This window comes from Pteronotus mesoamericanus, unplaced genomic scaffold (genome assembly GCF_021234165.1).
Source record: "Pteronotus mesoamericanus isolate MK-2021 breed Mesoamerican mustached bat unplaced genomic scaffold, CSHL_Meso_final contig_50, whole genome shotgun sequence".
NCBI lineage: Eukaryota > Metazoa > Chordata > Mammalia > Chiroptera > Mormoopidae > Pteronotus > Pteronotus mesoamericanus.
The window spans coordinates 44,390,801-44,534,979 of record NW_026555186.1 but is presented as its reverse complement, the minus strand read 5'-3'; the positions used below and the strand labels follow the sequence as shown (position 1 = coordinate 44,534,979).

General features: G+C 39.4%; 1 protein-coding gene across 1 annotated transcript; it reads left to right on the top strand.

The window, feature by feature from the left end:
* The first annotated feature begins 80,483 nt into the window (after window positions 1-80,483).
* On the top strand, window positions 80,484-121,995 carry PCSK1 (proprotein convertase subtilisin/kexin type 1). The gene is made up of 14 exons (XM_054578619.1): window positions 80,484-81,058; window positions 84,443-84,547; window positions 88,007-88,117; window positions 90,536-90,682; window positions 91,956-92,032; window positions 98,281-98,369; window positions 100,961-101,133; window positions 102,155-102,367; window positions 104,864-104,964; window positions 113,489-113,722; window positions 114,344-114,501; window positions 116,077-116,210; window positions 118,306-118,467; window positions 119,000-121,995. Exons 1-14 carry the CDS (start codon window positions 80,879-80,881, stop codon window positions 119,375-119,377), a joined length of 2,262 nt encoding a protein of 753 aa, XP_054434594.1. The 5' UTR covers window positions 80,484-80,878; the 3' UTR covers window positions 119,378-121,995.
* The last annotated feature ends 22,184 nt before the right edge of the window (window positions 121,996-144,179 follow it).

The window sequence follows — 144,179 nt, the reverse complement described above, 5'->3', positions numbered from 1 at the left end:
CTCTTTTCTCCCTTAGCTAGCTAATGGGGTTCTCTGAAACGAGAACCCCAGTGATATCTGTAGAGAGAGAGTAAAGGAATAAGATTCATGTGGATATTAACCTATAATTAAATAGTAGATAAAAGGTGTATGTGTACTAGAAATACATATTGATGCCCTAGTGTTACCCTTCAATTCTATGTTTATTTCCTTATTTAGGAAACAAACACCAAAAACAAAAGCTCATCTTCTCATCAGAGTATAGTATTTAAGAACGTGGGCTCTGCCACCAGACTGTCTGATGTGAATCCTGGCCTCCCTATTTTCTAGCTGGGTGATCTTGAGTAGGATACTTAGCTTCTCTGTGCCTCAGTTTCTTCATTGATAAAATAAGAACAATATTTTTATCTCCCTATAAGGGTTCAGATTCAATGTGATGATAACAATAAAGGGCTTATCACAGTCCCTGCCATGTGATAAGACTTAGTAAAGACTAGCTGTCATTCTTATCACATCGTAACCCTATAGAACATGTTATAATGGCAGTGAGGGACAGCCAGTGTGAACAAAGAAATAAAAGAGTGTATAGAAATCACCTTCAATCCTGTAATATTTTAGTGGCTGATAAAATACACCCTTCTTACCCTCTAAACTTTGGGGTTTTCACTGAAGGTTTTTTCTTGTTTCTTGATGGAGCAATGGTGAGCACAGAAACATTTTAGACTATCAACTTTAATATCTCCCAGCCATTTTACACAACTCCCTCCAGCCATCCTAATTACCAGCTCCATTTATATATCCTCCTTCCCAAATCTCCTCTATATCTGATTTCACATGAAAAGCATACAGGCAGTGTTATGCAAGTCTCCATGGTGACAACCATTCTCTGGTCTCCACGGTGACACTTGCAAACACTTATAGCCTCTCAAATCATTTTGTTTGTTTATTTGAAATGTCTCGTGATTTGTTTATCAGTCTAAGCCATGCATAACAACACAAATATATATCTTTCCAGGAATAAAAAGAAAGGACAGACAGGAGAGAGAATGATGTGAAATAATATTTAAGCAGGTCTCATATGAGAATAAGCCTCTAAAAAAAATGTATGGGGGATATCAAAACCAACATTTTTATTCTATCCCTTAAATATGTAAGAAGGCATAATTAGCACTTAAAACTTATTTTACATTGAACTTTAATGGTAGATCAACTAATATTTCAGTAAAAACAAAAGCATGTGGGACAAACCTCACTGAATCAGTTATCAGATGACCTGAAATCCATATCTGATCTTAGTATGGCCAACTGTCCTGGGACCGAGGGGTGTCCTGGCACAGGAGACGTCTAATGCTCAAATCAGGACAGCTGTGGCCTCCCAATTTTCTTCACCTGGTTGTGGGGCGGAATAAAATGATTGCTGTGGTTCCTCCCAGACTGAATGTTTGTGATTCTATACGTATAGTAAAGATGGGTGTTTTCCCTAGGAGCACCCAAGTTCTCTCTGAAGACGGCAATCATGATTCATTTCCCAATTATAAATGCAAATTGCAAGTAAAAGTGCATTTCATTTAAAGCTGATCATGCTTGGATGTGACAGAGAGCCAAGCAACTGGTCAAGTTTTGAACTCCAGCCACCTGGCTTAAATCATATACATTCTTCTCACTTGGGTTGTTGCCCAACATTTTAACCAAAGAAGGAAAACCTGTTTGGGGGAATGGGTGAAAGTAAGTTATATTTATTTTTCAAAGCAGCTGTATGGTTCGGGGCACATCATCCTGCCATTGCAAAACCCCTTTTACTCCTGGAAGAAGCTCTCTGGTGTGTAGACTTCTGCACTCTCCCAATTTTGCCTGAGAAATGAGAATGGATATTAAAAGGCACCAGGTCAACTTATCTCCTTGCCTCATAGCAAGAGAAAAAAACAACAAGCTAAAAATATAAGGAATTATTCAGAACAAATCTCATTTGTTATTTTCACATAACTCAAAGATTCGTGATGTAATTCGGGAGTGTGGGAGATCACTGAGCTGGTCAGAGATGTGTTCAGCAGAAGCAACATACTGATGTTTCCATTTCAGTTCACAGCATTTGTATGCCCCTTGCAACAATTTCTGTATGAGGAAAAAAAATTGTTTTTATAAAAAGAATATTCACAAGACTCTCTTTCTCCCTCACCCCTGAAATTGCATGTTTACCATGCTAGGCGAGGCTTCTTTCTTCACAGATGATTCTTTTACAACTTGGTGGCTCTGATGTGAAGCATTGCTTACTAGTGTAGTTTCATTATCAAGAGGCCTGGGTGCCTACTGCAGGTTTGTTTGACTATCTACCTGTCTGTATACCTTGAAAAATATTTATTTATGAAACAACAATTATATAGAGAAAGGTTAAAGAAAGGAAGCCCCTGTAATTATAAGGATGTTTGTTAGAAAACCTTTAGATTTATCCATCTCTGTTTATGCCAATCTTATTTTTCCTAAAATTTTTTAAAAATTAATTTTCTGATTTTTCTTCATTATTATAAAATCAATCTATTGGTTTTATTCTCTTCTGTAGTAGGATGGAGTCTGCTGTCATCTTCAATTTCATTATTCCTCCTTATTTCTGCCCTTGAAGGGGAGTGGATATCTTCCAAAACATGCAGCTGCTGAAGTTATGTTATGAGAATTGATCAATATTAGCAAAGAGAGTTTTGTTTGTCTTATATAGGTGCTAGGCATTGAAGGATGTAAAAATTTACCTTTGCTTTTTTTGGAGCTAGAAACAGGGACAGGCCTTGCTGGCCTTGACCACAGATACCCTGAGGACAGAGCAGAGAGTGCAAAGGGAAAAAGAACTTCCCAATGTAAAGCCTTGCTTAATTCTGTATGTCTAAAAAGAAACCTCAACAGTAATAACAAATGATAATAAATGAATATTTGAACCATCTTCTGAATGCTTTGCACATTTGAATAAACCCGGATCCATCCTTGTAGTAGACTATACCTAACGGATCTTGGAGGGAGTGGCATTGCCGGTCGACAGGAGCTGGCCACTCCAAATGCAATCAGCCAGGACCGCTGCCGACAAACTGCGTGTGGGCCCACTTGGCGCACTTGGTGTGCCCTCCCCTGGAGAGGAACAGTAAGGGGCCAGATGTGATCAAACCCTGAAATTTGCCCTGTGGGGCTGTAAAATGAGAGACTGGAGGATGTCTCAGTAGAAATCTGGAACAATGCTTTAATGGGAAGTCTCTTTAGTATGATTCCACAAAAGATTTCCTACAGATGATGGAGAGAGGGGGACTATGACCCTTTGTGTCATCCATTACGGGAGTTAAAGAAGGCTGATTTAGTCCTCGGGCAGGATGAAGAGTGCACCAGTAGAACGCCGGAATGAGTGGGAGGGTTGGTCACCACCCAACCTGGCCTGCCACCTCCGGCCAGAGCCCTGGTACCAGTGAGAGGAAAGCCTTGAAGCTTGCTCCGGAGGAGCAGGTCTCAGAGAGCACAAGCTGATGGTATTTGTGGAGGCTGTAGATTAAGCGCCAGAAAATTGTGACCTATTGATTGAACATACTTAGGAAATGCTCCAGGAGTGGACTCTCAAGGAGCCGAAAGCATAGGAAGACTGCGGTGAGATCAAAGGGGTTGAACAGGACATACAGAGCTATCCAGAAACCTTACCCCAAGACTGCCACTTACATCTAATTCTATTCTTGTCAAAGAACTAGGCTTAAAAATGCTGTTTCTCAGCTTGGCAAATCGCCTTTAAGGAAAGGAGATTGGGTATTGGGCAATCTCTGTCACAGAAAAAGAAGAACTGGCATTTAAGAACAAGCAAAAATCAGAACAGGGTGGCAGGGCTGCATCGCAGACAGAAGCCCCAGTCTCATGGTACAGAGAACCCCGAGGCACGGGGAGGAAGGGGGAAGTGCTAAGGCGAGGGACTATTTTATACAGCTCTGCACAAATTTGAGTAGAAACCTGAAGAACAGACTGACTGTTGAGTATAGTTTTGATTAACTGCAAATGAGCTTAGGTTCTCTCTTGGGTAACAGATGCCTTTCCAGATATTTGGGTACATAAGAGAAAGTCATCACTCATTCCTTCATATTTATTCATTCACTTATTATTTCAGCAAATACTTAGGCAGGCATTGCATGAGACGCCAGGGCCACAGAGGTGAACAGAGAGAGCCATACCTGCTTTTTCAAATAGCCCTTTCGGTAGGTTCCTTAATCTCTGGCCCAGAGCTCACAAAGGAATAACCTGTGAAACAATACATGATTTGTTTGACCTACAAAGTATCAAATAATGCAGTATTTTAACAAAGGCATACCAATTGATAGCTGTGACAAGTTAAATTGTGTCCCCCCTGCAAAATATATGTTGAAGTCCAGACCCCCAATCCCTTGCCATGAGGCCTTATTTGGAAAGAGGGTTGTTGCAGATGTAATTAGTTAAGATAAGGTCAACTACAGGATGGGCCCTCATTCAACAAGACTGGTGTCCTACTAAGAAGACAAAAAGGGACACACCCCACAAAGGAGAAGACTATGTGAGGCTCAGACTGGGGTAATGCAGCTGCAAGCGAAGGAATGGCAAGAGTTGTTGGCCACCACCAGAAACTAAGAGGCTTTATTTTCTGCTTCTGGACACAGCCTCACCCGATGGTCTTGTCCACAGAATTCTGTGCTGTCAAAGGTCAATAGGTCTTTACTCAGAAATCTCAGTGGAGATTTATCTGCCCGATCTCTTTGTTATTGTTACCCCCACTGTATTGCCTACTTGATTTTTCTCCGTATCTATCTATCTATCATCTATCTGCCTATTAGCCTCTTTGCTCTTTATCATGTCTCCTCCCGCTAGAATATGTGTTCCCCAAGGTCAGGCGTTCATCTCTTTGGTTCACAGTGGTAGCCCCAATGCCTAGAGCATGCTTTGCCTAAGAATAAAGAAACTGGCAGGCAAAATCTGAAATAAATCCCCCAAATCAGCTAATTTAACTGACACAATTTTTTAACACTGGAGGAAAATAACCAGGCCCAAAGAGGTCACGTGATTTAACAAAGGTCATACAACCAACTAGTAGCTGAGTGAGTCAGGGTGAGGACCAGATTTTCTGCCCCAAGTCCAATGCTTAGACTGTGGATCCAGGATGCCTCCCTGCTCGCAGAGTCATGGTGTTTAGATCTTAAGTACATAAATATCAAATGATAATTGAAAAATGATAGCTTTTATGTATTCCATCTGATTATTCATCTGCTAAATGATTTTAGAACAAAACTGAAAACAAAGTTAGCTTATGTTCCTGACATTGTAACCATGTAGAAACTTCATTTCTTTAACATGACCTTTTCTCCTCTCTCTCCTTTGAATTCAAACTGGCCTCACACAGCACCCTGACTCACTTGCCTCCTTCTCCCTTGCATGCCGACTTTCTTAATCATTAAGCCTTCAGGACAACAAGGTTCTCATCAGCATTAACTAATGTTAGAAACAAAGTCGTAGGTCTGTTGACCCCAGAGAAAGAGTTTCAGTCCAACTAGAGATAACATCTAGGCCGCAGTTGTGTTTTAGCTCCAGGGCCAGAAAAGCTGTGGAACCAGATGAACGTGATGCCGTGGCTGGCAACAGGACCAGACGCACTGATCAACTACCCCTACCCTAGCGCCAACCAATCAGTAGAGACCCCCACCCTGACCATGACCTTAACTCCCTTTGTCACTATGGTTAATGATTCTCAGCGCACGCCACCCCCCGCCCCCCCGCCCCCCCACCAAACCTGGCCTCATATAACTCTTCCCCTGGAAGCCACCACAGTGCCAGGTCTTTGAGCATTAGCTACCCTGTGACTCTGGGCATGGGCCACTTCCTCAAGTAATAAAACCTTTCTTTCTGCAGATATCTATATACCATGTCCCTTGTTAATGAGGTAATAAAAAATAAAACTGCAGTCTACCTATAAGGTTTGAAATATAGTGTAATGCTAGAAAGTCAAATGATGGTTTTTGTTAATTAACCCCTACAGCCTTTATAGGAAAGTTCAGTCTGGTGCCTGAAAAAAGAATACCACATTGAAAAGAGAACAGCATGTATTCATACTATGTCAGTCATTCGTTCATTCAGCACAAATGTAATAAGGCCAGATCTTTCTGATGACTAAAACCAGATACAGTACCTATCCTGTAGAGAATGTGTTCTAGAGCTGTGTTTTCCAAAGTTGCCTAATGAGAGCAGTTTCCTTGGGGGTGGGAGGCACTTATAAAATATGCACATTACTAATCTCCACGCTAGACCTACATAATCAGAATTGCAGGGAATGAATCAGTAATCAGTGTTTACTAAGTATTCAAGTTCATTTTTATCAGGCAAGTGGAAGTTACTGACACCGATCATGTATACATACTGATTCATGTGTTATTTGCAAAATAAGTGCCATGGGAAACTATACACAGTGATTGTTCATGGACTGGTTACTTAATACATACTTACTAAGCACCAAGTGTGCACCAAACACTGCTTTAGGTGCTAGCAATACAGCAGTGAACAAAACAGGTGAGATCCCTGCCCTCACCAAGCTTTCATTCTCATGAGGGAAACTGACAATGAGCACACACTCAAATGAGATAGTTTCACATGGTTGTAAGTGCCATTCCATGTTGGAAAGCCTTTCTGTACCAGGTAACCAGACCAGGAGGAAAAGAAAGAGAAGGAGCTGAAGGGGGAGGGGCCGAAGGGGGAGTGGTTCCCTGCCACTCTGGGGGCCAAGCCTCAGGGAGCAGGAGCAGAAGTATTCCGATAAGTCTGGGATGATTTCAGAACAAAGTCTCCATACGTCCTTTTTTAAGCCTATTTTGGAAAGACTGAATGTTTCTCAGAGAAGCCCAGAGGTGAGCACTACCCACTATATCCAACAAGGCACTGGGAGGAGAATAAAATTGGCTGAGAAAGATTGTGTGGAATATTTCCTCTACTCCATGGATTCTCTGTGGCTTTCCCCTGGAGTGTAAGAGAATCTAGAAGTTTCTACACATCTAGGAGTAAGGGAGTGGTATGTGGAAATAGCTGAAAGTGTCCGCTAGTGAACTCACCACACAGCAGGGGTCTCTGTGGAAGGGGCAGTATGTCTCTGCAGCTGAGAGCCGCAGCATAGATTGCACAAGCCAGGGGTCTACTGGGCATCATAGCCAGGCCTCAAGACATCAGTTGCACCAACAAAAGCACAGATAAGAGACAAATTGGCAAGAGGAAACCATGGGGCCTCAACAATGGTGCACTCACCTGACCCAATCGCGTACATTACAGACTTCCTCAGAAACGAACCCACTGAGGACCCAGAGATGAGAACACTGCCGGGGTCTGACACCACATCACCCTCGACTATAAGAGGATATGCTAGCATCTTTACAAGGCTGTATTTTAGAAAAGAGGAGATACTGTTTTAGGTTAGAACAGTTTTTTAAAAAATTATGAACATTTTCAAAGAAATACAAGAATAGAATAGCATAATGCACCCCCACATATCTATCACTATTAATATAGATTTTTGTCACTCACGTTTCCTCTGGAACCTCAGCCTCTTTTTTGAGAAAAATATTTTACAGTAAATCCTAGACAGTATGTCATTTTGCTTGTACGGATTTCAGTAGGCATGCCATACAGCCAAGTTCTAACATTACCACAATGCTATTATCACAGCTTAAGCAATTAACAATTATTTCATGGATTATCTAATATACAGCCTATTTTAAATGTCTTTGATTGTTTTAAATTGCCATTTTCAGTTGGCTTTGTTGAAATGAGATTTAATCAAGGGTGCCGCATTTGGTGGTTATGTCTTTTAAGTGTCTCAGTCTAGAGTAGTCTCTCTACAATCATCCAGAGCAGGAATTTAAGGGGAAAAAAAACCAAGATTCAGCTGGAAAAAAATAAATCAAGTCATCCTGTTTTGCTAATGTAAGTCTGAAGGTGTATGTTTTGACTCCACTGCAACAATAAACAGCATTAATAGTCAAGGAGAATCTTGTCCGAATGCAAGGTAACTTTGGAACATCTTTTTATATTAAGTATATTTACTGAAAAGCAGCTAGAATCTACTATAGCAAAGGCTCTATTTTAATGCACTATTTCCAAAGGCCATTAGGTGGACGTGCCCCTCAATTTTTTACTTGCCATGCTATAAGCCCTGTAAGACTCATTACCAGCAGCACCTACTCTGACTCACAGACTATTACAGCCTATTGAGAAATAACTTGGACTTCCCAGAAGACTAATTTACGTCAGCAAGCAAAAATATAATCAGCTATAAATCTTAAACTCATCAATGAGTACAGCTGTTGGTTGTTTTTTTTTAATTCAGTCATCTTTTGTTACTTTCCACCAAAAGAGGACTTACTTTCTTTTCTGTTTTAATAATCTATGATGTCTTAAAAAGTCATTCAACCTTATTGGCATCCCTTTCTTTCTACCATGCAGGTAACAGGCAAATTATGGCTGAAGGACCAAAGGTCTTTCTTAGCTTCTCTTTGTTCTGCTTCATAGGTTGTTGGGGAACCAAAGAATAAATATTCCAAAAACAAACAACAGAATTTACACAATAGGACAAACAGAGAGATAGTTCCAACATGAAAAAAAATTATCAGTCTTTATTTCTGTAAATTCCCATTTTTAGAAATTGAATTCATCCTCTCTTATGAGTGTATTGGTTAATTGCTACAAAAGTGTCTTTGGGGATGACTCCTAAAAACAGTGATTAAAACAATCTCCTGAAAGGCAGGCTGTCCTCACAGCCAACCCAGCTCACTCCTCTCCATGTTCACGGTAATATTTTCCTGCTGGTGTCTGGCCAAAGATGGATTATTTATAGCAGAAACACCAGAGCTCAAAGCATCCTGCCTACCTTTTGTTGTCAAGGTAACAACTTAGATTTTTCCCTTTCCATGGAAAGGTCAGATTTCTGATGATATGAGTCACAAAGCTCAGGGGAATTTTTAAAATTGAGATAGCACTTTTTCAAAGACGATTTAAAAACTAAGGTTTTACAAACATCCAGACTATTTAGAATTGGATTTAAACTACCAGGTAGTTTACAATAATTAACCCAGCTGCCTCCATGGCGGTGTGTTGAGGAAATGGGGACCAGTCATCTCCCCGCCATGTGCAGGGCTCTCTCCCGAGGACGGCAGCCCTGTCAGCTGCTTACGGAATCTGTTATTTGCCAACCATATTTGCTATTTCTTGTTTGCATGAGGTGTGATGGAGATTCTTTGAAATATCTGTGGACCAAAAAGGGGTCACATACTAAATCTGACAAGCTCAGAGGAAGCCCGAGACCTAAAGTAACCACATAGGATGTTCTGAAATTAAAATTTCCTAACTAAAAGCGAGCCATGGCAGGGAGTCATGTCCTCACTGAAACTTCATATTTAAAAACTTCTAAAACTGCAATGGGGAAGAATATTTTAGGATTGACTTTGAAGGGGAATTTTTTATGATAATAATAGCACTTACCTGTGGCCTGATACTATTTTAAGCATATCTATTAACTAACTTAATTCTCAAAACAACACTCTTAAGGCAGAAAATACTATCATCTCAAATCCTTTTTTACAAATAAGGGGGTGAGACACAGATTAGGTGAGCAGCTTATCCCAAGTCAGAACACAAATGAACGCAGAATTTGATTCTAACACCAGTTTAAGTAATATCTATACTCTTAAGGGCTCTGCCATGATTCCTTTTCATTAGTAGTTTATGTCTCAAGCTATGATAGAGGAAGGCTCTAAGGTGGCCTTCTTCCCAGGAGGGACAGAAAGGGAACTGTATCATTTGTGCTTTCATTGGACTCTCCAAAGCCTTCAGTACCCCCTCCCTTATAGAGCCACCCCCAACTCCCGCCCCTAAACTGAATACCCAGTAACGGCATCTATGAGCCTTTGAATGCATTTTTCTTTTTCTGAGCTGTATTCTCCCAATCACATACCTAGGAAAAGAGAGTTGAATAAAGATCTAGAAACTCACCTCCTAGACTCACCAAAACTCAATTTGATGTTTCCAGTTTTAAAGGGTGGTGCATTTAGTATTCTTTGAGTCCTCGCTATGGCAATCAGCAATCTACTTTATTTGTAATAATAGCTACCTTTATTTTATTAAGCATATACTACATGCCAGGAACTCTAAATAAATTAGTTTTTCATCTTCAAAACATCCCTGTGAGATGTTATGAATCCAGTGAAGGAACTGAGGATCAGGGCTGTGAGGAAGTTGCCCCAAGTCACAGAACTGGGAAGGGGCAGAGTCAGGATTAGAACTCACATCTGCCTCCCTCCCAAATCTGTTCTTCTTTTGCATCATAATTTTCTCCTTATTTTAACAAATTATAAATCAGTACCTCAATCCAACCTTGTTCAAAAGATCACTAAAACAAAGTTTGTGAAAGTGTAGGTACATAGTATTAGAGCTCTGTGAAATGGATTGGCCTGTTTAAACCAATCATAAACAATGATTATAAGAAGGAGTGGATTAAAAAAAATTTTTTTTTTATTGTTGCTCAGTTACGGTTGTCCTTATTTTCCCCCCATTGCTCTTCCCTGCCCTGTCCCCCCTCCTCAGCCCCTGTTGTCCTTGTCCGTGGGTCCTTTGTACCTGTTCCTTGACTTGACCCTTCCCTTTGGCCTGTCATCTCCCTCTTCCCTCCCCTCTGGTCACTGTCAGTCTGTCCTTTATTAAGATAAATCATCTTTCACTAAGACAAGATTTCCAATAACTGCTAGTTGCTTTTTATGATGTGAAAATGGTATTTCACAACTACTGAGAGACATAGCTCATTCTTGACAATAACTTTTGTGTCAATGGCTTATAGGGGACAGGCTGGGGGATGCAAGGCATCTTCCAGAGCCCTCTCCACAAGAGAAAAACAATCACTGACACATCTTTTCTCCTTAAAACAAAAAGTAACCACAGCTTTCTGCACCATCTCCAGTCTTTAATACTTGGAGAGAGATCACAAACGCTAAGGAGGGTCAGCAAAACTTGTTCTTTTGGTTCTCTCCATATAGGTAGCTACACAATGGAGTTCATCCTAATTTACGAAAGATTGTTTAGATCCTAGGAACATCTGACCTCTTTGTGTTTGAGATCTACATAACCACAGATAAAATTCAACTGGATGCAACAATTTTTATATCAAAGAAAACATTACAAAGCTGTGGATCACTACACAGGTTCAGCTGAACCTCAGCAGAAGTCACATTCCTTCCTCCAGCAGAGTGTCTATAATTAGTCAAAGCCTGACGCCAAGAAGCTGGGAACAAATAAACATTTATGTAGCTTGTTTGTTCTAGTATCATAGCCCCTCCTCCCTGCCCTTCACTTGGCTGGCTCCTTCTTATCCTCCATTCTCAGCTCAGCAGTCCCAAGAGTCCCTCTGGCGGTGCTAGCACTCAGGCTGACGCAGGGGCAGCTGGCTACTCTCTCTCCCCAGAGACTGGTTCACCCTCTTCCCCACCTTCAGGTTCATCATCATAATTTGAAAGTTTGCGTTTATTTGTTTACCTATATACAACCTGCCCACTCAATGGTTTGCATGCTTCTGTGCAGGGGGAGGCTGTATCCACTCTAAGAGCAACAGTGAGGAGTTTGGCTCCTGGCCAATAACCTGTGTGTGATTTTTTTTTTCAGGCCAGACCATACGCGTTTACAAAGGCTCTACCTGGTGGGTCTGATGGAGGAAAGCTGCCCTCCCCATGCCTGACCCGGTGCGCAGTGACGCACTGCAGTTGCGAAGGGTACTGCTGTCAAAGACTCAGGCCTCGCTGGCTAGTTATGCTCTTGCACATATAAGGGGGCATCCCAAAAACCCCCGGAGTTTATTTATAAAAAATTGTGTATTGATTCTTATATGTTTAAAATTCAGTCACCTTCAAAGTACTCGTCATGTGATGCAATACACCTATTGAGACTTTTTTCCACTGCTTAAAACAGTTTTTGAACTAGTCGATTCTGATGCCTTTGAGTGCTTCTGCCATTTTTTGTTTCTCCTCTTCCACATTGGCAGAACACTTCCCTTTGAGGACTGTTTTCATATGGGGAAGAAAAAAAACAAACAAAAAAATGTCGCTCGGGGTGAGATCAGGTGAATAGGGAGGTTTTGACCATGCTGTTTTTGGTCAAAAACTGCTGAACACTCAGTGTGGTGTGGGCAGGTGCATTTGTAAATCACCCATCATGAAATGGGCAATTACGTTGAAAGAGCCTTCAAAAAAAATCACTAAAGCCCAACACAGCCTCTCACAACAAAGCCAGCTGGTACCGTGATATAGTTGCATTCCAGAACACTCACCTAGAGGGGGAAACCTGTACTACAAGTGGCCCACCCTCCAGAAGATAATTCCAGTTTTGGGGGGTGTCCCCGTTTGTAAGTGTGTTCTTAGCCAGGCGATCTCTAGTTGGAGACCCCTTTATTGGGACTGTAAGTAGAGAATTTATTAGGCTGAGTGAGACTTCCTAACAAGGAAAGAGGGAGAGGAAACATGAAGACACTCTTCTCTGTTCTACTTAGTACCAAATATTTTTTCATTTTTAGCTATTTCCCATTCACCCTTACCTCCTTCCCAACCCCTGGCCCCTGGGTCCATAAAATGACAGGCATCTTTGACCAGGACTCTCTTGATAGTGAGACAATTCTCCATGTCTGTGCTGATCCATTTAACCCTAACAGGTGTCATTCCATGGGGGAAAATGGAACTATAGGAGATTCTGCGCTTTCTCTAGTGCAACCTCTTGTTTATACTCACAGCAAGTGACGAAAGTCTTATTTTGCCTTGTCTTAATCAGCTATTCTGATATGTTGTGGCTCAGCTTAGTTCTTGGCAAACAGAGCAGGTGCTCAATACATATTAAACAGAAGATTAAATGAGTGAATGAATGAATAATCTCTCGAGGTATTATGTTAAGTACTTTAGTCATTCTATAAACATTTACACAATACCTACAATGTGCCTGGCACTGTTCTAGGCTCCTGAGGTCCCTTCAAATGCCCCCTAACAGCTCACATTGTGTGCATCCTATCATTATCTCAATTAAGCCTCGCAGCAACCCTGTCGGGTAAAAATTGAACATTACAAAGGCTAATAATTTGTTTAAGGTTATAAAACTTACAAGCAGCAGAACTGCAATAGAAAAATCTCGTCTTTCTCTGGTGCCATGGCCTTGTGCCCTTGCAAACCACTAGCTTCCCTCTAACACCAGAGATCCAGAATCCACAGTTACACAAGATCAGGAATGTCCTGGCCTCTCACTTTGCAGGCAGCCAGAGGCTGGTGGAAGCAGCTCCAGAAGCCCTGGAGGTGCCCAGTCAATGAAGCACCTCTGGCAGCTTCCACTCCACTAGTGGCTGAAGGACTGGCCAAACCTGTGTATCCATGATCCTCTGCTTCTGTCCCTTCCGAAGGCTCAGCTGAGTCCTCATAGCCAAAGAAATCTGAAAGTGGCACCTTCAGCTTGATGTGGGGAAGGAAAGGGCGACAAAAAAACTGAAAGGCAGTGACAATTCTGCACTTTTCCTTTGTCAGCAGAGTTCTAAAGAAGGCCCCTTGGCTGAAGACTGGGCAGGAATGGAGTAGAATTTAAGAATACTCCCTTCCCTTAGTTCTGTTAGTTTTATTGCCCATGACTCTATTTCTAGAAACTTTGCCAAATGATGCTCCAAACTTTTACTTATTATTTTTGATTGGATAATTTCATGACGAATACAACCTGGAAAGTGAGATGTAACCATCTTTCTTAAGAATTTGTTTAAAGTTTGGCAGTTTTATAGAAAGTTAAACATACATACACCATACAATTCAGCAATTCTACTATGTGGAATTCACCCAAGAGAAATGAAAACATATTTCTACATAAAGGCTTATATGCAAATGTTCATCATAGAGGTATTCTAGTCAAAAACTTGACACAACCTAAGTGTCCATCCGCTGGCTACAATGGAATACTATCCAGCCATAAAAATAAGAACAAAAGATATATGCAACAATGTGTATGAAACTCAAAAACATTATGTTAAGTGAAAGAAGCTAGATACAAAGGACTCCCTATGGTGTGATTCTGTTTATATGTATTCTAGAAATGGCAAAACTAATGAGACAGAAAGCAGACCCATCATTGCCTGGGCTGGCGGTGGGAGCAGAGACTGACTGCAAGTGGCAAAGGAAAGTTTTGAGGTGATGGGACTGTTCCAGAGGGATTGTGTTAATGGTTGCACAACTGCATACATTTACCAAAACTTTTCAAACTGCAGTTAAAATGGGTGAGTTTTATGGGTAAATCATACCTCAAAGAAAGCTCTTTAAAGAGGAAAGAGGAAGAAACTGGGCAGTGGTCTTCCTTTAAGATTAAACAAAAATACACATTAAAGAAAAATGTATCCTGCCCTGGCTGGTGTGGCTCAGTGGACTGAGCACTGGCCTGCGAACTGAAAGGTTGCCGGTTCAATTCCCGGTCAGGGCACCTGCTTGGGTTGCAGGCCAGGTCCCCAGTTGGGGGCACATGAGAAGCAGCCACACGTTGATGTTTCTCTCCTTCTCTTTCACCTTCCCTTCCCCTCTCTAAAAATAAATAACATTTAAAAAAAGGAAAAAGCATCCTAAATACAAACTACATTTTTGGAATATGATTTAATTTTAAAATCTGCTCGTGGAGGAATTAATATTTGCGTAAACACAGCTATCATCTGACACTTCAATCTGGTCTCTGTGTGGGCTGAAATATGCAAGCACATCCGTATTATCCTCCTTTTGGAATTCTCTGGAGGACTTTTTGACAGGATCGGAGAATAAACTGCCACCGTGCATGGGAAATGAGAAAAAGAGACAAACAAGAACTGCTGAACTAGATGTGCTGGTGAAGCCCTTTTGGAGAAGCTGATGGGGCCAGACGGAGTGGGGGATGGAGTGGGGGCGGGGAGAGATGGGCGGGGCGGGGGTGGTGGTGGTTGGGGGGTGCCAGCAGCCCAGTTTTAATCTCCTCCCTGCAACTGGCCTGCTGGGAGGGCTTATGGACCAAAGCAGCAGGGCATGTGTCAGGGTCCTGCATTTGAATGGCCGTCAACTAGTCCTCAAAGAGGGCAGACTCTGGTCAAGGTGCCATTTTTGTAAAAGCAGACCTCGGCCTCCTGCCCTGCCTGTCAGCTTGCCTGCAGCCTTGAGACTCACTCTTCTCTAGGGGAAAGCCCGCAAGAAGCACAGAGGTTGGCGAGATGAGGTTTCTTTTTCCATTTTTTCTACTTTTTGAAAACAAGCTTGAAGCTCATTAATGTTAGGAATGTGAGTGGGGCACTCCTGTGAAAATATGAAAAGTGGGGTGCAGCGCAGAGGAGGAAAAGAGAAACATGGTGGACGGGTCTGAAAGGGCGGGGAAGAGCCTGGAGGTAGGGCAGGCCCTGAGCCCTGCCGTTTCTGCTGCTGTGCTCGGGGCTTCTATTCCCCCAAGGGAGGCTATCAGAAGGCGTCCGCCCCCTTCAATAGAGCAGCACGCCATTAAGCGCATGGTTCCTGAACACTGGCTCTCCAGACTGCACAGTCCCTGCAGGTGGGTTTTGTGCTGTGCTCTTAGGTTGCCGGCGTATAAATCCCACATGAATTGTGCAGCAGCAGCCGGCTTCACAGATAGCAAAGAGGATTATGTGATGTAGGGAAGTGCTTTTCTCCCCCTGCCGTCTTTTCTTTTTTTTTAATGGTAGCGTTGAACTTCCCAGAGAGATGGAACCATGTCTTCACAGCTAAACTGAAAGGGAGGTTTGAGGCAAGGCTCTAGTACATTAGGCCAAAGAGGATGTGGGGTACGTCTGAACGTCTGTCTCACGTGAAAGCCTATATTGTGAACAAGCATTTCTGAAACAAACAATAGAAAAGGGGGCAAAGAATATAAACAGGCAACTCGCAGACAAGGACATAATATTCCAGTTACTATATGAAAAGTCTTGGCACCCATGGTAACTAGGGAAATGTAAAACAAAGCATCCATGAGATGCCTATTTTTGCATTTCAAACTGACAAACATTGAAAGGTATGATAGTACCCAGAAAACAGGAAGCCAGGTGTGCAACATATTGCTTGTGGGAATGTAAATTACAACAGCCTTTAGGTAAGCCTACAAAGAACTCACTTTTAAAGTTAAAAGAAACAGGATCCCCCTCTCTGTAGTTTTTCCTGTGGGAATGAAAAGCACCAGCATTCTTTGTGGCCGGGAAACAGGAGACAAACAATCCCAAGCCATCCATCAAGGAGGAAAGCAGAACTATGTCATATCCATATTATAAAGTGTCATGTAGACATTAAAAGAAATGAGTGAGAGCCATGTTTTTTAATTTGGAAAAATATCCATGGTCTATTAAGTGTGTACACCTAGTAGTTTTAATATTTACTAAAAAATATAAACTCCCAAAACCTTCCCCACAAAAACTACATAAGTAAATGAGTTTGGATAGATAGAGAGACATAACTAGGTAACCTTGACTACCTTAGGGAGGGTAAGAGTGCGAAAAGCATTAACTTTTTCTGTATACACCTTTGGATTGTTCACTTGTAACAATGAACATTGCATTGCTTTTTAAAAATTTTTATTTATTGATTTTTACAGACAGAGAGAGAGGGAGAAGGAGAGAGATTCATTTGTTGTCCCGCTTGTTTACGCACTCATGGGCGGCGCCTTGTGCGTGCCCTGGCCAGAGATCAGGCTTGCCGCCCAGGGGTATGGGGGTGACGCTCTCACCAACTGAGCTCTCTGGCCAGGGCCGAGCATGCACTGATCTTAATTAAAACAAAGACATTTGTTTAATTAATCTTTAATGTAAATAAATTAAATAATTTAATTAAAGTTACTGAAATTCTTAAAATTAAATTTCTTTAATTAAAAAAAAAAAATGCTACTGTGAACTCAACCCTGTGCTGAGATCCTGCTAAATTTAGAACCATGTTTCTGCCGATCGATCAGCTTGCCACCTAGTCCAAATAATCCAAAAGAGAAAACCACCAGAAACATGAAACAGCAATACATGTCAAGGCACTGTGTCCCTTTGGAGGCTGCACAGTAATGTGGGCCCAGACAAGAAGGGAGAATTGAGTGTTGTTTTTCTTGGCTAGGACAGGGACAGAGTCAGGAATATGAAATACAGTATTTGTGTTATAGGTACTGTGGGAAAGAAAAGGTTAAATACACGTTAGGATTATTAAATCAATCATGCTAATTGTGTTTTTTCCAAACCTTCCAAATCCTTAACGGTGGTTTTTCCTTTAAAAATAACTGAAAGAGGTGTCTTAACATTTCCTATTCTGATGATGGATTTGTCCATTTTTTTGAATGTTATTTAAACTGGGTGATGGCTATAGGGGCCAATTCATTACTTTGTTGACCTTTATTCCATACACATTACAAAAAATGTGGGTTATTCATTTGACATGCATAAAAACAAAACAAAATTTTTTTCTGGTAATTTTTTACATTTTTAAAGATATTGTAAATACAGTATTTTATATCTTTCTGGTAAACTGAACTTATTATATGATTACTATTTTTATTTTTAGTAATGTTTTTTGCCTTAAAGTAATTTTTTTCAGATATTGATATTATTACACAAATGCTCTTCTGATTGGTATTTTAGGGACGCAGCAAGCCTTGTTATGCCTTATTATGCCTATCTTTAGGTATGTCTCTGGTTAATTGTATATAAGATTGTATACACCTTCTAATCTTTGTCTTCTAAGTGAATAGTTTAGTCCATGTACATTTTTTGTGATTAATGGCATTTAAGTTTGTTTTTTTCATATGATTTTGTACTGTATGTTCCTCCAGGTCTTTACATTCAATAGCCCTTCTCCCTGTTTGATCCCTCCGATATGTGACTTGTGCTTTTTACGTGGATCTAGCCTCTTCTCCTACATTTTCAGGCTGACACTTCAGTCAGGCACTCTACTTGACTTCCAGTTATGACTTTAACTATCTTTTTATTTACATTTGGTGCTACACTCTGCGACCCACCCTGCCCCACTCCACACTGTCCTGGAGCCAGGGCAGACCAGCCCCGGGAGCCACTGCCTCTCTGGAAAAAGATGTTAGGCACTTCTTGTCATCTAGGATATAGTTACTGGATTCATCTTCATTTCTACCTTTGTGGTCAATAATCTCTCTTCTATCCTCTAGGCCCATAACTGCTATCACAACCTGAGTTTAGGTTTTTAGTGCTTCATAGTTATACATTTAACAGTTAGTACAGTGACTCTGCTAGATATGGTATTTTTCTCCCATTGTCATCTTCTATCAGAGGGATCTGGTCATGCCACTACTGCATGCAGAAACTCCCAATGGCTTCCAAACAAGTTAAATCTGACCTCAGTACAGCATTCCCAAGCGTCCTAACCTACTCTCTCAGCTTCATCGAATTATTCTCTAGTTGATTTGCTAGTGTTGGTCTTATTTCCCACATAGACTGCAAGCTTCCTTGGGAATCATAGGGAATTTTGTGCATTTAAAAAATATGCCTCATTTTACCACTTTGATTTCTTGCTGATAAAAATCTTGACTACATCTCAAGACTCTATTAGGTTATAAGTTCCTCAAGGGTTGACACTGACTTCTTCATTATTGTAGCTTATTACTACACAGGTGAGAGGAACATAGCAGGCACTCAGAAAAGGTTTACTTATATATTACCACGTATTGGCTGTCCCACTGTGAGAAATCAGACTGTCGTTGCCACAGGTAATACTTAATCCCAGTATCTACCTGCTAATACCACCTAGTGGGTTCCTTAATTTGGAACTTTTTGGAGGTATTTGTGGCAGATAGAGTTTGTTGCCATTTCAACAGCTGATCTGCCTTTCTCTCATGTTAACAGACCCCAGTTTTGTTTAAATATTAAGAGGGATGGCGCATAAGGAAGATAGCCCAGCTCCAAGGGACAAATCATGATTAGTTGAGACCAGGAATTGTAATCCCAGTCTCCTTGCTGGTGATTAGCTTTGTACTTAGGCAGACGACTTTGTTCAGACCAATGAGATATGGCAGGGTTGCTGAGACAGATTCTTTGCAAATTTTCTAAGAGAAAGAGATACGTGAGAAGAAACTGGCCTTCTTGTTTTAGGAGGCAATTGCATTCAGAAGTGATGCCTGAAATTGAGATCACCCTCTAAATGAAGACAAGCATGGAGACGAAAATCAATATGCTGAGGATGGGAGCAGAAAGGTAGAAAGATCTGGTGTTATTTATCACATTAGTCGTGAAAGTAGCTACATCCAGATCCTGTTGTTTCTGCCAGTTATAGACTACTGTTCTTTCACCTACAGCACTAAAACAAAGTGGTTTAGAATGTGTGAGCACTCACCTTAGGTTGAAACTATTTGGAAACACGTTGCTTTATGGTTCAAGTAATGCTATAAAGACATGCATATCTCTAAAGGAGCTTATGTCCATTTTGATACCAATTTCACCCAGTTCTTCCACACTAAGGAATTGGTTAAAAAGGTTTAGCAGCTGTGGTTAAGAGGATTGTTTCTGATTTGATTCTGTTCTTCTGGATGTTCCACGACTCCTTGTCACTATGCCCTTAGACTAGGAGTCTCACTACCATTGGCAGAAAAAGAAAAACCTCAGCAACATCTCACGTGATTACTCTTGTTTCATTTTAATTTCTGGATATTTTCTGAGTATGGGAAGGATGAGTCCTTCATAGATGCTGAAAAGTACCAGCACAAGCCACCATTATCCTTGTGTGGTATGGTACTGTAATGTGGGAGCTCAGTGTCCTGAGGATCCTTTCTTGGCAATGGTTCAGCCTCTATTTGCTTGGCCTTGCTATTCTGATTGCCCCTGCCCTGCTCTGTCCTCTGCCTCTATGCCATTAGTGATCAGCAAAAGTCCAGACTCCAATGAAGAGGAAGAAAAGGCATGTTTATGTTTTGACTCTTCTTGGTTTATGCCAGTGGATTTCCTCTTTGCAAAGAAGTATGGACCCTCTGCTACTCCCTGTGCAACAACGTTGAATCTCCTCCCTGCCATGTTTCAAGCCCAGCATCTCACAGTGTGAGTGACATAGGAGCCAGTGTGGTATACACACTGCCTTGGAATTTCCAAAGGACTCAGCTACACTTGAGGGTTTACTTTTGCAGCTTGCTCAACTTTCAACCGGGGAGTTGTAATTTAGTTCGTGAGGAAACTGAGCCCACTGCCCCTTATTCTTTCTCTGATGAAGAGGCAAGATGGGGGTAGAGTGAGATTGCCAGACAAAGGAAAACTTGACTCCATAGCTGGGAGGGCAGTGCTCTTCCTTCAGGCTGGAGAGGAGCAAAAAGAACAATACTTCAACCCTGAAGAGAAGTGAAAATGGTGTAAATGGTGTCCTAAAATGTATGTAAAAATGCTAATTTCAAATAAAAACAAATCAGTTAGGTATTTTTACATATAGGGATATGAGACTTTTTGAATGGCAACTATTTTTTTCATGATTTAAAAAAATCAGTTCTGTAATGTACTGTTTCTATCATCTAATTTAAAAAGATTATTTGGTATATGGAAAATAAAATCATCTATAGCTTTTATCTGTAGCTTTATTTTATTGACCTTTTAAAGCATTTCTTAATTTTTTTTTGTAAAAATAGGGCCATCTGTATGTGACCTACAAATTTTTAAAAAAGTATTTCCCCCACTCCCAAATATATTGGCCTATTATTTTGGACTCTAACCTGCATCATTCCACTTCACTGAAAAGCTTGGGGGTATCTCTAGTGCTCCAGTTCCATAATTAATCGTTTCCTTTTTGGTTGATTTGACATGGGGCCTCTCGTTAACCTGACATCTATTCTCCTCAGCTCCTATTCTTCAGTTTTATATACTTCCTTGTGTGTTCACCATGGAAGTTTATATTCGTCATTCAATCAGTCATTCATTAGGCACTGACACTAGGGTGAAAGAGAATGTAATTGACTGGTGCGGGTGTTGAGCCAGAGGAAATAATGAACATCTTTATTTCCAAGGAGAGAAAAATAGCACACAAGAAAGAACTCTCCAAAGATTCAAGTGACTGGGAGGAGAGCTTTCCTACATAAGCAAAAAGCTTTGGGTGGACAACGTCCTTTAAGGGGCTGACGTACTAGGTGGAGTAGAAAGAGACAGCAGTGGCTGATGGTTTAATTTGGGTGAAATCAGATTTGATATTTTATAGATTTTAGAAAAGAGTTGCTTATATTATAGAAAATTAAAAATATATACAAAATTAGAGAAAATAATATAATGAAATTGCATGTAGCCATGACAGAGAGAGAGAGAGAGAGAGAGAGAGAAATACCAATGTGAGAGAGAAACATCCAATGCTTGCTTCTCGTAAGTGCCCAAACCAGGGATCGAACCTGCAACCTAAGAATGTGCCCTGACTGGGGAATCAAACCTGCAACCTTTTAGCATAAGGACGTTGCTCCAAACAACTGAGCCAACAGCCAGGGCTATGTTTTTCTTTTAAACAGGACTTCCCTGCAGCTCCCCTTGGCTGAGCCTTAAGAGAGTTGGGGCCTCTCTCAAGCAAGTATTAGTGGCAGCTTTGAATCCCTTTCCAAAATGCTTTTTTAAGTGAATTATGTTATTCAAATATTATATACATAAAGAAAAGTGCACAAATCAAATATAAAGCTCAATGATTTTTTTTTTATAAACTGGATATACCTGTACAACCAACACCCAGGTCAAGATATAGAATATTACCAGCATCAACACCCATGCCCAGTCCCCTGCCTCTCCCATGCCTCCTTTGAGTTACTAGCCCCTCTGGAGGAGGAGAAATGAACTCTGTCCCAATACATTAGTTTTGCCTCCTGTTTTAGGACTTTATACAAAAGACTGAAGTATATAGTATGTACTATTTTGGGTCTAGTTTCTTTTTCTCAACATCTGAGGATAATCAACTTTGTTTCATGTAGCTTTAGTTTATTCATCTTCACTGTGTATAGTGTTCCATTGTATGAATATTATCCATTTTACTGTTGATAGTCATTTAGGTTGTTTTCAATTTGCAGTTATTACAATGCTGCTACCATGAATATTTCTAGGTACGTTTCCTATAAATGTATTCCTTTTGAGTACATACTAGGAATAAAATCACTATGTCATGAGTTTTTCATATAATCAATTTAAATAAACTGCCAATTTCCAACTTGGTTGTTTCTATTTACATTCTTTTCACTATCTTAGTCGTGTTCATTGATGAACAGAAGTGTTTTGTTTTTCTTTTTAAATCCTGGTACTTTTTGTATTCCATTTAAGAAGTTTCTGTTTATCCCCCCAAATCTCTCATGTTTCCTCTATAAGTTGTACTGTTTTTCACTTCATATTTAGAGATGCAATTCATCTGGAGCTGATTTCTGTGTATAGTATGAGGTAGGCACTCGGGTTCATTTTTTCCCTCTGCAGATATGCAATTAATTCAGTAACATTTGTGTGATGACTACCTTTTCCCCACTGCATTGCAGCATGATTTTTGTTGTCAGTTGTATCCAAATACGTGTGGATCTGTTTCTGGACTCTCTGTTTCTGTTCCAGTAGCTTATTTATATATGATTATACCAATACCACAGTGTCATTATTGCTTTATAACATGCCTTGAGAGTGGATAGGACACCCTTTCCAGCTTTGCTATGCTCTAACACTTAACTCTGACTTGCTATTCCTTGGTCCTTTGCATTTTCACATTTATTTTGGTCAGCATGTCGATTTGTCAGCTTACACACACACACACACACACACACACACACACACACACACACACACACACACACACACCCTCTGCTGAAATTCTGGTTGAGATTTATTGACTATTTGGATCACTATGTCCTGCTATGTGGCCTGCTCTGTTCTCCATGGATAGCAGGTGGGAGTGAAAAGAGAGGGGGCTGGAAAGGAATGTGGACCTAGATAGGGTAGGGCATTATAGGTCATGTTGGGTGTTTTGAGCTTTGTTCCAAGAGCAATGAAAGATAAATACTGTATGATTTCATGTATATGTGGAACCTAAGAAACAAAATGAACAACCAAAACAAAAATAAACTAACAGATACAGAGAACATTTTGATGGTTGCCAGAGGGGAGGCAGGTTAAGGGAACAGGTGAAAAAGGTGAAGAAATTAAAAAGTACAAATTGCCAGTTATAAAAATAATCACAGGGATGTAAGACACAGAGAAGGGAGTATAGTCAATACTATTACAACGGCTACATATGGTGTCAGATGGGTACTAGACTTACTGGGATGATCACTTAGTTACATAAACGTCTAATCATTATTTTGTACACCTGAAACTACTATAATATTGTATGTCCACTGTAATTAAAAATTTAACAATATTTAAAATTAAATAAATAAAGTAAAATAAAATAACAAGAAAAGCCATTGCCGGGGGAAGCAATAACCACTGGAGGCACTTACCAGGCCCTCCACGCGGTCGCTCTGTGCGGGCAGCTCTGCTCTGAGGACAGCGAGAGCGCCCGAGAGCACCTGTGTCCAGATGTCATCTCGTGTAAAGTCTGGTGTGGGGCTGCATTTTCCTCTTCTTTACTGTCTAAAGTTACATAGAAGTAACCTCTAGAACTCATTGAGTCTATCTCAGAAGTAGGTTATTTCTTATTCAGAGCCTGAACTTCATTGTTCCTGAACTAAGTTTCACTAATAAGCCACAGTCATTTTAATGGCCTTTTTTTCTGTGTGACAAGAATTCCACTCCAAACCCAGCTCTGTGAAGAGAGGTGAGCATCTCCTGGAGGCTGTTGGGGCCTGTTATCTAAGTGGTGGCCCAACCTGTCAGCAAAGAGGAGGGTCCACATCCCCGAGGCACTGCTCTAATTGAGTCTTGAGATGGGGGTGGGTCAGGCTGGGAAGGGGAAGGGTGAAAGGAAGCCTACAAATTTGACCTTATGTCTGACATCCACTACCAGCCCCAACTCATCCGTGATCATGCTGCCCTAATACAAGGTACATCCAGGAAACCCAGGAGGAACAGCCTCTCCTTGTTAGGGATTTGGGGGTGGGTGTGTGTGTGTGTGTGTGTGTGTGTGTGTGTGTGTGTGTGTGATATTAGATACTTTTGGAAATGTAACACACAATCTGCACTACCAGGAGAGCAATTCCCTTTGAGGACTTCACTTTCTGCAGCTGTCCACTACCCAATCTGCACATTTGTAAATGGCAATCCCTGTGCTATTATGAGTTTTTGTATCCATGAGAGAAGAGGATCTTGACCTCAGAAAAACCTAACCCTAGTTACTCCCCACTCACCCTCAGTCTGGCTTAGAAAACAGAACATAAATTGTTGTGTCTAAGAGTTTCTGTTCAAACCTGGATCTATAGTTGCAAAGGCAGGAAAAGTATTTGTAAGTAAGTCTCAAAACCTCTCATTCCATCACCCAATTCATCCAAAGAGCTTGGGAGAGCTGAGCATGTGCCATACAAACTAAAGGGATTTTCCAGGATCATTGGGCATAGTCAGGTTCTCCTGAGTTCGAGTCTGTACAAAGGTGGCTGAGGCTGGTGTTGAATCCAGGTCACCATTCTATGCCTCCTTTCTTCAAGCCAAGTTGCCCTTTGGGGTCATTGGTGTCTTTCTGCCTGAACATCTATCTCAGTTTGTGCCATTTCATTTATTGTAGAAGTTTGGGTAGAGTTGAATCTCAAAAGGAGAGTTTGGGGGTCTGTTCTTCTTCCTCCCCAAAGGAACATGATTCCCTAAGTAAATTTACTGAAATTTTCCTAGTGTCAGGGATGTCAGGAGGAGAACACTGTCAGATCACAGAAGGTTCTGCTACATCATTCCTCCAAGATAATGGTTACTACTTTCGGTGCATTTGCATAACTTTAAATATCAAGGAACAGAGCTCTTTCGAACAAGGATGTATAATACTCCAAAGGACCTGCTACCTCCACCAAGGAACAACTCCCCAGAAGCTTCTCTAGATTAAATATATATAGATAGATAGATATAGATATAGATATAGATATAGATATAGATATAGATATAGAATCTATCTATCTATCTATCTATCTTGCCCTGGATGGGTGACTTAGTTTGTTGGAGCATCATCCCATACACCAAAAGGTTGCAGGTTTGATCCTCAGTCAGGGCACATAGCTAGGTTGCACATTCCATCCCTGGTTGGGGGATGTATGAGAGGCAACCAATTGATGTTTTTCTTGATGTTTTTCTCTCTCTCAAGTCAGTAAACATACCTTAGGATGAGAAATTAAAAAAAATTTACATTACATCTCACTAGGCACTCTGCAATATGTAAAACATTTGGCAGAGTGCCTTGTCCAAATTCATATCTAGCATCTAAAAAATGGCGGTTATGATTAGGCTTCTATTAGTTTGGAGTCATGCATTTTTTTTCGCATTTCATATTGAGAACATCCAGTGTACATCCAGAGGATAAATTTAATCTCTTCCAATAATTACAGTGACAGGTGATGTTTTTAGCCACGTGTCCAATTCTATTAAAATATTAGAGTTGATCATATCATATAAAATTAACATAGTAAAGCTACATAAAAACAAAAAGAAAGAGGTTATTAATGGTCAGAGGAATGCTAGAGAAAGATCTTGTATAAAAAACATTTGCATTTTTGGTCCCTAATGTATAATACAGCATTGGATGTAACAAAAATAAGAAAATGAGAGAATTGATGCTTCATCAAGTACGTTTTTGCAAATACTCAGTTTTTTTACTGTTTTTTTTTAATTCTTGGTGTCATTAAGACTTCTTACCATTTTTGAAGAAATATTTAAGTTCTAGTTTTCACAGAACAGTAATTTCCCAGGAAAGACACTAAAATTCTCTAAGTCTTTTATACTCACTTTAATCCTGGGTTAGACTACTGAATTAAGGACAACCTTCCCCATAACACATTGAATTAGCAAACAACTAACTTTTCTCACAGGGATTGTTTTTCCTAACCTCACTACATTCTGCTGTCAAGCACAAAGTTGCTTAATAATTACAGTGAAATGGGATGATTTTAGCCATGTGTCCAATTCTATTAAAATGTTAGAGTTGATCATATCGTATAAAATTAACATAGTAAAGTTACATAAAAACAAAAAGGAAGAGGTTATTAATGGTCAGAGGAATGCTAGAGAAAGATCTTGCATAAAAACATTTGCATTTTTGGTCCCAAATATATAATATCATATGCCTCAATCCTCTACCTAACATTGTGTTAGGTGCTATTTCCTTAGGCCATCCTGACTCCCAGTGATGGCAGAATATAAATTAAGTTTCATTCACATGCTTTCAAAGTCACATTCCACAAGTAAATTTTGAATCTGCTCTTGTCTAAGCACTTTCTTCAAGAGGAATGTTTTGTTAGAGCTTTGGAGGGTTCAAGTTAAGGCAAGGATGTTAAAAGGACAGGTCGGCAGGCCACCCAGGGCCCCATAAAATGGCTTAAACTTTGTAAGTTATCCTTAACCTAGGAGTCCTTTGTTTGGAAGACTGATTCAGTTAGTATCTGAAAATAGATTTGTCTCCTGGACCAACTGACATTAACTCAAGCTCATGAGACACCAATGTTTAAGAACCAGATGGCTAATGTATTAATTCATGGTGAGACTGTAAATGATGTGGGGATGGAACAGTCATCAGCAAATCCATATGGACTTCCAATGATACTCAGAAAGTATGGAATTAGGAAATAGTGATTTAACTGTATGTTTAATGTTAATGCTATGGCAATATAATGTACCTATTTATCTAAAATACAAATATCTGCATTTTCTAAACATCTAATGAGAATTCTAGGAGCCTCCCCCATGATTTTAGTATGTTGGAGCATAGACCATGGTTCTGCAGTATTTGTCAGCAAGTATGGCACTGATGTTCTGGTAAAGAGGTCCAATCTCATTATGCAGAACTGTCCCACATATTATAGATGTTTAACATTCCTGGTCCCAATTATAGATTACAATGACACTCCCCAGTTATTTTAACAGCCAAAAACAGCCTCACAAAATTTTCAATGCCCTATTGAAGGGAGGGGCTCATTTCTAGTTGAGAGCCGCATGTTGGCCTTTGATGGAAAGGGTCAAAAATTTAAAAGCTTCTACTTTCTGCATGGTATGCACACTTTTTTGATTGGCTTAATTTCTGAGATGGCCTTGTGCTTTCTTTCATTATAAAATGTCTTAGAGCTTTATGTCATAGATATAAATAGCCAAGGGACTTCCATTAGAGGCCACCTGGGGACCAAGGGTAGAGCCAATGGGGAGAAAATCCAAAGAGCTGACTCTAAGGATGAACTTTGTCAATGCCAGTGAGTTTTTATACATTTTTAGTGGGAGAATCTGTCCCCAGGAGATTTCATGTAGAACTCCAGTGTAATGTACAGCTGGGAGTAAGCTACTCTAGGGGAAATGGTAACGGGAAACTGCCCACTCAGCTTCCTTGGCACTCCCTCCCGGAGGCAGCCCCGAGATAATTATGTGAGACCCTACGGTTCTGAGGAGCATGGTTGGAAACATCCCAGTCATCTAGGCCCAGGCATGGTTTGGCCCTGCTCACGAAGGCAGGCAATCACATGTGGATGAGGTCAAAACCCTACTTCATTTGATAGTGCGTCTCTGCCCAGAGTGTGCTGTCAGGAGCCTGCAAAGTAAGACGGCAACTGTGCTTGGAATTGGGAATTCACTGACTTGGCTACCTTTTGCTCAGGGGCATGGGCTACTCCTATATTGAAAAGCAGTGCTCCTGCCTTCCTGGGACTGTGCTTCTGGGAAGGCCCACTGCCATTGTAAGACCCTCAACTCCCATGGGTGCTCAGCCCCCACTCCTATTTCTGACTTTGGGAGACGAGATGGCAATATCTTTAGTCGTCTCTCCTCTATCTTTGAGATATAGTCTATCTTTAGGGTGGCTCTTTATCTATCTGCTTTGATGTATCATACATTCATATTACTGTTTAATTTCATAAATATTTATTTTTGACTTCTCTAGAAATCTAGAGGTGCTCTGCCACTGTCCCAGGAACCAGCCATCTAACTTCTGTCATTGTCTCTAGGCAAAATTAGAGAGAAAAAAAATGCAACAAAATCCAAGAGACAATAGGAAAGCTTAACTTCTAGTTGTTGTGTGCTCTTTGCATACCCCCAATGATTGGTAAGATTAATTCATAAACAAGGATGCTTCCCTGAGTCATGAGTGGTGTATTTTAAATACAGAGAAAACCTTTAACTGAGGTGGCGCCAGAGATGATGCACCCTCTCTGTGCTCTCTCCCCGCTTCCACGGAACAAGCTCACTGAAACATCACTCCCGTCGGGGTAGTGAACAAAGAAATTACACAGAAGATTCTGCTCTACCTTATCTAACTTCTAAGGCCAGTACAAGGCAAAACATGTTTTTCTTCAGTGGTTCTAGTTCTGAACTCTTTACGTTTGGGCGTCTCTTCTCCTTTACTCTTCCTATACCCCTACTTTTGGTACCCATTGCCTCCTTACTCTCTTTTTTAGGGCACAAAATTAAAAATAATAAAATAATAAATAGATTATGTTAGTAGAATTCCAGGCATTAGGGAGTCAAGTAAGAGTTTTGGATTTGGTAGTTAACATTCTAGAACCCTGGGTATAACTCTGTGTGAGTATTTACTATCTTTTCTTTCTACACTAATTCTACCCTTTCCTAGATACTTCTGCAAGAGAAGGGGAGCTGATGATCTGGTTGGTCAATGTGGGCAGCACTGACTTGTGAGTTTTTGTAGTGTCCTGGCATGTCACCAGTCCCGCTCTCATTCTTCCATCCATGAGACTAAGTGGACCAATGGCCTATCCTCAGTGGCCATGTAACTATTTCTCTCAAGATGAGGCAGAAGCTCCATAGAACCAGAACACCCACTGTCTTCTCCCCTTGATTTTCTTATTTTACGCATCTAGTTCAAGATTTCAATTTAAGAAATAGTAGAAGTCCTGTTCAGGATTTAACTCCAATTTGCTTATTTCAATCCCTGCCTTACAAAGAAAGTTATATTTGAATATTGCATATATATGCAAGTATTAATAAAAATATACTTTACTCCCATTTGGTTGTTTTCCTTTACACAGAATCCCCCCAGGGAATTTCTTTGACAGTACAGAGTAGGGGGGGAAAGATTGTGGGAAGAGTGCAGCATTAATTGACAGAGCAGAAATTGGAAAAACCCTAGCTCTGTGGTCATGAAAATAATAATGAGCCTCCTAGCTCTGCTGTAACATCATCAGCTCATTGAAGTTCATTTTTTAACCCAAGAGTATCTTGAGGGCTTTAGATATTCTCTGATCAAAGAGAAAATTTCTCCCCTTTCCCTCTTAAAAATATGGGTCAGAAAGAGGAATTTAGAAAAGTCAGTTAAACCAAAATAGTAAACTTATCAATAAACAATGGGAATCATGAGTGGGGAAAAGTCCAGGCTTATCATTATTTAATATCAATTTACCATCTGTTCCAGATTGAATAACCCATCTGGTGTCTGCTGCCAACAAGTATCAACACATCTTCCAGATGCCTCTGCTGAGCATAATTATTAAAGTTTGTACTTAATTTAAAAACAGATGTAGTAGGGCAAAGTATATATGTTTCACCACAAGGGAAATTGTGATGGCTTTCACTTTTCTGACAACTCCAATCTATTCATACAAAATCATTAGCTGGGTTGAAGGTGTGCTTAAGAGTGGCCACTGGTGTGTGTTGGGAAAACTTAGTTGTGATGGTGAGCACAGCCATTGGCTACTGTAACTAAAGGGATAATGGTGTTGAAGTCATATGGTTTGGGTGTGAGTCCTGACTCTGAACTTCACTAGTTGTGTGATTTTGACAAGTCACTTAACCTTTCTGGACTTGTCTTTCCATTTTTCAAGAGTTGTCACAAGAATGCTGATAAAGCTCCTTGTAAACGATAAATCAAGATAGAGTTGTTTCATATCCTTTTGGAATGAGTCAAGATACAAATGGGTTTTAATAATCAATTAATAAAAATAAGTTTATTATTAAAGTATCAGAAATGCTATTTTATCAAAAGAAAAATAATAAAAGGTCAAATTTGGAGGTGGGCAAAGGGGGAGCAAATAAGGGACATCTGTAATAGTGTCAACAATAAAAAAATCTAAGTCACAAAACATACACTCAAGCTGATCTACCATAGCCATGAGGGTAAATGACATTTAATGTATGACTAGGCAAGAACATCTCAATCATCAGAACAGAGTGGGTAGTGAACTCCTCTGTTACCATCGATAAAGAGGAACTCTTTCTTCATTGCATAATTCTTTGGTACAGAATGCACCAAATTCTGGAGATTATGAGACAACAAGGCTTCCCATGAATACCTATCTATAGTTCAAGGTTCTGAAGCCTCTAAGTGGCATCCAAACTAGAATAGACACAAGGATAATTCCTGGAGGAGGGGCGGTGAAATAGGAGGCAATTCTCGCAGAGTCCCCTTTTTATATGCAAACACTAGAGGGAGGACTTCTATTCACTGCTTCAAGTAATTAGGTGGCTTAAATCTATTTCTTCTGTTCTTTAGAGACAACCTGGTGACTCTGCTTTCATTAGAACTAACCATGTGCTAACCTGTGCTAACCTTTATGGGTTCTGGTTTTTCTCATTTCCTTTCTTTTGTCCAGTATTAACAGGATGTGCTTGAAAGATCATATTGACAGATAGCTTCCAGGGATACATTTAGTACTATGGATAAGAAAATCTCCAGCAAAGGTCAGATCTTTCACTGTTTTAATTAAATTGCAGTTGAAGGAGATTATATCATAAGGGAAACCAGCCAGCTAACTCTGCAACAGTATACACACAACCATCCTAAGTCTTTCATTACCACGTGTGTGTAAGGGTGACATGGAGCACCAGGCCAGGTTTTAATTTAAAATGAGACTTGATAATTGCTTAGAGTTTTTTTTTTCAAAATTGTTGTCAAAGGAAATTTAATAAGGTTTTGCAGATTCACAGTGATTGCGATTATTATTTTATATTGGTATACTTTATACTTCCCCTTCAGACATAAGTAGGCAATTTTTAACCAATAGAAGAAATTTATCATTTATTATTTGATACTACCAGCTTAAATCTTTCCATGACTTCCAGAAGATGTGTTTCCACCAGAAGTTTTCTTCCACTTATTTATATTCTCATGTATTTTCCAGGTGAGAAAACTGTTTGAGTCCATTTTGAAACCAACTATTTGTATATATTTCCTTAAGAGAAAAGAGGAAATATTTTTTTTTCCAAGGAAGAGAGAATGTTCAGAAGTATTCCTGAAGTTTTATGGCTATGATGAAGTTAAAATATTGCTGCTTTGAAAATGAATACAAACATTGTCACTTGTATACCTGTTTCTTATTGTGCCCTATGCAAGCAATAACCCAGCTCCACAGATCATCTAGCTCAGCCTACCTTTTAGACTGAGTGGGCAATAAAGAATTTTTAAATTGGCTTTCTGGGTTACAAATTAGATATCAGCATATTTATTTAATATGCTAGAAAATAATTTCAAAACTGCTTTTTAAAGATCTGAAAAACACTTATCTCAATCAGAACTACTTGTCATTTGGCTCCTTGGTTTTTATAGATTCACAATAGGTTTGATTTATTATGCAAAGAGAGAAGCAGTTATACAGAATGTGACAAATGAGAACTGGATATCAAGACCGAACACAGGACAGTGCTATGGTTAGTGGCTGTGAGTGTTTGTTTCTTCTGATGCGTTCCTTTTTTGCTAGAATAGAGTCTTCTTAAATGAAATATATAGCAAAGGAATAAAAAGGGAGGGAAGAGAGAGAAACAGAGAGACACGGGGTAGTGAGGAGAGAAGAGAAAGACAAGAGAGAACATGATCTAATCAAAATGTAAGTCTGTTGGCCTTTTTCTGCTTGTGATCCCAGCTTCCCTTCACTGCTCTTCCATGTATTTTCCTTTTTCTGGTTGAGAGCTCTCTCTCCGCATGCCAAGTTAGCTGTAGGCCTCCCTCCAGAAAAGACTATGAAAGGTATCCATTAGCCCTGAGAATTCAGCTTCAGCAACAATCTTGTTCTTTGAGCAGCTATTTGTGGTCTAAAATCTGGCCCTAATTCTAACTATTGCCCTAATTCTTTTTTTCCCTTTCATGGCCAAAATTCTTGAAAGAGTTACTCCTACTATCTCCATTTGCTTACCACCCTCTCTAATCTGCTCTTTCCTGTTTTGGTTTAAGCCTGTTCCATTTCATGGAAATTGCTCTCAAAAAGTCACTGATTACTCCTCTGTGAAACTTGACGCTATAGACCACCCTGTTCTTCCTAAAATATCCTCTGGGTTGCTGTGGCACCACAATATCTGGTTTTCTTCCTACTCCCTTCATGGGTCCTTTCTTCCTTGTAATTGTTCATTGCCAGGCTGGCCTCTCACTTCCTCTGGGTAATCTCATCCATCCAGATAACTTCAATTCCTATTAAATGTCAATGATTTTCATATCTCTATCTCCAGTTCAGCCCATTTGCTGAAGAACCAGATTCACTGATACAGTGACCTACAGAACACATCAACTTAGACGTATTGCAGGCACTAAAAAGTCACCCTGTTCAGAATGGAATTCATCCTCTCCCAACCCCCACAGCTCCAAACAGACTCTCCCTGTGTTCTTGATTCATAATGACTGAAAACAATTTAGTAGAATGCAACCCGAAGTCCTCTAAACCTTATTTCTATATTTAATTCCCTTCTTCCTATTTCCATTGTACCACCTCAGTCTGAGTCACCAGACTTCTCTGCCCCCCATGCGTTTCCTAATTGTTCTAACTCCTGCCTTAATTTTCTGCAGCCTATGCTCCGCCCTGAAGCCAGAGTCAACTTTGTTTCCCACAAATCTGATCATGTTCTTTTCCCCTCTTAAAACCATAAAGTCTTTAAAGCTCAGGATAAAATGCAAACTCTGTAACAAGACTTAAAATTGCCTGCTTGATCGGGTGGCCTCTCAATTTTCTAGACTCTTGTGATAAAGCCATCACCCCACCCCACCCCCTACTCCCCCCTCCACAGTTCGCCCACAGAGCTCTGCTTTCCCTGCCTTAGAGGAGCTGCGTGCGCTCTTCCTGCTGCCTGGAGGGCACTGGCCTCCGTCTTTGCCTATCAAGCTGTTGTTCTTCCTTTAACCCTCAGCTTTATTTTCCCTCTTACAATTTATTGTAATCCCTCCCACCCCCACCATAATATGTAAGGGTGTTTGGCAAATGATAGTTACTTAGTAAATCTTCTTTTAATGATCAAATAAATCTCAAAGGCTAACTTCACAGCAACTTTCTCCCAAAATATCCTCACTATGCATACTTACTTTTAAAGAACTGTTCAGCTACTGTGACTAAGTTCATTGGTAATTTAATGAAATAAACAAGCAGATTTAGAAGCAGCCAGCAAGGATATGAGTTACTCTGTCAACACCGACCTCTGAGCTTTCAACCCACTATAGAAGTGAGGTCTCCCAGTCACTCTGGGAAGAGACTGCGACAGGCAGATAGTAAACGTGCAGTCTTCTAAATACTGTCTTCCCAAGTAACTTGGGAACTTGGCTTGGGTTCTGTAGATAAAGGTCCTGCTCTGCGTTTTTCCTCTCCAGTGCTCACTTGTTACTTCTTGGATTTCTATTACTGTTGTTTTCTCAGGTCCACCTAATTAGCACCTCATTTCAATTGTCACCTCCTTCATTATCACTAACCATGCCTTATGTACCACTTCCTGTGTTCAATTCGGTCTATCAACAATCTTATGAAGCAGTCATTAATCCCCTATTTAATAAGGAAGACACTGAAGCTTGGCTATGATCATATAGCTATTCAGTGACCAAGTTGGACTCTAACTCCAATGTCAGTGCTCATTTTATGATTTGTGGGAAGTATAGACCCTTCCTAATACATCAGTCACCTGTCATGCTCATGACGTACAGTATGTACTTAGTGAGTAGCTTCTTATTGGCTAAATGTTGGTAAATAAATTAAGATGTTAGATACAAGAGAGACTGTTCTTTCTACTTTATGTTAATTTATTTTAATGTAGTTTTTACATGACTTTGTGTAGGTATATTAAACACAATCTGCAACCACACTCAAGTAATTAACCAGCTGAAAGAGTAATGAGTAAAAGGATATGAAGCTTTAACTGGACCAGTAGTAAGGACTAATGACCTTCCAGAAAAATGATCACACAAAAAAATCAAGAACTGAGTGAAACAAGAAGACTGGAAACAAATAACTAGATGATTTTTACTTTGCATCTAAGTCCTGTAATTTGGTCAATGTGCATTTTGTAACAAATGTGCTTCATTTCAATTGATATGGAATATTTAAAGTACATAAATTTGATATGAAATAAAGTGAGGCATAAAATGTACTTATTTTTTATTCTATTAGTTTTTCACCTGAAATAATTAAACATATTTTTGTTATTGGAGCTACTATTGGTTCTTATTGGAACCTTTTTAACATAGGTAATACACTATTTCTTTGGAGATAAGGGCATGATATTGGGATTAATGCTTTATTTTGATAAAGCAAATTGCAAATAAACAATAAAATGTTAAACTTTTAGAAAATATTAATACTTTAACTTCATTAAGAAAAAAAGTGAGATACGTGACTGCTTAAAGTAATTAATTATCTGGAAAATATATTTACATCACTGCTTAAAAAGAAATGCTTAAATTAGCAGTGTTGTTCAGGGGCATAAAAATTAGTAATTGGCCCTGGCTGGTGTGACTCAGTGGATTGAGCACCAGCCTGTGAACCAAAGGGCTGCCAGTTCGATTCCCAGCCAGGGCACATGCCTGGATTGCAGGGAAAGGTCCCCAGTATGGGGTACATGAGAGGTAACCACACATTGATTTTTCCTTCCCTCTCTCCTTCCTTTCCTCTCTCTCTAAAAATAAATAAGATCTTTTAAAAAAATGAGTAATTGAACATTTGGTTTGTGTCTCTGGGTAGCACAAGTTCTTTGGATCCCCTTGCCTTCTAGCCTAGCTGTCATAGCCAGCCTCTCTGCCTAAAGGTGCCTTCTTACAAGGTTTGCGACATGAGAAAAATTAGCAAGCTTTCCGCACTCCCACCCTCTCATCCTCTCTGATGCCATCTATTCTCATTTTAGAACCCTTGATTATGTTCCAATCTGGTGCTTACAACCTGGATAATTGATTAAAATTGGTGAGAGAAAATGAATAGTCTTAGCTGCAAAAGGAATGATTGAATAATGATAACTAGGGAAAAAGAACATGCAGATTTTTGTGCTGACATCTTTTACAATAGCCTAGGAGTTACACTGAGAGCATAGATAGCCACTACCGCAAACTTAGGAATGCTGGACACCGTCATTGGATGTTGATGCACTACGGGTCAAAAACATAATGGTGACTATTAAAAGAGTGATTGCTGATAATAATGTCCATGAAAGCCAATTGCGAAGGTGGTTGCTGAATTATCCTCAGAAGTAACTTCACAAAGGCACTTCTTAATCTAGGGTGATGAATCAATTAGGGAAGTAAAAAGAAGAAATAAATAGGCCACACACAGAGAGCAGAGTCAATAAAGCCTCATATTGTGTGTAGGTGTGCATATATCTCCATCTTTATCCTCTCTTCTGAGATAGATAGATAGATAGATAGATAGATAGATAGACAGATAGATAGATAGATATGATGATGGTGTGTGTGTGTGTGCACGCGTGCTACAAAAGTCTCATTAAACTGATCTAACCTACGCCAGTTTACACCAGTAAACTTGCCAGGTGGAGGAGTACCTGCGTTAGTGGTCAGGGATTGCCCTTTGGCCACACAGATTAGTTTGCAAAAATCACTTAGTTCATGTGTGACAAGCAGGGAGCCTAGAAGTTTCTGTGGCCTCTGGTGAAGGGATGTGGAGTGGCAAAATTTGGGGGTGAAATGAGAGGCTGATGTGAAGGAGATTGTGAAAAAGGGTGCATGTGCCTACAACTACTACTCAGAGTGGGTGCCTTGGCACCTTGAACAGGCAGACTGAGCCAGCTATAGTTCAAGGGCCACCAGTGCTGGGCGGGAGCAGGGCAGGCACGCGGCAGCAGGGAAGCCAGGAGCCCCCGGACAGCGAGGGGATCCAAGCCTCACTGCTGCAGGGACACAGAGAGTTTCCTGTCAGGCGCCAGAGCTCCATTTCTTCATCTTGGGCAGAAAAAGGGAGTCAAAATAAAAAGTAAGTTTTCTTTATTCACTACTGGACATTAAGAAAAGAGACCATTTAAACTAGAAGAAACTGAAATATCTTTACTGGAAAGTCTTTTCCCTGCTGGTGGGGAACTTATAAGGAAAGTCAATTTAACCATAGAAAATTAAAAAGCTGCTTTTGGGGGATGTACATTTGAGGTTACAGTGAGTAAATTTAAGATGCAAGTATATTTTTCATTAAAATTTTTTGTTGATTTTTTTATGCCTAGGACTCTTTGTTTTTATCTTTAGATAGCACCAAATTTGTTTTTCTTCATGTTTAGGTTTTATTTGTGTGACTTGATTGTTTCATGACAACATTAACTTGAAAAAGTATGGTTACATGATGCCAAGTTAACCCTTTCTCATCACTCCAGTAACACTTTTAAAGGGGTGCTAGGAATTATCCAGGAAGATACTTTAGCCAGAGCCAGGGTCAGGAATTCCTAAAACCAGGACAGAACAGTATTAGGCTTTGTCTCCTCGTGTCTTGTTCTTTCCTGTTGCACTCAAACACTTGAAACATTTTTCAGCTTAAAGGAAAATTATAAACACACTTCAAAACCATCAGATCCTTGACTAGCCACTTCTCTATACTTAACCTGAAAAACTACCCATACAGGTATCCCTCAAGATACCATATTCATGGCAAGTTAGTCCAACTTCCAGTAGAGAGGAAGATAATTATGCAGTATGATTTTTTCCTTTTCTGTCTCATTCTCTCAAACACACATGCATGTACACATATGTGCACACACACATACACGCTGTACTAATACATCCTCCATATACACTTCACAGTGGTCTCAAAAATAAGTGGACAGGTCTTAAGAAACATTTCCAATGTCAGTCATGGTGTGGGCAACTTTTTTAAAAAGTCTGTTCTCAGAGCCCCTTTAGTTAAATCTGAGGATCCCAGCTAGACATCAGTTCTCTATTTCCTTCCCCGTTGTTGATCTAGTAACAAGTAGATCAAAGAGTCAAACAAACAAACAAGAAAAACCAAACCAGAAGTTTTTGAAGTCTTACCAAACTCAAAAGACTACCTTTTATGTTTCATAAGGCAAACATGCACAAAGTGTACTGATAATTTGCAGGACCTGTTTAACTTAGGTAGGATACCTATTTTATCAGTTTAATGAGATTTTTGTAGTTTACATCCAGGCACTCAGCCCCTTTGACCTGCTTTGTAGCATTCTCTTATTATTTAATAGGAAAAGCCACTGGGCCTGAAAGATGCTAAAAAGTCAATATCCAGGTTAGTTTCTCATGATTTGGTGTGAGAGGGAAAGGAGAATATCCCGAGATTTTCATTATTTATGTCTTCCTGCAACTAGAACCTTCAATTCCTCAGGGAAGAAGGGCAGAAAGTGCCATAATAATAAATCCTTATTAATTCACTTGAGATAAAGATGCTACAATGAGAGTAAAGCTGGGAGGCATGATCCCAGGTTATGCTCCTAGCGGACTCAGTCCTGGTGCTTCATTTCCCCACAGGCTGGGATGAAGGTCTCTTCTGACAGACTCTTCACTGGCCAGTCATATTTCTGGCTTACTCTGGGGGCAGGGAGAGAGGCAGGGTGCTGCCCATCCGTCCCGCCAAGGGGAGCAGGGGGAATACATGTCTGCTGCTTCGGGCCCAGCAGCAGCAGCTGATGGACAGAGAACAGGTGGTGCCTTGCCTCCTAGTCTCTTCTTCTCATCCAACAGCACAGGTTTTCTTAATGTTTTCTGAATCAGACACAGGAGGGCTAAATACCGTAGTTGTTTGTCTCATCCCACAAGGCAGTCTGGCTTCATTTAGAAAGCCTAGTTTCTGGTCTCAGTGTTGACATCCTCTCCTTATTCACAGGCATTCCCTGAGAACAAGACCTTAGCTGTACCCCAGGATGGTTCCCCTTCCTGACCACAGTCCTCTCCCTTTCCCTCAGGTGCTCCCTGTAGTCTCACAGAGTCCCTTGGCCATTCTAGTTGCCCAGCATCTAAAGCTTCTTTCTATATTTTGGGGAAATTTTGATGAAGGGAAGAGCTGCTTCTCATGTGAGAAGTAAATAAACACCAAATTTTCAGACTTCTTTGCAAACTAGAATTTAAACACACAGTAGGGGTCCCACACATCAAGACTGCTTGTGTAGGCTTTGAGTTCAGAGCTGGTACATGTTGTGGATACCAAGAAAGTTCCAGGAGGGGAGAGTTCCCAGGCCACCAGCAGCAGGGGCTTGGTGGCGATGTCTGGTGTCCAGCGAGGTCAGTGCTCAGCAGTGGGGCAGTGGCAGGCTCACTGACCGGTTCTGCGTCATAATTTAGAATTTCTTCTTGACAGTGTAGCCCTTGGTGTTTCTTAAGGTCTAAACATTTTTGTGAACTACCCAGGAACAGTTTAATCCTTTCATTTTCTGCTTAAAACAGACAATGTTTGTTTTCAATTGCATCCCAAACCCTGAAATGTTACAGCTTACAGGACCTTTTAGGATTTGACCACTCATTTCCTCCCCAGCTTCATCTCTTGATTTGACTTCCTACCTCAAGTGGTGCAATTCAGACATATTTAAGGTCTTCCTTTTCTTGCCTGGGTCTTTCTTACCTCTGGGTCTGTATAAGTACTCTCCTTTCTGTCTGAAAAACCCCTCCCAGCCTTCTGCACTGGGAGGGCTCTTACTCATCTTTTGAGTCTCAGTTTGGACATAATTATCATTGAGCTAGTTTCTATGGCAGAATCTGCTAGTTGCCTACCTAATTGCCCTCCTTCCTTTTACATTGCTGATAGAACTCCACTTGTGTGCAGACTGGTATGGTCTAGTTACTAATATTCACCTCCGTAGTCTCTCTGAAACTGTGAATGGCCAAGTGATCAGTCCTGGCCAAGTGACCAGCTATACGTAGAAGTCTACCAGGTGGGGTCTGCATGATATAAAGAGTCAGACTTGGGCTACCTGTGCCTCTTTTTCTTCTCCTTCCCTTTTTACCTGCCATGCAGATCTGATGTCCAGCATTGAAGGAGACACTTTGTGGCCACGAGAATAAGAGCCACATTGGAGGAGAAAAAAAAATCAGAGGGAAACAAGATGCTCTGCGACTTCCTGGAACAGTTGGACCAGGTGTGAACTACCTACCTCCGGTTTCTATATGAATAAATCTCTAATTAGGTCATTGTTGTCAGATTTCTGTTATATGCTATTGAGTGCAATTCTGAGCCCTTTAGGCTATCTGGCCAGGTGCTCCTTTTAATCATTCTCACAGGATCCTTTATTTCCCCCTGTGAAAACACACAGAGCTATAGCTTCCTGTTTACTTATTTGTAGCTTTACTCTCAATTGTAAGCTCCAAGAAGACAGTGAATGAAGTGGGTTAAATTGTGTTTCCTAAAAAGTTAAATTCTAATCCTAACCCCAGTAACCTGTGACCTTATTTGGAAATAGAGTCTTTGTATAAGTAATTAATTTAGAACGAAGTTTTATCAGTTTAGAATGGACCCTACATCCAGTGACTGGTGTCTGTAAAAGAGAAAGGAGAGGGAGGCTTAGAATCAAAGACACATACAGGAAGGAAGGCCACATGATGATAGACAGAGAGATTGGAGTTATGCTGCCACTGCCACAAGCCAAGGAATACCTGGGGCCTCCAGAGGCTGGAAGAGGCAAGGAAGCTTTCTCTGCTAGAGTCTTCAGAGGGAGAGTGGTACTGCAGACTGCTTGATCTCAGGAATGAGACAGTATAAATTTCTATTGTTTTAAGCCATAGCAAATTGGTGGTAATTTCTTATGGTAATCTTAGGAATCTAATATAGTGACTACACCTGCATGGTTTAGATTTGCACCACACCATCTTATGTTAGCATCACCAGTCTTAGAATTTTCCTCGGAGCAAGTCAGCCCCAGAGCCATAATGTGGGAGGATCAGAGCCAGGAGCAATACTGGTCTTGCTTTGTGAGCTAATAATTTGCTGATTCTATGTTCCGTGTCCTGGCAGCCTCACAATGAAGTCAGCATGCAAGAACCCAGAATCCAAGGATAACAAACAGATTTCATTTTTATTGTCTAGAGTGTTGTGTTGCATAGGATTCTAGAGCTGTGTCTCTGCCATTTATTCCATTTATTCAACAATTATTTATAGGATGTCTACTATGTGTATATATCAGGAACTATTCTGAGTCCTGGGGATCCACAACACACACAAGAGCAAAATCAGTTAACCAGGCAACCAACCAACCAATCAATCCCTGTCTCCATAGAATTGACATTGGAGAGAGAGTGCTGTGATGGATTCGATGTCTTCCATAAACAGCGGAAAGATGAATTGAGACAATTTACTATCCTTCCAGATTGGATCTGGTCATAGTATTAGATTATCAGGCAACTCCACAATTGGAACTCATATAAACAACTCACTCCACTCATGTCTGCTGACAGCTCTTTCTTATTTCCACTTTGAAAGAGCACAGGACTGGTAGACCCCAGTTTGAGGGGGGGAGCTGAGTGTGTTCCACTGCTATACCAAACAGATTGTTAAAGCCCAGGGGAAGAGTTAAGGGCATTTTTCTGCCTGAATCAGAATCTTAAGAAATTCAGAATACATATAAGTGGAGCAAAGATTTTCATTTTCCATTACAGAGTGAAAGCTAGAGGTTGGAAGGTGTTGTAGATAACTTTTAAATAATAGCTGTGGACAGCTGTCCAGAATAAGGCCGGTATGGGATTGAATGTGTCTTTAGCTGAACTTCTGAGAAATAGTAAAAAATATATATAAGCTAAATTGAAAGACTTAACTAATCCAATATACTAATGCAAATTACACACACTCACACACTTACACACTTTCAATTTGACAGGATAACTTAATGTATTCCCTTGATCTCAATAAAGCAAGCTCTAAAATTTGGTGAGAGTCAAGAATCAACTAGAAACAGTTGTTGTGTAGCAAATCCCTTTTCCAGATTAATAAAATTTCAGTCTTTATGACAGTGATAAACTCTCTAGTCTGTATAGAGCAGGCATTTTTATATCAACATGCCAGATACCTCAAACCATGTTACACCACCTTCTCTGACCATACCTGAGGTTTTTGTTCAGCTACTTAAAGCAAAATTATTTATTTCATTATAATTTTACTATAGAAAAAGAAGATTAAAACATAATTTTGGCTGGAAACTGAGGAAATCTGGGGGTATTACGGTAGTCTCAGGAGGACACAGGTTCATGGTGAGCTGTGGCTTCAGTGTGAATTTTCTGGTAAATATTTTGGCAAATATTTTATTCTCTGTCAGTTGGTATCTGAGAAAAATGACTCTAGGAGTAACTGACTCAATGTTTGGAAATTACAGAACTATGCAAATTTGATCTGCTTTCAATCTGGCCTGTGACATCAGTCAAGCCATGTAGAGCTACTCTAACCCTCAGGCCCTCCCGCAATTACACAGACCTGAGAGTCTATCCAATCCAGCTGTAGGGTATTTGGAAAGAACATCCTCTCTCCATGACCTCAAAGCCCCTCTCAACTTTATAATGTGTTTGTGCGCAAAGAGGCCCTGAGGTCAGCCTAAACCATGACACTGAATACTGAATCTGATTAAGCTCTTGACAGTGTGAAACTATCTGGCCAATCAATTTGTGATATCTGCATAGACTAATTTATGGCGTGGGTTTTTTTTTTGTAAATTATGCACTTTGGCAATGTAACCAATTACTCTTAAAGTAAGCTCGAAGGCCCTAAGCAGGCCACAAAATATGCTTCATAACTTTCTCAAAACCCAAGTCCCTTATCAGCTCTTACATCTAAGAGATATGCAAATCCATACACTTGTATTTTCACATAGGACTTGAGGATATTTATGACTAAATTAACGGGTGAGCTATTAGAGTTGCTTAAATTTGATATTTGTAAAATAAATTAGCATATAAACGGAGCATACAGAGGACTTAGATTCAGTATTTTATTATGAAGAACAGCTGACACACTATGATATAAAATGTGGCTGAGTTTGAATATTTCATGCATACACATAATTTGAATGCCAGAACTCTGATATTGATGTAGCACCCATGGTGAGTGTCTTAAAATAGATATTTTCAGATGCTGTTCTTTTTTGCCTTTCTATTCTAGTTTATTAATATTTTAACTACATTATTATCTATGTATGGTGGTAGTTTGGTTAATACTATAGTGCATGCTAATTCGTATGCATAGCGACAATACTTTTGGCCCATTGCTTCTGCAATGACTAGATTTTGTGTTTGTTACGTGGTTTCAGTAGGAATCATCCATTTTACCATTTCTCAAATCTAAGTGTCTTTTCTCTCTTCTCCTCCCTCTCCTACCTCCTCCCCGTCCTCTTCCCCACCCTCCCTGCTCTGTGTAAGTATTTGATTACATAGTGACATCTCGTCTTCACCTATACTTTTGTTTTCCCTTTGGGAAGTGGGAAATGTGGTGGTGGGCAAGGCATGGGATGTCGGGTCCTGCCAAAGAAGGCCAGACTGAAGACGTCTGAGATACGACGATCTAGACTCGGATATGATGAAGCAGAATAAGGTAGATATAATATATTCATAAAAATGATGCTCATGTTTTACATTTTAATTCATGCCATCTTTATAATAATTTTAAAGTCCCTTAAGCATGTATCTTCCTTGGAAAATTTCTATAAACATAATATACACGTATCTGTTTGCCCTCTTCTCCTATTATATGAGGGATGTTTCTTTAAAGATATATTTTTCAAAAGACTGCATATCATTGTCAAACTGGCAATGATTAGAAAGCAGTATCTAATATATGAGAGTAAATCATATGTATATACATATAGACATAAGTGTATATTGCTTTTACAGTATCTTGGCAGTTATTTTCAACTATTTCTATTTTCCCTATTAGACAAGGGGAGTTCTCCTTTCAAATATAAATTTGTAATTGATTCCTCAAAATCACCTACCTGAGAAATCATCCAGCTGGAATAAAATGACCAAGCTTTTTAAATATGTAAAGTCGGTTTCTAGCCTTTAAAATATTCCTAGGTAATAGAAGAAAACATCACTGTGGCAGTTGAATCCTTATTGGAGAAAAGAGGCCATTTCATATTTTACTTTTCAGTTAAGAGCCTGAGCTTGCCACACACAGCCCTACCACACAAATACAATCATATTCAATGTATTGTGACAGGTGTTTTTGAACATCTAGACATCAAATTAGAGTAGTACAGGCTACATGTTGATATTGAGAACAAACACTTGTTTTTGTAGGAGTACATTTAATCAGGCTGATGCACTTTACCATCTATTTAGAAATTTTAAATCACTCTGTGGTTGAGCTGCCACAAAAATTACTTTTAGACACAATACTCGTGAATGAATCATAACTATGTTCTCCCTGTCACCTGCTGCTTATCTCAGTATTGGAGTAGAGACAGCATTCTTCTGTAATGGGTTCTAGACAGTAAATGTGCTTGTCATATCAATCTATTTATTGGTGTCAGTAGCTAAGGAGAAAGTTCATGGCATAAAATTTAAGTTCATATGTGAATCAAGCACATATTTTTAGTTTAACTGGAATGCATAAAGATACATCGTCTAGAAGAAGTCCCTTTTCTCTCTTTTTTTCTAATTAGCTTTGGAATGCCAGTAAGAAGATGCATCTTTCTTTCTCCTCTATGCTCCCAGATTCTAGGAGAGGATGTTTCAGTGTGGGCCACATAGCAACACACCCGAGACTCACTACACCTACAAACACAGCTGCACTCTTTACATCCTCATTCCTAAGTTTCTTCATGATGTCTCAAAAATTTCCTGTTTCAAATAGATTAAAATCAACCCCAAATTACACTTTTCCTTTTGAAATGTTCCTTATTTTTATATCAAACATATTGCTCTGTAACTGATATAAAATAGTTTTATAAAAATAGTGATTTATGATTCCAGTTGGATTGTAAGTCTTTGCATATTTGTAGTCATTCCATGGGGTTGAATGAGATAGGCACACCCTTTAGGCTAATGCTTTTGTAGTTTGGTCTCAAAATTACACATGGACCTGGGTGTAATGCAGATTCCTGAGTCATGCCTGACCCACTGCATTAGAATATCTAAAGGATAGGGACAAGTCATCTGCATTTTAGCCAGCACCCCAAGCGATTCTTACGGACATAACTATTTGAGAACCACTGCTCTTGACAGACGCACGCACATTTCATCTAGATACACTAAGCCAACAGATAGTGATTGTTTAATAGGAAGGAAACTAGCATTTATTAAGTGCCCACCATAGTATATAGGTTATATTATGTAAGTTGCACACCAGTATTTTGAAAGAGATGCTATCTACATTTTACCAAAGAGGATGTGGAGCCTTTTCTGTTCCAGGATTCAATCTAGGGTACCACATTGCATTTAGAAATATGGGGTTTTAAATGGTGCTGAGAAAACTAAATAGCTATTTGGAAAAATATAAAATTAGATCCACATACAAAAATGAACTCCAAGAAGATTATGTAAAATATAAATGTAAAATAAAAAAAAATTTTAGATGTAAAATATAAAACCATAAAAATATTAGAAGAAAAACATGGATAAATTTCATTTTAATTTTATTGTGGAAGTCTTTCTAACTATATCTTAAAATCTGGAGGATATAAAAGAAATGACTCATAAATTTGATAACAACAACAAATATTCATCCATGGTGAAAACAAACCATAATCAAAGTTAAAAGAACTGATATACTGGAAGAAAATATTTTTAACATATGTCACAGACCAATGACTAACATGCCTAAAGTATAAAAAACTCTTAATTTTATTTTTCAATTAAAGTTTGTATTCAATATTATTTTATATTAGTTTCAGGTGTACAGCATAGTGCTTAGGCAATCATATACTTTATAAAGTGGCCCACCCAATATTTCCAGTACTCACCTGACACATACATAGTTATTGTAATACTACTGACTATATTCCCTATGCTGTACTTGACATTCCCGGGACTATTTTGTAATCTACAGAGAACTCTTACACTTGAAGGACAAGAGTAAAACACCAATAGGAAAATGGAAAGTGACATAAAAGACAGCTTAAAGAAAAGTAGAAAATAGCCCTCAATTATATGAAAAGATGTTCTACCCTTTGCAACAGCATGGATGGAGCTGGATAGTATTATGCTAAATGAAATAAGCCAGACAGTGAAAGACAAATACCATATGATCTCACCTATAAGTGGAACCTAATCAACAAAACAAACACACAAGCAAAATAGAAAGGAAGACATAGAAATAAAGAACAAACCTACAGTGACCAGTGGGGAAGGGGGAGGGGGACAATGGGGGAAAGAAGAGGAGAGTCAAGAAACATGTATGAAAGACCCAGTCAAAGACTGGGGCAGGGGGAGGAGAGGATTGAATGTAGAAGATGGCAGGAGGGGAGGGCAGGAGAGAGTAATGGGGGAAAAATGAGGACAACGGTAACTGAACAACAATTAATAAAAAATTAAAATAAAAATATTATAAGAAAACAGAAAAAGATGTTCAAAATTACTCATAATTAGATAACTAAAAAATAAAACACGGAGATAACATTTCTTGCCTACCAGATCAGCATCTATTAAAATGTATGGCGACACACTCTTTTGGCAAAGTTGTAGGGAAACAGTCTCACACATTGTCCATGCAAATGCAAACTGGTACAACCATTCTAGAATTTGGTAATTCTAAACGAAGCTTGTAGGCATTTACCTTTGGACCAAGCAATTCCACTTCTTTTCACAGGGTTACAGATTAGAAATTCTAAAACTATTATATGTATCCTAGGATTGAGAGAAGAAGTAAATATGGTCTGGAAAGCAAGATCTGGCTTTCTCTTGCTGGAGAAAGGAATTGCAAATAAGGAAAAGAGGAAGGCTAGAATGGACCCTGTAGTGTTAGGTTGAAATTAAAGGTATCAATTATACATTCATGGTCACACACACATACATGCACTCACAAATGGATATAGGGATGTAGATTTGTGTATATGTGTGTGTATCTATTTCCTAGCTCTGTTCACTAAAAAGGTCTAGAAGCAATGAGGCACCAGAAACAATGAGCATCTTAGCACTCAGACATGACAAACTTCAATATGTATTATGATTAAAGAACAAAATCCCATAGCAAACTAAGGAAAATACTAAAATGCCCTTCAATGCACAAAATTACCTATAAATAATCTATAACATACATTATGCTTAATGATAAAAATACTGAGAGTTCCTCTTTGCAGATACAATGCCTGCCATCAACACTTCCATTTCATATTGCACTGGAGGTCCTAGCTGGTATTGTAAAGCAAGGAAAAAAAGTAAAAGGATTAAAGAAAGAGAAAATTTTATTTATAGATGTTTGGTTTTGTACATTAAAAAAAAAAGACAGCTGAACAAGTTTGCAAGATAGAAAATCAATGTATAAAAATCTATTTTCTTTCTAAATGACAAAATATAAAAAGAGTAAAATTTCAGTAGAGAGAGATTTAAAATAGTATGACATATCAAATGTCTAGGGGAAAATCTATTGAAGTATGTCTAAGACTTCTGCACATATAATTATAAAATTTTATGAGATAGTCTTTCCAAGATCAACTACCTAGAAATAAATCTGCCAAACCATATTCCAGACTTCTACGGAGATCATTATAAAACTTCATAAAAAAATAAAGACCTAAATAAATAATTGATAAATATGCTATGTTCTCCATATTGATCTCTAAATCCAATGCAACTCTAATGAAAATTCCAGCAGGGTTTTTGTCAGAACTTGAAGACCTATTTCTAAAATGTAAATGAAGAAACAAATCATGGAGAATTAAGCCATTCCTCAAGAACAAGCTGAGAGGACATGCTCTATTAGAGATTGTCTTAGTCTGTTTGGGCTTCTGTGACAAACTACCACAGACAGGAGAGCTTATAAACAACAGAAATATGTTTCTCACAGTTCTGGAAGCTGGAAATGGTAGAGCAGGATGCCAGCATAATTGGGCAGGGGCCTTCTTCCAAGCTGTATCCTTAAATGGCAGAAGGGGCCTAGGGAGTTCTGTGGGATCTTTCATAAGAACACTAATCCGTTCATGAGGGCTCCACTCGCATGCCCTAATCACCTCCCAAAGGCCCACCTACTAACACCATCGCCTTTGGGGGTTAGGATAGAAATTTGGGGGAAACAAACATTCCAGCCTTAGCAGACATCAAGATTCCTATAAATCTATAGCTGGAAAAGTTATATTTCTTGACCTATGTAATGACTACACAGGTATTCACAATGTACATTAAGCTATGTATTTAGGTTTATTCACTGTATTTTGGAATAGATGATTTCTATTGTTAAATTTCACAATTAAGGAAATATTTGAATGAGGAAATTTTAAAGAATAAAAAGGCTCCTTCTTTCTGTCATTCTGTCTTTCCAATCAAGATTCACTCATGGATATTAAGTAGTTGGACTGCAAATGGCTCAAAACCTGGTAATATGTGATTTGCTCAGTGGTATTTTGGCTAAATGCTCCTTGAACTGAGTGGAATTAGCTGTGGAAATCTCAAGTACAGTGACATTATCATGTGAGAATTAACTATGTAAAACTTAAAACTTTTACTAAAATATCCTTTGTATATATTGGGCTTGGTCCTTGAATTCAATTAGATAACTAACTACTCTTTATATAAAACCCCACTCAAATACGTCAGAAACAGTAAATGCTGTTTGTCAGTATTTACTGCCATTTTTGGCTGAATAAAAGAGCCCTCAGATATAGTGAGAGGGAAAGAACCTAGAAAAATATTTTGTTTATAATTGTTTATTTCAAAGAGGAAGTAAGTTTATTAAAAAAGTAGATAGCATGTTTCTTTTACCACATTTTCTGCAGTTCTTTTTCAATGTCAGTAACAGTGCCTAGCCTGGGTACTTTTTCTTTAAACCCTTCAGCCCTATTCTTTCCAGAAAATGTATCACATATGTCTTTCAAAGTATCTTGGCAGCCTGACTTCTCTTTCCTTTTATCCTCTTTATTCAAAACTTTCTTTTTACATCCTCTTCTGGATTCTTCTTGTTTACTACTTTTTCCTCTCTATTTTCTCTATTACTTTCTGAATCCTCACTTTAAAATATAAAGGTTAAAGAGAGAAGGGATTCAGAAAAAGAATAAGAGGTGGGGGAAAAACGAAAGTGAAGTGATCACAGAAGGTAAAACAGAGGAAGATAAAGAAGAGATATGGAACATTTCATCTCTGGTAGAGAGGTGGGAGAGGGAGAAGAAACACAAAGACAGGCTGAGGGGAATGGAATTTATGCACCGGGCTTAATTGTGGTACCAATGCTCCATTAATCTAAATACGACTGACAAAGACATTTAGACAGCCCTTTAACATGAATCAATACCATTATGAATGGGTCAAATATGAATAACCATTTTCTCTAACTGGAGGTTTATTATTTTCAGAAAAATACTTCCAGAATAGCAGGGATTAATACTGTCTTTCACTCATGCATAAGATCAGAAATTCAGGTTTGGAATTTCAGAATATATTTATAAAACCAGAAATGACTGGCATTTTTCCTAAACTAAAAAGCAATCAAAACACAGGATTTTATTTCATTGAAAATATCACTTGATATTTTCTGAAACTTTCCTATACCTACCCCAATATTTCACTGAGACCCTCAATGTACACAAGAAAAATAAAGTTGTTTCAAATTGCAAATGACTTAGAGAAAAAGACCAGGTTTCAAAGGTAATTTTGTTGTTATGAATGAAACTAAAAACTTCCATTGTTATCAAGTGCCTACATACTCATGTCAACCTAGGACACCATACCACCTGCCCTGGAAATGGAATATTCATGAACACCATGGGTACAGATTATAACGCTAACAAACATATTATCACAATATTGGTGGTGGGAAGCATGTTAGGGAAACTCTCATGCAACCCTTTTTAATTTTTATTGAGAAACTGATACTTTGGTGTGAGAATCAAAATAATAATAATGATGAATATTTATTGATTGTTTACTGTGTACCACCAATTTAAATGCCTAAACATATTTAATTTAGTCCTCATAATAACACAATGGTGTAAGTACTATTAATATTCCCATTTTATATTTTATAAATAAGAAACCTCATCTGTAAAGAGTCATATTATTTAGGTAAATGATAATACTTTATACTAATGTTAAATTGAATTTGTAGTTCAGTGGCTTGTATAAGATTCCTACATTTTTAAATAATCAGCTTATTTATGCCAAGTCCTGGGCTAAAATGCTGAAAGTAAAATGGTAGACAAAACAGAAAGGATTCCCTAGCAGGACTGACATTGTAGTGGCCAAAGGCAGGACTTACAATTTAGTGGCCAAAGACAATTGATTAAGGAAGCAATACTGTAAAATCTTTTAAGTGCACTCAATTTAAGTACAGGGAGACTATGGTAAGCAAATAGCAGACATATCTAACCCAGGGGGGAAAGAGTCAGCGCTAGGGAACAGGGTTGACTATAGTTCATTCACAAAACTGAAATCCACATCCTTATTGATTTTAGAGAGAGGGGAAGTGAGGGAAAGAGAAGGAGAAAAACATTGATGTGAGAGACAAACATCGATCAGTTGCCTCTAGTATGCACCCCGGCTGGGACCGAACTCACAGCCTAGGCATGTGTCCTGACCGGGAATTGAGCCTGTGACCTTTTGGTTTATGGGATGAGGCTGCAACCAACTGAGCCACACTGGCCAGGGCTATAGTTAATATTTTTATATGTATCTGTCTGCTCAAAGCAAAGTATAAAATTGAGAGAAATATGAGATAATTCAAGCCTAAAAATACTTTTTCATGAATATGCAGCTACTTTATGCATGCTTGACTTTTTCCATTCCATTGCCTCTGTTCTCTACTGTATTTCCATTCACATATATAAGCAAAGCTATCAAATTCATCTTTTCATTTGGACATTGTTCTGTGGACTTCAGTTTTATTTTTCCTGTAATCATGTTCCCCTTGTGTAGTAGGCAGTTAGGCATGAGCAGAGGAGGAACGCTAGGCCAGGTGCAGAAGGTCACCAGGACAGAGAGCCCCGGTGAACAGGGACTGGCAAAACGATAGGCCTTTGCGTTATCGCTCCCTTAAGCATTGACCCCTGGAAGATGACGTCTAGGCTTCAGCTGTGTTATAGCGCCAGGCCCAGAAAAAACAGCAAAATCAGATGGAGTGACACCATGGCTGACGTCAGGACCAGCTGCTTTGATTAATGACCCTCTGGTGCTGACCAATCAGTGGAGACCATGAGAGGGCACACCTGAAAGCTGATGACTATGATGTTGGGATCCTCCCTTGAGACCCCCAGATAAACGCTCTCAGGACGAGGAGCCAGCCTGGCTTTCTCTACGTAGTACATCCTCACCTTTCTGAGCACGCAAGAGCCTCTCCTCCCCTTTTTGTCCCTCAACGTGCTCATCTCTCTCCGTCTTTCTTCTAAGCTCCAAGGGCCCTTCTCCTACCTCTGTAACTTTCTAAATAAACGTTCCCTTGTAATTTGAGTTCCTTTGTTCTGAATTCTTTCAAACTGAACTCAAGTACCGAGGCTGCTGAACCAAGGTCTGGCCTAACTCATGCTGACGCTTGTAATTTTTCTCTATGTTCTCCCTGTCCTCAAGCAACTCATTCCATTCTTTTCTGACACTCAGAACATCCTTGAGCTAGGTCATGAAAACACTCGTCAAAGTACAGCTAATATGCATAATATTGAGGCTTGAAGCATATCCTCCCACTGGATCAGAGCCTCTTCTGCCTCTGTGATGTGATATCAGAGCTACCTGTAAGCACTTTTATTGTCTAGCTTTTGACCTGTATATTTTCCCTTTGGTTGGATGGAGCTGGAATTGTTCATCAAACAAACTGGTTGCTAAGCCTCGAAAGACCAAAGCTGTTCACCGACTGCTTCCTGTTTGCCCTGCATGGTGTGGGCAGAGGGTAGGGCAAGGCCTCATTCTGCTTACGTCTATTTGTACAGAAGATGAGAGAGGTTTTTTGTGTATTGCTTACCCAGACACACTCACTCAGGACCGCTTTCAAGATCCATCTGTGGTAAAATCTGAAAATGTGCTATGCACAATTACACAAGCAAACACAATGTCCCAAGACAAATATGCCCTATTAGTAAGCAGGCCAGAATTGAAGTAAAAACAGGTGTTTCCTATATTGGGTCTGATTGTCTACATGTGCGGCTACTCTGAAATTATTTTTTAATTACCTTGAAGGGTTAGCTCCGGCAGAGAGGAGAGAGAAAGCGCCATGTGAGTCCTGAGGGCTCTTTGGTCCTCTGCCGAATTAAAGCTTGAGTAGCTGAATCCTGTAATTACTTAAATATTGTTTTTAAAGAGCCATCATGGCCCATTTTTCCTAAACCAGCACACTATATATTTCTACTACTAAACTAATTTTCCTCTCAATATTATTTGTGAATGATCATGGGTTTTATTAACCCAGTTACCCATTTTGATAGGGACCCTACTTGACTTTGTGCCATGTGGTTGATATACAAAATGCTCTGAACTTGCAATCTATCTCACATTATATGACCATCATTATGTAAAAAACAGACAAAAGGAGGCATTCTGCCATGTTTATGTTGCCAATACTGGACTACCTAATTAGACCTGGAATGGAGCCATTTATTTCTGGTAAGTAGAAAAGACTGATGATTATGTTTTTCAACCCCAGTGATTTCTATGGATAAAGCAGAAGAGACAGTGTTGAAAGCCCAGAGAGCACTCAGTCAAGGGAATTAATTAGATATAGCAAAAAAACACTAACTATATGTTTTGGTATCACATTAGGTGCTAAAACAGTGAAAAAAATTATAAATTGTAGTCTCTGCCTTCAAGAATATTAAAACTCACTTGGTACTTAGAATGCAAAAAATAAAAGTGATGAACAATAAATACAAAAAAAATGGGATGCATTCCCACCTCAGGTGAGACCCAGGTGTATGAGCTGAGTAAAGACAATGTGGAAAAAGGGGATAACCTAGAAACTTCTCAGCTTATTAAAATAATGCATAAAAATGATGAATTCTGAAAATTTTCATGACATCCCTTAAGTCAAGGAAATTAAAGATTAAAAGGGTTAAGTCATGAGGCGAATTTCCCACAGATAGAGAAACTGGACCCTGGACCCAAACCAGTTAAGTTTGCCTCTAAGGCCCCATGTTCTTAAATTCACAATATTCCCTTTATTCTGAGAGTCTGTCCATTTTTATTTCTTGGTGTTGTGAATATGTTTTCTTTTATATATGCATTCTGGTGACGACAGAGACTTTTATTTAAGCGTCTTGGCAATAAACTAGAAGCTGGAAGCTCTCTTTGTTTGCCCTCCTCTCCAACCCTTTGATTTTACTGATCCATGAAATCCCACAGTCTAGTACAGTAATTACTTCTCTGGATCTAAATTTCTATGAAGGGCCAGAGAGTAAATATTTTAGGCATTGTAGGCCAATTGTATCTTTTGCAACTACTCAGCTTTGCTACTGTAGTGCACATAGCACATGAACAGATGAGTGTGGCTACATTCCAATACATTTTATTTAAGCACACTGAAGTTTGAAATTCATAAAATTTTCATGTGTCACAAAATATTATTCTTTCAGTGTTTCAACTAGTTAAAAATGTAATGACCAGTGTTGCCTCTCAAGCTGTACAAAAATAGGTGACTGGGCCGATTTGGCCCTTGGTCCATAGTTTATTGAAAGGAGACAGAACAAACTTTTAACTCAGGAGAATAGGGAACAATAAGATTAATCCTGACAAATTTCCTTCATGTAAATATATATCATCTTAAGTCAATTTTTCAAAGCAAAATCAGTAACATAAGGTGAAATTCATTAAGTTTCAAATCTGAATTATAAGCTGCACAGATGAGTTATAAATCCAGCGCAGAGAAAAGTTACAACTGGCTGTCCAGTTGGCTCTTCTGCTTCTCCAACTTTGCTAGTTGGCCCTTGTTAGATGCATGTCCCAACAAAATCCCTTTGCTGGAAGGGGTGACTTCCAAGCAGAGGACAGTGACTGATCCACGCTGGGCTCAGGAAGACAAGAGAGCATAGGGTCCCTTAAAGAAAATATGGTTCAGACAGAAAGAGGAAAAATGGGGAATTCCAAAAGACTCACATGTGCAAAATTGTGCAGGTGGGAACACTTGGGTTGAGTTTGAAAGACAATGTGTAAATCAAAAGATTGGTTTTAGGCACAGGGATAACTAAAAATAAAATTGCAAACATGGTTAGAGGAGATCTTAAGGAAGGCTAAAAGATTATATCTTATTGTGACGCTGAAGGTTGAAAGGGAATTACCAGGACATCCACCTAATATATGTATGTTACGTTTGGTCTGTATAGCATTTTTATATATTTGAGCCAAACTTTCAAAATCCAGTTTCTCTTGAAAAAAATCAGAAGATCTGACAACACTAACCCAGCATTTTTATGAACTTTAAGAATAAGAATATCGCAGTTTTACACAGTTTCAAACTCTTCTTACCGATTTATTTCTGTCCCATTTTATTCATTTTTGTTATAGCAATATAAAAAGTTCTCTCTGATCTTTTAAGCCATCATGCTCTCATTTGCATCAAGGCCTTTACACACCCATTTATATACTACACACACACACACACACACACACTCCTCTTCCAACTGTAGCCTGACATCTCCTACTTATCCTTCAGGGCTAATGTTAAATATGTCCTCTTCCAAGAAACCTTCCACAGTGTGCCAAATCTGGGTCAGGTATCTCCATAGCATCCTGTGTTGCCTAGAGTGCTAAGACTGTTCTGGGTGCTGGGAATATGAAAGTGTACAAAATTAAGTCCCAATCCTCATGGAGCTTAAATTCTAGTGGAGGCTGACAGACATTACGTTAATAAATAAGTAAGTAGTATGTAAGATAGTGACAAGTGTTATGAGGAAAAGTAAAGCATGATAAGAGGGCTGAGTGTTACTGTTGTAAATGTTTAGGTCAGGTCTTCTTGATAATGACAAATTTGAGCAGAGACCAAAAGAAAGTGAGGGACCAAGTCATGGGGACATCTGGGAGAGGGCTTTGCAAGGCAGAGAGAAGAAAGGCTCTGAAGTAGGCGTGTACATGGAGTGTTTGAGGAGGTCAGGTAACTGGAGCAACATAGGTAAGGTGGAACCTGGTAGGAGATGAGGGGGAAACATGGTCAGATCTAGGCCTGGTGGTTCAATACAAAAACTCTAGCTTTATACTGAATAACGTGGAAAGTTACTGGAGAGTTTTGAATAGGAATGACAGGATCCAATTCATTTTCAAAGAAGATCATGCTGGTTGTTCTGTTGAGGGCAGACTGTGGCTGATGATCCAAAGGATAAAAAGAGGGAAATAAATTGTTTTTGTAGTTTGAATAAAAATCATGTTGACTTGGGCTAGAACAGTGGAAAGGGAATGAGGCAAAGAAAAATAGCTTTGAGAGATCTAAGAGAGATCAGATGCAAGGTTTGATTTGGTGTGAGAAATGGAGAGGAGAAATCAAGGAGAGCACTAAAAGCTCTGCGTGACAGCTTCTTACCTCTCTGAAGCCTTCGTAGACAGAAGCTCAAGGGGGCAGGGACATATTTATATTGCTAACAATTTTATCCTTAGTACCTAGTGCAGAGAAGATCACAACACTTTGATTAAATTAATGAATGAAATAAGTTAGGTATATTAAAGAGATTTTGGGACCAAGATAAATTTTAAAGACAGAACTCAGAACTATGGTCTTGATCATCTTGGGAAAGTTGAACGTTAAACCATCTGGATTTCCAAGTGATGGGAGTGGATGGTGGGGAGTTTTTACATGTCACTGGGGAGTTCTTAAGAGGTTTTGCCCGTAAGAAAACCTGTAATGAAATAAAGATTTTCAGGTGACAAAATGGCAGTCCAGATAGGTATGTTTGGCTCACTAAATATTGGCCCCAATTCACATATAATACCTACATTTCTAGTTTTTATTGAAAAAAAAAATCAAAGTCTAACCATATCGGCCTCTTATTCTCCTTCATGGTAAATATCAGATGGGCAAAGTACCATCCACTGTCTTTAGTGGGACTGAGTCACCCTTTTTCCAGGTCATCAGATTTGCCTCTCCTCGTTGGTGTCCTCCGAACACCAGGAATGAGGGAAGGTTCCTTTCCATCTTTTCTTTTTAACCTGCACCTGAGGATATGTTTATTGATTTGAGAGAGAAGAGTGGAGAGAGAGAGAGGAAGAGAGAGAGAAACACCTATGTAAAAGAGGGACAGCGAGATCAGGGATTGACTGGGGATGGACTAGGGACCCAAGCCACAACCTTTGGTGTATGGGATGACACTTCAACCAACGGAGCCATCCGGCCAGGGCCCTCTCTGTCATCTCATGCCAGCCCTCTTCACTCATTTATGCTTTCTGTTTTGAACCTAGGGGGCATATATGCGGTCAACTGTATCTCTAGAGCGAGCTTTTTCTCTGTATTCAGTGTCATTTTCCCCACTTGGTCATCCTTTCCGGAGCCTCCAGGAACCCAGTAGCCTCATTCCGCCTTCATTTCATCAATGTTTAAGGCCTACCGTGCCAGATGATGGCAATATTGACAGTCTCTAAACAAACTGAAGGTTTGCTATAGCCGAAGTTAAAGTATAAGGGAAGAGACAGAAGAACATAACACATAAATAATTACAAGTATGGTAAAAGCTATGGAGAAAAAGATAATCTTCAATGAGAGAACATAGGGAGGAAAAATATAATTTAAGTTAAGCTGCTCAGGGGAGTCCTCCCTGAGGAGGTGACAGTTGAGGCACGTGAAAAGCCAGGGAGGGGAGGGTTGTGAGTTAAGGGAACAGCGCAACAGTGACCCTGAAGCAGCAGGAGCCCAGCATTCTTTGGGCACTAAGAAAAGAGGGCCAAGGGGGCTGGGAGACGGTGAGCCAGGGGAGAGAGCCTGAGGAGATCAGACGGGAGGCGGGCGAGTCAACTCCTACAGGGCTTTGTGGGCGATGGGAGAGTTTTTGTTTTATTTTCAGTGCCATTTATTTTCAGGTACCCAGTTCAGGTATAGTAAGTCCATAGTAATGATCAGAACTTGCTTTAAAGAAGATTTGGAATGTTTTTGTGTTAAACTAAACGCACTGGTGAGAATTAACATGTTACCTATCTTGATGGAGGGGAATTTTTAATCAAAACTTTAATTAAAAGAATGAATTAACTATGGCAAAATGAAATGAATCAGCAGAACTCGTGGAAAATAGAATATGAAGACCCATCATCTCCAAAATAATATACTTGGGTAAAAAAGGTTCTACCTTGGAAAATAATTTGGCACAGGATTAAATTCAAACTGTGAAAATGAGCTTTAAAGATCTTATTAGGCTGTATCTCCTTAATATTTATACCAGCACCCCACTTATTCAGAAGTCATTTATCTGGGAACTTCAACTGGACTTACCAAACTGGGAATGAAGAAATAAAGAAAACAGCTTTCAGCAGCTAAAACACATGTCACAAGCCCATGCATTACGCATGTTCAGGACTCCACCAATCATGTCGGAAAAAAGCTCCCCTCTGTCTCTCCAGAGCACTTGACTCCAACCAGAAATATTTATATTATATACAATATATAGTTGTATATATACCTATATTTGTATATATAGACTGGCTTGCAAACGGTGGGAGAGAAAGGAAAATATAAAAAGCAGCGGCAAAAGTTTGGAAGGCTTATCCACCAGAGGCCAGCTGGGAGTGGGAAACAGCTTCCCGAGGCTGACTAGGACCTGAAGAGGACAGTGTATAGCTGTGCTCTATTTATTTACTTCCATGCGACATGCCGGACACACGGAGGTAATGTTGAATCATGCTATAGAGAGTGATTTAGAAATTGGGGAAGAGTAAAACAAATTAGAGAACTTCTTTCTGTAATGATAATATACAATCAGGAGCTTATGTGGCAAGCTTATTTAATTCAGTCAGCGAATATTCAGGACTGTTCGCCACATGTTCAGTAACAGAGAGACAGAAGCCCCACCTTATGGAACTAGTGTAGGCATGTCCTCATGTGGAAGGTGTTTAAGGCTAGATAATGAATGAGATCACCAAGTTTTGGAACTGGGATGTTTGCTTTATGTGGAGTGAACAATCTCAGCTGATACTGGGTTAATTTGCCTGTATTTGTATTTTAAGGGCAAAGTTATGTGCAGAAGGAAAGACACTCCTTAGTTGTTACAACTAAGTAAAGAGAAGACATATTACCTGCTTATTCTAGTTTTATCTCCTCAAATGAAACTCTTTTAATTACTAGAACCATGGTATCAATATATATTATCTGTATCTTTTTTATAAACAACTGGATCTTATTTATAGTTTCCCAAGAATAAAAGTCACCTTTGGTTACTCTGTTCGTTTATGAGCACACTTAATTACTGAGAGTGAGGCTTACATGAGTAATTTTTTAAAACACACTATTTCTCTTCTATAAAAATAATTTTTCACATTTGTTCCTTCTTTACAGGAGAGCTGGAGACAGCTTTTCCCTGCCATTGAGCCAAGGCAGAGCCGAGTCCTGGACATGCTGCAGGATGGGCTGCCTCAGACCATGCCTCTTCTCTTTTGGTCAAATTTCAGTCGTTCAGATTCCAGGGATGGCTTTTTTTGCCATAGTCTTGTATCATTATTTAACATGTATTATTGACATTGGCCTATATTATTAATATGTATTATTATTTAAAAAATATCTTTATTTTAATTGACTCAATTTTTAGCCGAAAATCATTAAGAAAGGATAACTTATACCACCATCACAAATGGAAACAGTGTCAATTGTGGGAGTCCCCAACCTGCAGAGTCCTCCCGGATGTTGCAAATGAAAAAATAAGTCGTTTCAGACACATTTGGTCTGCCAGGAGAAAGGGGCGGAGATTCCCTCTAGTGGAGAATGCCCAGAGCCCTTCTCTGAAGTGGCTTTTATAGAGACCAATATACAGCATGCATTCAAAGCTTATCAATCAATGGCTAAAGGCCATATTTATAGAAAACAGAGATCATTGATAACAATTGAAGGAACAGAGATTTGCGTCAGGTCAGGGTCTGTTAGACATGATGATGTCAGATGGTTGTTAAGGTATGGCTCCTAATTCAGGAATTCACTGCCCTGCCTTAAGGTCAGATATCTGGTTTTTCATCATCAGGGCAGTGCAAAGCAGAGCAAGCCTCAGTGGATACAATGCATTCCTTAAGCCAGATTTCCCATGGGAACCCTCAGTGTTAGCATCGGATCATGGCTGCGTCCAGCACTTCCAGTTTTCTGGTCGAGACTTACAGGCCCCTTTCAAGGCCTGGCTCACACAAGACTACAATTCCAGATACCACACAAAGTGGTCCCCAACAGTCAATTGTCATTAATAGAGGATATCAATAAAATAAATGCTCTGTTGCTTGCCAAAGCCTCTGAGCCAAACGCCTGCTTTATTTTATAGGCAATTGAAATTAGCAGGAGTTTTAAAAGCATTGCAGCCCCAAACTGAGCCATTCTTCTTGATAGTTATTGCAAGGCTAAAACAGGGGATATATATCTCTTTGAGATTCATATTACTTAATTCAGGGGTTGGTGAGCCTCCTAAAATCATTTCAGTTGCCACTGGGGAAGTACTTGGGAAATAGGGGGATTTTTCAAAGAGAAAATGTCTGTTTGTTTTACCAAGGAAGGGGGCTTATCTTCCAGTGTTTATGTGGTCCATTAGGCTCAGCCCAGAGTTAGGTACAGAGTAGACATCTTGTAATTTCCAGGTTGACATCTACAACCATGAATGCATCCCTGCTTTTGCCAAACACCCACAAAATTACTTCTTTTGGTTATAAGGATTTGGGCATGGTGAGATGACTGAACTCCTGGGTAATAAAATCATAGTACTGGAATTATTTGGCTGTGAATTATCAAAACTTCTTTTGTGTTCTATAGCATTTTTAAAGGGAAAAATAACTTTGGGCTTAGGTTCAAATCTAAGCTTAGGAACTCACTAGTTTCAGACCTTGCCTAGGTTATTTCATCGCTCTAGCTTTGGTTTCCTCATCTGCTATGTGGATCTGATAATACCTTTCTCATATGGATAGTATCAGGATTAATGAGGTAACATGTAATATGGATATCACATAGTACTAACTCAATAATTTTGAGCTATTTTTGATGATAACACATAGTTATTCTGTAATAACTCTAAGGCCTTATGTTACAATTGAGAAAGGAAAAATATATTTAGAGAGTTGGACAAAGTTAAAAAATCATTTCTATATATACAAATTAATGAGACATCTTGAGGAAATTACGTAGACATTCCTGATCAAAATTTCTGCTCATTAGAACTAACCAAGGCCAGTTTGTATTGGTTTGTTATTGTCTTGATTCATCTGGATGATTTTTGAAATTCTTCTTTCTTTTGCAGAATATATATAACTGTGGTGTGGAGCAACAGACGTGCTACTTTGCCCATTCTTGCTTCAAGGATCTTTCTGCATACTGAAGGAGTACTTTTAGATTTAAGATTTTTACTTAATCCCAAAGCATTTTTCTGTTTAGATCAATATACCAAAATTTTCAACTGAGTCTAGTTACCTGAAAGGTCAATGAAGCATACCCCATGTACACTTTGGAAATAATTACTCAAGCAGACCTCAGCTGCCCATTGCCAACTGGGAGCAGCTGAGATCATCATGGTTAATGGAAAAACACACTTGAATCTTCTCCAGCGTTGCTTTATAGAGATCCCCAAAATACCTCCTGTAGCTACACTATGATGCATTATTGTGATAAACCCAGGATTGCCATTTTCCTTTTTATATTATTTCAACTTGATTTCATAAAGAAATTCAATTCTCTTAAATGGAATTAAAATTCACTGTTTCATTTACTCACAGACCTCTCCGGAAGCATTCTGTTAAGGTTCACCACACATAGATAGTGGCAAAATAAAATTAATTTGGAAAATAATTTTGTAGACAAATTAGAAATCTTATTTTTTATGTATTTTTCTTAAATACAGTTTGCCTGAGTCAACACCAATAGGATTCAACATTGAATTGATGTATACTTATAATGGTGAAAATTAACAGAAAAACAAATACTCAATTGGTGTCTTTTAATAGCTGTTTCTTCTGTATTTTCAGATTCAGAAACAATGACCTTTAGGACCTACTTCTCATCATACCTTGCAGACCCATTTCTCTGTATTCATTCTTTCTTGACTTAAAGAGTTGTTTGGGTTTTTTTTCCTTGTAACTGTTAGGGGTAATGTTTGTTGATTGGCTGAATTTATTCCTTAGCTACTTGTAATTTCTCTAACATGATTTTTAGAAAGGTACCAATTGTCCTACTTTCTTTCATTTATTCATTCATTTAACTGACATTTATTAAAACTAAGTAGTGGTCAGCACTGGTTAGATTCTTGTAGGTAACATGTGAGTGGTGGATGCTAGGTGGTACACAGGGCGTCTAAGTCTAGGTCCCTGCCTTTCAGGGATTTACAGTCTCAGAGTATAGCTAATTCATATAAGCAATTAAAAATATACCACAGAAGTAAATGATAGATGCACTATAATGTTGTAGAGAAATTATAGAATAATCAGAGGAGAGGACATGGGTCAGCTTTTGGAGGATGGACAGAATGTCAGTAAATGAAGATGATGTAGAAGGAGGGCCTTAGGAAAGAATTTTCTTAATACAAACTCATTCAATTTAGTCTGATTCCACCATCATTTATTGAGCAACTGGTAAGGATAAGACACCTGGAACTCCAGGAGTTACCTTTCTATAATAATGGCCAGGCTGGCCTGGACCAGCGTGGCTCAGTTGGTTGGGCATTGTCCTGCAAGGCAAAGGGCCACTGGTTCAGTTCCTGGTCAGGGCACATGCTTGGCTTGTGGTTTTGGTCCCTGGTTGGGGTGTGTGCGAGATGCAACTGGTCAATATTTCTCTCCTTCTCTTTTTCTCTCCTTTCCCCTCTCTCTAAAAATAAATAAATATTTAAAAAATAAAAATAAAGAATGACAAGTCTAAAAGGTCTAACATGCAAAATAATAGAAGTTCCAGAAAGAGAACAAGTAATGTTGATGGCAAGGAAGTGAGTTTCCAAATTGTCCTTCAGGTTTCTTGATGAGGGAAAACAGACCTCCACTGACGTATTTTAGAACACTGTGGAAAATTTGAGATCTCCAGATTAAAATAAAGAAATCAGGAATCATAACAGCTTTGGCCTTCCCAACAAAACTTCTGGCAGCAGTAAAACCTTGGAGCAATGTTTGCAATATGCCAAGGAACATTATTTTTCCAACATGGAACTACACATCCAAATAAATTCTTAGTTAAATGCGAGTGTAGATTTAAGGCATTTTCAGATGTATACTCTTTTTCAGGGTTCTATTAAAAGGAGTGCTCTATAAAAACAAAGGGAAAAAGAAAGAGGGCAAAAGATAGGATCCAGGGATTTGGCTCCAACTCAAAAGGGTGGTGAAGAGAATCAGTGATAATAATGAAGGAGCACACAGGTGCCCCAGGCTGATAAGAATCCTGTCCAGACAAGACAGGCCAGAGGACCCTGGGAGAATGTTTCCAGGAAGATGAGATTGATGGGTTAATTAATGCATTTGAACATAACAAGAGGTGATTCAGACAACTGGTTGAGAATTTAGAGATGAATTAGTGATAAATATACAGAAAACTAAGCCAAGAACACAGAACTAAGGGTATAACAAAGGAAAAACAATCATAGTAGACAATATGCCTGAAGGGTTAATAGACTATAGATGGTCTAATCATGCACCGAATCCATGTTTGGATGGGATTGTGATATAAATGCATGAAGAGACAGATGTTATTGTGTATGGTTGGAGTGCAATGGTGGTTAAAGAGAGCTTGATGCTTTTAGGCTAGATTATGCCTAACACTGAAGAACATCAAGGAAAAGGAAAATAATAGTATTTAGAGATGTATAAATAAATTGAAGGTAAAATACTGAAAGCTAAGAAAGTAGAAAGGGTCATCTTGGAGAAGTTAGAAATGGGATAGACTGAGGAGGGCAGAAGACTTGTTTTTCATATACCTAGCAGAAGTAGTTGATCTAATTATGTGTATAACTTGATAGAAATAAAGCACCAGATATTTTTAAAGGTACTATTTTCCCCACAATTTATCCAGGGAGTCTAGGTCTGGAGAATGGTTACATTTTTTTAATGGCATATGATCCAATTAAACAGCAAACAGAAATGCCTCTGAAGGTCTCTGCTGGCCTACCTTTTTTGATCTTTCTGTCCCAATGTCTTAGACCAGAGTCCTCCCTCATGTGAATATAACAACCTGAACAAGCTCTGGATGTTCAGAAGTTTGAGGTTAATTTTTCCAAAGGGACTACACCAACCAAGAGGTTAGAGAGTTAAAATACTGACAGAAACACATCCCAATACCCACAGCTTGTTCTACTCAGAAAAGGAAGCCAGCAGCTGAAGCATCTGTAACAGTCACTAGAAGTCAGGGAAACTTTTCAGAGTAGTTGGTGCAGTGCTTGGTACTTGGTAAAGGCATCAAAACACTTGAATGAATGAATGAATGAATAAAAGAAATATAGCAAATTACTCTTTGTGTTTTTTAAATATTTTATTGTTTATGTTATTACAGTTGTTCAAATTTTCCCTCCCATTGCTCCTCTCCACCTAGCCCCACCCCCTCAACTACCATAGTCAATCCCCACCCCCTGTCCATGGGACCTTCATATATGTTCTTTGACTAGTCTCTTCACCTTCTTTCAATTAGTCTCTGCCTGCAAATTACTTTTTGGACAGCTGATAGGATAGCCTGTACATGCCAGAGTGAAATATTTGGTTACTTGATTTCACTTCTCCTTTAAATCCAGCAAGGCAAGGACTTAGAGTCAAAAGCCCAAAGGATATAATTAGAAACACTTCATGCACAAATTTCCTGTTCCATTTGGTGTTAAATCTAGGCCTTTAAAATTTATAGCCTATACACCATTAATACACTTTCAGTAACACACCCAGTGTGACAATGAGTAGAGCAATAGTTTTCAAAATGGCTTTCTTCATAAGGGCACTTCGATTTCATGAAAATACTCAGGATTGATGTCCTGAGCTGTTTCCTGGTCCCTCATCTCTGCTCAGCCGGAATAGCCCCAGTGTTAAGTTTTTGGTGGTGGTGTTTTTTTTTATATATATACAAGAATTCCACTCAAAATGACATCTCTACCACTTAAAATGTTTAAAAACCACTGATGTAGAAATGAGATATTCTAGCAGAGCAGGGCTCTGCTTCTTGTTGCATATTTCCTGGAGAAATGAGAAAGGATATGAGGTCTCACCACAATAGACAGCATTTTAAACAATTTAATTTAGAGTCAAAGGATAGGCCCCCTCAGCTGACATCTAAATTTTATAGACGTGAGCATGCATGTGCATGAGTGCACACACACCTGAGTAAGCATCCAAAGGGTAAACTACATCTTTACTTTTCTTTGAGTAATTCTAATTTCTATCACAAATCCACATTTCCTTCTAACATCAGAAAGCTTGATCGAATTTTCCCATGTAAATTCAGTGAAATTATTGCTCAGTTATTTTAATTTCAAACTCAGGCAATTTTAAGATTCTGCCCTTCTTTATTTTCTCCCCTGAATGACATTTAAATTCTAAAGAGGGCTTCTGCACGTGTGTGTTAAGTGTTTATGGTCAATAGGCATTCTTTGTTCTCTTCTGCTATTTAAATTGTCTTTCCTGCCCTTTGAAAATTGGCCCCTATGGCCACTGCTTCTGCTACTGCCTGTGGCCCTAACTTGGGTTCAAGCTTTTAATAGTTCATCAGTGTTTTCTCAGCCACTTCAAGCCCCCTTGGGGCTGCACATGCTCTTGGGCTTCATTTATAAATGAAGAAATTGAATGTTAGAGAGATTAAGCAATTTGCCCAAGTTTATAGTGTTTTAGCCCAGATTTGAGAAGACTGTAAGTGGGTTCACAAATGACAGAAATAGCCCTAGCTGGGTGGTTCAGTTGAAGCATTGAAGCATTGTCCCATGCACCAAAGAGATTGTGGGTTTGATTCCCAGTCAGGGCATATACCTAAGTCGTGGGTATATGTCTAGAAGCCCAAAAGAAGCTCAAAAGGTGTCTCATGCTTTCTCGTATCTTGGATCATTTGATTTCTCCTGAGCACTTTCCTGTGAAACCCATATACAAAGCTGGTGTCACCCTGCAATCTCAGATGGACATCAGGTGTTACTTCCCTCTGGCCAGGCTTATTGTTTAGCCAACATGCACCAGAATGATAATTTGGATTGACTGGATAGCTCATCTAGTGGGCCAATCCTTGTACTTTTCTTCTTGTCAAATACTTAGAATCATGACTCTACTTTCACATACCCAAAATCATAGAACTCTCAGTCTCCCCATATCTGTCCTAGATGTTGGTCTGATGAGGACAGGAGATTAAGTTTCAAGCACATAATCCACTGTTGCTTTTTCTTCAAGGTAATTCTCTTCCTCTAGCCTAGGCAAATTTTATTTAGTTTCCAGGACAGGGCACTGCAGCTCTTCACCTACTCTCCTTCCATTCTGTTGTTTATAGCATAAACTTTAAGCCTAACTTCCTTTGGAGCTTGGCCTTATGAAGCTCAAAAGAACTGGATATTGAATATCAACACTCTTGACTTTATAAGTTACCTTCTCTGCAATGAGGTTTTATTTTTAGAAATTCAAAAGTTGAACACTGATTGCTTGTTTTCTTTTTGTATTCTTGGTATAAGACCCCACATCCTCTCTGAAGCAATACCTGCTACTGACTGAATGGGAGAGGATGTTGGAGAACCCTGGCTAATATCTCAAAATTCATCCTGCCACATCCACAAAAGTTATGAGTCTCTTCAATCTCCCCTTTTTACAAAACACAAAAGAAAGCCCAGAAATTACAGAAGCAACTGGGCATGCTGCCCTTCAAAGCCATGTTAATTGTAGAACAGTTTGTAATGTAACCCAGGATCATGAGCAAACAATTCTTATACCGTATACCATCGTAAAGTCGACTTAACAATAGGAAGGTGGGTTTCTCATGTAGACCTAATGAGGGAGGTAAGTGTTCTCTGATGTTCTTTTGGACACAAAATTATTTTGCAATTCCTAATAGAATTCCAGAATTCCTCACCCCCGCCCCTGCTTCACACACAGCAGCGGAACCAGGGCTCATTTTTCTTCCTAACCCAACATCAATAAGAGCAGAAACGAGAATGCCTGAGGTCTGCAAAAAATGCAGGAGGCTGAGGACACTTCTAAGACAACAATCAAACTGAGAATTTGAGGATTCCAGTGGAAGAAGATGAAATGTTCCCAAAAGAAAGGGAGTGGAATTTTGTGTGAAGAGATGGAGTTTAAAAGAGGGGCGGGCTATAAGAAGAAGAGAGGAAAGCTAAGGTTGGAGAAAAAAACAAAACAGCCCTTGGAGATCTAGTGAGAATTCAAAAGGGTCCAGGCAATGAGGCCAGCTCCCTCCTGCAAAGCAAGCAGGTAAAGTAGCTACACAAAGCCTTTGTTTTTCAATTCCCCACCAATCTCACTCTGCATGTTTTGAATTTACCACTAGAAACCTGTATGTGTGCTCAGTCTAGGGGCCAGTGGTCAAGGCGGTTCCTTAAAGAGAAAAGGAAGAGCTTCCTTCCTCTATGGACAGGGGTAAATGCCTTCATTGTGGTGCTCAAGCCTATCGAGGACTATCCACATGAATGGGAAACTGATAATACTGTGCCCAGTACCCCAATGCAAACCCAAGGAGAACTAGAGATATGATCCTTGGGATTTCAAAAAGGAGTATTTCATATGGGTTATGGATACCCATTTCTTTTTATTTTACAGAAATTGATCATATAAATTTTGCTTATTAAGCCTATAAAATAGTCTGTAGTTAGACCTGTTTATGGATAACTACTAAGTGCACATAAATGAAAGATTCCTACAATTCAGGTGTAGAATAAAGTAAATCACACAAGTATGTCGAGATAAACATCTCTGGACCCAGAACCTGGACAAAGCTAGGTGTCAGGATTAGGGTGTTGCAGAATTATTACTTTACCTGGTAGAATAGGTTGTTTCTTGTGATTCCAACAGCCTAGAAAGAAGAAGAGAAAACGAGTCTGACCACTCTTTGCTCTGGGCCTCTCAGACTTGTCAGATTTCTCACCTGCTCAAGTTGCTAACCACTGTCTTGTCCCTGGGGGCACAGGAGAATGCCAGAGACTATGCTTGGTCATAAACATCTTTGTCAGTATTTTTCTCATACCAGTTTTGATGCTTGACAGAGCTTGTGAACAGAAATTTGGTGTCACTGGAGTTCTATTTCTGTCATTTTTCATTTAATCCTCACCTGAGGTTACAATATGCTTATGGGGGGGGGGGGGGGAATACAAGACATTGATGTAAGAAACATCAATTGGTTGTCTCCTATACCCGCCCTGACCAGCGATAGAACCCACGACTTAGGTAGATGCCCTGACTGGTAATCAAACCCACAATCTCTGCGGTGCATGGGACAATGCTTCAATGCTTCAACTGAACCACCCAGCTAGGGCTATTTCTGTCATTTGTGAACCCACTTACAGTCTTCTCAAATCTGAGCTAAAACACTATAAACTTGGGCAAATTGCTTAATCTCTCTAACATTCAGTTTCTTCATTTATAAAATAGATAATAACAGTAACTTTCTTACAGATTCTTTTGGGGGAGATTATATGAAGAAATCCATTTGTGTACTTAACAAAAGGGTGAGGACATATAAAGTACTTTGTACCTACTACTATTAATGTTATTAACTGTTTTCTACATAAAAATCCATATACTCTTATGTCAATAACTATTGAATTTATTTACATAATTTTTATGACTGAACAGTTTTGCATTGCCATATGTTTTATGTCTGGGGCCATTTAGATTGTGCCTATTTGTTTGGCTATTATACTTCCAGGTAAAATTAGCTAATTAAATATGTGTCTACATTCACTCCCAATACCCCTCATAAACTACAGTAAGGGGATTTTTTTAAAAGAATAAATTCATAGAACGGGGAGAACATGAGTGGAAGCAATAGCAATCAAATTATGGAAGAAGAAAAGCAAATGATTTAGCAGACCCAAGAAAACTGAGTCTTAAACTCACAGCAGGGAAAGCTAAGAACTAACCCTTTCTGCATCTCATAAATTCCCCTAATGCCCAGAACTAGCAGCACCAAATAGCTCTGAAAGTTGGAACGAAAGAGATACTAAAGTAAAAAGGATTACCTGAAAGTCCGCTACAGAAGCAACCATACGCCAGCTCCCATCACTCTCCCGTGTCTGGAGACCACACTCGTTTGCCATGCTTGCCAAAGACTGAAACTTTCTTCCCTGGAGGGAGTAAAACTAGGATTCACCTGGGACACGGGCATGGGTAAAAAATGCAGGTTTCATGTAGAATGAAGTGAGAGAGAATGGATGCTGAGTTTCCCAGGGTTCCTTTCCCTCTGGCAGCCAACCCCTCTCCCTCCAGACTGGAGATTGGGGAGTATTCTCCTTGGGACCTGACTAATCCAGAGGAAAGTCTTAAAGACTCTGGAACTGGAGTTTTCTCAACTCAGCTACACTGCTAGACTCTTCTACAGCAAAGCGTGTAGTTGTCAGTCCCCCACTGAAAGGATCACAGCTTCCAATCAGCCTCTCCTTGCCTTGCTCTTAAATGAGGTCCAGGAACCAAGGATCACTGGAGACCGGGTCTGAAACCTAACAGGAAAAACAAGTGGGTGGGCAGCACAGGGCTAGGAGAACTTCAAAAAAGCAAAAAACAGGCGTGAATATTCTCAAAGACATGAGAAAATATTGCAACCCTGAGAGAAGAACGGAGGCAAATAAAAAAGACCATTCATAAAATAAAAATTACCTCTCTGAAATTAACACTATGATAACAAAAATGAAAATGAAAAACTCAGTAGAAGGACTGGAACATAAATTAAGAAAAAATTTCCAGAAATAATAGCAAGGAAAAAAAAAGATTGTAAATGAGAGAGAAAAGATCATTTTTATCAATTATAGACAATCATTTTATGGAAATACATGAAAGAAAGAGATTTTAAATTACTAAACTAGCAGATTTTGCAGAATGAGATAAAATCAGAAGAAAATTCCATTTCTAAAAGGACTTTAAACTCTAATAATTGAAAACAAAAAAATTATTCCCAAGTGCCAGAACACCTAGGCAGACAGTAAGTACTAGAACTACATTAGTGAGTGATCTTTCTAAATTAAGCAGTTTTATGCCAGCACCAACAAAGTGAAAAATTGGTTACATGACACTTACTGGTAAATCATGATCTCAACACACCTATTTTCCATGAGAACTGAAAAGGCCTACGCCAGAAACGCAAACCAGTGTGGGGAACATTCTCTATGTAAATCTTTCCAGCTGGTCTTCACAAGCTCCAAAAAGGGTGAGGTGGGGTGAATGAACTGTCAACTCCTGTGGCTGCTTCTATGTCTACTCTGATTCAGCCAAGAGAAATTATTGACCAGCAGACTTAATTGCTCCTTACTTTTGTTTTTTATATTAGTAGGATTCATTTGGAATGTCCTTGAGGTTCTATATGTTATTAAGTGTTGAGAGTATTTTGACAAGATCAAGTATACCCTAGCAAAGTGAAATGGAGAACTGAGACAATTAAAAAGGAATCTTAGACCTTATAGCTCATTTTCCTTAATATACACAGGAATTGAGACTAAAATGTTAAAATATTCCACTTTACATCAAGTTTTAATCTATACCTATGCCTTACAGAGGGATACAGAGAACAGGCAATTGACAAGTGAATCCGATTCAGGTATATTAGTAGTGATTTCATCCCTTGGTGCTCAGTAGAACCACCTAAACATACTCCATGCCATACCAACTCAATCACAATCTCTGGGTGTAGGGCCATGGCATCAGTGTTGTTTAAAAGCTACTCACATGATTCTAATGCGCAAAAAGAATTGTCGACAACTGTTAGTCAAATCCATGATTTGGACTAAATAACACTTTGAATCAACTATTTATATTCCTTTAAAAACTAGTAATTGCAAAATATCTATTTTCTTTGAAGACATAGTACCCAAATAGATGGCTGCACCATGTTAAAGTGGTCTCCTGTTTGGCACTTGGCTCTCTTGTCTAATTTCCCAGCACCTACGTATAGTAAGCTGGGGGTTAGAGTAGGGTCTGGGGACTGATAATGTCTTTCTTGAAGTACCTAGCTGACTTGAAGTAAAAGATTGATATGGTATGATTTCTCTTGGATCCTCTATGTAGTTATGCATCTAAAAAAGAAAGAGTTTAAAACTTACTGTCAGGGCATTGAATTTGGCTCCAACATCAATAAGTTCTGGAAACAGCCCTCACCAGTGTGGCTCAGTGGGTTGGGCATCATCCAGCACAGCAGAAGGTCACCCATTCGATTCCTAGTCATATCACATGCCTGGATTGTAGATTCGGTCTCCATTCAGGACATGTACAAGAGGCAACCAAAAGATGTTTTTCTCTCATATCAGTGTTTCTCTCCTTTTCTTTCTCCTCCCTTTCCCCTCTTTCTAAAAAAATAAAATCTTTTAAAAAAATAATCTCTAGAAACCAACATGGGATATTGGATTCTTGTGAGAGGGCCAGAGCTCTACAGCAATCTGTGAGCAAATTTTCACTTCAACTTAATGACTGTGTTCCTAATTGGCTCCAGGAAAGCCTATATATACACGTATATATATTTTTTTCCTTTCATTAATTACTCTGTATTTTTCCTCCAGGCTTAGTGGCATTTTCTTAAAGAGATAATAATAGAGCTTGCTTAAGAGTGGAAAATAGCCTCAGGCAATCTATTTGAAATGCTAAGATGAAGAAGAAAGGGATGAGGAAGTACTTTGGGGAGAAGATGAAGAAAGAAATGAGAAGATAGAAAAAGGATGATGATGATGGCAATGACAGCAACAAAAAAGGAAGAAGGTAGAGGAGGATGGTGAGGAGGAGGAGAGGCAGCAGCAGACTAGAGCTATAGGAGCCAAAACTTCTTAAGAGCCTTGCGCAGTGTCCTATGACCTCCAAGGGTATTCGTTAAAGTTTGAAGATTCCTATGCTCCATACTATCCCAGAATCATATGGGAAGAGGGATGCTTAGAAATCTGAGTTTTAAACAAGCAGCCCAGGTAATGGTTTGTTTTATGCATAACAAACCATTTGAAAAGTATTGGCTTACAATATGCTGGGTGCTAAAGCCAGAGGTGCTGTCCAATTTAACTCATTTATTTTTCAGGCTTTCAGTCTTACCAAAGCAGCAAAGGGTGATAATATTTTAAGATGATATATTTAAGATAATAAGATAATAAGAAGTGCCAGGGATCTAGCACTTCTAGGGTTAATCTCAGACCATGGGCAGTTCTCTTTGATACAAAGCCAAGAAAGTGACAAGAGAAGACAAACCAATAATCATGGCTGCTAACCTTTTCTGAGCATTTAATGTGTGCCAAGTCCTGTTCTCACTGATTTACATGATTTAGTCACCTTCAGTTCTCACAAACAGTAGTCAATATTAGTGCCCCTGCTTCACAGGTGAAAAAGCTAATGCTTCAGCTTAAGTAAATCGTGCTAATTAACAACAAGTGCTCCAACTATTAAATATCAAACTATCCCATGGACATGGAGATAGAAGCACGGCTGGCCTGGGTTCCAGTTTTAGTTCTGTCACATTAATTATGCAAATGTGGATGGCCTCACCTGCTTGGGATTTAGGTTATTTGTCAGTGAAACAGGATTCATAATAATGGTATAATTAGAAGCCAGTAGATGTGAAATCCTTGTGAAAAGTATAAAGTAACCCCATAAATGTCAGTTATCATCATACTCCTGCCATAATCGTGGTGCACATGGGCTGGATCTAAACATTCCCAAATAAAGTCAGGAAATGGCAATGAAGCAGTTGTGTTGCCTTTCGATCTCACAGGTAGCATCTGCAGGCTGGTTCAAATCACAAGGACAAGGTGGAAGAGTAAGTGAATTTTTTTAAAGTGCCCCCTTGGACTATTTTCTCTGTGTTTCCCCCAGATCGAACTACCACTCCTGACGACTCTCGGGCACATTGACTCATGCTTTCACACAATACTTTTCCATCATACCTACTGATAATGATATTTAGTCAACATAGAACCTTATTTTTTTTATGATGCCATTTTTAGAGCCTGTGTTTAGAGGGAGCAACCCTCTAGGCCTTCCTATTACCCTTAACTCAGGCACCATTTATCCTCCCCTATGAAATCAAATCCAATTGCTCAAATTGGTGAAGTCAGCTGTGTGAGCAATGGCTAAATTTCTTCATTATTCTGCACTTCAGTGAACTGGAAAAATCAAATCTGTCCTGCCTCTCTCAGGAGGCTTATGGGAAAAATCAACCAAGGGTATGCAAGAGTATGATAGAAAGAAAGAAAAGAGGAAGGGGAGCACATTGGAAACTAGTGAGTCGGCAAAGAGCAGAGAGAGAGATGAGAATTGGGAGTCGGAGCTAAGTAGGTTTAAGCTCTGAATTTGTCACCCCATTCAACGTGCCTCCACAACCACACACTCTTCTCCCCACTTGAACAACATTTTTGTGACAAACTGTGGTATACCCAGGGTGCTATTTTCTCAAAAAGATAATGATCACTTACTTGCGTTGGACAATGCTGTAGGTATATTTTATATAATAACTGCATCAGGCAAGTTATTACAGCCTCATTTTACAAATGAGGAAACTAAAGCAAAGAAGGGTTGAAATCATGTCCAAACCTGTCAGCTAATAGGTGGCAGAACTGGGACTCAAACCCTGGCAGTTTGGCTCTAGAGCCTGATCTTATCTCTGTGCTCACTGCTTTTCAAAATAGTGTCCAGATTGTTATAGGACTCCTCCTGAGGATAAGTGCCAGAAAACAAATTAGGATTTTTAAAGTAACGTGTTGTGGATCGATTCTGCTTTCACAGATTCATTTTCTCTTTCTAGTTGGTGGTGGTAAAAGAAGCCCAGGAGGACATGGCAGAGAGAGAACGAACTGAGGACAGATTGGTCCATGCTTGGATGGGCAGCAGTTTAAGATCCCCCACCCCTCCCAGCATCAGCTGTAGGACTGGCCATCTTCAAGCTTTCTTTCTAGCAGGACCACTGAGGGATAAACAACCATGGACTTAACTTATCTTTGCTTCTCATCTCTTTCTAGTGAATGCTGGATTAATCTGCTTATTGTTTCAATAAATGTAATCCTTGAAGAACTGTATTGAAATTGTAGTAAACAGATGAGAGAAAGCAGGCTTCATATAATTGTCTCTAAATGTGGTAAAAAGAGTGGGTCACCTTGATCCCAGATATGACAAGCAAGAAATAGGATCAGTAAGACTGAAAAACAATCTCCTGACATGTGGCAGAATAAGTAGCAAGGGTTAAGAACACAAATGTCCATGCACGTAAAATTTTCATTTTCTCAAAAAAAAATATAAATCTGCATATTATTAGTATACTGTGTTCTCATCATGATTTCAACAACTATTTTTGAATAAAAATATTCTTTTGCAAGTAGTCCCTTTATAATCAAGAATAACCTGGCCAATGCCACCTTATCCAAATGATCAGGGATAGGATGACTAGTAATTAGACATGTCAATATCCATACCTCCTGGATCAAGGCAGTGAAAATGGCACGCCATCACTTTCTGCTAAAGCATGCTTAGCTCCAATCTAACCATTAGAAAACTTGAAGAGTTACTATTATTGTATTCATATTGACATCCTGGTTTACCTAATTGTACTATAGATACAAATGATGTAAACCTTTGGGAATGCTGAATGAAGGGTATACAAAAGCTCTATGTACTGTTGCTGCAGCTTTTTGTACTCATATTGTTTCAAAATAAAAAGTTAGAAATTTAGTTCTTCATTTAATTCTGGGTGCCATAGTTTTAAGTGCATGTTTTAAAAAAAATCCTGTCTAGACAAGAGTAACCAGGATGCAATTATTTTCAAAAACTGAAGATGTTTAACCTAGAGTAGTAAAGTTAGGCAAGACATAATATGTCTTCAAAATCTGAAGAGCTGTCCCATAGAAAAGGGATTGAGATTTATCAGTGTGGCGCTATGGGGCAAAATTAGCACGCTTGACTAGAGGTAGGTAATGAGATAAGATTTATGTCATTATGAAGAAGGAGTTTGTAATTATTTGAGCCAATCAAAACCAAAGAATGGGCTGTTTGGAGAGACCGTGAATTACCTAACCACTTGATAGGAATATTCCCAAGGAGTTTCCTGTATTTAAGTGGATGTTAACTAGATCAAAGCTTCTCAAACTTTAATTGCATATGAATCACCAGGGACTCATTAAAAATGCAGATTCTGATTTAGTAGCTCTGGGGTGAGGGCTGACAGACTGAATTTCTGACAAACTCCAAAATGATACCTATCATGCTGGTATGTGGACAACACTCCGAGAAGCAAGGACTAGATAGCTCTTAAAGTCACTTTTCAATACTGAAAGTTTCTAATTCTCATGTAAAAATACACTCCAGGAACAGAGAAAGCAGTTATATATTGGGTTTTCCATATGAAAATGGCAGTGTTTGAGAGCACATAGGAAGCAGGAGCATCGCCTGGAAACAGAAGCAGGAATAACTCAAAACTCACTCAGTAAATGCATATTTTAAAATAACCTGTACTACAAAGCTGGAAGTATCATACTCCCTGACTTCAAACTATACTACAAATCTACAGAAATCAAAAAAGTATGATATTGACAGAAAACCAGACACACAGACCAGTGGAACAGAACAGAGAGCCCAGATATAAACCCATACATATACTGACAACTAATTTTCAAAAAGGAACAAAAACAGTGGAGAAAGGAAAGTGTTTTCAAGACATAGTGTTGGGAAAACTGGAAAGCCACATGCAAAAGAACAAAACTAGACTGTTATCTGACACCATACACAAAAATTAACTCAAAATAGATTGAAGACTTGAATGTAAGACTTGAAACAATAAGATTCATAAAAGAAAATATGGGCGCTAAAGTTATGGACCTTGGTCTCTGTGAATGTGACCCTAAAGGCAAGGCCAGTAAAAACAAAAATAAATAAATGGAACTATAGCAAACTAAAAAAGTTTCTGCCCAGCAAAAGAGGTCATCGACAAAACAAAAAGTCAAACAACCAAATGGAGGAAGATATTTGCAAACAGTGTCTTTGACAAAGGGCTAATAGCCAAAATATATAAAGAACTCATGAAAAATTAACAAGGAAAAAAACAAGCTGATTAAAAAATAGATAGAAGATCAAATAGACAGTTTTCTAAGGAAGACATGTAAATGACCAACAGATACAGTAAAATACATTAAAATACAGTGTACATTAAAAATAAATACATTAAAAAATATTCAACATTACTAGCTATAAGGGAAATGTAAATCAAACCTATAATGAGATACCACCTCACACCTATTAGAATAGCTGTTATCAATAATATAAGAAATAACTAGTGTTGGAGATGATATGGAGAAAAAGGAACCTTTATACACTACTTGTAGGAATATAAACTTGTATGTCCACTGTGGAAAACAGTATGGAAGTTCCTCAATAAATTAAGAATAGAGATACCACATGACTCAGCAATTCCTCTTCTGGATATCTAACTGAAAAATTTGGACACACTTATTCATAAAGATATATACACCCTATGTTCATTGCAACATTATTTATAATAGCCAAAACATGGAAGCAACCCAAGCATCCTTGGACAAATGATTGGATAAAGCAGATATGGTATAAGAGACTACTACTTAGCCATAAAAAAGATATGTTGCCATTTGGACAATATGAATGGATATTGTGAGTATGATGCTAAGAGAAATAAGTGAGATGGAAAAGAGCAAGAACTGTATGATTTCACTCATATGTGAGATATAAAACAAAATGCATCAAACTAAAAAGTTTTTTGCACAGCAAAAAGAAAACACCAACAAAATAAAAAGACAACCCACAGAATGGGAGAACATATTCACAGACATCTGATAAGGGGTTAATATCCAAAATGTATAAATAATACATTTTGTTGTTGAGTACAAAGCTCAACAACAAACAAACAAACAACCCAATTTAAAAAATGGGCAAAGGACCTGAACAGACACTTCTCCAAAGAGGACATACAGATGGCTAATAGACATATGAAAAATGCTCAGCATCACTAATCATCAGAGAAATGCAAATGAAAACTACAATGAGATATCACCTCACACCTATCAGAATGTCTAACATCAATAAATCAGCAAACAACAAGTACTGGGGAGAACACATGTGGAGAAAGGGGAACTCTGCACTGCTGGTGGGAATGCAGTTTGGTCCAGACACTGTGGAAAGCAGTATGGTGATACCTCAAAAGATTAAAAATGGATCCGCCTTTTGACCCAGAAATCCCACTTCTGGGGATTTATCTGAAGGAACCCAAAACACTAATTGGAAAGAATAAAAACACCCCTATGTTCATTGCAGCATTATTTACAACCACCAAGATATGGCAGCAGCCAACGTGTCCATCAGTAGATGAGTGGATAAAACAACTATGGAACATTTACACAATGGACTACTACTCGACCATAAAAAAGGAGAAAATTTTACCTTTTGCGACAGTGTGGATGGACCTGGAGAACATTATATCAAGTGAAATAAGCCAGTCAGAGACAGACCGATACCCTATGATTTCACTCATGTGTGGAAATCTAACGAACAAACTGAAGTATACAAGGATAATAGAGGCAGATGGAGAGTAGGAGGACGGCCATGGCAGGGGCAAGTTAGAGGGAGGAGGGACTGAGCAAAAAGGACTCATGGACGTGGACAACAGTGCGGTGATTATGTGGGGGAGGGGGATATAAGGGGACTAAATGGTAATGGAAATAACAATAAAAAAAGAACAGCAACAACAAAAACAAAAAGCAACAAACAAACCAAATAAATAAAAATAACTTGTTCTAAAGAAAGAAAATGGTTAATAAATACTTGTATGTGACTATATTTAATTATCAGCTTTCATTAGAAATGACTAATTGTTTTCAATAATTGTAATTAATAGCACTCATTTCTTCAATCCTAATAATTCAATTTTATCTTAAATTCAAGACTTTAAGTGGTTGTCTAGTTCATTCACAAAGTCCCTTAAGTTACCCACCTCAGAGCCTTTCAGTGCACAGACTTTGCTTTATTATTATCTTACTTCCATTTCTATAGAACAGAGCTTTCCCAGCTGGTAAAATTATAGATGTTCCTTACGATATTTCATCTTCTTATCCTTTGGGAAGACCAGGTTATTTGCCTGATCCTGGGGTCCTGGGAAGAAGACCCAACCAGATTACCAATTAGCCAAGCACAGTTAGTGACACTGCCCTGACCAGTGTGTCTGAGTTTGTTGGACATCCACCTGCAAAGTAAAAGGTCACCAGTTTGATTCCCAGTCAGGGCACATGCCTGGGTTGTGGGTTTGGTCCCTGGTGGGGGCACATACAAGAGGAATCCAATCAATGTTTCTCTCTCACATTGATGTATCTCTCCCTTTCTTTTTCTCCCTCCTTTCCTCTCTCTCTAAAAATAAATAAATGATCTTTAAAAAATAATTAGTGACACCTACCCCTCATGGGAATTGGCTCAACAAGTTGAATCAATATCTATCACTTTGATATCTACTTCAACAACTTACTGCAAGCATGTCCTTTTCCATCACAGGAAAAGGATCTGTGGATCTGCTGGAGGAGTTCATGTTCTAAGTGCTTAATTACCATGGCATGCCCACCAAAATTTGGCCACAGAAAGATAGGCAATGAGTAGGTCAGCTGTGTATCTTAGGTGGTGGCCCCGCTATCAGTCTTTCCATACATTTAACATGCTTATCCATTTGTGGCAAAGTAGGTGCATGGCAACATCTCTAAAAGGCATGTGTATTTTCAAGAATTTCAATATAAATTGTAATATTTAGCATACAAAATTTAGGTGGATTTTAAACCTATAGCATCCTTTTATGACATTCCAATGGTCAATTTAGTTAGGAAAATAAAAGAAGAGTTGCTATATTTAAAATCAAATGTTGCAAATGTTTTGATGGTTGTAAAAGTTGTTTCAAAATATTTATTCTTTATTTCTGCAAGTAAGATTTTTAACTGGCAGCAGCTATCAAGAATTTGAAAAGATCATAAAACAGTTTTATTAGAAATCATATATAAGCTTTCAAACATAAAACTTGAGATAAAAAGTTATATAGATAGAAGTATTTTCATATTTCTCAATTTAATCTATATTCAATTTTAATATACTTCCCCAAATATTATAATGCATTTTCTTACCGAAATTCTTTTATATAAAGAAGATGTAATAAATCTCTTTAGCAAGCTCCATACAGGTGTCCTCAAATTTCCTCCAGTTTACCCCAGCATGTCATGCAAATGTTGTTATTTTCTATGTTGGGAAACACTGTTATAGGTATATTTGCCTCTATAATATGTTCTGTTATCAAATATCTTCTAGTTTAATTGCAGACTAATTAATTATAGATTTGTCTTACTATATAGTTAATATTATCCAAAGGAAACAGGTAAGCCTGAACAACTGGAAAATGTTAAACCTACGGTATTTCCTCACTCCTCCTATGCCTCTTGAAAATCTTGGAATATTATTCTGAACGGCTAGCAAAGTTTTTTTTCTTGACCTCAATGATCACACAGTGCTCACTTTTTGTGATAAATTATAGAGCACACTGTTTTGTGCACTTGTCATTTTATTTCACAGTAAGAAAAGGTTTAAAAATTGTTTTTAAGACTAAAGAAGTGTGGTGATCTATAGATCTCTGAATATATTCTTACTTCCTGCTCATACTAGCCTTGCTGCTGTTACTCTCCACGACATGACACTCACTGGATAATTCATAATAGAAATACAATCTTCTTCAGTTTCTGAATGATCCTGTATTATATATAAATTAATCAGATGAGTCTAATGTTATTAAAACTAACTGAAGAGTAGTAATTGGCTCTTCTAATTCATGACATATATTTTAAAAAACATTGGGGGTCCTGGAAGTTATTACTCTGATCCACATGGCAGGATAGAACTAGCGACCCCATCATATGGCAAAGTTAAGATGGATTCTACATCTATATATGCACCCTTAGCAAACATTCATTTCATCTACACCCCAGAAATTGTGGCAAATACAGTCCATCAGATAAAGTTCAGAAAATTTCAGAATAAATTACTGATGTATATTGTTTGGATGGAGATATTACCTTCCTGCAGTAGTTTAACCTATTAAGTACTTCAACCAAATGTTTATTCCAGGCTTGCATAGTGCTCCCTTTAAGACAAATATTTCATTAATGCGACCCTGGCCTCATTACCAACACTCTGCCAAACTGATTTTCTTGAACAATAATCGGAAAGGGGCAAACATATTCCTGCTCTAACCATACCTACCACTATTAAACATGAGCCAAAAGTTTCCTTTGCTTTGCTAGCACATAGCATCTGTCTATTGTGAGAATGAAACGCTTTAAGAGTGTGAGGCCACCATACAGGCTGGAGAAGAGGGCAGTTCACTCAGCCATCAACACTACTCACACATGTCAATGTACAGAGCAGACAGAAGAGCTATTAATCTGAGCTCATTCCACATCTCATGTGAGAGTTACATTATCGTGATCCACCTAACTGCATCACATAGCCGATTAACACTGGCATTTGTTTTTGTTAAGAAGCATTATGTTTAAAGAAATTATCAATGTCTCCCACATTTCTGCAAACATGGAGGCAAAGGAATAATTAGCACTACTCAGCCTCACTCTCCACTAAACGTAGTTTAATTTGCTTCCTGTAAAGGATATCTTTTGCTTCCTTTCTTCACAAGTTAATATGCCCTCTTCGTAATCTTATCCCCTTTCTTCTGTCTAAAATAGGCTGCGCCCCCCGGCGGTTGGGAGCGTTTTAAAAAAAGAAACGAAACCTTCCACACAGGCGAGTTGATCCCCTGCAATTTTACTTTTGGGCTGAGTCCAACACGTCCCTGTGAGTTCCCTGTAAGTGGTCACGATCAGGAACCTAAACCACACTCCTCCCTGCAGTCAATTTCCTGTTTTCTGTTTAGAAGAAGAGAAAGGCAAGGACAAAAGAAACACAGCTTGGTCCTGGCCAGTTGCGGAAGGGCGGCAGTGCTCGGGGCTCCGAAGGCAGGGCAGCTCCGACCACGGAGCGTGTGGCGCTGTCCACTCCTCGGTGCTGAATACTGAATACCCGGGCTTTTCCCGCCAGGTTCATCCCCTCAGGGGGGGAATGAGCCTCCAACAAGGTAGAATAAACTCATTTCCTTGGGGTGAGGGGGTGGTTAATTTAGGCATTTGTTTGTTCTCTTTCCACGGAAAAACATCCTTCCACAAAGAGATATTGTACATTTTATGGGAAAGTAATGGTACAGCTTCAGTTCAACACCAAAGGAAAGAGCTCTAATGTAGGAAAAATGGAAAGTTCGGAGTTAATAAAACCTGCTCCTTCTCTCCTCAAGTCAACACAACAGCATTTGAGTCCTTTGAGCCCCTGGTTGATGAATAAAGGAAATGATTTTCTTAAAAAAAATCGTGTGCCTAATCTTTTTTTTTTTTTTTTTTTCTGATAAGCATTGTAAAGCGGTGACACTGGGCTCTGCAATGTCTGGGATATAATTTTAGATATTGTTTGCCTGAGACTGAGACAGAGGAAAGAAAGAAGAAAGTCAACTTGTTAATTAAGGTGGTTTGAATGGGTTAAAACACACTTTTAAAGATGTTGCCCTAACATTGTCGTACAGACATGTTCATTTTCTTAGGCAATTTAGATCAGGATCTGGGGAGTAGAAGCTTCCCTCCTACTGCCCTCCAGCTTCTTCCCGATTTGAAAGATTTAAGAGACCTGCTCTTTGTAGCAGGTGCTGATTGACATCCCCAGGGCCATTATAAGAATCTCTCTGCCTCCTTTTCCTCACATAATAATAACCATGTAAATATAAAGAAAAAGGACAGGAAGGAGGGAAAGTGTGCTGCAAGCCTAGCTTTTGGTTCTTGGTAGTTATATTTAAACGGGGGCACTTCTCTTTGAGACGTGAAGGTGTTTCTCACAGCTACAGAATTTACGATCAGACAGGGACAGAGAACTGATCCCAGCAAACGGTTCCTTCCTTTTCATAATCCCTCGTTGCTTATTTTAGCCGCTTCTCCACCCCGCCAGGAATACCATCCAGATCTTAGTCCAGGTAGATCTGACGTCAAGAGATGGCTTTCGTAGATTTGACGTGTAAACACTCATTTCCATTCCAGCTGGGAAGGGCTGGGGCTCCACTCAGCCGGGAGACGAAAGAACTGCACTTAGCGCTTGCCACCACCGCCCAGCCTCTCCTCGCGTCCCTCCTATCTCCTTGCAGAGCAACCGGAGCGAGAAGTGGTCCAGACCCCGAGGGTGGGAAGAGCGAATCGTTCTGGCTTTTCTCCTATCTTGCTTCTTTCCCTCCTCTGCTTCCCACCTCTGTGCAAGGGAGTGTGTGAGCCATGGAGCGAAGAGCCTGGACTCTGCAGTGTACTGCTTTCGTTCTCTTTTGCACTTGGTGTGCATTGAACAGTGTAAAAGCGAAGAGGCAGTTTGTAAACGAATGGGCGGCGGAGATCCCTGGGGGACCAGAAGCAGCCTCGGCCATAGCCGAGGAGCTGGGCTATGACCTTTTGGGTCAGGTAAGAGTTTGCACTTGCAAGAAACTTTCTGGGGCCCAAAGGGACTGGCGGGACTGGAGCGCGATCTCCCAAGTGTGAGCTCCAGGTTGCACTCTCCTGAGCCCGGTGGCAAAGAGCAGGCGCTTCTTCAGCTCTCGCCCCAGCAGGCTTGGAGAGAGAAGGTTTGCATTATTTATTGTTTGGGCTGGGCGCAGCCAGGCTGAACGAAGCCTTTGCAGCTGGGTAGAGCTTATTCTTGCCGTTTTCCGCTCTGGAATTGAAATCCGTTCCCTCACGGTTTGAAGAAAAATCTCTTCACGCTTATTCACTGAACTTGAGAGGCACACAGGCTGCTGCCAACCAGGCGCCCCCGGGAGAGACAGTGCGCTCAGTCCCCTGGGACTCAGCCAGTCTGCGTCAGGAGCTGTTTCCTTCTTTTCAATATGGCAGCAGCAGACCCACGTCCTGACGGAAGGGACTAAATGGGCTTGGAGGTGTCCCCCTGAAGCCTTTGGGGGCGCGTCCAGGCCATTGGGAGCGCGCCAACGGCCAGTACTAGCGACCCAGAGGCTGGGGGTGCCATGGGGGAGCCGGGGGAGCCGGCAGGAGAAGAGGTGGGTAAAAGACGTGGACCAACTCTTCACGCCTCCACCAGGAGCCCCGGGTTTTCACCAAAAACTTGCAAAGTCCGAGCTTCACAACTTTGCTTGCTCTACCACCCTCGGCCCCCGCCCCCACCCAGGGTCAAACTGCAGAATTGACTGTGGGGAAAGGATTTCTTTCCTTCCTGTTTCTCAGCCGGATGCATAATAGCTTCCCTGGGGGGTTCAGCTAGTGAGGGAAACTACTGACTCCGAGCGGGGGCTGAATTAATAGATAGCTGGGGGCGGGGCAGGGGCTTTGAGGCGTGGACCAGGGGAGAGCTGTTCCGCTGGTGCAATTCCGGGGAAACCAGGGGTTGTGAGCTCTAATGCAAATTTTCCTTTTCCTTGGCTTAGAATCAAGCCTTCACCCCTTGCCTTGGAAGTTGAAGAGTGGGAGGAGGGAGTTGTAAAACATTTTGGCGCGGGTTTTTTTTTTTTCCCCTTTTTTTCTGGAGGAGGTGGTAGAGACGCGGCTGAAGTCACAGATGAGTAATCGGTGTGGGCGTAGGCTGTGCCATAGATCGAATCCACTGGGGAACACGCTTTCCGTTTGCCAGAGGCTTCGTTCTCCAACTTTATGAGCCAAACTGCCTTTGAAATGCCCAGCAGGAAAGTCAGCACACAGATTGATCGCTCCGTGTCCCCGCAGCAGACCGAGGCGTTTGCTTTTGCTCAGCCTTATTCTGTGCCAGGCTCCGTGTTAAGGGCTGAGAACTGATAGGAGGAAAAGACGCTTTCAAAAAATCAAGAATCTAGAGGAGACTGGCTTAGAAACAAATGGTTGTAATTGCATGTAATTTGTGTTAGTAATAGTTGTACCCAGAGTCTCAATATTTGTTGATTGAAGGATTGAAGATGGAAGGGAATGGGGGAAGGGGGGTGACTGAAGACCGTACAAAGGAGGAAACATTTGCACAGCATTTAGGAAGAAGAGTCAAAGGTTGATGGGAGAACATGGTGAAATTTGTTAAGGCGCTCCAGACATAGAAAACAGCTTGTGGGAAACAGGGAGATACAAAGAAAGCTGCTTAGTAGTGATTTGGAAACTAAAAGGAATTGTATGTAATGAGAGAGTGTATAGTGGGTGGAATTGTACTGGAGTGTACTGCCGGCATCATGGAAATCTTGTGTGTCCTATGGGACGGTGGGGGTGGCGTGGGGGGAAATAGGGATTTAATCCTATATCCTGTGAACCCCTAAATTGCACTGGTAGTTGTAGAAGGAGATTGTGGGAGAGATCAAAAGGCAAATCCCACTCCCTTTTCTCACCTATTAGCCCCAGGCATACACCCAAACCTGGACCACTCATTATGGGAATTGCCTTTCAAAATATAAGTCCCAAAACTAAAAAACAGTAAGTCTGCATTCTTGGTAGAATCTTCAAGGAAGGGATAGCATAGTCACAGGCTTTATTTACACATCATTTGCATATGCCAATTTTTCTCTAGTCATTTCCATTTTAAATAGTATTGTTAACAAACATTTTAAAAATACCAGTTCTTGGTTTTAAAAAAAAACCTAATAATGCTCTCCTGGTTCTGTTTTTTCTCCCTTTGTTTACACTAATTTAGTATCGCTATCCTGAGCTTTTTAAGGCTTCAGGGTACAGCCAGGATTGAGGGGGATGAAAACCAGTTTGATGGCAGGAACAGAGCTAAGCATTGGTGATCTTGTTTACAGCTACTATTTTTTCCCCTTCCCAACTCAATCTTTACTTACAACAGATTCACTCCCCGCGGTTCAGGCTTTGAACAGGGCCTAAAGATCTCTATTTAAAAATTCTCTAGGTGATGAGAACTACCAATTTAAAGATTGTAATTTTTCTGAAATAACCCATTGTCAATTGTTTGTCTTTTAATTTAAAAAGAAATACAGGGCATCTGAAGAATCTGGTAGCTTCAAATTATGTACTGTTTTGAATAAAAGGACACTAGCTTAAAAGAATAACAAATATAGTTCTAAATGGCCCAAAGGTGTTGATAGTCACCCAGGAAAGGTTCGTTTCTGTTTTTTTTTAAATTGATATGAGAGAGAGGAGGCGAGAGATGGAAATATTGATTTGTTGTTCTACTTATTTATGCACTCACTGGTTGATTCTTGTGTGTGCTCTGACTGGGCATGGAACCCATAACCTTGGCATATTGGGACTATGTTCTAACCAACTAAGCCACCTGGGCCAGGGCCAGCCAGGGAAGGTTACACCTGTCCTAAATGTGGCATGCTGGTTCCCCCCCCCCCCCCCCCGGCCAAGCCTTTACCTGGTGGAAGGTCTAATAGTCACTACTAGTAGCTTATAAAAATTATCACTATGGATTCAATGATTATATTTTATAGCAGCAACAAATTGTTTTTGGCAAATGTGGCACCGACCATATAGTACCCAAAGGGTTTGCCTGCTTTCCATAAATTATTGTTCTCTGAGAGAATGAATTTGATAAAATGGCTTTTTAAAAAGAAATGTCTACCCATACAATATTGTCATGTAGAAAAACAAATGGAGTTCCTCGGAAATGTGTGAGACAGAAGTACCGCCAGCCCCCCCAAAGATAGTGGGAGCCCGAGAGATAATTTCATAAGGCTTATCACACTCAACACACTAACAGGAGAAGGATGGCTTCTATCAGTATCTTCCTCATGAAGAAAAGTTAACTTCAAGTACAAGGAATGGGCTTAATAAAAGCTGTCTCTAATTTAGTGCAGTTTCAATCTGACCCATATATACTTATTTCGAAAGGTAGATTTTAATTTTTTTCTTTTATAGATTGGATCGCTTGAAAATCATTACTTATTCAGACATAAAAACCATCCGCGACGGTCTCGAAGGAGTGCCCTTCATATCACTAAGAGATTATCTGATGATGACCGTGTAAGTGTTGTGCATTTGTCTTCAAACCAACCTGACTTACCTGCTTTCTCTATGATTGCCAACAAGAACAAGAGCACTTTGCAAATATGCTTCTTCTTTATTGTGATCATAATTATTTATTTGTAGTGTTTCTTGTTATTTCCATAGGGCTGTGATTACATATAATAAATGGATTGGGCAGAGTTGATTGAATTAACAGAAATGTTTTATATATATATGTATACTAGCTCACAAGCCCAGTCTAAGGGTATGAAAGTAAATATTGAAAATAAAGTGACAGCACTAATTAAAACATTTGACAATGCAATCAATCAACAACCATTTACTTTATGCCTATTATGTAGCAAGCACTTCAATATCTGATGTGTGGAGGCCACAGAAATCTAATATATGAACCTTGCTTTTAATAACATTTCACTGTAATTGAAAACAACATTCTGCCATTTCTATTTAGTTTGGCTGTATAGGAAAGTGGTGTTTATGAGGGAGCTTTAAATCCATGTTTTCATAAGTATTATATTATTTGATCCAATCCAATATAATATATCCTGGTTTGAATACATATTCAATGACTAGGCAACAGCAGGAAATGTCTAAAACGGATATAGGTAAATAGTGTGGGGGTAACTTGAATGTATGTATAATATATTTATTGATTTTTGAAGTCTGTTTTTAAGGTCAGCAAACATATCAATAGAAATGTTGATTATACTGGGGGTACTGCAATTTGCATAAAAATGTTGCCTTGTCTCAAAAATGTTCATACAGATGGAAATTTATCCTGGCTGGCCTGATATCTGTATACATGATTTCTTTTTTTATTAAGATTTCATTTATTTATTTTTAGAAAGGGGGAAGAATGGCAGAGAGAGGGAAAGAAACATCAGTGTGTGAGAGAAACAACAATCAGGCTACCTCTCATACACCCCCACCTGGGGACCTGGCCCACAACCCAAGCATGTGCCCTGACCAGGAATCCAACTGGTGACCTTTTGGCTTGTGGGACAATGTTCAACCCACTGAGCCACAACAGTCAGGGCCTATATACATGATTTCTGTTGCCTGGGACAATCTAGAGAATTATAGAAGCTTTACAAGAAATAGAACACAACCTTTCAACTTTCCAGAAAGAAAAGCATAAGTGAAAGAAAGGTGATAGAAGTGTTGAAATTACGTGGAATTCATGAATTCTGTGAAATAATTTACTATTTCATTTGTTCTGCAACTAATAGAATTAAAAAAAATAAGAGAAATTAAGAGGGTAGGGAATGACCAGATCTGGGTTAATACTGTTGAAATGTAAAAAAAAATCACCATATGTAGACAAAGAATGCTATCTCAGGACTACAAACAGTGACCTACAGCTCATACACACCCACTGCTTGCTTTTACTCAAGTAAATGGCTAGATGTGGGAGACCAAATCAGAGGCCCAGAACAGTACTTTAAAAGGTTCTGGTGCAGTAAAGTCTTTCCTTCACCATCCCAAGGCACATGGTTTATTTTCTGTGGGCTCTGAAAAAGTAGGACAACTTCCAGGATTCTGGCTAGGCTTAGTCCTTGGACAAAACAACAGAGAGATTTCCTCGCTTCCTAAATGTATGCCTGACATCAATGCACAAGGAATCAAACTGACCTCCCTTCTTATCTTCATGGGACAAACCCATACCGAGTGAAGCATACCTAACTATTATTATTACTCAGAGTAATCTCACTAAAATGAACAGATGCCTCAGTTCCATTCTTTAGAAATTTCCTTAATAGTTGATTTTGGGGGAAAATCTCAAAAAATAATGAAGAAGAGCTAAACATTTACTAACATAACTTTATCAGAAAAGAAATCTGTGTGATCCTATAAAATCATCCCCCAAATAAATTAATTATAGGAAATATCCTAGAACCCATAGATGCTTGAGTGGAATGTTTGACTAAGTGGTCTTTAATGATCTTTCCAAATCAAAAGGATTATTTACAATAATTTCACAATATTTACAATTAAGTACATTATACCTCTTCTATACATAATAGAAAGACACCACCAATTTCTTCTGTTCTATTTGATCTGCTCTTACAGAGATTAATATGGGATTTGGAGTCGATGACACTGATTATAACACTGTTTCCAACAACTAGATGTTTATGTGATCAGGTGGCAGAGTACCTCTTTTTATATTCCACTTGCTAAAAATTGCTTTTGATTGTCATTTTATTTTTTTCATGGGGATACGATCCTTCATATTAGCTCTCTGAAATGTTGTAATACTCTATCTTTATAAGACCATTAATGAAATCTCCACACGTAAGTTGCTCCCTTCCTCAAAAATCAGTACTTGTTCCCTAGTAGCCCCCTGTCAAAGACTGACTCAGATGCAGGCACTATTCTCCGAGCATTGGGTATTTTAAGCCAAAACAATTAAGCTTGAGAATACAGGCACTTTAAAAATAAATTATAGTGACTAATTTCTAACTCTTAAGTCCCTCCAATATTTAAAATAGGTTTGTAGTGTATTTTCTAATTGAAAATTCAGCATTAGTGGATGTTTTATCCTTTAGCAGCAAATTATTTTTCAGTTTTTATTTTCAGATCTGACTCATAAGTGTCCTCACATTAACAGTATCCCACCACACGCTGGACTGTCCTCGTGCGTAAACAGAGAGGGTATGTTTTGGGTAGGAGATAGTCATGTCGTCCTGCAAAATAAGGGCAGGGTATTATCGCATAATGATTATAACTACCAGGCAGCCCCTCAGCCTCTCAGAACCTTAAGTATAATAGGATTATGCCGTAAATGTGGGGCAGGTAATTTTTGTACTGTCAGATCTCTTTGCATAATACATGAAACTAAATTAATGGTAAGTGTGCATGGCCAGTAGTGCTCATTCATCACCCTAGATCTGTTTCTTATATTAAATACTCTTCAGCAGGAGGCTGAAGCACAGGGGAGCCAGACTTTCAGGTTTGCAAAGACATAGCACCTTCCCTGTCTTGTGTAACATTTGTAATTTCTACCTTTTGTGCATAGAGAAAGAGAAATTAAGCTGTAAGAGCAGCATAACGACAGTCCCTGGGATCTCTTAGCTTGTTGACTCATTCCATGAAACTGGACAAATTTTCAGCTATTGAGCCCTGGAACCTCAATATAAGAAATGGGTACGATGGTCCGTTTGCTGATGAAAGCAGGCTGAACTTTCATTTCCACTGTAATCACAGGGTAAATAATTAGAGGCAATCATCGCTTCACTGACTCCTCTCCTCCTCCTAAAGGTACACTTTACTGTAATAGAGGAAATGTCCATCTCCCCAGTGGGCAATCCCTTCCCACTGAGCTGCCAGTTGATCTGTAGTTAAACAAAAACTTTGTGGAGCTGCCTGAACTCTGACGGGAAAGGTACTGGAGGAAAGATCATTATACAGAGGTGGCTATTTGACTTGATTTTCTTGCTGTAAAACTTCTTGTAGGTGATATGGGCTGAACAACAGTATGAAAAAAAGAGAAGTAAACGTTCAGTTCTGAGAGACTCAGCACTAAATCTCTTCAATGATCCGATGTGGAATCAGCAGTGGTACTTGGTAAGTACTGATAGAAAGGCTGTGTAGGACCCTGGTTATTTATTTTGTTATATCTGCACAATAGATAGATTGTTTTTTTAATTTTTTAATGATGGAAAATTCAGCAGAGGGCTATGTTACTTTGAGATTATGGCTGATGGGACATTCTAGGATCTGGATCTTTTCTTTTGTTAGGTGAGAGTGTCTGAAACACAAATCTTCAGCTGCTATAAGAGGAGGGGTTGTTACCTTCTTGTCTTCTTTTTTTAAAGATTTCATTTATTTAGTTTTAGTGAGAGGGGAAGGGAGAGAGAAAGAGAGGGAGAGAAACATCATCAATGTGAGAGACAAACATCGATTGGTTGCCTCTCATGTGCACCCTGACCAGGAACCAAGTCCCACAACCCAGGCTTGTGCCCTGACCAAGAATCGAACCAGTGATATTTTGTTTCATGCAACGATGCCCAGCAACTGAGCCAAACTGGTCAGGGCTGCCTTCTTCTTAACCTCTCTGGAGCAAGCACAGAAGGATCATGTCTTGCAAGTTAGGAGTTCCAAAATAGTATTCAGGGCAGAAAAAAAGGTAATAATTTCTTAACAAGGCTAAAGCAATAAACACAAGGAAAGACAAAAAACAGTCTATTTGCAGATGTCCAGACTTGCATATCATTCTACCTCTAAGACAATTACCAAATCCTTATTGGTAGGTGGGCATTGAGTAGAGAAATTATAAGTGTTCTTGTTTGCCAGCAAATTACTCTACCTTTTGTTATAGTAGTAATATATGTTAATAAAAGAACATTATAAAAGATAAATTTTGATGACAGCCATAAACTAAGGCTTAAACATCTTTGTTGCATAATGGATGGGCAAGGGGATCAATTCCTTTTCACTCTTTTTTTTTAAATTTTTATTTTTATTGTATTTTTTCCATTATCATTTATCACCCTTATGTTCCCATCCCCCCCACAATCAATACACTGTTGCACTGTTGTCCATGTCCATGAATCTTTTTATCTTTTTGCTCAATCCCTCCATCCCCTAACCTCTCCATCTTAAGAACTATCAGTCTGTTCTCTGTTTATGAGTCTGTCTCTATTTTGCTTGTTAGTTCAGTTTGTTCATTAGATTCCACATATGAGTGAAATCATATGATATTTGTCTTTGTCTAACTGGCTTATTTCCCTTAGCATGATGTTCTCCAGGTCTACCCATGCTGTTGCGAAGGGTAAAATCTTCTTTTTTATGGCCAAGTAGTATTCCATTTAACCTAAGCATTACTTTCCCATTGCAGGAGAGACTCATTAGCCAACATCTGTGCATTTACAATGTGCCAGATACTATTCTAAGTATTTGACATGCATTAACTTAATTCTTACGACATTATGTTGTACATATTGCAATTATGCCCATTTAACAGATGAAGAAACAGAGACATTGGTGAGTTGAATAACTTGCCAAAATCACATGGTTACTAGTGGTGGGGTCACAATTCATAGCTCCAGAGGCCTTACTCTTAACAACCACATTCTGTGATTGCTCCTGAGACTGGCACAGAGCCCTTCTTCCTGGCTTTACCCAACAGTCTGTGTGTAGTTCCAATCTCTTGTAATTCAGCTTCATTTTGGTTACTAAGGTCTTATTTTCCTCCACCTCTTTCTGAGGAGCATCAGCCAGGGGGCAATCCATTCACTGACACTTTTGCTTGTTGTTATTTACAAATTTCTTGTTGATCCCAGAAACCTGGGTCTCTTCTAGTGAACCTCTCTCAGATGCTTCTCCTATCTGTGTCCCGCTGCTGTCCAGCTCTTCTCTCCCACAGCCCCACGCAGCGCAACTATCGGAAACGCTACTGGAAAAAGGAAACCCCGAAACTCCTCTCACAGACACTCGCTCCCTAAATCACTCATGTTTGTAAACTGGCAATTAAATGGCAAGTCCTGGTGAGACCGCAGCCTCCTGGGCACTCCAGGTTCTTTTTCTTTTAGAAAAGTTATAAAAAACATCCGCAAATGACTGTGAACCAGCCAACATAAAGTAGGTTCATTGTGGCAACAGAAGCTTAGGATTTGGAGGGAGATGGAAACACAGGATATCCAATAAAGCTCAGGCAGATGAAAAGCTCAAGCATGCCATGATGAAGGAAAGGCAGGGATAAACTGCTTCTTCGAAGCCATGCAGCTCAAAGACAAGGGGCATGGGGTGATTCATTCTTTTGAGTGATTTTCCATTGGAATCACTGGGAAAAGAGCAGCACTCTGATGATTCACTTGGCCCTACCCTCAGCTTTGTTTTTTATTTCACCTAATTTCCTTCTTCTAAAGAGGAGAGTGACCCCAGGAAAAAAAGAAAGATGGATCCCCGCAGTGTGGCTTCAGTTCTCATTTTGCGGCAAGCTAATTATGATTTTACCAGTGCTTCTTTGTTTTTCTTTACCAGCAAGATACCAGGATGACGGCATCCCTGCCCAAGCTGGATCTCCATGTGATACCTGTTTGGCAAAAAGGCATCACAGGCAAAGGAGTTGTTATCACTGTACTGGATGATGGCTTGGAGTGGAATCACACAGACATCTATGCCAATTATGTGAGTCTGGACCCTCCCATGACTTGTAACTTAAGTGGTTGTCTACACAGACACACAGTGGGCTTTCCTTTCCTCAAGTGGGAGGCTCCTCGGGTGTTGACGCAGGGAATGATGGGCCAAGGTTTTGTCACTTCCTTCCCCTCCCTACTAGCCCATATAAACTCCTTGTATTAGGGGGCATTGCAAGAATTTAGTGGAGCTAAGGACTGTACAAAAACTTATGCATTGGTGGTGGGAAAAAGCACCTATACCAAATAAATGATTAAAAGCCATTCAGACTCTGTACCACTCAGTATTGGCGGCATTAGAGCTAACAAATCGAGCCAGATGCCTGAGATCTTTTCACAGTCTTCCTCCTCACATCCCTATGGGTCCGTATTTCTCACACTGTGAAGTCATGTGAATGTGATGCCTTATATGCAAATTTAAAGTGTGCAACAGTGCAAAAATGACAAGCTGAGAAAAGAAAAGCTTATTAGAAATGAGAAATAAGTAAATGAAAAGTATTTCCTTAATTGTTTTTGAAGCTCTACATAATATTTTGAGGCTTTATTTAGCTCAATGTTTCATCTTTAAGACTGTCCTTTGTCCTTCTCTCATTCTTTCCACTCGTCCATGTTCTGCAGCTAAAAAGTAAAGGGAAAGGGAAGGAAGAGAAGAGATAAAGATGAGTAGAGAGTAGGAAGTATTAAAAGACATGGAAAATACAGAGAAATGGAGTAGTAGTGATAGAGTTCCTATGTGGGAGATGTTTAGGTGTAGCAATCTGGTTGGAAAAGTGTGTGGAACCTGGAAGCTTATCTTAAATATCAAGCACACTTAGTTTAATTACATTCTGAGTTTATTCAGTATAACTGGGGAAGCTGAAAGAGATCGTTGTGGACCTGAGCCCCCTTTTTGCACCTATATTCATAAGAGAGAAGAGTGTCAAAGTGACTAGCTTCATAGCTAAGTCATTCAGATTCTCTGGGCCTCAATTTCCTCTTTGAAACCTGACGTGGTTGAATTAACTGAACTGATTCTCCTGGTTTTAATACCCTATGAGCTTCTACGAGCTGTCGGTTTGGTAACATTCACTGAGAATTGGATGCTGGCTTGCTTTTCTGTCTCTGCCTGGTTTATGGGTATAATAAATGATCAGCCGCTGGGCCAAAAACTCTGACAAGCAGACTTTTGAGCTCTCAGACTGGATGGAAATAGGGTAAGGTAGAAGGCTTGGGAAGTGCTGTTTTATTTTTACGATGCTACAGTGTTATTTGTGTTGTCTCTTTAGGATCCAGAGGCTAGCTATGATTTTAATGATAATGACCATGATCCATTTCCCCGATATGATTCCACAAATGAGAACAAGTGAGTAAATGTGGATTGGGGGAGGGGTACTAATACTTTAAAATGCTTTTATCTTATTTGAGCCCTCAGAAATGTTCGTGTATGCCATCCATACCATGATATTTTGTTGCTTTTAAAACAGAAACCCAAAGTTCTCTTTTTATGTTCCTTTTGGCTTGTAGAACCATACTTCAATTAAATTCTCATCTTATATCATAAAACACTCCCTTCAAATGTTACTGAATAGTTATAGCTTCAGAAAGAATGCTTGTGACATAAAGAATAAAATCCTTTAGCCCACTGCCTGCCCCCTCAATTCCTCTATGAACCTTCTCCTATTAGCAACATGTTTGATGTTAGTCACGAGAAGAAACATCGATGTCCAAGATAACAAATCCCCACAACTTCCTATGGTGCCCACAGCCATGCTCACCAGTTTCTTTAAAAGAGCACGGCCCAACACCAGATGAGAGAAAGGAACCCTGAGGCCTGGCTCTCAAATTCAACAGAGTCTTTGGGGCATTGGCCTAGGCAGCAACCTGTTCTAGAGCTGCTGCTGTCTAGAAGGAAGAAAAAGAGGCCGTCTTCTGACCCCTAAATTAATTATCTGTAGGCAGACCCAGGATGATGAGGGAGGCCGAGAGCCAGACGTGCCAAAGCAAGAGGCCAAATAAAGACCCAGAGGCAAGACAGTTTACCCTTCTCTCCTGAGAAACTTCACCCTGTAGGTCCAGGCACCTGGCCTCAGGACCCTTGTCCATGTGCAATGCATCTTTGTGCACAATGACATGTCTCAGACTTCAAGGAGACATTCACACTTTTCTTCCATATTTGCTCCACCCAAAAGAGACTTACACCAAAATACAGATCAAAGCCAAAGGAATAGCAGGGCTTGATGCTCAAGTAGGGGTGGAAAGAGCAAGCAACAAGAAGCTCTTTGCAGATGCCACCTAAAGTGCTACCCTTTTCTCTTTCTATGGCTTTCTGTCTCCTGGACTATGACCCAACTCAGGTTAATCGAGTTCTCTCGCCCTCCCCCTCTCCTTCTCTCTCTCATTTTCCCTTCCCCCTCCCTTATACTCTCTTCCTCTCAGAATCCTATGTGGCCAATGCAGTAATTTTGACCTATAGTTGTTTCTTGGAAGGCTCCCCCTCCAGAAGGCCAACAAAACCCGAGGAAGGGAGGCTGGGCTTATGGACTTGGCTTCAACTTCTGGGAGTATATTTCTTCCTTGGGGAGAAGAGGAAGCTTGGGGAGGGTTCCAAAATACTGCTTCTTTCAGCATGACTGACTTCTTCTAAGGTTTATTCCTTAAAGGGGTTAACTGCAAACACCCAGTAGAGGTGTTACATTTCAGTAACAATATAACAGGAACAGTAAGGGAAAGCCCTTGAAGGAAAGTGGGATGTCTCAGGAACTTAGAGCAGTGTCCCCAGATAAATTTTCAGCCATTTCGAGTCAGGGCAGTGCACCAGGAGAACATCTGCTCTTTTGGAGCACACAACCTTGTGCTGTTAGCCAGGCTGGCAGTCATGGCTTTGCCAATTAGCAGTATAGAGAGTGACATGAGGACATCACTTCTCTCTGCCTCTATTTTTTATTTTGTCTGTTAAAGTGGGTAACAAGACAACCATTTCCTACTCTCCTGAAAGGAGCTTCCTGAGGAAATAAGTGCTTGGAAGAAGGGGGCACCATTCTTGGAATGAAACAAAAATGACAACTCTCACCTCACCCTGTTGGTCAAGAGTAAGAGGGAATATGCTTGCAGCCACATGGGTGCAGCAGACGAGACTGGTAACTAGAGGTGTCAGCCTCCCCACGGGGCACTGTACCCAGGGTCTGGCCCCTGGATCCAACATGGGCGACGGCTGCATGATAGGTGGATATTTGGTGAACTGATGTTTTCTAGAGTGAGAAGGGGACCCACATTTCCCTCTTTTCTTTTCCCCAAAGGGGGAAATCTCACATCACAGTGTTATAATAAATACAGTATTTATAATATTGAGTTGGCCAAAAGGTCCATTTAGTTTTTTCCATAAAATAAAAGACACATTTTTCATTTTCACCTGTAACTTTATTGAGTCAGATATTTTGAATATGTCGGCTATCTCCCATGTGATATAACATTGATTGTTCTCAATTAATGTCTCAATTTGATTGCTATCAGCTTCATCTGGACTACCTCACTATAGAACATTGTCCAGTGAGAAATCTCCAGCATGAAAAACTTCACAAACCACTTTTGCCACAATTGGTCACAGCACCTTCTCCATACACTGCACAAATCTTTTTTTTGCATTTCAGTTGCATTTTTACCTTCCTTGAAATAATAAAGCATAATATGCCAAAAGTGTTGCTTATTTTCTTCCATCTTCAGTATTAAAACAGCTACACAAAAAATCACCAATTTTGATGTCTTTTTAAAATGCACACTGATATGACAGCTGTCACAATACAATCTAACAAACTTGTTTCAAATTAAAGACAATTAAATGCTATAGGGCCATCTTATGAGGAAAAAAATCATATCAACTTTTTGGCCAATCCAATATAACTTCCAACTCACAGAGCTCCAAAGGCCCCTAAAGGAAGCAGCCCATTTAATTGTACTTATTTTGTGCCTGAAAACTCTGAGCTTCAGAACAGAGCCTGCCATGGATCTTCCAGATAGTACAGAATTAATGTAGAGTAGACAAATAGTTAAGAGCACAGACTTTGCAGCTAGATTTAGGTCAAATATTAGGTCTGCCACTTAATAGTTAAGTGACCTTGAGCAAATTATTTAACTTCTTTGTGCCTCAATTTTATCATCTATGAAAAAGGGATAATAACAGTATCTATTTCATTGGGTTATTATGGGGATCAGATGAGTTTTTATATGTACTTGACTTGGCTAGTTCCTGCTACATAAAAAAAGTTAAGTGATGATGATGATGATGACTACAGCAATGACAATGACAATAATAGTAATGTCATTGTTGGTCAAGGCTTCTCATTTACAACTAAGGTAGACCACTTTTCAGAGAGAAATCAGCATGACAAGATCATGTGACAGATAGGAGCAGAAATAGAGACCAGTCAATTTTCTTAGCCAGTTCAGGATCTGCTATTTGAAAATTACACAGTAAGCAACTATCTCTCAGGGTCTTCTTGGCTATCACCCAAAAAGGTAGCAGCCTCCTCATCATTTTGCAAAAGGTATTATAAAAAATAAAATTATCCTTCAAGCATGTTGTCAGAAATCCCTCAGATTTGGAAAATGAATCGCCGCATTTTATCTTAGCCTTAAAACAGATACCTGTTATCTCCCAATCCCAGGGCATTATTCCTCCAAACTACCTGTGTTGCTTCTGTTCTTTATTACTATGTAAATGAGATTAATGGAAACTGTATTTGAATTCTCCTCTGCAAATCAGAAGAGGAATCACTAAAGAATAAGATCTTAAAGGTGCAGGTAACTCTTACAATTAAGCTGGCATGAGTCTATATTCAATACCAATTACAGATTATTTTTCTAGTTAAATAATATATGTGACAAGGATATTTTAACCAGTATAATAGTAGTCTTTAAACTATGTTGTAGAATAATTTTCTAAAAATCATTTTGTTTAAATGCCAGTTATTGCCATTGTTCTAAAATAATAGAGGGTTATTTTATCTCAGAGCCTGATTTAAGAAAAGCAAAAAAAGCTACAGGTCTATAAAGAATGAGATAGAACCACTTTGATAAAGTCTTTCTTCTTTCTCAAGACAGGAACTGAGTATAAAAGGAGGAAAAAATGTCATCTTCTATTTGTAGCATGATCCTACTGCACCTTTCAAGAAAACAGTCCTCAGTATATAAGGAGAGATAAGTAATAGGTCATGTCATATCACTTCATTTTTAGGACAGAGGTACAATGCTGAGGATGTTTTCCAACAGCTCGATCCTGTTGGCTCAGCCTAGAGATTTTGTCCTGGGTCCTGTCTCCCATACTATCTAAATGGAAATACAGGCATCTGTGACTTCTGGGAGTAACTTTCCCAGAGGATGGCAACTGAATTTCTCCTTCTGGAAAGGTAAAGAAGGCTAATCCATCAAAGAAGCTGCCTTCTATGTATTAATTGTGAACGCATTTTTTAGAAAATGAGTATGTTGGTTAGGATAGCTTCAGTTCTAAGTGAGAGAATCTTAACGCAAAGATTAAGTAATACAGGGATTTTAAAAAACAAACAAAATTTTCAGCCTTGGCCACTGTGGCTCAGTTGGTTGGAGTATCGTCCTATAGAGCAAGATGTTGAGGGTTTGATTCCTGGTCAGGGCACATGCCTAGGTTGCAGGTTTGATTCCCTGTCAGGGTACATACAAGAAGGCAACTAATCAATATTTCTCTCTCGCTTCTCTCTCTCTTTCTCTCTCTCTCTCTCCCCCCCTCCCTTCCTCTCTCTCTAAAAGCAAAGAAAAAATGTCCTTGGATGAGGATTTAAAAAAATCAACAAAAATCTTTCACCCAAGGGATGCTCTAGCTTCAAAAGCACTGAGCTCAATAATATGCCATCAAGACACCAAACACCCTAGCTCCATCCCCTAGTGCTGCTTTCTTCAATGTAGCTTCATTCTCAAGAGACTCTTGTCTGGCAAGAAGATCGTATGGCTAAGCTATGGCTGGTGTGGCTCAGTGGACTGAGTGCTGGCCTGCAAACTGAAAGGTTGCTGGATCGATTCCCTGTCAGGGCACATGCCTAGGTTTGTGGGGCAGGTCCCCATTTGGCAGAGAGGCAATCGATCGGTGTTTCTCTCCCTCTCTCCCTCCCTTTCTCTCTCTCTAAAAATAAATAAAATCGAAAAACTAAAGAATTTGAAAAAAAAGATCGTATGGCTCAGATGGAATATAAAAGCTAAAGATTCTATAGAAAAAAATATAAATCACTTCCCCAGAATCTGTATTAATCCTTGAAAGCTGCCTAGGAGGAGCCTCATGGCAGAAATGATCACAGGGAATGAGGAAGGGCCACTTCCCAAAAGGGGGAAATTCTAGGAGACAAAAAAGAAGCAGATGTTCACTGTACTAGGAAAGACCTGGAGAATTAAAGATAATTATATCATTTTGACTCAGGATTCTTATCCAATATTTGGAAGAAGCAGGAATATCATGTAGTGGGAAATCATCTTTGGTACTTCAGGAAAACGAGATAAGTGAAACAATTATTTTAAATGACCCAATTAATTTTGGATTTTTATATTCCTTACCATGCTAAATTAATAGGTGTCTCATGTGATAGTTTCTAAAGGTAGCGGGCTGGCTGACCGAGTCGCTCCGCGCCAACCCATCTTCTCTTTCCCGCTGTGTCAGCAAGCCTGGCCAGCAGCTCCTCCAAGGCCTCAACCGCCCACTGTGCTCCCAGGGGCTTGCGCAATGCAATGCAGTCATAAAATAAACAAATTTACATTGAAGTTCTCTTGATTTACAGGCCCTCCTGAGGTCAGAGTGTGGTAAAAAAAAAAACAAAAAACAATTATTATCCCCAGAATTTCAAAATTGATGCTTTAATGGTGGGCTTTGGTTTGTTTTAGATATGGATTTTTTTTTTCCTTCAAATACTCTGAAATCATGAATTTCCCTTTTTGCCTGATTGCAAATGCAATTTTGTTCAGGCCTCTAGTCCCAATCAGAGTTTTCCGATTGATCTGTAGTTCCTTCTAATGATCTCAAACTCCTCTTGATACCAGAAAACCCACAGATGTTTTAGTTTGCTGAAAGATTAGAGGAGAAGAGGACGTCTGGACAGGGGACTCGGTTCTTGCATACCCTCGTAGGGCTGGCCCGGGATAACCTGATCCAAGAAAGTCCCTAGTGGGAGGAAGTGAGAAGCCACTTCACTACCAGAAAGTATGGAGCAGAAGCCATCTATTTGGAAACAATTTCTGAAAGTGTCACAGTTGCTCATAAGACTATCCATAGCTAACCCTTACTGGGTTCTTAACTATATATCAAGCACTATTCTAAGTACTCTATACACAGTATCTAATGTGATATCACAACCCTTTGAGGACACTTACACAAGGTCACACCACTAGTTAGTGGCAGAAGCTAGAATTTGAACACAAATACTCTGGCTCCCCTTTCTATGCCCTTCATATAATACCTATACTTCATGTAATGCTGATGGGAAGAAACCAGAAAAAAAGTCAGACAAAAAGCTAATAGAACCATGTACCATGGATTCATGTGCAAAACAAATGTTTGTCTTCATTTATGTTTCATAATTCCTAATTTTTAATCCTCAGACATGGGACCAGATGTGCAGGGGAAATTGCCATGCAAGCAAATAATCACAAGTGTGGGGTCGGAGTTGCATATAATTCCAAAGTCGGAGGTAAAGCACTTTGCATTTCAGTCTTGCACCGCCTGGGGCAAATGAGGTGGGGAAGGGAGTCTTTCAATAACTAGGGGAAATGAGGAAATGAGCTCCGTGCAAAATTTGGTGTATGACATGAATGTGATTTGCAAATGAACCAATGGCTCTGGATTCCTAGAAAACGATAACTGAATATAACCCATATATACGGGGCAAGGGGTGTGTGGAACTGCTGAATAACTTTTAAACCAAATCCAATTTTCTCTGTGTTCTGATTTAGAAGGATTTGTTATTGAGTTCTTCCTTGGAGAACAGAAAGAGGAGGTAAATATAGGTGAAGAATTTCCCTGCCTCTCAGTTCTCCAGTTCTTCATTTCATAGCAAAGAACAGTTTTTAAAAATAAAAAGAATACAAACTTGTTATATTAAGAAGTCAAAGGTTATCTTCAATAGCAAGAATTCACCTCTAGTTGTTTCAGTCAGTGTCTTTATGGGGGCATATACGATAAGTTCCATGAAGGCAATTAAATTTAAAAAAACACAACTATTTACAAGAGTTCAAAGGAAACCAAGAAGGGCTCACAAAGCTAGGCAGATGTTACCACCTTTAGGCCTAAATGAGGAAGGGGGAGGCATCCGTGGAAACTGGAGAGAGAAAGCTGTGGCCAGCGGAGAGAATCGCTGGACAGGAGCTGTGGCCTTGAGTACAACAACCGAGCTATTTCTGGGCAAAGAGGATTCAGGAGAATGAGTACCTTGCTCCCCTTCATCCCCCAACCTTCTGCTGCTGCCCTCAGTGGGCTGAACCCAGTGGGAAGACAAGAAAACCCCTTGATGCTGCTCCTGTGGGGAAGAGTGGTGGAGACTGGATACGCAGGGGTTCACAGGGACTGTATTCCTTTTTAGAGATCAAATAAGGATACATCCTGTGACGCACAATGCCCCTTTTACTAATACAGCACACTCTTCTGTTTTGCTATTCCTAATTACGTTGATACTAGCATCATCAAACTGCCATGTTAACTTAAGGAAAATGAAAGAAGTACAAATTATGTAATCACCCAGAAAAAGAATGCACTTTTTAAGTCATAATGAACTAAGTAGCTATAGCTTATGAGAGAATCATCTGATCCCTTCATTTTATAAAGAAGATGTCAGAAGCAAGATTCTCAAGGTGACAGCTTGTGGCAGTATAGAACTAAAACACAAAATAGCTCATTCCAAGTCTACTTACTTTTTTCCATTACTCCACCCTTTGATGATCTAGCTCTAAATGTGTTTTTATATAATAATTTTCATTTTTAAGCACCTACTATATATCCATCACTTATCTTATGAACCCATCATAGGCAGTGTATCCTGGAGTTATATGACTTATTTGGGTACCAGATTTCTGGGATTCAAGTCCTGGCTTCCCAATTACAATCTTGTGTGGCTTTGGGCAAGTCACTGTTCCTCTCTGACCTCAGTTTCTCCACCTTTAAAATGAGGAGAATTATAGGACCCACCTCAAATGGCTTTCATAAGGACAGATGAGTTCCTAAGTTTCAGACCTGAAGGATGGTAGCTGAATATAGTATATCCTCAACACATGTGAGCTGTTACTATCCCCAGTTTATAATTGAAGAAACTGTGGCACAGAGAAGTTAAGTGACTTGCGTCAAAATCATGTAGCTTAGTAAGTATTGTAGAAGAGATTGGGATTCCACCCCCATCAAATGCATTTTTAAACAATTTTTAACATAATACTTCTTTCACTAATCATGCCAATTTCATGTTCTTTTACGTATGCTCCACGGTAAACAATAGCGTGAAAACCTAAGTCTGTGTACGCCCTTGCATTACCAGCCTGAAGCCAGGAACAACCAGGGAGCTGCCTGTAACTGTCTAAATTGCTTTTGCCTTGCTGGCTCTGAAGTCCATGAGTCTGATGATGGGTGACAGCCTGTTGGAAAACACAAAGAGCTACTGCCTTCTCCTGATGAAAAATGACTCTCCCTCAGGAGCGAAATCCATGGCAATGATTTCATCCTGGAGATTATTTAGAAGAAAAGAAAGCATGTTCCTTGAAAATGTTTCTTAGCAAACACATAAAAGAATGGCCTCTGGGTTATTTTTAATCAGTGCTTAGAAACAAGAGTTCTTTCCCTATTTGTTAGTTTCCTATTGTGAGAAGACCTTTTCAAGCTGCAAGGTTTCCCATACAGAGTCATTTGTATGGCACAGGTTGGGCCACAGCCATTCGTGGTAGAGTCGTGAGTGGATATATCAAGGGAGGGCGGTTTGAGGCCTCCTTCTAAAAGCTCTCCTGTCATTTTCAGGTTATTGAGGTAGTGGAGGGAGGGGGCACACGCTGCACTGCATGACTGCCATGGCCACTGCACGGGGCACAGCGTTCTCTCTAAAGGGCAGATAAGGAAGTTCATGGGGGCAGTGATTTGCATCTTTCTTTTCGCTGTTAGCAGCAGATCATGGGCATTTGGGACATACAGTGGTTACCCTGTTTTTGACTCTTGAGAGTCCTTTTAAAAAATGAATATTAAGAGCATTTGTGCCAGTCTACATGTGCCCGTGGACCAGCTTATGTATTTGTTTACTCTGCTGTTCAGGTATAAGAATGCTGGACGGCATTGTGACAGATGCTATTGAAGCCAGTTCAATTGGATTCAATCCTGGACATGTGGATATTTACAGTGCAAGCTGGGGGCCTAATGATGATGGGAAAACTGTGGAGGGGCCTGGCCGCCTAGCCCAGAAGGCTTTTGAATATGGTGTTAAACAGGTGAGATCTTAAGGCAGATGCACCTGAAATGAAACCTAACTATGTGGATATACGGAGAAGGGAAGAACATTTAGCTTATATGGAAAGAAATGGTTGTGTGTTTCTTGTAGTGGCTTACTATTTGAAGTGCATCTAGAGAGCCAAATCATTCTGCAGTCATATGGAAATTAAGGGTTCAGAGATCCACCCCTCCACCCCTGCCCGCCCATTTAGGTCTGACATTCAAAAGAGATTCATTACTCTTAAAACATATACTTAAAAAATACTCTGGATTATGTCCTTCCTGCTTTTGAGTTTTTTACACTAGATTAAACTACTACCCAGACTTCTTTCAAACACTCTGAAAATGCCTCCTTATAAATAAATGGCAGAGTGCTACCTCCGCTCTGCATGTGCCTGGTGAACACGTGTGCCTGGGTTGTATTGCTCTGTTACTGCGTTTATTGCATTCTTGCCAGGAGTCAAAGGCCTTATTCTGCACCGGATGAAACAAAAGTAGACATTGTGGAGAGCACAGATTGAAAAGTCATAGAAAGGGTAGCCTTGACGATGAGTTCCGTTTAATTGAAGAGTCCCTTTTAATGCGGCTGCAAAGCAGATCGAAAAAATGCCTGATTCTGTCATTCTATTAGTCAACCAAGATCCAAGCATAAAGAAAGAGAGGAAGTTCAAAGATTCAAACGTAATGACATAAGCCAAGGGAAGAGTGAAAAAAATATGAACAGGTGCTAATGGCCAGATTATAAATCTGCATAATAAAGAAAAGAAAGAAATGCACCAGCTCATCCCCATCCCAGAGAGGGCCCAGGTGAAGGGCTGGCAGACCCAGAGCCCAGTGACTCAATCATGCGAAGTCTCATAAGATTTCTAGAATTGAGGCTGGAGGACCTGAAGATGAATCAGACCTGCAAATCACTGCCTCTGAGAACTTCATGCACATATTTGCTGGTGATTTTATTGGGGTGTGACAGTGTTCCCAATATATGGCAATAGATGTGATATATTCTGGTTTTTCTTTTAGGGGAGACAAGGAAAGGGCTCCATCTTTGTCTGGGCTTCTGGGAATGGGGGGCGTCAGGGAGACAACTGTGACTGCGATGGGTACACAGACAGCATCTACACCATCTCCATCAGCAGTGCCTCCCAGCAGGGCCTGTCCCCCTGGTACGCTGAGAAGTGCTCCTCCACGCTGGCCACCTCGTACAGCAGCGGGGACTACACCGACCAGCGGATCGTACGTTGCTTTTGTCTAACTCTGCTTAGGTAGAAGAGCATGGCTTGCATTTGAAAGAATGCTTTGGTCAGTACCTTTGGTGAAACTGACTTGTTTAAGCTTGATATCTCAGCTGGGGAGACTCATCCTTTTACTCACTTGAAAGGCTGGAATATATTAGGAAGTTTTCTCTCTCTGGGATAACGACGCTTCTGCCAAAATGATGTTTCCTCTCGGTCATTTTTAAACTCATCCCTGAGAAGCCACCAATCTGTCATTACATATGGTCGAGACTCCAAATGTCTTTTTGGCTTGTGTGATGCCTCCCTGAAAATAGCCTTAAAGGAGATTTTAGGGTTGTAGGGGCTTTATCACCCTGTGCTTGTTGATTCCTTTAATAGCAGGGATATGGTCTGACTTGCCCTTTTGCAGATGATAAAAATACAGAGCATACACCAGCTATGTCTCCTAAGAACAAACCACCTGCAGGAAAATAACAGTCTAAATTTCCCCTGAGGTGAACTTCTCAGCATCCAAATAAGCAGCTCAGAAAGGTTAGATGTTCAGAGAGCATCTCCAGCCCACGCTTGGCTGTGTTTCGCTTCCATGAGTCAGATTGCCAAGGGTAATTATTGGATTTCCCTTTAAGGGCGCGATGAGAAAGGGCCATTTGGGGGCTTTAAGAACAGAGAGGCACTTTTAATTTAAAAGTATAAAGACCCAAACCTAACTTCTGACACAGAAAGAAATAACTAGCTAAAGTATGTATATCCTAATCTCAATGAAATAACAGGTCATGATCTAATTAGATTGTGGGTGAACCCAATAATTATTAGAACTCAAAATGTTTATAAAATTCGTATTAATAGCACCTCAACAAAATTGTCAGAACTACTGTCTTATTTGTACAGGATCACTCTTCTGGAACTCTGCCTGCTTCTCTCACCAACTGTAGCTTAGACAATGAAACTGTGGCCTCAACTTAAAAGCAGCGGCCGCCCTCCCATGCCCGTATCTTCAATTACACAAATAACAGTGATATTCTACACAGGGATTCCTTATGGTAGGCATATTTTACAGCCTTGGAAAGGAGTATATGAGGCATGTTTTCCACCCGTGTTCAGACCCCTGCCTGTTGTTGTCCCTGTGCATGTCCTGAGCTGCTTTTGGGAAAACGGCCCATTAGCATGCATTTCAGAGTCACTGTTTCATAGACTGTCCCTCACCTGAGCTACTCTTCTCTGAGGTAGGAGGAAGAATTTCCATCTTTGTAAAGATCCCTCTTTAGTTAAATCAGCCACAGGAGAGACAGCTGGTGAATTCTATTTGAGACGGTGGCAATAACATAGGCTTTGTCTTACGCAAACCTCTTCCTCAGCACAGTCATCTCTGGGGGCTTACTTGCGTCAACAGGTAAAACGGGCAACCTTGCTTCCGCAACTCTCTGAGGAACAGAGCCACCATAACTTGAGAAATTCAGCAACTCTAGGTGGGAAGCCAAAGGAGGTGATAACAGAACAAATTATTTTTTTACACCTCTCTCCCACACATTGAAACCTCTAACTAAAAACCATAGCATGGGAGTCTGGGTGGGTGTCTTGTTAGTCGTCCTTTGGCCCAACTACTTGTCCAACCAGCAGTACTACGGTCCTTAAGGCAGAACGATTGAAAGGCTTTTTGGTTTCTTCCCTTCATCTTGGCAACCTCTTCAATTAACCTATAATTAGCCTGGGTAATTCTTTACATTCAATATTATTGTGTAAAAATGCTTTCACAGACAAGATTTCATTCCAGCCTCAAAATATGAGTTGGGAAATGTCAACCTCATTTTACAGATGGGAACCCAGGTGCCTTGCCCTTGAGACACATCTACTGAATAGCAGCTTTAGAATTTGGACCCAGATCTAAGTCTAGTGCACTTTCTGTTTGAAAAACTCATCCTTTTCATCAGTGTGCAAATGTGGACACTAACTCATGGGCATCAAATTACCACAGTGAGTGCAAACTCACACTAAACAAATCTTGTGCAAGTAGTTCAAGTGGCCAAAATCAGAATAGCTTCATATTCTTGTACTGAAGAGGCAGTCAAATGTCAGTCTGAAGGCAAAAGGGAATTTTGCATGAGACAGAATTTCTAAATATGCCAGGCCAAACACAATGGACCAGATGATTAATGGGCCAGTGTGATTCACAGTGATTCTGAAACAGTCCCGTTTTTTACAGACAGCATTTCATTTGGGAATCTCAGAGGAGAAAATATTCATAGTGAGAGTACTTCATCCCCAGAAAAGGCATCCTGGTGCCAGAATTATAGACAAGTTGCATATAGAGGAGAGTGAACTAAAATATCAGCAGATGGCAAACATCCGTCTGGGGTTTAGAGGAGGAAGTCGGGAATCGAATCAACTGAGCTTCTTGATCACAGCAGATGCAGCCCTAGGTATGGTTAACCCCCAGGGACGGGATCACACTCCTTATATGTCCTCCTGTGTTTCTCTCCTTCCTGATGCCACCCAGACGAGCGCAGACCTGCACAACGACTGCACAGAGACCCACACGGGCACCTCGGCCTCGGCCCCCCTGGCTGCTGGCATCTTTGCTCTGGCCCTGGAAGCAAAGTAAGGCCCAGAAAACATCTAATCACCATTACTAAGGCTGCACCTTCTTCTTTTTAATGATGTATATTGTTTTCTGAATAGATGGTTACAGTAGAAAACTACAAAAAAATAATAAAAACAAGCTCTCTTCCTGTTAACATCTCATGTAGATTTAGTACATGCGTGTATCTTACAAAATTGGGACCTTAATATATACGTTATATTGTAATTTTTTAAAATCCCTATAGTATGTTGAGCACATTTTCATGTCTGAATCAATGTTTCTTGAGCTTCAAAAACTGATGCTGTCCTCCCAATTCTCCTCCCACTCAGCTACAAAGCCTTCTCACTTCTGTTTATTCCCCCCAGGGAAGATGTCCAGATAATTTCTTGTGGGTAGTATTAGGAATGACAAGTTTCTAAAACATCCCTTTTTTATATCATATAAGCCTAGTCTTAGAGCTGATATAACATGTCAGAGGGCATGAGAATTAAAAACAGGATTTTAATCTTTTTATAGTATTCTATTATGTAAATGCAAATTTAATTAAAGTTATCTAATCGTGCTTAAACACCCTTGTCCATAAATGTTGGTTGTCATCTCTGATAATTTCCTCAGGATAAACACCCACAATAGGAATTTCTGGGTCAAAGGGCATACATATTTTAATGTTACTGTCTAGAAAGACTACAGCATTTTATATTTCCATCAGCATTATATGTGTGAAAGTGCCATTCTCCTAAACCCTTATTAAAGTTACTTTTATTATCTTTTAAAGTATTTGCTATTTTCATACATGCAAATGGTATCTCATCTTTATACACTTTTATTTCTATACTAATGAAGCTCAATATTTTATATTCTTTGGCCATTTATTATCTGTGATTGCTTATTTATGGCCTTGATTTTGTTTTATGGCCTTAGTTTAGAAAAACTATTAATTAATGCTTGGTCAATTTGACACTTACCTTTTAATTTTATTTATATGTAATTTTTAATGTAATGAAATTAATATATTCACAGTTATATTTGTCAGTCTTTTTCTTTAAGGTTTTTGTTTGTTTTTATGCTCAAATATTTACAACCCAAAATTAGATGACCATTTATGTATATGTTTTTTATTATGATTCCTTTGCCATATGTAAGTCCTAAATCCCCCTAAAATTTACTTTAGTGTATGATGTTAAAAAATGATTGATCCCTGGCTGCTGTGGCCCAGCTGGTTGGGCGTCATCTCGCAAACTGAAAGGTCACTGGTTTGATTCCTGGTCAGGGCACATGCCTGGGTTGCAGGCCAGGTTCCCTACTGGGAGCATGTGAGAAGTAACCAATCGATAGTCCTCTCCCTCTCTTCCCTTCTCTTTAAAAATAAATAAATAAAATCTTTAAAAGAGAGGGGGGACTTAACAACATATTTTCTAAATCCAACTGTCTCACACTGTATATCTACAGTTTTTATTTGTACTCCTTTCTAGTTTCTAATGTTGTGTGGTGAGAAATATTTAATGTCAAGTCAGGTGCTATTGTTGCATGATAGGGGAAGCTATCAAACTTGTAAATTACTATTACTCTTGCTAACAAGGAGGATAGCCTAGAAGAACATCCATGTTCTATAGAGAAGACAAAGCAGTCCCCTCATGCTATGTTCAGTAGACAAGGTTCACAGTAGCAGCAGAGAAGAACTCCTTGGCTCATGCCACAGCTGGAAGAGCCTAGAAGGTGCTGAGACTTTGTCCAAGAGAACCCAGGGTAGCTCCAGAGCCCTGGGGCCATCTGTGGAGTTAAGATTTAGTCCCTGGTTTCTCAGTTATAAGATGGCCACAGGGGCTGAGCAAGATAGGCCAGCAAGGCTCATACCAAGAGTCTACCTCCTTGGATGGGCTAGGAAGATGTCTGGTAAGAGAACAGCAAATTTGGGAAGAGCTCGGTCAGAAACAGAGGAACACTTAAAACTCTTGGGCCCAAAAGAAGAGCTATGCTTAGAATTTGAGTTCACTTGTAACAGGAAGGGGATTGACAGAGAACAAAACCTATGAATACAAGCTAAGACTGGCATCAGCTGATCCAAACCTAATTTGAGAAAAAGTCATCTAAGCAGTGAAAAGTGCAAGAACATCTAGCTTTAATTTCTAGTCATATCACTACTCTGTGACCTTACGGAAGTTAATCACTTGAGGGCTCAATTTACCATCTATAAAGTGAAGGGGTCAGATCAGATGATTTGTTTCAAAGCTTTTACTTATATAAAACTCTCCAACTTGAAATAGAAAATATCAGCATATATAGATCATCCAACATGTATTGTTGAGGTTGGTGGTGAGTAGTTCTGAGTGGAAAAGGTAAGGTCCTATGAAGGCAAGTGGTTATACACAGGTGGTATAACAAGCCATGATATTTAAGATTTCAAGATATAAGCTGTTAGCTCCAAGGACCTGTTAAAAGAAAACCATCCTTAAAATATTAAATCTTTTCTACCCAACACCTATAAGATGCATGGAAATAGAACTAGCCCATCCTTGTCCAGTGACCAGTATAGTAGAAACACCAATCTAGTGAATAGATGTAATGTTAATTTTACATGAGAATTAAAATTTTAATATCTAATTTGTAAAATTTTAAACTTATTTTTCTGTACAAGGAGAAAATTACCTAAGAATGGTCTAGCCTCATTAATCTCAATTAATTTCTACTGGACTATTTATAAAGCAGGGGCTCCATGGATTGCTATCAAATACATGGATGAGTTTCCAGGGGTCCATGAGCTCTTTTGAAACTAGATGCAGAACTGTTTGTGAGTGTATGCATGGCATTTTTCAGGGGAACGGTTTGCAGGTTACATCAGATTTGCACACTGTTCATAATTTGAGACATTAAGACTGATTTTTCTGGTGCACATAATAATCATTTAATTCCTTTTATTTTGATTCAGTAATTAGTAAGATGGACATAATCTATCTTAACGTTTATGTATACATTCAACTAAAGTACATAGAAATTATTGAGATGTCTTTTCCTAAACAGTGTTCTGAATTATATTCAATTGTTTATATATCAAGACAATTATTTCAGAAAATCTGAATGCCAGAATTTCTAGAAGTTTCCCTAGTCAGTCAAGATTGGGAGAATTATTTCACTATGTGCTGGTCTTCAAGGAACAACTGTGGAGACTGAAAAAAAACAACAACTATGGGTTAAATTTATTGAGAATAATAACATTCAGTATTTGTCAGGTTCTTACCATGAATCAGGCACTGTGCTAACCTCTTTATGTACAATGCTGATTTTAATCCTTACAACATCTTTGTGGCATGGGAATTATTAGTTTCATTTTATAAACAAAGAAACTGAGGCTTAGAGAGTTTAAGAAATGTAACCAAGATCCTAAAAGAAATTCAAACTCCGGTCTGTCTGACCCCAAAGCCTGTGCTATCAGCAACTATAGACCAAGCTGCCTCCCATGGTCCTGACAGAGAGGAAATGCTGAATGTTGAATGAGCCTACCTTCCTCCCAAACAAAGGGGAGATACAAGATTGAGACTGATAAAGGAACATCATAACTCTCATGTGTTTATGAGTTTCTCATAAAAAACACCTTGTCACAAGCAAACTACTACTTATTATGTTGCATTAATTATGACTTAGCTGGAGCACTGGGGGATGAGAAGGAGAAAGAGTAGTTTCTGGATCAAATATGGATGAGGAATTTTCTTCCCTAGAAGAGTGTTTCTCAAACACCAGCATACATAATAATCACCTTGGCAGTCTATGCAGTATGCAGATTCCCAGGTCTCACTGCTATCAACTCAGATTCAGAATTTTCTCATATTTGGCCTAGGAATCCCCATTTTAAATAAGTATCCTAGGCAGTTTGAATGCTAGCAGTTACCTTAACCAAATTTAGAGAAACAATGCTATAAAGAGTTCATTTACAACGGTTTTTTCCTGTACCTCATGTAGCTGTAATTATGAAGATACCCATTTAGGTACTTAATAGGCACTAAAAAGAGAGAAATTCCTTGAATAAATGCCTATGGCACATTATTATTACGTAGTGAGGATACATAAGAAAGATGGCAGGCAATAACCCTAGTCTTCCATGGAGACAGCAAAGGTATCAGAATAATTTTTAATAGAGAACACAAATTCTATAGTGAAACATTGAATCCCCTTTATATCTTTGGAGGTATTAAACAAACAGATGAACCAATCTTCTGTTTTCATTAAAGGCTGGAGAAAGGAAAAACAATTTTCAATGCTGCATGAAACCTCTGGATAAATTACATCAAATAAATCCTTGACTCAGTGGGTGGTAAAATGTTGGAAAGTCTCCAGGTTAGAAAATCTTCAACATACTAGACTTACCTACATGTGATTAGAGGCTAAACCAGGTCGCTTCTAAGACTCTTTCATTTTAGAATTTTGTTTCCAGGTTACTTTACCTACATTCTCTAATTAGAAGCAATGCTTAATTTCAGTGTTTAATTCCACAGTCCTTATTTTCTATAAACATATCCTTGATTAGCAACCTAATGCAGCTTTAAAAATTTTAATTATTGTGGATGCTGTGAGCACTAATTAACAAAGGGAAGCTGTCAGCAATGGGATGTACTATTATTAGCAGCTCCTTTTTATTTATGAAATGCAATCACAATGGGCTTAATTTTCCAAGTTGCATGGCAATGATGCCCCCTTGAACATTTTGCAAAAAATAGGTAAAAGAAAATAAAAAACAATAAAACATGTAATTAAATGTAAAACAAAGGCTCTACTCTAGAAATATAGGAAGTCTATGCCTTGTGTTTTATTTTCAAGACGCTGCCTTATGCCTTCTCAGAGCACTTACTCATCCCAACCTCCATACACCTGCTCACATTGATGGTCCAAATAGGAAAGTGGTATGTTGCCCATTGACCACCTTGATAAGAGGCTTCTACCTGAAACTCCCTTTAAAAGACTGGATGGATGCAAGAATTTCAATAAAATGCTTTCTAGTTCAGAATTAATTTCTACATTTCTGCTCAGCTAGTTAATTATTTCTGAATGTGGTGGGGTGGCCAATGCAGAGACAAGATCTATAGTGAGGTATTTATAATATTGGGCAGATAGGTCTGAATAGTGAGGAATTCTGGAGATTATACTCATCCCTCTATTCTTAGAAATGAGTCAGCTCAGGCCCATGGAGATGAGGTGACCTGCCTAAGGTCACACAGGTCTTTGGTAGTTGAACATAGTTTAATATGCCTTCTGTTATTGCCTATTCTGACCTCCATGATTTGAATTAATTTCTAATTGCCTCAGTAATATGCTTGTATTCTTTCTTCTAATTCTTATTTTAGCGATAACATAGAACTGGTTAGACAGTTTTTTCAAATATAAACATAGAATCATGCCCTGCCTTCAGATATCTTGATGCAGGAGGCTTAGGATGGGACTCAGGAATTACCATATTTACAGGTGTACCAGGGGACCATGGTGCAAGCAGTCTGGGACTCAAGGGAGTCACCAACCTGGAGTCTTTCTCAGGCCTCCGCCGGTCATACTCTGGGTGGTATGTTTGTCAGGAGCTCAGCTGAGCGGAGAGCCTACTGAGCTGCTAGGTGTCACAGTAGACAATTAAAGCAACAAACCAAAAACGAAGACTTAAGCCTTTCATTGCTTATGGCAATGGTATAAACCAGAGTTTAAAACTGGAGGAAACCCTGACTGCCCCGGTTCACTTTCACCCAAGGAATAATGCATCAGTCAAGGGCCAGGTGGAGCACCACATTCATGAGGCTCTTCCTCACTGGTGAGGGAACCCCAACAAAAGGACTGGTAGTTTTATGGACTCTGGGGATGGGGTACGGCTTTGGAGGAGGCTGGCAGTGGAGAAGTCCTGGGTCGTGAGAGGGGGGAAAATGTCCTCAAGGTTTCTCCCACTCCCTCTGTAAGGAGGCCTCGGCAGAGGAGACCGCTGCCCAAGGCCTCAGATGAGGAGACCTAAGAATGAAGGTGGAAGGGGCCAGAAATGTAAACACCGGAAGAGCTTGACCAAGGAAGGGGCCTGAGTCCTTGACTGCAGCTCCCTAGAGAGACCACAATCGATGGGCTGTGCGCCTGGGCTGGTGTGGGGAAGGAGCTTCCCTGTGAGGCCTGCCAAGTAGCCTTTGCGGTACATACCAGGGGACAACTTCACCAACATATTACTGGCTCTAGGGAGAAAATAGCAAATTGAGCCAGATTCCCTTGAGGGTTGTTTCACAACTTAGTGATAAGATAGAAGCCTTGAGGACTAAAGACATGGGCATTTATTTCTTAGATAATGTTTTATTGGCTTAATAGAAACAATGTAGGCCTCAAAGATAAGGGAAAACTTGAGATCTTGAAAGACTCTAATGACTAACAGCAATAAGTTTTCAAATTACATTTGGCGCTAGTTAACACATAGTCACATTCAATCAATTGGTTGGTTGAATGAATTCAATCACATTCATTCAACCAACCAATATTTACTTGGCATATACTCTGTGCCTGGAATTCTTCTGAGTGCTAGGCACACATCAGAGAAAAAGACTGATAAAAATCTCAGCCCAAAAATCTCAGCCCTTCTCATGCCTAATCCTAGCAGGGAGGCAGACATTAATAATATACAAAACAAATGAGTTGTCCACTCTGTTCAAAGGTGATAAATGCTACCTAAAGAAAAAAGTATAGCAGGATAAGAATGCTCAAGAGCATGTGAGGAGAATTGAAATTTTAAATAGGGTTATCAGGAAAGGTTTCATCTGCATTATAATAGATTCAACTATCTGTGTACCTCCAATTTGCTAAAATAACTTTATCAAGACTTCTGATTATACCATTTCCCTGCTCAAAATTTCTTGATGATTCCCCATTGCCCAGACTATGAAGTCTGAGCCCCTTTCCCGGAGTCAAGGCCCTCACCACCCAGCCCAGCCCTCCTCATCACCTCTTCCTACTCCGGCAAACCAGACTGCTCCCTGTACTTGGGCCACATCCTGTACTTGACCTCCTCACAGGTATTGCTCCAAGCCTCACCCTCTTTATTCTCACTCTAGCTCTTGACATTTTATCCACTTTTCAAAATCCAGCTCAAATATTCCCTTCCAGCAAAGCCAACCTAGATCTTCTTATCCCAAAAGAATCCTCTCTCCTCTAAACTTCTACACTGCATTATGCCATAAACACAGTATTCAATAGATTTATTATAATTATTTTTAAAAAACTTAGCTCTTTTACTGGATTGTAAGCTTCTTAAAAACAATAACTGCCTCCTCAAACATCCTTATAGTATTAAGCATAGTGCCTTGCAAGACTGATCTCAAGCAGCTAAGAGTTTCTTGACATTTTTGATACAGGAAGAGACAAAAAGTATTTGAGTAGGAAGCCAGCCTGTGTCTTTAAAATCTGAGTCTTAAGAAGGAAACAAGGCCTTCAGCAGCAGATTGGGAGACACAAAGGAACTGTTACTAGACAGGGGGGCTGGCCCTGAGTGGGTCTGCCTAGGGCCAGCCAGAAGTGTGTGGGTTCCTGTACTTGTGTAGGAAAATTTCACAATGTGAGCCCGGGTTTATTGAAGCTGGCGACAATGAAACAAGGAAGGGCCTAGAATAGAAGAATCAATAAGGGAGAGCCTAGGCTGGGCTGCCTTAGCTCACTGGGAAGTCAGAGAAAAAGGGACCTTGGAGACAGGTTCAGGGGATTAGCCTGGGATGAGCTGCCGCTGCCCATTTTTCCCTGGCTGCAGTCTGGTGAGAACCCTTAGAGTTTAGGTGATGTGTTCCTGCGGGGGAAGGAAAGGCAGAAGGGGTGGGGGAGGGACTGGTGCAGGCTGCTCCCCAGCGGGAGAGCATGTGCTGGGTCCTACATTTTGAGTTTTTATTTCTCTCTTGTAGGTGGGAATTTTAGGGAAGGTCTCAGAGTAGGGGGGTTTCAGCAGAATATGCCTCAGTTTTCCAGGTGTGCCCTTTCAGGGTCATGGTCTCACTGAGACACAGTGACAGGGAAGGGGGTCATTAATCATTGCAGCTGGTCCTGGCATCGCCCAGCTGTTTTTGCTGCTTTTCTGGGCCTCGAGCTGAAATACAGCTGAGGCCTACATGTTATCTCTAAGGAGGCGGCCTTCTGTATCTGGCTGTAAATTGCTCGGCCATTTGTCAGCTGTCTGCCTCAGTTTCCCTATTCCACTTGTCCTGGTTCACTAGCCTGTGTCAGAAGTGCTCTTGTTTTAAATTTTTGCTACAGTTAATTAGATTTAACTAATTAGAAATCATGAACCAAGTCCTACATTTCTACAATGCTGAACACAAAATTTTACTCATAGTAAAAGCTTAACTTATGTGGTATGGGGAGAAGTTTTCTGTACCATATTTTGAATTCTGAATGAAAAGACATACGAGTAGTAACACAAAACAGAATTACATAAGTACAGTTGCAAAAGGTACTGCATAATTTCTGAATGGAGATGCTTGTTTTTAGCATTTGCTTTTGCAAGGAAACCTCATTTTTGTCCCTGAAAGATATTTTGGGTCACTTTCTATCCAGCCCAAATCTGACCTGGCGAGATATGCAGCACTTGGTTGTCTGGACCTCTGAGTATGACCCACTGGCCAATAACCCTGGATGGAAAAAGAACGGGGCAGGCTTGATGGTGAATAGTCGATTTGGATTCGGGCTGCTAAATGCCAAAGCTCTGGTGGACTTAGCTGATCCAAGAACCTGGAATGGTGTACCTGAGAAGAAAGAGTGTGTTGTAAAGGACAATGACTTTGAGCCCAGGTAAGTGTGTCAGGAATTTTGAACAAAATAGTGTTCCTGTAGCATTATTTGATAACATGTTTGTCATTTTGCCTGATTTTCTCCTCACCTACCTTTCTGAAGTAGGTAGAGGTAGCATTTGCTAGTGTTCTCTGTGAGTCTATGGGGAATACTGAGATCAAAGATCTGCAAATCATATCAGCATATTTGCATTTGCCTCTCTAGCCTACCTACAATCATGCATTAAGTATAAGGTGACCATTGTTTTATATGACACTAAGAATAATCATTGCTAATTGAACTATTATCAATCATCAGTTTTAAGCTTTATCCCAAATTTAGAGATGTTAAAATGTTTAAAAAATGCATCTTAGAATTGATAAAACACAGTACGTGCCAGCCAGTATTATCCAAACACTCAAGAGCCTCACTTCATACCTTAGTGCTATGTGAATAATGACTTTTCTTCAACAAAAGAACCTTTATCATACTGCTTTTACATAGACCACATCTGGTTGACCCAACATATCTGACTCAACAAGCTTAGCTGAGATCTAATCAAGACTGATATGTACATATTTGCATAAAATGCAAGGAAGACGAAATACACTTTATTCAGTGATGATTCATTAATATCTTTAGAGCTCTGAAAGCTAATGGAGAAGTTATCATTGAGATTCCAACAAGAGCTTGTGAAGGACAGGAAAATGCTATCAAGTCCCTGGAACATGTACAATTTGAAGCAACAATTGAATATTCTCGAAGAGGAGACCTTCGTGTCACACTCACCTCTGCTGCTGGTAAACTTTTATAAACTTCAAAAATTTCTTTTAAACCATTTGTTTAACTTTTTAACTGTAAACTGAATTATTTCAAATCAGTGAGTGTTTTTGTTTCTTTATAAAACTAAATCTCCCAATAGATATTTTCAGGTCTTAAAATATATGCTGCTGCTAATGCCCTGGCTGGGTAGCTCCGTTGGTTGGTGTGTTGTCCCATTCACCAAAAGGTTGTGGGTTTGATTTCTGGTCAGGGCACATACCTAGGTTGCAGGTTCAATCCCTGGTCAGAGCACATATGGGAGGCAACCAATATTTCTCCGTCACATCAATGTTTTTTCTCTCTCTCTCCAATTAGTAAAAACATGTTTGCAGGTGAGGATATAAATACTGCCTTTTTTTATCATCAGAATTCTGCCCTGCTCATTCCTACTGGTCCTTAGAGAAGCAAAGAGTGAGGCCTATTCAAATAATACCTTTAATTAATAAGCCTTTCTGGAGTTTAATTAATACCTTAATACCATTTTCAAATTGTGTTCATTTTCCCAGGTCACTGGTCTATCATTCTTTTCTCTAGGATAACACAGTAGTGATAATTGCTCTGGTAATTAATTAATAAAGTTGACAGATATATCAGGCATATCCAAGGAATCAATTGAAAAACTGAGAATTCTGAGCCATGAAAGAGGATTGAGAAGACTAACAAATTTTCCACAATGATACATTAAGGCCACACAATATGATATATGGACATCTGCTTTTTCCTGAGAGGGTGCTAATTCTGATGCGATCTTGGATGGGAAAGAGCTTGTGAACACAAACCACAGTCCAACCAGGAGAAGCTATCCCAACACTCTTATGTTTTTGTAGGATTCAATCTTTGACTAAATTCAATGTCTATAGGTGATTTGTGAGGAAAGATGAGTTATCTCTATAATCTTCTTGGATATGAACTTAGAGGCTTGGAGTGGGTTCTATTAATTTTGGAGTTACACTTTCTAGATATCTTGGAATTGGCCTAAAATATTGGTAGAAAACTTTTTCATTTGAAAATGATGTAATTCATTTGGCTCTTTCACTTAGAAATATTATTCGTTGATCTAAAGGAAGCTTGAATTTCAAAATTGAGAGTTACTCCTACTGGTAGTTTTATATAAGAGATTGTGAAATTAATATAGCTTTATTTTTTACATATACACAAGATTATAGACTCAATTACCTATTAAATTTTTAATTTCTTTTTAAATTTCAAAATGATAGTTCCATTAAAATGTATTTAGGTCTTTGACTCTCTAAGGTACAATAGTTTGTAACGTGGTTCTCTGAGTTCTCCTTATTCAAATAAACCTTAATATACTCATTCATTATCTATTTTTCCACATTATTGAGAATGTATTTTATGTCATGCAATGTGCAAAGTACTGTGGATAAAGGCATTTTTTGTCTTGTGAATGTATCTATCCTGGTCTTATACTCAAAGGGAAAATTTGGAGGGCTAATCTCTCCCAGCTTTCATCTTCTGTTCTCAGATGCTACAGTGTGTCCTATCGGAACTGTTAGAACATTTATTGACTTGTGTTTTTTGTATGAAAATAGGAACCAACACCGTTCTGTTGGCTGAAAGAGAGCGGGATACGTCTCCTAATGGCTTTAAAAATTGGGACTTCATGTCTGTCCACACGTGGGGAGAGAATCCAATAGGCACCTGGACTTTGCGAATTGCAGACATGGTAAGTGGGGATGAAAGGCTGCAGAAACACAAGCTTAAACACTTTGAAGGAGTTCTAAGGTTGGTGTCATCATTAATCAGGGCTCCAAGGAACTTTGATTACTCCTTAGTTGAAGTAAGGAAAAGATGTAGTGGTTTGAGTCCTGCCTACTTGGCTACATAGATTTAAGAAAAAAAAAGAAGATTAGGTTCTATCCATAGAGAAGGAAGAGTAGATATTCTGATACACAATGTGACAGACAGTGGGACAAATCCAAATGTTCCCATGTCATAATGAAGCCAGCCACATGATCTACTCACCAGCGTGAGCTATATTCACAAACATAGTTAAATGCTAGACCAGCTTTGTTTATGTCACTCTGCTAGAGTCACATGAAGGAACTACTACAAATATTTACTGTAGTGGCTATTTGAAAGTAGCTTACTTATTAGACAAGACAGCTTATTTTAAATTACTTTGTTTTGTTTTGTTTCAGTTATGACACAAACTCCAAAGCATTTCTCATTCCCTGTGTGTACTAACACTCTATAATTATAACATACAGTCACAAAAATAAAGCAAGGAGTTTCTGAGCAAAAATCCAAATATTTATACAACTAAATTATACAGCCGAATTATTTATTTTTGCATCATTTCTCCAGCATTTTCTATAGGTGAGCATATAAATAAATGCTGTTTTGGTCTGAGTTCTCCTGAGAGAGATGTGTTATAAGCATCAGCAGCACCAGGTTTCAATGTCTAAATATCTTTTTTAAAAGAAATGATTTTAAATTCCTGAAAATGCCAAATTAATATAAATTTTAAAGTTATTATTACTTTTTTCTCTGAGAATAGCTGTCTCTTAAAGACAGCTAAAATTGTAACTTAGAAATGGAAGTTGTAAAAATTCCTAGGTAGAGTAAGAAAATGTCCTTAGTTGGTGGTCCTGTTCATGAACATGGCCTCCACTCTTTTATTCAGTTTCACCATCAGGAAACTAAGAAAATCTATTCACCAAGATAAGTCTGCAGAATTTGACTCTATACTTTTAAATTCTTTTTAAAAGATATTTTAGATTTCAGTGCATTATTTTTAACATAGTTTTGAGTCTCTGAAAAATATTACTCTTCCTATAATGTACAGTTTTAAGGGCTGACTAATGCTGAAGCCTACTGATAATGCTCCATAAAAGCTAACTTTTTTCACCAATGGAATGTTTCTACAAGGTGATAACTGGTAAATGTAATTCTGTTTATAGAAGGTACAGTCAACTTTTTTTTAAGAACATCCTCTATAGAAAAGGAGGTTCATATAGAGAGTTCTGTTTTTTTATTTTAAAAAATTTTCTATTTTTGTTCATTTACAGTTGTCCCCATTTTCCCCTTATTTTTCTCTCCTGCCCTACCTACTCCTGCCTCCAAGAGTTCTGCTTTTTTAATTAAGTGAAGCAATTAATAATTTTTTGAATCTTCAAGCCTATAAACTGTCAATTTTCATACCAAGAGTGAATCCACTGATTTTTTTTTTTCACTTTCTTTTCTTTTATTATCTTCCTTTTAAAAATCCTCTCCCAAAGACACATTAACGATTTTAGAGACAGAGGAAGGCGGGGGTGCAGAGGGAGAGAGAAAAACATCCATGTAAGAGAGAAACATCAATCGGTTGCCTCCCATACACATCCCAAATGGGGGTGGAACCTGCAACCTAGGCATGTGCCCTGACCAGGGATTGAGCCCACAACCTTTTGGTGTACAAGACAATGCTCCAACCAACTGAGCCACCTGGTCAGGGCTCTTTACTTTTCCTTTTTAATTTTTTCTTTTGTTTAATTGGGGTGACATTAGTTAATATAATTACATAGGTTTCAGGTGTACAATTCTATAACACATCATCTGTATGTTGTATTCTGCGTTCACCACCCCAAGTCAAGTCTCCTTCCATCACCCTTTATCCCCCTCCTCCAGCGATTTCTTTCTTTTTACACAGAGCTCTACTCATGGAATGCACAGAAATTTCAAATTAGATTTTAACTATAAAATCCTTTATAGATATTTTGAAGGAGCTTGTTTTATGTTACTCAGAACACACACTAAGATGATGTATGCTTATCCATCAGTCCGGGAGAATGCAAAATGAAGGGAGAATTGTGAACTGGAAGCTGATTTTTCATGGGACCTCCTCTCAGCCAGAGCACATGAAGCAGCCTCGTGTGTACACATCTTACAACACCGTGCAGAACGACAGAAGAGGGGTGGAGAAGATGGCGGAGTCAGGCGAGGTCTGTGCAGATACATTCTTCTTGGCATGTTCTTTATTGAACTCTAGATTGACAATGTGGTGAGTGAAGCTGCCCCAACTTTTAGGCAGGAGTGAGTTAAACACGAGTAAGGAAGAAAGGGAGTGGCTGTGGTAAATTGTTTATTTTCCATAGAATGAAACCCTACTGTCTTATTCATTTATCCTTTCATCCAGAATTTGGAAATTAAAATTTATCAATTCAAAATGATTAAATTCCCTAACTTGAACTCCACTTCACTTATCAAAGTGAAGGAGACCAATAAGTATAAGCACTTAATACACCATTTTAGTCTTTAAATCCACCAGAAATGGAGGCATTCTTACTCCCGTTTTATAAGTGAAGTTAGAGTTTAAAAAGTGCCCAGGTACCTGAGTCAGTGTGACTCGAAGCCTCACACTCTGTCTACTCCCCAACTGCCTCTTGAGGGGAAGCGGAGCCTGTGCTGCAGCCGGCCTGCCCAGCACTAAGTAATGAGCCTTCTTCCCTTTGTTGGTGGATATCTGTATTTTAGGAGCAGCCCACAGAAGAGAACCTGAAAGAAAATCCACTGACTACAAAAAGCGGCAGCGGCGGCGGCGTGGGAAACAGAAGGGACAACCTGGTGGAGGGCGCCCCGTCTGAGGCCATGCTGCGACTCCTACAAAGTGCTTTCAGCAAAAGCTCACCACCAAAGCAATCACCAAAGAAGTCTCCAAGTGCAAAGCTCAACGTCCCTTATGAAAATTTCTACGAAGCCCTGGAAAAGCTGAACAAACCTTCCCAGCTTAAAGACGCTGAGGACAGTCTGTATAACGACTACGTTGATGTTTTCTATAACACCAAACCTTACAAGCACAGAGATGACCGCCTGCTGCAAGCTCTGGTGGACATTTTGAATGAAGAAAATTAAAATAAGTCATGGTCCTGAGTTGGAAATATTCATGCTTCTTCCCCTTAGATTTTGCCTGTGCCTGAAGTAGTTGTTTTTGTCATTGATTCTTATGCTTATAATATTCTTGGCGATACTTTTCCTTTTTCTCCCCAAACTGGACATTTGAAAGAGATGAGCTCATATAGTAAATCCAGCATCCTGAATGGATCATAGCTCTTTCAAAGTGTCTCTTCTCTGCTGACACAAGTAAAGTGTTTGTTCTTTCTAGAGCCACAGTTCACACACGGTCCTCAAACCACATTAGACCGCCTCCTTTGGCCCTCCCATTTCATCTCTCAAAAGAAAGGTCGTGAGCTGGGCAATAGATTAATTTGAAAAGTAATCTACAAAGAATGAGAGGAAGAAAATTGTTCTGATAGCTGTCCCCTGACTTTGCCCTGTGGTTCTTTGAATTTTGATGTCACAGAAGGCTTTGGAAAGTCTCCAACAAAAGAGTTCACAATTAGACCCAGATCCTATCTTTTCTATTACAAAGGACTACTTATTCAGGGAATGAACATCCAGTTGTTTGGGGGCAAAAGCTGGGTGAATTAGACCCACGAACAGACGTCAGAGTCTGTGTTATCTGGTTTGAGCAGTGTTAGAACACTCTTTGCCTGGTGTGCCATGTGAGAGGCCTCTGCGGATCTAAAGGCGACTGACCCTCACCTGTATGCTCTGGGCTTCCTGTATTTCCCCTTCTCAAGATTCTCCTCACTTGTCTTAGCCACAAACTATTAATAAATACTGAGAGAACTAATTTATACTACCTTCTTAGAACAAACTTACATGTGGGACTTAGCAAATTCCTAGCTGTAATTTTTTTTTAGCAATAATAACAGAAAACTGCTCATAACACAGAGAACCAATCTAACAGGAGAAATATTCATATTGGAAGAGCCAATGGGAGGTTTGTTTGTTTTTAAAATTGTATTCATTAGAATAGGTTTTTCTGGATCTTTGAAACTAAGTGATCACTCCTTGACACTAAAGGCTCTTCTACAATCTTACAACTGAAGAGTATACAAATTCTCATGAAATTGCTTCCAAGCTTCAATTCAGAGGACATGAGGTGGCAGCCCACAGGCCATATTTGTTCTTCAGGGAGATTTTATTTGGCTTGTAAAATGTTTTAAAAATGTGAATGACTATTGAAAATTTGAGATTTCACATATAACCTGATTCTCAGGCCCATCTTCCCTTGTGGCGACAGTTGCTTGGAGCTAAGTAGCAGCTGCTCGGCTAGACTTGAATGCCCGGTTCCCAAGGTGCTCTGCTCCATGCTGCTGATGGCAGCCACCTCACCGGCAAACACTCAATAGGCATTTTATTTTGCCCACTGTTGCACTAAATGAGCATGTTCAAAGTGTAAATGCATTAGAAAAAAAATCTTAACTTCTTTCAGACAGGATCTGTATGATAATTATGAGAATTTTCCATGACTTAATTAAATTATTGGCCTCCAAAATGGTATTTTAATCTTCTGAAAGTACCTCTGATACCTAGTTTGACATGTTCACTTAATCTTACCATGGCTGGATGCCCATTTATTCTAATTCATTACTGCCAACCCACTAGCTTCCCATTCTCTACCTGCTCACAAAGGCTCTAGTCACCTACAGTGCAGTCTCCCATTGGGTGTGCTATTTGCAATACTTCCATGAAGTCTGAACTTTATCAGGCTACACATGAGCTAGACTAAGAAGAAAACACTAGAGTCTGCCACTTGCTTTGGTTTGAAGTATGGTTTATAGGACAAAATTTCATCCCCTATTGTACCATATGAATGTGTGCAGTAAAAGGGTATTTTCAAATACCCTGAAGCTTCAAGGATATTCTCCTAAAAGAACTGTAGTATCACTTTGTTCTTGGGAGTTCCTCATGCTGTTCAGTATGGAGTGTTACATAGAATTCTGAAAATTGCAGCAGATCAAAAGTGTTAAAGCTGAAAAGGACCAGGGAGTTATGAGAGAAATTTTCAACTAAAAACAAAGCTAAGATCTAGAGAGCCCAATAAAAGTAATAAATGAAATCTCATCCTTTCCCCATTCCTAGCCTAGTGCTAATTGTCTGAAGCTTTCTTTTCATTCTTTTAACAGTATCTTTTCCTGGTTAAAACCCCAAACAACTCATTGGATTGTAGCCAAAGGTTCACTCCAGAGAAGCTTTAATATTTAAAGTCACGTTTGAATGTTTCCAACCTGGGGTATGTTGTTCAGACAAAAAAAAAAAAAAAATATTTTTGTCAGTCTTTCTTAGTGCCTGTGTGAATTTTTGTGAAAATATAAAAGAGAAAAATTATATAATATTTCCCTCAAAATTTTAAACTATATTTTCTTTACAGGTATTTATAATGTACCAATGCTTTTATCAAACAATTTTAAAAGGCATAATAAATTATATTAAAGAACCAAAATTTTCGTGAGAATAAGAAAGTTTCATCCAATAAAATATTTTTTGAAAGGCATGTTCTTCTGTCAGTATAAGAAAAAGTATAATATGTATGTGTTGTGGTATTAAAAGTGACATTTGCCTAATAGCCTAATATAATGTGTAGCTGAGTTTAATATATGTGGTCTTAGCATTCTTAAGGGAACTCCCACATTATACACTTGATGTATTAATCACTATATGTAAAATATGCTTATAAATCAGAAGAATAAATGATTTCTCACTAAGTCAAAAAGAAAAAAGCTCATGTTTCCAATAAAAATAGGATCTCCTTTTACTGTGTTTCCCAAATGAACTATCAAAAAGAAAATTTGAAGGTTTACATTAAGAAGTTAAATCCTTTTAGAAAAATGTGAAACATGAATTCAATAGAGTATAAGCACCTCTATGTTCACTGCAACGTTATTTACAATCACCAAGATTTGGAAGCAGCCCAAGTATCAGTAGATAAGTGGATAAAACAACTATGGCACACTTAAACAATGGAATACTATTTGGCTGTAAAAAAGGAGAAAATATTACCCTGAGCGACAGCATGGGTGGACCCATAGAACATTATGCTAAGTGAAATAAGCCAGTTGGTGAAAGACAAATACCACATGATTTCACTCATAAGTGGAATCTAATGAACAAACTGAACTAACAAGTGAAATAGAGACAAACTCATTCATAGCAGGCTAACAGCTCTGAATCAGAGGGCAGGGTTAGTAGGTAGAGGGATTGAGCAAAAAGGCAAAAGTACTCATGGACATGGACAACAGTGTGGTGATTGTAGGGGAAGGGAGGGGTGAGTGGAAGTGGAAGAGGGATAAATGGTAATGGGAAAAATATAATAAAAATAAATTAAAAAAGAAAAATGGGCTTTCTTAAAGGCAACTTAAAAATAGCTCAATAGGTATATGCTATTTTTCCTTATAGCTCAGTCTTTTACTTTTTAACAACATAAAAACTATGACTGAGCCTTAACTGCAGTGTTGAGGAGAAAAACCTAAAGGAACTTACTACATGTGAGAGAAATGATTTGCAACAGTTCACTAAACATGACTTTGTTTATAGGTCAGATTATAGCAGCTAAGCATTAAATCCTCTCCAGAAGTCCCCTCCTCAGAAGCCCCCAGCTCCCAACATTGACACCGGCCTTCAGGCCCTCTTTTCTGTCTTTCTTCAAACCTCCATCCCTGGACTCTTCCCACACCATTTCGGAATCTGACCTTCCTACGCAGGGCGGGTGGTTTTCCTTCAAACTCCATTCCTTTCTCCTAAGTCTTAATTATTCATTCAAACTAAAACATTTTTCCACAAATTCCAGAAAGACTGTTCTAAGCAGCTTTTGCCTTCTACATCCAGCTATTTTCAAAGACTTCTCACCAGAATGGTTCAAGATATGTCTCTCTGTTTTTTTGAACACTTATTTGGTAAATGTTGGATCAACAATGGGCAAGCTGTGAGTACAAACACAAATACGCACATGTTCCAAGGATACATATAAATTCTTAAATACAAATTTAAACCCATAAGGAGGAAGACTAGTTTTCTAACCGCCTCATAATTTTGCAAGGTTACAGCACTAATCATATGATAACAATTATCCACTTCACTCCCCCTGTCCCTGTGGAAGAGTGTACTTTCTTGGCCCATTGATGTTGACCTTGACTATGTGATTTGCTTTGGTCAGTGGAACGTTAGTGGATGTGATGCAAGCAAGGACCTTAAATGTGCTTGCACAGTTTGGCTTGGTTCTTGTTTTCAGTGATTCAGGGCTATGTGAAGAGAATGCCCCAGGGAACTACTGCCCCTTCAGCCTGTTTCTAGAACAAATGTGTACACAGCAGATCCACATTCTGAACCCAGCCAACTTACAGCATGAAACAGGGCTGTCCAGATAACTGCAGCCTAAATAAGCTGAACTTGTTATCTTGGCAACTTGCGAGAATGAGAATAAATGCCTGTTCAGCAACTGAGTTTTGAAGTGTTTTGTTACAGACATAGCCTTACTATGTCAACAAAACTCACTAAAAAATAAAAGTTCCATTTTTTTTCATTCCACTACCAATACCACCCCTTTCAAATTGTGCCTTGTTGAGAGCCTAGAATCCAAAAAAGAAACCCCACAAAAAACCCCAGTATTTAACCATATGCCTCTCAAACAGCAACAAAAAGTCGTGAGAGGTGTGGGTTCTTGGATCAGCCAAAAGTGAATTTGAATCCTGGCTCTACCACCTCTTAGCTGTGTGCCCTTGAGCAGGTTACTTCACCTCTGGGGCCTTATTTCCTCATCTATAATAATGATGCCTACCATTAAAAGGTTTGCTGTTATGATTACATAAGATAATACAAATAAATAATTTATGATTATGGTAATTTATGGTATGATTTCTGCACATAGTAAATAATCAATAAATGTTAGTTTTTATTATTAATGAGATTGTTGCTGTTGTTTTGTTGTAAAAGGAAAATGGAATTTAGAGCCAAAAAGATTTGAATTTGTAGTTAACTACAAATTCAATAAAGGAGAAAATATTAGAATCAATGAAGAAGATGGAAATACCATAAATTGTCACTAGTCAAGATGGTGCTGCCTTGGGAATTGTCATTCCAATGTGAACCTTCTTCTCCTAAGGCCACACTGGAAATCATTTAATTGTAGCTAATGTAGACTAGACTCAGCAAGAAGTGAATGCTCAAAATGACAGCTAAGACTCAAAGAGCAGTTACCTAGGGCCAAGGAATGCCACAGGTGGCAAGTGAAGAGGAGGAGATAAAAGAGAAAATCATTTGTTTAGTTTTGCCTTATGCCCAATCATTTTTTTGTTGGAGTACACTATTCAAATGCAAACATTTTATAAAGCATTGAGGAATGTTGATATTAACAACAATGAAAAATGAGTTCTTAAGTATATCTACAGCACAGTGCACAATTTAACTGAATTCTCACAAGAACTATAAAAAAATAAGAAATAAATAGTATTATTGTCCCAATTTGTAGGTTAGAAAGTTGAGGCAGTAAAAGGTAATGTGGTTTGTTCAAGTTCAGAAAGGACATCATAGTTGAGATTTTTAAACAGGCATTTATTTTAGAACCCAAGCTATGCTTTACATTAACAAGACAAAAAAGTGACATAATGTCAGAAGATATTTACAGTATAGGAATCAAATGAGTACTGTATGTCCTATACTACCAATTCTTTTCTGCTAATTGAAATAATAGAAATATTTTTATTAATTGAATATTTACTACATATTAAGCATATATATTTTTCACAATGAGAAAATAAATCATGAGAATATATTGTTTCTAATGCTTGCATTATTCTGCAAGAAATGTTTTTTACAGATATGATAACTGAGGTTCAGAGAGGTTAAGTCAGTTGCCCAAGGTCACACAACTAAGCCAGGATTGTAAAACTACTCTATCTGACCCCATCTTTTCATTATGTCACTTCTTCATTTTTTAGCTTTACTTCCAAATTTTTCAAGCTGATATCTTTCTTAATAGGCAATCTCATACTTTCAGGAACAACAAAATAGATATTTTTACAGCTTCTTTACTTCAAATTTTGGAATTTAGAAGTGAGAGAGGCAGTTGTCCTCATCAGTGATCACTGCTTGATTTATTATCTTGGAATGCACAAAAGCTCTTCTCTTAAGGGAACCACAGGCCAACCCAATAGCTCAGGCAGCCTTTGGATTGATATCAACCCAGCATGAATTTATGTGTAGTGCAGACTCAGAATCACTGAAACATATTGAGAGTCAGGATATTGCAGTCTGGGCATGGACTCTAGGAGTTTTCTGCTATGCTGGGCCGTTTTATTTCCCTCCCCACTGCTTGGTCTTCCTGCCCGATACTAATGTGTCGTCATCATCGTCATCTTCTTCCTTTTTTAATTTCCCAAAGTGTGTTCTTCATCATATTGATTAGTGGTGTGTGTGTATATGTGTTGGAAAAGGATTCCCTGGTCATGTATATTTGTCAAACACATAATGAAGAATTGAGTTTTTCATATTTTTTCATTGTAGTTCTTAGAAGTTCCTTTAATATACTGATGTGCATTGTGACTCTTCAAGATGGTAATGCATTTATCCAGACAGAATTCCTTTTCCCTGGATTGTCTTCCAGAATCAGTGTTCCCTCAGCCAACCTGAGAAGACATTTTCTTCCACCTAACTATCTTCAGTTAATAATTTCCCAGCTTGATTCTGGGCTCTATCAGAAGTAAGGCTTATAATTGCCGCATGCCTGATATTTCTGAGAGATTATAACTCATGCCTTTTCCTTGCCTCAGCACAAAATATTGCAGCACCACACAGCTGACAGAAAACAGGTACCAACTGTTATCAAAGAGGAGATGGAGCCCTGGTCAGGTGGCTCAGTTGGTTGGAACATTGTCCCATACACCAAAATGATGTGGGTTCAATGCCTGGTCAGGGCATGGGTGTGTATGAGAAGCAACTGATCGATGTCTCTCTCTCTCTCTCTTTCTCTCACTGTAATACACTGGCCTTTTTTTTTTTTTACTGCAATGTCCCAAGTTAGTCTTGAAAACACACTATTCTGCAAGGAATTCTCTTTCGTCATTTCTTTTCTAGTTAATTTTTTTTTCTACTTACCCTTCAGAGCTCAATGTTAATATATCTTCCTTGTGGAAGCCCTCTGATCACTGTGCCAGGCTCAGTCAGAACTTCCGCTATATGCTCCCAGACAGCATTCACCACAAAAGTGGTAACATATGCAATTAATTGCTAAATGTCTGTTTCTCTGGATAGAATGTAAATTTCACTAACATCTCTCATATTAACTGCTATATCCTCAAAGATAAGAACAGTACCATGCACAAGAAGATGATTATTTAGTGTATACTTAGGGAATATTTAGTTGAGCATTTGGTTTATCTGCAGGGCAATGGTATACTTTAGAAATTAGGCATTGGGCAGCTGAATTCACACTTCTCAAGCAGCATGGATAGCTGCTATGAGTATATCCTTCTTTAAGATGCAGTATAGGTACTGGATCTAAACTGAGTCAAGCCAAGATGCTTTCAAGTCTGATTCTGTGACTTACTACCTGGATAACAATGGAAGAATTACTCTTCCTTTATAAGCCTGTTTCTTCATCTGTAAAATCATGAGAGTAATTATACTTATCTCCTAAGGTTTGTTGTTGGCTTATTGGCACATACTTATGAAACATCTGCTATACGCCAAGTGCTAAACTTTCCGACTTCCAGCCAAGATGGAGGCATAGGCAGATATGCTTTGCTTCCTCACACAACTAAAAGAAGGATAACAACCAATTTAAAAACAAAAACAACCATAACTGCCAGAAGGTCAAACTCTATGGAAGTCCAACAACCAAGGAGTTAAAGAAGAAACATTCATCCAGACTGGTAGGAGGCCCAAAGACGGGGAAACCAAGACAGCAGGCATGTGCAACAAGGCAGAAGGGGTGGCTGGCAGACCAGGTGGTCCTGCATTCATGTGCAGATAAACTGGTAGGAACAACTGGGGAGCGAGACAGACTGCACAACCCAGGGTTCCATTGCAGGGAAATAAAGCCTCAAAACCTCTGGCTACGAAAACCTGGGCGTTGGTGCAGAGGGAGAAACTTCCAGCCTCACAGGAGAGTCCTTTGGAGAGGCCCGTGGGGCCCTCAAATGTACACAAGCCCACCCACCTAGGAATCAGCACCTGAAAGGGCACAATCTGCTTGTGGGAAGTGAGAGAAGTGACGGAAAGCTGAGTGAGAGCCAAGTAAGTGTTCTTTCTCTGACCTCTCCCCTACATACAGCACCACAATGCAGCAAAGGGGGTTTTCCTGGTGAATACCTAAGGCCCTGCCCCTTACAACATAACAGGTGCACCAAGACAAAGAAATATGGCCCAAATGAAAGAACATATCAAAACTTCAGAAAATGACAACGAGATAGCCAACCTATCGGATGCACAGTTCAAAACACTGGTAATCAGGATGCTCACAAAAATGACTGAGTACGGTTGCAAAATAGAGGAAGAGGTGAAGGCTATACAAGTGAAATAAAGAAACATATACAGGAAACCAACGATGAAGGGAAGGAAACTGGGACTCAAATCAGTGATTTGGAACAAAAGGAAGAAATAAACATTCAATTAGAACAAAATGAAGAAACAAGAATTCAAAAAAAAGGAATGAGGAGAGGCTTAGGAACTTCTGGAGTAAATTTAAATGTTCCAATATACAAATCATAGAGGTGCCAGAGAAAGAAGAGGAAGAGCAAGAAATTTAAAACGTATTTGGAAAAATAATGAAGGAAAACTTCCCCAATCTGGGGAAGGAACTAGACATGTAAGTCCAGGAAGCTCAGAGAGTCCCAAAGAAGTTGGATCCCAGGAAAAACACACCTAGACACATCATAATTAAATTATCCAAGATTAAAGATAATGAGAGAATCTTAAAAGCAAAAGAAATAGAAAGAGTTACCTACAGAGGAATTCCCACAAGACTATTGCTGATTTCTCAAAAGAAACCTTGCAGGCAAGAAGGGGCTGGAAAGAAGTATTCGAAGTCATGAAAAGCAAGGACCTACAACTTAGATTACTCTATCCAGCAAAGGTATCATTTAGAATGGGAGGGCAGATAGAGTGCTTCCCAGATGAGGTAAAGTGAAAGGAGCTTATCGTCACCAAGCCCTTATTATGTGAAATGTTAAAGGGACTTATCTAAGAAAAGGAGATCAAAAGTATGAACAGTAGAATGACAACAAACTCAGAGCTATCACCAAATGAATCTAAAAAAAACCAAAAACAAACTAAGCAAAAAACTAGAACAGGAACAGACTCACAGAAATGGAAATCACATGGAGGGTTATCAGTGAGGAGTAGGGGAGAATGGGAGATAAAGGTACAGGGAGTAAGAAGCATAATTGGTAGGTACAAAATAGACAGGGGTCGGGGGGGAGTTAAGAATAGTATAGGAAATGGAGAAGCCAAAGAACATGTAGGTACAACCCATGGACATGAACTAAGGGGGAGGGGCTGCTGGAGGGAGAGGGGGTGCAGGGAGGAGGGGGATAAAGGGGACTAGAAAATGGGACAATTATAATAGCATAATGAATAAAATATACTTAAAAAAAACACTATATGCCGAATGTTCTGCCAGAGGCCAGAAAGAGCAATGTGCTACATGGACATGGCCTCCACTCTCTTTTATCCATCTTTATATCTCCAGCCCTAATACAGTACCTGCTATATAATAGTTTAATATGTATTTGTTGAGTTACTCAATATAACTTTTCATTTTCCTACCCATTTAATGTACAACTAAGAAAAAAGTGACTGAGTAAAAGTGGAGAAGAAGAATCATAGTTGATGTTCAGGGAGGACATGCTGGGTGGCAGACAGAAGGCTGAGCATGGTACACAGATAGTTTCACTTAGTCTTCGTTCAGTGATGTAGACCCACTTGTTACTATCCCATTTTATAGATAGGGAAATAGAGTACAAACAGCAGAAGTCACTCTAAGAAGGTCACATAGCTAGTAGGTGGTGACAATACATTGGAACACAGGTAACTTCACTATAGTGACAGCACCTGAAGTTATGTCAAACTCTGAGAATCCGGAGTCCCAGGGAGAAGGGAAATGAGGAAACATTCAAAGCTCAGCAAGGGAAATACTGACATCAGAAAAGCAGCAGGAAAATATCTTTTCTTTCTCTTGCTATGTTCATTCAGTTGCTTAGTTATCTATGAAGATCTTGTCCACCTTTTTCCCCTCTTCTGTTTTTATATTCTATATCAGGTAATAATAGACTTAACTATGTCAGGCTGTACAGTTTTATTCAACTTTATATTATATGTCATTAACTGGAGCACTGAATCCTGAGACCGCCATATAATTCTATGTTTTTGATAAGGAAAGGCACTTAAAACTGAGTTGTAATCTGCCGATTATCCCTCATACTGATTTCAAATTACCCTGATGAAATAACATAATAAAAGGCAGATAAAGAAACAAGCCATATGTCAGATGTATTAAACACAAGGAAGCCAGACAGAAGACTAGTATCTGAGATTAAAAAAAATAAGCGTATGTGCGACATGGCAAAGCAAACAGCTCACCTGGGAGACTGGCGCTGCATTCACTGTCACATGTCAGGAACCGAGTTCAGCAGACTTCACTGTAAATTGACAAAGTATTACAGAGGCTTTTTAAAGCTTTGTCTTTTTGACTTCTCTTAATCAATTATTTATGGGGCTGTTATTGGTCATTATACCCAATTTCACATTCAAATCAGGAGGTCATTGTAATTGACTGCTGAATACAATAACTTGCTTGGTATTCACATGCAAAATTTTCCAAGAATAACTTATTAGGATAGCAGTTCTTAAGTTTTTGGAATAATATTACACTTAGTGTTACTGAGTACCTGAAAGAACTTTTGTTATTTTGCTTGCTTGTTTGTTTTGTTGATTAGTTCCATTTATAGGTGACATCATGTGATATTTGTCTTTCACCCTCTGGCTTATTTCACTTAGCATAATGCTCTCCAGTTCCATCCGTCTTGTTGCGAAGGATAGTAGCTCTTTCCTTCTGCTACGTAGTATTCCATTGTGTAAATGTACCATAGTTTTTTGACCCATTCATTTATTGATGGGCACTTAGGTTGCTTCCAACACTTAGCTATTGTAAATTGTGCTGCTATGAACATTGGAGTGCATGGATTCTTCTGAACTGGCATTTTGGGATTATTAGGGTATAATCCCAGCAGTGGATTGCTGGGTCAAAAGGCAGTCCCATTTTTAGTTTTCTGAGGAAATTCCAAACTGCTTTCCACAGTGGCTGCACCAGTCTGTATTCCCACCAACAGTGTACTAGGGTTCCCTTTTCTCCAGCACTTGTTGTTTGTTGATTTGTTTATGATGGCCATTCTCACTGGTGTGAAGTAGTATCTCATTGTGGTTTTAATTTGCATCTCTCTGATAGCTAGTGATGCACAACAATAAAAAAAGAAGTTTGGTAAAATTTTTTCAAAAAAGAACTTTGGCTAATGTGGGTTATTTCTTGAAACTTTTTAAAATTAAAATGGAAAAATATAATATCTATTATTTCAAAAATCACAATAATAACCCCATTGCATACTAACATGAATAACAAAATTAGTGAGAACAATGACATTGTTTTTATATTTTTGCAAATATCTTTCGTGCCTGGCTTAATAGATAAAAGTTAGATTCCATTATCTACCTCAGTATTCAACCTGCTACAGAATGTTTTGGTTGAAGTATATGAAGAAAATGTAGCCTCCAATAGATATAGTTGGAAAAGGAAGAGTATACTTACACCAAGACTCAACAAATAGTTTGTTAAAGAGTAGATACAATGTAGACTCTAAAGTGGTATTAATGAACTTCATGCACCCTCTTAAACTATCTTCCACTGATCTACTCTGAGTACAGGGCACTGTCAGAAAATGAAGAAGGTCAAGAAGCAACAGCATCTGCACAGTAAAAACACTTCAAAGTGAAACAGAAGGAAGATGCAAAGAAACCGAATGACAGAAGGACCTCAGGAAGAAGCTCTTCTGAATTCAGGGTCAGAAAGAAAAAAGAAATTAGAAGTCCTGCCTGATATGGCCTGAGGAGCAATTGAAGTCAGCTCCAGGTAGGTAGACTGTCATTTGGATCTGCAGAGATGGGTAGGTTAAAATATTATAATACTGGTAAATGACAAGTCAGGGGGCTGGAGCCCAAGAAAGATCTCTTTGTTGGATGTATCACCCAGACTTTGCCTTTGAGAAAGGAATGAAACTCTGCTCATAGGACACCTGTTCATTCTCAGCATGTAGGCTATGTCAAGATTTAAAGCAATATAATTTATGGTTTTGTAGATTCCCTCACATTTCTCTTACCTGTCTCAGTTTAATATTTTTTGTACTACAAAAATGTCATTAAAATATTTTCCTGTTAAAAAATACATTGATTTTTTTCATCTTTTTTTATCCTCACCCGAGGACAATTTTTTCATTGCTTTTAGAGAAAAATGAAGGCAGGGGCCAGTGGGGTAGGGTAGAGAAAGAGAGAGAGAGAAACATCCATTGGTTGCCATCAGTTGCCTTCTTGTACGCACCCCAATCAAGATCAAACCCACAACCTGGGTATATGTCCTGACTGAGAACTGAACCCTCAATCTTTCAGTCTATGGGACAACACTCCAACCAATTGATCCACAGTAGTCATTGCAAAATATCTTGAATTTTTAAACAGAACTTTTACCCATGCATAATTTTATAGCAGCACGCATTGTTATTTGGAAAATATTGATTCAATGAATTATGCAGATAATCCAAATGTTGACACATTTCATCAAACAATATTATTTTAAAAAGCAAATTAGTTAATCTCATCACCAATCTCATAAAAGCCTTTAAGTGTTAAGAAGTTGTCAAGCTCATGACGATAGATAAATTTTCCAAAACTTTTTCACTTGAAAGCTCATATTTTATCATTTTATCATTGGCAACAAATACTCAGTTGTTTTCCTTAAAATGACAGGCTCACTTTTTTCATTCACAATACCTGACCTAGAAATTGCCAGATATCAAGGTCAGAATAACTGTAGTTTGTTAGCCATTTTTTTCAAGTAAAAATGGTATGCCATAAAAATAGAAAAAACAAAATCCAGCTAGTTCAGCTTGCAACAAAGAATTGCACAAATGCTTTTCCTCAAGACAACCATGATAATTTGGTATACAGGAAAGTGCTATATATTTTTCCCCTTTTTTCACCTAAATTATTTAAAAGGTACACATTCTAGGGTTTGTATTTAATTGTTGATGCATCACTAAAGATATCCTTGAGTGCCTTTGGGTTTCTGTTTGTCTGTTTCAGCTATGGGTGTGTGATGGTGAAGCATACAATGACTACTTGTATAGTTTGGTGTCACTCCCTTGGTTCTTGACAAAGTGCCACCATTGCTTTTCCATCATCACTGCAAATGTCAACAAGGTGAACAGGCAAATAATTTTAAGAATTTTTTATTAAAATAGTTTTTGTTTTGCGGACATCCTTAAAGGTTGTCAAGAGTTTGGGGACTCCCAGGTGTCTGTAGACTATATTTCAAGAGAATTTCTAGGACTTACAGTACTGTGTTAGAGGTAGTAGTGAGAGTGGACACCCTTGTTTTGTTTCTGATTGTAGAGGAAAAGCTTTCAACCTTTCACTGTTGAGTATGATGTTAGCTGGGGGCTTGTTGTATATGGTCTATGTTATGTTGAGGTATGTTCCTTCTATACTCAATTTGTTCAGAGTTTCTATTATGCAAAGATGTTGAATTTTTTCAAGTGAATTTCCTGCATTTATTGAGATAATTATAGTTTTAAATATTTGATATTTCAATCTATTAATGTAATGTAACATATTTATTGATAAGTGGGCTCCTATTTGCACTACTTACAAAAACTAACTTAAAATAAAGACCTAAATGTAAGACCTGAAACCATAAAACTCCTAGGAAAAAAACAGAGAAAAATCTCCTTGACATTGGTCTTAGCAATGATTTCTTTGGCCATAACATCAAAAGCAAGAAACGTAAAAATCAATAAGTGAAACTGTGTCTCACTAAAAAGCTTCTGTACAACAAAAGAAACAACAAAATGAAAAGACAAACCACAAAGGGAGGAAAAATATTTGCAAACCATATATCTAATTAAGGGGTTTATATCCAAAATATATAAGAAATTTATACAACTCAATGGCAAAAGAAAAACAATCTCATTTAAAAGTAGGCAAAATAATTGAACAGACATTTTTCCAAAGAAGACATACAGATGACCAACAGGTACATGATAAGGTGCTTAGTATCACTAACCATCAGGGAAATGCAAATCAAAACAACTAGGAGATATTCCCTATCACTTGTTAGAATACTTGTTATCAAAAAGACAAGCAATAGCAAGTGCTGGTGAGGATGTGGAGGAAAGGGAATCCTCATTCACTGCTGGTGGGAATGTAAGTTGGTGCAGATACTATGGAAAACAGCATAGAGGTTTCTCAGAAAATTAAAAATAGAACTACCATATGATCCAGCAATTCTAATTCTGTGTATACATCTGAAAGAAATAAAATCATTATCTTGAAGAAATATCTATACTCCCATGTTAATTGCAGCATTATTCACAATAACCAAAACATGGAAACAACCTAACTATCCATTGATATATGAATAGATAAAGGAGGGGGGAGGGGGGAGAGAGGGGGGGAAGAGAGAGAGAGAGAGAGAGTCATCCAGCCATAAAAAGAAAACAATTCTGCTATTTGTGACAGCTTGGATGAACACTGAGACCATTATGCTAAGTGAAGTAAGTCAGAGAGAGGCAGGGTGCTGGTAAGAGACAAAGGGTAAAGGTGGTCCATGGGTACAAATTTCCAGTTATAAGTAAGTTCTGGGGATTGAGTATACAACATGGTGACACTAGTTAACAATACTGTATTTGTATACTTGAATAATTTCTAAGAGAGTAGACCTTAAAAGTTCTCACCACATACACATAAAGATAATTAATTATGTAAGGTCATAAATGTGTTAAATAACGCTATTATGGTAATCATTTCACAATACATACATATATTAAATCATCATGTTGTACACTTTAAACTTAAACAGTGTTATATATCAATTATATCTCAATAAAGCTGGGGGTGGTAGAGCTAATAATAACTTTTCCCAGGTAAGGATTTGGGACAATTTTTATTTTTTATGCTATTTTACAAATTCTTGAAAATACTCAAGTTTTTACCCCTAGTGCTCTCCTTGTACAGCTATGGGAATAGTTAAGAGAGAAAATCCCATATTTAATAAAAAGAAGAACTTCCAAATTTAAAGATCTCTGAAATCAATCAGATTCTTTTATTCTATGGAGATTTTGAATCTTCCATTTCCAATGCTCTTCCTATCCATCATAGCTGAAGGTGAACTAGTTCTCTGTTACCACATTTTGTTTCCATTGTTCTGGTGTGGAGTTGAGTTCCAAATCACAGGGTGATTTCTAACTAATTTAAGCAAAATATTATTTATTAAAATATTTTAAGAATTTCATCTGAATCTTGAGGAGAGTCAGAGAACTAGACTCAAAGTGCTGAGTAGCTAGTAATATAGCACAATGTCCATCTACCTGTGGGAAAATGTCCTATTGAAAACACTCGTTCCGCCATCCTGACTGCTTATCTTCAAGCACACCTGTGACCAGACATGCTACCACCACTAACTCAGAAGGGCCAGAACCCCTCTGCCTCCACACTTGCCAGGATCTGTGTAGGACCACATCCTAACATTGCTCCCTTCCTCATCCATGTCTTATCCAGGGACCTCCAAATAGGGAAATCTAAGTCATGAGCTTTTGCACTTTAAGTAACAAGGGATTCTGATGAAGGCTTTTGCATCATATCTTGATGCAGGACTCAAAATGTGGGAACTATGAAGACATAAGGGAGTGTTTTCAAAACATGTTGAGAATCCATAGATGCCTACTGTACCCACTAGCCCACATGGATTATTTAGATTAAAGTGGATGATATGATAAACCAAAGAGAAGGCTTGGGATAGCGCTCTCATTGCGTACCATTCTTACCTCTCCTCACTTGGAGAGTGGAAATCAGAAATTATTTTAGTCCACATGCCTTTCTTTTTAAAAATATTTTATTGATTTTGCTGTGAGTTTCCCCAATTTTTCCCCCTGTGGCCCCCCCATACAACATCCCCAACTCCCTTCACACAACCGTCCCACCTTTATTCATGTCCATGGGTCATGTGTATAAATTCTTTGGCTATTCCACTTTCTATACTTTTCTTGACTTTGAATATTTCTTGCCAGTCCCTTCTATCCCACAAGTTTCTTTTGAGGAATCAGCTGATAGTCTTATGGGAAATCTCCTGTAGATAACTAACTGCTTTTCTTTTGTTGGTTTTAAGATTCCCTCTTTATCTCTTAACCTTTGGCATTTTAATTATGATGTGTCTTGGTGTGGACCTGTTTACGTCCATCTTGTTTGGGGCTTCCTGGACATAATATACTATGTGCTTCCTAGACATAGTATATCTATTTCCTTCATCAAGTCAGGGAACTTTTCTTTCATTATTTTTTAAAATAGATTTCTAATTTCTTGCTCTGTCTCTTCTCCTTCTGGCACTCCTATGATATGAATGTTGGTTCGCCTGAAGCTGTCCCAGAGACTTCATACACTATCCTCCTTTTGGGGGATTCTTTTTGCTTCTTGTTCTGATTGGTTGTTTTTTGTTTCCTTATGTTCCATATCATTGATTTGATTCTTGGTTTCATCCACTCTACTATTAATTCCCTATAAATTATTCATTTCCATTAGCATATCCTTCATTTTTGCCTGGCTCTTTTTCATGCTCTTGAATTGCTCACTGAGTTCCTTGAGCATCCTCATAACAAGTATTTTGAATTCTGTATCTGAGAGATTGCTCATCTCTATTTTATTTAGTGCTTTTTCTGGAGATTTGATCTGCCCTTTCATTTGGGCCATGTTTCTTTGTCTCCTCATTTTGGCAGCCTCCCTATGTTTGTTTCTATGTATTAGATAGAGGCGCTATGACTCCCTGTCCTGGTAGCATGTCCTGTAGACCAGTGGCACAGCCTTCCCTATCACCCAAAGTGGCTATTCAAGGTGCACCTTTCATGTAAGGTGAGTATACCCTCCTCTTGTAGTTGAGCCTTACTTTCTGTTGGCAGGTCAATGGGAAGGATTTACCCAGGCCAGTCAGCTCCAAGGATTGGCTGTGACCACTGACCACCAACCTCCACTCTCCAAGGAGGATCAGCTGTGCCAGAGCAGGGCAATGGTGCTCTGGTGTGGTCTGTAGCTGTCCACTGGGTGCACAGGCTCTGGGGCTTCCCAGGTGGTGTAGGTGAGGGTTAGCCACCCCCTGTCTTCCATCCAGGGCCACTCAACATGAGCTACAAAGCAATCTGCAGATGGCTACTATTGTGCTGGGATTGGAGGTCCCCAGGTGGTGCCAAACTGTGATCCAAAGCTGGCTGCTGCTGGTGCCGGGTCTGGGGACACTTAGCCAAGAGGTATAGGTCTTGGGGTGGGCACATATGTTGGGTGGGGCGGAGCCTCAGCTAAACATCAGGACTGGGTGAACAGTATTAGCCAGATTAATGGAGTCTCAGATATGGCACCAGCCTACTGGTTCTGTGGCTCTGTGGGAGGAGGACTCAAAGAAGGCACAGTGACCTCTACCCACCTTTCTGACTGGGAGAGAGCTGAGCTCTCACTCTGATGCCAGACACTTCAGTTCCTCCCCAGTGCCACTGTTGCCTTTCAAGTTGCTACCCTAGTGCTGATGCTCAGAGGGAATGCATCTGAGTAAATTCAGCATGGGCCCTTTAAGAGGTACTGCCAGGGAGTCCAGTAGCTTTTTTCACCAACCCCAAACCCATTGGGTTTTGCAGCCAGAAGTTATGTGGGTGTCTCTTCCTGGCACTGGTACTCTGGGCTGGGGGACCTGATGTGGGGCTGGGACCCCTCACTCCCAAGATATCCCTCCCTAAGTTTTATCCACCACAAGTATGTGTGGGACCCAACCGATCTGCATGTACATGTCTCCATGTCTCCTACCCTACTCAATCGTTGTGGTTTCTTTAGTTCTGCAGTGGTTGGATTTCCATTCAACTTGATTTCTGATGGTTCTGAGTGATATTTGGTCTGTAGTTTAGTTGTAATTTTGATGTGGTTGTGTGAGGAGGGAAGCTGTGTTTACCTACACCTCCGTCTTGACCAGAAGCCCCCACATGCTTCTCATTATACTTCTCTATGTCAAAATTTCCAGAATAGATTAAATATTCATGGCCTATAAATGTTCCCCCTTTCCCTCCCCCTGCCCAGGGTGTCCTCTCTAAAAGAACTGGCTTGTTTTTTGGAAATGAATAAGATCCTAAATATTTCCTTCTGCTTCTCACTTGTCATAGCAGCAAAAATCAGATATATGAAGGAGAACATTCTGAATTTTTAAAAAACATCCTATATTTGAATTGCAAAAGATATGGTTTAGGCACACATTGTTTTTATGACATGGAAACTCATCTTTTCTCCATCAAATATATTTGAACAGCTGACAATTATCCAATTTTCAGTTAGTGGAAAAAAGCCTCTACATAAGGTGCTTTTTTCCTTAAAAAAAACAGTCTTAATGTTTTTACACATACCATATCAACTTCGTATGCTGATGGGGCAGCAAATCCTCTTGATCATACTCAGAATAGGCAAAATATCAACTCTTTTCAGCAAAAACAACCAGTTCAAGAAGATAGCATTCAAGGCCAAAGTTTTCTAGAATTCTGGTAGATTGAGTTTTCTTTCTTTTTTAAAAACTTTTTTATTTTTATTTTTCCAACTCATTTTTTTGAAGTGTATTTAACTGATTATGCTATTCAGTTGTCCCAGTTTTTCTCCCTTTGCCTCCCTCTTCCCATTACCCCCTTTCACTCCAGCAACGCCCCCCACCTTAGTTCATGTCCATGGGCTGTGTATATAAGTTCTTTGCCTTCTCCATTTCCTATACTGTTAACATCTCCCTGTCTATTTTGCACCTACTAAGTATTAGTATCCTTCTTAATCCCTGCACCTTTTCCCCCATTCTCCCCTTTCTCCTCCCCACCGATAACCCCCCAAATGATCTCCATGTCTATGATTCTGTTTCTAATCTAGTCATTTGCTTAGTTTGTTTTCGTTTTTGTTTTTTAGATTCAGTTGTTGATAGTTGTGAGTTTGATGTCATTTTAATGTGCATACTTTTGATCTTCTTAAATAAATTCCTTTAACATTTCATATAATAAGGGAATGATGAACTCCTTTAGCTTTGCCTTGTCAGGGAAGCACTTTATCTTCCCTTCAATTCTAAATGATAGTTTTGCTGGATAGAGTAATGTTGGTGGTAGCTTCTTGCTTTTCACTACTTTGAATACCTTTTGCCAGTCCCTTCTTGCCTGCAAAGTTTCTTTTGAGAAATCAGCTGATAGACTTATGTACTCCTTTAGAACTCCTTTGTAGGTAACTCTCTGCCTTTCTCTTGCTGCTTTTAAGATTCTCTTTTTATCTTTAACCTTTGGCATTTTGCTAATGATGTGTCTTGTTGTGGTCCTCTTTGAGTCCAACTTGTTTGGGACTCTCTGTGCTTCCTGGACTTGTGGGTCTATTTCCTTTGCCAAATGAGGGAAGTTTTCTTTCATTATTTTTTCAAATAAGTTTTCAATTTCTAGTTCTTCCTCTTCTCCTTCTGGCATCCCTATGATTTGGATGTTGGCACTTTTGAAGATGCCCCAGAGTCTTCTTATTCTCTCCTCACTTTTTTTTGCATTCTTGTTTCTGCATTATATTCTGGTTGATTATTTATTTCTTCCTTATGTTCCAAATTGTTCCTATGAACCCTGGCTTCCTTCCCTTCACTGTTGGTTCCCTATGGATTTTTATTTCACTTAGTGTAGCCTTCATTTCTTCCCTTATGCTTTTGTCATATTCAGTGTTTTGAACTCTGCATCTGATAACTTGGCTATCTCTGTTTTGTTTATCTGGGTGTCATTTTGTTCTTTCATTTGGGCCATATTTCTTTGTTTCCTCAATTTGGCAGCCTCCCTGTGTTTGTTTGTATATTGGGTAGAGCTGCTTTGACTTCCTGCCTTTGTGTACCTGTTAAGTTGTATGGGGCAGAGCCTTAGGTATTCATGAGGGCTCCACCTGCTTCACCGCTTTGTGGCTCTCTGTGTGGGGGAGGGGTCAGAGAGGGAACAATGCCATGGAGGTTTGCTGGGCACTTGCCCCATTTCCAGTCACTTCACCCACTTCCCTTATGTGACTGGCACCCCTTTAGCTGCTGCCCCCATGGTGGTTCCCAGAGTAGGTGGTTTTGAGTTCATTCTAGGACTGTGCAAGCCCATTAAACAGTCTCTTCCAAGACACTAGCAGTTTCTTCTGCTCCCCCAACCCCACTGGTTTTTACAGTCAGAAGTTATGAGGCTTTATTTACCTGGCACTGGAACCCTAGGCTACATGATCTGGCCTGGGGCTGGGATCACTTGCTCCCAAGGTATCTCTCCCAATTTTATTCACCACACATGAATGTGCGACCACCCATTCTACCACCCACCTCGCCAACACCATCACATTGCATCCTCTTCACTCCAGCTCCTCATCTCTGCCCCTCCTACCCCTCTGGATGAATATGGTTTCTTTAAATCCTTGGTTGTCAGACTTCCATACAGTTTGATTTTCTGGGAGTTTTTGTTTTGAAGTTAGTTTTGATCCTTCTTATGGTTGTACAAGGAAACAAAATGTGTCTACCTATGACTCCATCTTGACTGGAAGTTTCCTAGATTGAGATTTCTCAGTCAAGCTTTTTGAGTACTATTTGAATTAGGAAAATAATCTGTCAAAGTAACTTCTTCCAGTGATTCAACTAATAATAAGACTTACTGCTCCAACAACTCAGATTCCACCAATATGAAAGCATATGCTCAATGTTCAGCACAACCAGCCTCACAGGTGACAACACTGTGCAGGTCATGCCTTTAAACATTACAATTTCATTCTTAGGTGTGATGTTATTCACAAGTTATCTTTAAAAGGATCAATTACTTTTGTTCCCTATGAAAATGTCCACTGGGCAAATCTTCCAGTATATCAAGCAACTTTCTAGAAGCTATATACCATAGTAAGAGAGGAAAACTGGCTGTTCCTGAAAAAGACAAATGGCTACACTCTCTGTGGAATATTTTTGGCAAAAATAGAGATTAAGTCGATCTACCAGCATTAGACAGTTCTATTGCATTTGTCTAACTCTTTGGCAGAGAAAAACAACAGTGTTACAGACCTGAATTATCTCACGTCCTATTCTGTGCCTTATCCAAAGAGCCTATTTATTATATTTTATAAATAGTCCCTTGGTGCTGTCTGCCATCTCATCCCCAGCTCACAAGTGGAAATGATCCTGAAGCCTTAATTGCTTTTTATAGGTCATCGTCACTGTCATCTAGTGCTCTTTGAGGAGGAACATTTAAAAAGCATGTGATGTAATCAGATGTCAGAGTGCTCAGCTTTTCCTTGTAAGACAACCCTGCCTGTCAAATGGAAAGAAAAATATTACAGCAGAAAGATATGCATGTCTGAATTCAAGCAGACACTAAGAATTCTTTGATGATAAAGAAAGCAAAGGAAATGGAGGATCAGCTCAAAAAAGTGAGGGAGGCACGTCCTAATTAGCAAACTATTTTCTTTCTTAGCTGTGCCTGGACATTGTACTAAATAAATGCAGTTGCCAAAGCCACTGAGGAAAGAACTGCCTCAGTTCTGCTTAAAAGCCTAATCATGAAGAACTATGAGAAGAATGGGCTTTGAAAGTGGGATTTCAGTGATGTGAGGGACTGAGAGTACCTGTGATCACAGGAAGCATCAGGTGGTGGCTCTACACCTGTTCTCCAAAAGCTTGGCAGAGACACAGATGGTTAGGAAATCAACAAAGTTCTGTGTCTTTTTCTAAAATTATATTTTATTGATTATAGTATTACAGTTATCCCAATTTTTCTCCCTTTTCTCACCTCCACCCAGTACCCCCTGTCCCTCAGGCAACCCCCTAAAACATTGTTCATGTCCATGGGTCATGCATATAGACCCTTTGGCTACTCCACTTCCTATACTGTATTTTACGTCCCCATGGCTACTCTGTAACTACCTATTTGTACTTCTTAATCCCCTCACCTCTTCACCCATTCCTCCAAACACCTCTCCCATCAGGCAACCACCAAAACACTCTCCATATCCATGATTCTGTCTCTAGTCTTCCTGTTTGCTTAGTTTGTTTCTCAGATTTAATTGTTGATAGATATGTATTTATTGCTATTTTATTGTTCATAGTTTTGATTTTATATTTATTCAATGAGTAAGTCCCTTTAACATTTCATATAATAATGGTTTGGTAATGATGAATGCCTTCAGTTTTTTTTCTTGTCTGGGAAGCTTTTTAACTGCCTTTCTATCCTAAATGACAGCTTTGCTGGGTAGGGCAATTTTGGCTAAAGATCCCTGCTTTTCATGACTTTGAATATTCCTTGCCTATCCCTTCTGGCCTTCTGAAAAGTTTCTTTTCAGAAATCAGCTGACAGTCTTTGGGGAACTCCCCTGTAAGTAACTAACTGCTTTTCTCTTGTGGTTTTTAAGATTTTCTCTTTATCTTTAAACTTTGGCATTTTAATTATGATGTGTCTTGGTGTGGTCCTCTTTGGGTCAATCTTGTTTGGGACTCTCTGTGCTTCCTGGACTTGTGGGTCTATTTCCTTCACCAAATTAGGGAATTTTTCTTTCATCATTTTTTCAAATAGATTTCCAACTTCTTGCTCTTTTTCTTCTCCTTCTGGTGTCCCATTGATGTGAATGTTGAAAGGCTTGAAGTTGTCGCAGCAGATTCTTACACTATCCTCATTTTTTGGATTCTTTTTTCTTCTTGTTATGATCATTGTTTTTTGCTGCCTTATGTTCCATATCATTGATTTGATTCTTGGCTCCATCCACTCTACTGTTGTTTTCCTGTAAATCATTCTTTATTTTAATTTCTTCATTTCTGACTAGATCTTTTTTATACTTTGAGGTCCTCACTAAGTTCCTTGAGCATCCTCATAACCAGTATTTTGAACTCTGCATCTGAAAGATTGCTTATCTCCATTTTGTTTAGTTCTTTTTCTGGAGTTTTGACCTCTTCTTTCATTTGGGTCATGTTTCTTCATCTCCTCATTTTGGTAGTCTCCATATGTTTTTTTCTATGTATTCAGTAGAGCTGCTTTGACTCCTTTTGGTAGCATGGCCTAATGGAGTAGGTATCCTGTAGGATATAGTGGCACAGCCTCCCCTGTCACCCAAGTTGGGTACTCGAGGTGCACCCTTTGTGTGGGCTGAGTACACCTTCTTCTGTAGTTGAGTCTTGATTGGTATTGGCAGGCCAATGGGAGGGATTTACCCAGGCCAGTCAGCTCAAAGGACTGGCTATGACCACTGACCACCAATCTCCACCCTCTGTGGAGGATAAGCTGTATGGGTCAGGGTGGTGGTGCTCTGACGTGGTCTGTACCTGTCCACTGGGTGCGCACTCTGGGGTTTCCTGGGTGGTGCAGGTCAGGGTCAGCCACCACCTGTGTTCTGTCTGGGGCCACTTTGCCTGAGCTATAAAGCAATCTAGATGGCTGCTACTTGTTCTTGGCTTGGAGATTCCCAGGCAAATCCACGCTGTGAATCTAGGCTAACTGTTGCTAGTGCTGGGCCTGGGACTACTTAGCAGGAGGCACAGTGCGGGCAGGGGCTGGGGGCTTATTGAGGCTGGCTGTTGCTTGTTTGAGAGGATTTAGGAAGTTGTGAAGCAGGAGCCAAGATTAACCATTTATATGGAAAAGGATTGGTTGGATGGAGTCTCTGGGGATCTCCAGGGTGGGGCAAACAGTTTTAGCCAGGTTGATGGAGTCTCAGATATGGCACTAGCCTGCTGGCTCTGTGGTTCTGTTGGGGGAGGGTTCCAAAAAGGGACAATGGCCTCTGCCTGCCTTTCTGTCTGGGAGAAAGCTATCTCCCAGCTCCTGCCTTAATGCCAAACACTTCAGTTCCTCCCTGTATGCCACCGTTGCCTTTCAAGCTGCTAACCCAGTGCTGGGGTCTGAGTAAGTCCATGTGTAGGTTCTTGAAGAGGAATTGCCTGGGACTCCAGAAGTTTCTTCCACCAACTCAATCCCTGTTTTATTTTTGCAGCTGGAAGTTATGGGTACTTATCTTCCTGGCACTGTAAACCTGAGCTGGGGGGTGCTGGTGTGGGGCTGGGACTCCTCATTCCAGACATATCCTTCTCAAATTTTTATCCACCATACATGGATGTGGGACCAGCCCATTCAACGTTTCTGCCCTGAGTACCAATCTTGATGGATGTGGTTTCTTTAATTCCACAGTTGCGAGACTTCCATTCAACTCTGTTTCTGATGGTTCTGAGTGATGGTTGTTCTATATTTTAGTGGTGATTTTGATGTGGTTGTATGAGGGGGTGAGCCACGTTTACCTGTGATGCCATTTGACCAGAAGTCCAGCAAAGCTCTGTTTCATTGAGTTGAGTTAACTTGGTGAAAGAGACATCCATGAGCTAATCTTCTAAGACATGATGATGATGCAAACTGTGCTTTCTTCAGTGTGCACCAACGGGGCTTCAGGCTGAGGTTGTTAATAAAGCAAGGAAGCAGGGTCACAGAAGATAAAGGAACTAAGAGAGTGGTTCCCAAGGTAGAGCATGAGGAGAGGCAGAACCACGGTG

Coding starts and splice junctions, on each gene's coding strand:
- PCSK1 (XM_054578619.1), top strand. CDS start 80,879: ATGGAGCGAAGAGCCTGGACTCTGCAGTGTACTGCTTTCGTTCTCTTT. Junction 98,370..100,960: donor ATATAATTCCAAAGTCGGAG/GTAAAGCACTTT, acceptor TCTGCTGTTCAG/GTATAAGAATGCTGGACGGC. Junction 102,368..104,863: donor ACTACACCGACCAGCGGATC/GTACGTTGCTTT, acceptor GATGCCACCCAG/ACGAGCGCAGACCTGCACAA.